We start from the raw sequence: 123,367 nt of genomic DNA on the forward strand, positions 1-123,367 counted from the left end.
ACAAACCTTGAGTTCATGACCGGAGATAAAACCAAGAGTAGGAAGTTAACCAACTGAGCCACCCAGGTGGCCCCAGAAATTTGCATTTTAAAAGGATCTCCAAGTGATTCATATGCACATTAAGCCTGAGAAGCTCTCCTTATAAATTTCTGTACCCTCCCTCTTCATCCCACAAGAGATAATACCCTGGTTCTGTGTTACTGGATTTTATTTATAGTTCTACCACCTTCACATAATCTCTCCCCAAACAATATACCACCTTAGTCTCAAAAACAGAAGGCAAGCACACACGAGCTGTGCAAGGAGAGGGCAGCACTGCCCCCAATGGACAGAGGCTCCAGGAGAGGGTGAGGAGAGCACTCTCCGGGTCGTGGGCTGACTTCCCCTTTGCTGGGAGCTGACAAGGCCCCTTCTGGGGAAGTGGCAAGCAAGGTCACAAGGGAGTCTGGGGAAACACAGGGCTCTCCACAGCCAGGCGCCAGGCAAGGCTGAGGTGTGCACTGGGCACCCGACAGAAGTATGGCCAGAGGAAATGGCCTGCCCTGTACTTTCCACTTCCGAGCCCGCCATGGCCCTCTGGCTCTCAGGGAAAAGCTGAGAACTTCCAGGAGTGATACGTGTGTCCTCAGCAGAGCACGAGGAGGAGGAGAGAGAACCTCAGCAGCACATGGATGAGAATGCGGGCCAAGCTCTCCTAGGTGTTCTGTCTTTGGGTTAAGAGGATGGTCCAGTGGAAATGTGTGGGGGGCCTGTGTCTTAGCGATGACCACCTGTCTCTTGCGTCACACGGAGGCAAGACTGCTCAGCTACCCTCCACATCTGGTGCAGAACTGCTGTCCCGGGATCACTTTTTACCATCCTCCAAGGGATTCCCTCTTCATTTTTTTCTATGTTGGATCTCCTCTTTTCTGTACCTCATGTCTTACTCTTTTTTGACTTATCCTTTCAATTTGGTGGAGTACATCTTGCAGTAGCTTCTTGAGAAAGGATGTGTAGCAAATTTTTAAAAATCTTTATCTCTGAAAATGACTATTCTATACTCATTCTTGTATACTTTGGCTAGGTCTAGAATTCTAGGTTGGTAATCATTTGCCTTCAGAATTTGGAAAGCACTGTCTTTTTGCTTCATACGTTGCTGTCATGAAGTCCAAAGGGATTCTGATACTTGATATGTGACCCAGTACATTCTCTACCCTAGAAACTTAATCTTTTCTTTAAACTCAGCGTTCAGAAATTTTATGACTGGTATGAGTCTATTTTCTTCCCCACTGCTGAGCACACAGTGTGTCCTTTGAATTTAGCAACTCATGTCCTTCAGATCTCAAATTACTTTATTAATCATTTCTTACCTTGTTTTCTCTTTTCCTGTAATTTCTTTTTAAAGTTTATTTTGGGAGATAGAGAGAGAGAGAGAGAAAACGCGCACGCACAAACAGGGGAGGGGCAGAGAGAAGGAGAGACAGAATCCGAAGCAGGCTCTGTGCCATCAGCACAGGACCAAACGCAGGGCTCGAAACTCACAAACCCTGAGATCGTGACCTGAGCCGAGACCAAGAGTCAGACACTTAACTGACAGAGCCACCCAGTGCCCCTCTTTCTGTAATTTCTATTATTCAGTTGTTGGACTTCCTACACTGTCCTCTTGTTTTCTTTTCTATTTTCTGTTTTGTCTTTTTTACTTTACTTTTTGGGAAAACTGCTTTCTGTCAAATTGCTTTCTGTATTTTCCAAAATTCTTGTTCCATAAATGTAATACATCCTCTTAATCTCTCTCAATGATATTTCACTGGCCAAAATAAGTCCTATGTCCAAGCCCCAAATCAAGGGATGGATAGGTATACTCTGTCTGCTATGAAGCTATGCCAAGGGTGTGGGTTTATAATATGATCTACAGAGTGAAGAACTGAGACCAAACACTTAACTGACCCCCCTACCACTAAGGGCTATGACATACTCCCAAAGGTAACAGCAACTCGTTTTAGCAGTGATAAAGGATAAAAGTCAGGGGACAGGCGGAGGAGGGAGGGCATCAATAAGCAAGTAGCTGTATATTTAAAAAGTGCTGCAGGGGCTCCTGGGTGATTCAGTTGGTTGAGTATCAGGCTCTCGATTTCAGCTTAGGTCATGATCTTGTGGTCTGTGAGATCAAGCCCTGCATCAGGCTCTGCAATGACAGAGCAGAGCCTGCGTGGGTTTCTCTCTCTCTGCCCCTCCCCTGCTCACGCTGGCTCTCAAAATAAATGAACTTAAAAATGAAAGAGTGCCCCCAAGTAATTCTGATATATATGCCCCTCTGCCCGACAGAGTGTGTCTTTACTATACTAGATAATGTATTAACCGGCAATTTGTTTCCCAAAAAAACCTAAGTTTTGTAAACTTCTTTCCCATGTATGATCTTATCTGCACAACCTAAATGGAAAGATAAACAGCTTTGGTACTGGATTTTGGTTTGAATTCTTGTCCTACCACTGAGCTGGCAACCTTGGCATGTTAACCTAGGAGTCTCCCTTTCCTTACAAGTGGAAGTGGATGCAATAATACCTACCATGTGAGATTGTTGTGGAGACTAAATGACAATATATTTAAAGAGTCCAGTCCTTTTAAACTTTTCTTTTGACATGACAAGCTTGACCACTTGTACCAAAGCAGATCCAACTGGATGCCATGACCCCATGCTAGGCACATCACACAGAAGTACCAGAGGTGGCTCAAGGTGGAATCCCAACGTGGCTGCCCCTTTACATAGTAGACCACCTCCAGCCAGTCCAGGGCTTCCTTAATGGAAAGGTCCTGATTATCATTAGCCAATCAGCAACACAAAGTCTTTGCTTTCCAGTCAGGGAAGAGATGGTTTGTGGTCTTGTGGCTTTAAAAAAAACCACCCTAGTTTTCTTCCCCTGAACCACATCCCTCAGAGCCTAGACTGTGCTAGTATGGATTTTCTGCTTGGAGGTACACTTTGCCACTTAGTTTACAATCTCTGGTCTCCTAGAATTTTTTTTTCCTTAACATCTTATAAAGATGAGGAAGTTGGAGCAAGACAGAGTAAGTGCCATGCCTTAAGTTATACAATTACTTTAGGCCAAAACAGTCACCGCATTCAGATTTTTTGATTCCAGGCCCATAACTAGCTTCATCCATTTTGTATGCAAATCTCGAACTACCTTCTTTCCCTGAGACACAGGGAAGACATACTTGTTTTAGCTTTGTTTAGATTACAAATTTTTACTCATAACTAACTATACCGTAATAAAGATGCACTATAGCAATAAAGAGACACACATATGAAGTTTTTCCTTGTTTTAGATTTAAGCAGAGGATCACAGAATCTCACATCTTTCCTTGATTGGTTTTTAAATGACTCTGCTCTAATTTTGCTTATATGCCCTTAAATAAGAATCCTTAAATTGCAGGGTACCTGGCTGGCTCAGTCAGTTAAGCATCCGACTCTTGATTTAGGCTCAGTTCATGATCTCACAGTTTGTGGGACTGAGCCTTGTGTTGAATTCTGTGCTGACAGCTCACAGCCTGCTTGGGATTCTCTCTCACCCCCTCCCCTGCTTGTGCTCTCTCTCTTAAAATAAATAAACATTAAAAAAAAAAAAAAAGGAATCCCTTAAATTGCTAGAAATTTTCAGGGCATATGGTTTGTAAAACCATAGCTTTAATCTTGTAGCTAATTTTTAAAAAACTGTGGTGAAAACCCATATCAGAAAATATGCCATGAAATCCTAACCTTTTTTAAGTGTACAGTACACGTTGTGCAATTGATCTCTACAACTTTTTCATCTTGCAAAACTGAAACTCTGTATCCAATTCTGTATCCAACACAGCTCCCCCATTCTCTTCCCTTCAGCCCCTGGCAACTACCATTCTATTTTCTATTTTTAAGAGTTTGACTATTTAAAATATCTCATACAAGCGGAATCATGCAGCATTTGCCTTTTTTGCAACTGGCATATTTCACTTAGCATAATGTTCTCAAGGTTCATTCCTGTTCTAGCATATGACAGGATTTCCTTCCTTTTTAAGGCTGAATACTGTTTCATTGCACATATACACATTTTCTTCATCCATTCCTCTGCTGATGGATACTTAGGTTCCTTCTACCTCTTGGTTACTGTGAACAATGTTGCAATGAACATGGGAGTGCAAATCAGGGCCTACAGTCTTAACCTCTACCAACTCTACTTCTGAAATGATCCCAGCCTAAAAACATACAGCTTATGATTCTCAGTTCAGAGCTCCATCCACAGTATCATTAACAGTCATTGAATAAACGCCTGCTGACTATCAAATATGGGGCAGGTGCTAGACTCTTGGTCTTCCTCTCAGTTTGCTCATAGTCTAATGGAGAGCAGCAAACACACTAATTGAAGCTCAATGTGTGATGGTGACAGTGGTTGAGCGCCCAGCTCAGCTTGAGAAGGGACTTATAAGGAGTCCTGGAAAAGATGACACATTGGCAGAATTCTGAACGATGAGGAGCTGTCAGACATTACAAGACTGGGGAAAGATACTTGCAACGACACCAACAGAATTTAGACCATTTTCAAAGAACTGCGTTCAGAGGCATCTGGGTGGCTCAGTTGGTTAAGCATCTGACTCCTGATTTCAGCTCAGGTCACGATCTCACAGTTTGTGAGTTCGAGCCCCACATCGGGCTCTGCGCTGGCAGTATGGAGCCTGCTTGGGATTTTCTCTCTCCCTCGCCCTCTCTGCCCTTTCTGTGCTCACGCACACACACTCTCCCTCTCAGTCTCAAAATAAATAAACAAACATTAAAAAAAAAGAAAAAAAGAACTGTATTTAAAGTATTTGGGGGGATCTTGAGACTGTGGCACATGGGCTTCATTCCTATGGTACCAGATGTCACATCAATGACATGTTCCACTGATGCTGCTCCCAATGTTCACCATTCTCTCCTGCTGCTCTGCTCAGCCACATACAATAGTTCTCCACTGACCTTAGGGCCTTGAGCACTCATATGGCCAATGTCTGGCCTGTGAGCTAGGGTGCTTTATTTATTTATTTAAAAAAAATTTTTTTTTAACGTTTATTTTTTTTTGAGACAGAGAGAGACAGAGCATGAACAGCGGAGGGGCAGAGAGAGAGAGAGGGAGACACAGAATCTGAAACAGGCTCCAGGCTCTGAAAGGCCAGCACAGAGCCCGACGTGGGGCTCAAACTCATGGACCGTGAGATCATGACCTGAGCCGAAGTCAGACACTTAACCGACCAAGCCACCCAGGCGCCCCTAGGGTGCTTTATTTAAAAAAAAAAAAAAAAAAGAAATTTTTAAAATTTTTATTTCTTTTTAAGAGAGAGGGAGACAGACAGAGAGACAGAGTGCTAGTGGGGGAGGCTCAGAGAGAGAGAGGAAGACCCAGAATCTAAAGTAGGTTCTAGGCTCCGAGCTATCAGCCCAGAGCCTGATGCAGGTTCGAACTCACGAACTGTGAGATCATGACCTAAGCCGCAGTCGGATGCCCAACCAACTAAGCCACCCAGGCACCTCACTGGGTGCTTTAAATTCAGACATACCATAGAGTGGGGAGCAGGAATTGTGATATTTTCCATTTAAAGACATCACTCTTGGGGCACCTGCGTGGCTTAGTCTGTTGAGCGTCTGACTTTGGCTCAGGTCATGATCTCACAGTTCGTGAGCCCGAGTCCCACGCTGGGCTCTGTGTTAACAGCTCAGAGCCTGGGGCCTGCTTCGGATTCTGTGTCTCCCTCTGTCTCTCTGTCTCTCTCAGTAACAAATAAACATTAAAAAAAATGTAAAATAAATAAATAAAATAAAATAAAGACATCATTCTTCCAACCTCAAGTAATCAAAATACATACAGCTCTTTGAAGGAATCCTTCCTGAGAAAGCAGAAAGAACATAGGTAAGAAATTTGAAGATAATACATGTTATTTGATGCAGGTGACAAAACTCATGACAACACCCCATGCTCTTTAACTTTCTTCCTTAGAATTCAGAAGTGAGATGGTAGTCATGGGGATGTAGGTTATTATGTGTGTATTTGGAAAAATACAGTCTAAGTTTTTCTGATAGAACACGGAGTCTGATTTGGCTGATTAATTTGACAGTAAATATTGGTTTTGCCAGTTATGTTACACGATAGACACTTTCCACACTTTTCATATATTAAACAAGATACAGTTTGAAGGTTTTGATGAAAATATATTTAAAGCAGAAGTATTTTATCAAAAATACTGTACTGACAAAGGTGTACAAAATGAACAGTATTTTGATTCACCCAACCAATTTTGAGAATATTAGGTTAAACAAGATACCTCTAAAAAAACAAAAACAAAAACAGGTCTACTCAATAATCAATTGATCAGACTTGATAAAGCCTTTTTGTTATATCTCTCAGTAAATAAGTGAATGACTAATGATGAGATTAAACCTTTCATAAGCCAAAATGTTTCTAATTCCTTTTTTTAAATTTTTTTTTTTTTTCAACGTTTATTTATTTTTGGGACAGAGAGAGACAGAGCATGAACGGGGGAGGGGCAAAGAGAGAGGGAGACACAGAATCGGAAGCAGGCTCCAGGCTCTGGGCCATCATCAGCCCAGAGCCCGACGCGGGGCTCGAACTCACGGACCGCGAGATCGTGACCTGGCTGAAGTCGGACGCTTAACCGACTGCGCCACCCAGGCGCCCCTCTAATTCCTTTTTTAAAAAGTTTTCATTTAAACTCTAGTTAACATACAGTGTAATATTAGTTGCAGGTGTACAATATAGTGATTCAACAATTCCATACATCACCCAGTGCTCATCACAAGTGCACTCCTTAATCCTCATCACCTATTGCCCCCATCTGCCTCAGCCCCTCTGGTAACCATCAGTTTGTTCTCTATAGTTAAGAGTCTGTTTCCGGGTTTGTCCTTCTTTTTCCCCTTTGCTTGTTTTCTTTCTTAAATTCCACATGAGTGAAATCGCATGGTATTTATCTTTCTCTGACTGACTTATTTCACTTAGCATTAGATCCAAGAGTATAATTAGATCCAAGAGTATAATTTTCTCCTTTCTTTTGCATTTATGTAAGGATTTCTGCGGCTTAAATTTATAAAAACAGAAAATAGGAACAGAATTGAGGACTCTCATTTTTGTCAACAATATTCACCTGTGGTTACATGAACAAATCGAGGCAGGGGAGACTCATTCATCTCACCAAGATAAACATTTCTAATAAACTTGTACTCTTTTTGCTTAATTATTTATAAAAATGTATAACGCATTTGTTGTTTGTTGTGTACTAAATTACTATAACCTAAAACTTACTGAAAGGAGCACCTGGGTGGTTCAGTCGGTTAAGTGTTCAACTTCAAACTTCAGCTCAGGTCATGATCTCGTGTTCTGTGGGTTCAAGCCCCACGTTGGGCTCTGTGCTGACAGCTCAGAGCCTGGATCCTGCTTTGAATTCTGTGTCTCCCTCCCCCTCTCTTTGCCCCTCCCCCGCTCAAGCTCTGTCTCTCTCAAAAATAAACAAACATTAAAAAAACAAAACTTAGTGAAATAAGAAATATGTAACACCCACAATCTTATAAATGCTACATATATTCTTCTTTTGTATAAATTAATCTTTCTTAAAAAGAGCAAAAATATCCCTAGAGCTTTATGGTCAAAGTAAATTGAAAAGTCTTAAATTTCTATTTTTATACCTTTTTTTTTGTTGCCAAGAAATTTGCCAGTGTGATAAAATAAAAAGACTTTTTAAAAAAGCATACATTAAGTTAGAATAAAACAATGTGAGGCAAGTGTAAAAGAAATCCAAGTTGGAGGAAAAGGAAGGATTTACAATTTCTATGAAATGGGCGTCTGGGTGGCTCAGCTGGTTAAGCATGTGACTCCTGGTTTTGGCTCAGGTCATGATCTCATGGTTCGTGAGTTCAAGCCCCACATCAACCTCGGTGCTGACAGCAAGGAGCCCACTTGAGATTCTCTCTCTCCTCTCTCTTTGCCCCTCCCCGAGTGCACGTGCTCTCTCTCTCAAAATAAATAAACTTTAAAAAAAATAAAACTTCAACAAAAGCATTCTTTAAAATGTAATTTTTTTAAATGTTTATTTATTTTTGACACAGAGGGAGACAGAGCACGAGTGGGGGAGGGGCAGAGAGAAAGGGAGACACAGAATCCGAAACAGGCTCCAGCTCTGAGCTGTCAGCACAGAGCATGATGCGGGGCTCGAACCCACGAACTGTGAGATCATGACCTGAGCCAAAGTCAGACGCTCAACTGACTGAGCCACCCAGGTGCCCCAAAAGCATTCTTTAAATGGCTGATGAAAGCATATTGCTAAGGTATTTAGATTCCACAGGCTACATTTTAAAAAGTGATGTAACCATTTTATTTTTAAATGTTAATATTTATAATTCTCTGGAAGTTACATCCCTGAAACTATAAATAGCATTTTCTGTCTTTTCTTTTTAAAATAGTTGACTCATATTGAACATATGTAGCACTTAGAAGGCTCTGTGCTAAATACATTTCTTTTTTTTTTAATTTTTAAAATTTATTTTATTTTTTTTTTTTTTTAAATTTACATCCAAGTTGGTCAGCATAGTGTACATTTCTTATTTCATATATTTCACTTAATAAATCGAGTTATAGTAATTTAGTATACAGTTAATCAACACAATGAATGCATTATGATTTTTGATAAGCTTAAAAACTTGGGATGAAAAGTTTTAGATGTCAACATAAAATGTGTTGAGGGGGTTCACAGTGTTGCAAATTTATTTAGTCCAAATGCCCAGTATCAAATATATGGCTTTTCACCATATGACTCCTAACATTTCAGCTTCACCTTCTAGCTTCTGGCACTTAAAGCCCCAAATCCAAAGAACTACTCACTGTCATAATTTCATGCTTCTGCTTAGTTTTCTAAAGGGATCACACTCCTATTAGATGCCCTGTGATATGAAGTCAAGTCCCTATGCATATTAGTGTATGAAAGGTTTGGAAAAGCCCTAAATAAAGGAAACTGTTTATGGGGCTCCTGGATGGCTCAGTTGGTTAAATGCCTGACTCCTGATTTCAGCTCAGGTCATGATCTCACAGTTCGTGAGATGGAGCCCTGCAATGGGCTCAGTGCTGACAGTGCAGAGCCTGCTTGGGATTCTCTCTCCCTCTGCCCCTCCCCCACTCTCTCTCTCATTCTCCCCTTCTCCCTCAAAAATAAATAAACTTAAAATTTTTTTTAATTAAAAAAAAAAGTAACTTGTTTAAATTTGTTTCTCCAAATCTAGAACTGTTAGTAGTCTGTGAAATTAATGTTCCATCGAACACCTTTCCAGCAAAGTGCCCAGAAAAATCTTAAGATCTAGTTTAAAAGTCAAATCTTGGGGTACCTGGGTGGCTCGGTCAGTCTTGACTCTTGTTTTTGGCTCAGGTCATGGATCTGGGTTGTGGGATCAAGACCCATGTCGAGCTCTGCACTGGGCATGGAGTCTGCTTGGGATTCTCCCTCTCCCTTCTGCCCTTCCCCACTCCCCTGTCTCTCAAAATAAACTTTAACAAAGTAAGTAAATAAAACCCGATTAAAAAAAAAGTCAAATCTTTAAAGCCTTCCAAACTTCACCTGAGAGGCATCCTTTCTCCAGTATTCCCACAGGTTTTGCAGCCCTCAACATGGCTGTGCAATTACTAGTTTTCCACCTACTCTCCATTAGGCTGCATGACAAAGGTCCAGTACCATGATGGTTCCTGGCTCCCAGCAGGAGCTCAAAGTGGTTGAACCAACAACCAAAGGAAAGCTGGAAGTGCAGGAAAGGAGTGGACAATGGACAGATTTCTGCTTCAGATGACTGGGCTACAGGAAATATTCACAAGGAATAGAAGATTGGCAGAAACAAGTGAGAGTCCATTTTGACGTGTGGGATATAAAAGTGGAAACGTCCAGTAGGCAGGTGGAAATATGGATCTGAATCTTGGAAGAGAGATCCGGAGATTTAGAGAATCTTATTTTATAGGTGGTAGATGAAGCCATGAAATAAACAATGACATGACCCAGGAAAACATGACTGAGCAGATCTTTCTGCTCAGAATGTAGAGAATGGAGTAACCTGAGGAACACCCATTATCTAAAAAGTGTGCAAAGAAAGCTTCTCAAGCCAAAACACTAGGATTCCCCTTGATTCCCCCACTCTCCTGCCCCCCCCCCCAATCCATCTGGCCCATCACTGAGCCCTGTCACCTGTCCCTTTGGGAGCTGTACCAAACCCATCTCCTTCTCTCTGTCTCCACTACTACCACCAACCCTAGTCTAGACCCCTGCGAAAGCCTTAACTGCATCCACTCTTGTGCACGCCACCCCAAGCATTCTCCACATAGCACCAGAAAGGCCCTTAAAAAATAAATCACGCTGGGGTGACTCAGTAGGTGGCTCAGTCGGTTAAGAATCTGACTTCAGCTCCAGTCATGATCTCACAGTTCATGAGTTCAAGTCCTGCGTTGGGCTCTCTGCTGTCAACGTGGGGTCCTCTTCCGATCCTCTGTCCCCCTCTCCCTGTGCCCCTCCCCTGCTCATCCTCTCTGTCAAAAATAAACATAATAAAAAACAACAAGTCACACTTCTTAAAATCCTAACTGCTCCCCACTGCAATTGATCTAGTCGTCCTCACCTACCTCTCATACTAGCTGCCTAGTGCCATGTGGCTCCAGCCACACTGACCTCCTTTCTGTTCTTCAGGCAAGCTCAGAAGGTTGCTGTCTCAGAGACTGTGCTGGTGGTTTTCTCTAACTGGAATGTTCTTTTCTGAGACTTTCAGCTGACTGATGACCTCCTGTCAATCAGGTCCAAAGAAAGATGAAGCATCTTATCTAAAGTTGCTCCTAGGTAAGTCACCAGTATCACATTACTCTTAATTTTTTGTTAGCATATTACAAAAATTAATTTTTTAAATTATCAATCTCTTTCTCCATGAAGGCGGGAGTTTTAACTTGCCTGTTCACTGCTATATTCCTCTGGTCCACAGTAGGCACTCAAGTACTTGTTGCATGAATTAATAAGGAAAGCAGGAGACTCAGAAAAAAACCAGAAAGCTGGAAAGAGAACCAGAAGAAAGTAGAAGCTAAGAGAAGAGTCTTGGGAAGGAGGAAGTCAAAAAGAATGATGACTAAGAAGCCACTGAATTTGGCAATTCCATCTTTGGTGCCATTTAAGGGGGGTAACTTCGGAAAAGTAGAAGAGGTAGAAGGCAGATTACAATGGGCTCATGAGTAAATGGGAAGTTCAAGGGGAAAGGGCAAAAGGAAGGAAAAAGATGGAATACTATTTTGAGGGTGAGAAAAGACAAAAGCAAGGAGAATAACTGCCCATGTTTTCACGCTGAAGCGAAGGACAGGGTGGGAAAGGGGATACTGAAGATAAAAAAGGAAAGAGTGCCAGGACAAGGTCCTGGATGTTATAGGAAGAAATAGGATCCTAAAGCCACATTAGTCACCTTTTCTCTAAAACTATCCCACATGATTACAGCACAATGTCTGTTTTACGTTCAGAAATATCTACTCCCTGTAAGTAATTTGTTATCTGCATAATTCTAGCATTAGTTTGCTCTACCAAATCATTATTAAAATTTTGTAAGTCTTTCTTAACTCTTAGAAGGTACACACTGGGGTGTCTGCAAGTAGAGAGCCATATGGTATGCACATAGTGCTCTCATCCAGTTCAGAGAACAAAGGTTTTAAGAGAGACAGAAAGACAGAGATGGATGGATGGATGGGTGGAAACAGGAGAGAAAGAGTGTGTGTGGAAATGATAAAGCAAATGGAGCACAACAGTGATAATGGGCAGAACATAAGTAAAGGGTGTAGAGAGGTCTTTTGCACCATTTGTGTCGTGGCTCAGTTGGTTAAGCGTCAACTCTTGATTTCGGATCAGATCACAATCTCACGGTTCATGAGATCGAGCCCTGCACTGGGCTTTGTGCCAACCGTGTGGAGCCGGCTTGGGATTCTCTCTCCCTCTCTGCCCCTCCCCCGTTTGTGCTCACTTGCACGCGCGCGCACTCTCTCTCTCTCTCAAAATAAATAGTAAACGTCAAAAAAGTATTCAAATTATGTACAAATAAAAAGTTAAAAAGAGGGAAAGTTTTCACACCTAAACTTAAGCAGGGAAGGCAACTGCCCCAAATGGCTGGCATGCAACTGTCAAACTTCTCTACAGACTTTCACAACTACTGAAGGAATAAGCAGCAAAAGTGTAACAATGATGGATAAAGGGATGAGGCAGAAACTTTTACAGCCTTTTACTAAAAGAAAATGTTCAAGCTAATGTATAAGACTATTCTCATCACAGAATGAATGCTTGTATCAAGTGGTTGGGTAATTCCCTATAATCTAGCATACCCAATAAAAAGAAGTCAATCCTGTCATTAGAAAACAATCTGGTTTTTAATACACAGACAGTATAAAGAAAACCTAATAGCTGTTCCTTGACAAGTAGAATAGAAAAAAGTCTGAAGCACTGTTTCTGAACCATCCTTAACAGAATAAGCAGATAGTGGTTAAGCCTGCTGTTGCAGGACTTCCTAAGAAAGGAAAAAAACCTGAAGGCAAAATCTATCTGATCCCTTTTCTGTTTTACAAAGGGTTTGCTGATGATGGTAACTCTGGCTGTGAAACAGCTGCCTAACAATACTACAGTATATCTGGAAAAAAAGAACTGATCATATTCCCAATGTAAGGGACATTAATTAGATCAAATACACATAATAGAACTGTCAAAGATAACAAAGACCAAGAGGCACCTTCTCCTCTCCATCTCTCTGTGAAAAGCTGTGCTCTCTCTCCAAACCAAAGTCCTATCCAAGCAAGGCACTCTCCTCTCTGAACTGAAGGAGCCATTAGAAGGGAAAACACTGTTTTTTTTTTCCTTAGTGATACTGATCTTCCATTACTAGGACCCCATCAAGGCTGAAGAGCCCAGCTAGAATCAGTTGTGGACTAAAGTGAAAAGGGCCCCCTTCCTAGTAGGGAGGTGGAAGAGCACTTCCACTCTGAAGTTTAAACTCATGAAATCCAGGGGTCAAGGTTTAATGTGATAAGACATCAACATAACATGGCACATCTGATCCCAAAGGAATGACTGACAAGCCAGATTCAAGTTCTAACACACTCAGAATTATTTCTCTTCAAACAGCAGGCCTAATTTCTTTTCAGTAAATCAGGACTAAAAATAACATACAGGATCCAAGCTCTTTCTCTCACTACTAATGTACTTTCTACAGGGTGTTCGAGGCAACTATTTTGAGTATAAAACTAGGATTTTTATGAGCTTTCATTGTTTACTTAAATTGGAATGACTACCCACTACTCTTAAAGGCTTTTCCTTAAAACAAGAGTCGTTAGTAAAGGTGGCTCATGAAATTAAGCCATTTTGCTTTTTGAGGTTAGTGCATAAGACCATAGATTACTGAGTAAAGTACTATGGAATTTAGTATCAGTCACTCAACAAACACAGGCTGAGGGCCTAAGACATGTACAGGACTCTGAGCCAAACCCCTCCCTCCCTGCCTCCCAGGGCTTACAGTCTAGTTAGCAAGACATGACCTAAAGTAGCACCACTATGTGCTAAAAATAAATAGCGGAGATACCTTTTGTAAATGTTTGGACAAAGAAGAATCTGATCGTGAGTTAGGATGGTCTGAAACTAGCTCTAAAGAGGAAGATGAGCTGAAGAATGGGAGGATTCTTAGAGGGGAGAAGGGTCCTGTAGGCAGCAGCTTTTCTGTTTAAGAAATATTTTCACATCTGCACTCACTTGAGTCTTATAAGAATCCTGGAGGTTAAGAAACTAAACACATCCACAATTTACAGACAGGAAAAGGGAGGTCAGAAGACTGGACTAATCTTGATACAATAAGCAATGAAATGTCCAGCAGCCCAGTGTAGGAGAGAATAAGGAAAAGAATTCAACCAGAGCATAGGAGCCACAGCATTTAGAGAGGAAGAAAGACTAATGACCTAAAGACTAGTTAGAGAAGAGTACAGCAATAGCCTAGCTGAGAGGTAACAAAGGCACAACTTTTAAAAACACACAGAACAAACTCGATTTTAAACACTTGTTTTAAACTTTAAGTTACCAAGAAAACAACAACAAAAATCACCTCTTAATTGTCTTCCTTTCATAAATCAGTTTCAGGGAGGTAAACCTCTAACCAACAAATTCCTTAATATTATCAAAGATTTTAAATAGGCTTGTAAAATAAAACGGGAATTGTGAACAATATTGCTGGAATCACAAGTTCACAAATTTCTGGATTGCCTAAATACGCAATATTGTCTTGCACCTCACGAGCAGTATGATGCCTTTTATTTCGATTTCCCAAGATTTTTGGATTTTTCCGTTCAGAACACTTTGATTTAGACAACTGAAGGCCGACTTATTTCCATATGTAAGCCCTGACTCTTCAAAGAGCAAGGACCCTATAAACATTCGCAGAAAAAATGAGGTCACTATCAGAGGCAACACTTTGCCAGTCTGTTCCCCCCAAAAGTTATCAAAATCTCAGAATCGAGTTTGGAAGAACCACCTTTCAGCTACCGTTCACCAGCCTTCCCAGCCGGGGCCTTAATGTGAGTAAGGTCCTTACGGTCATGTTTTCCCAAAGTAATGCCACAGTGCCATTTCCCGCAGATGACAACTTCTCAGTCCCTGCCATGTCAGCCTCCCCCGAGCCAGAGCCGAGGATTTGTGGGCACTGGGGAAGTCTCAAGGCGGCCGGGAGGCGTCAGGGGCAGTCAGTGGCTGCTCCCCACGCCCTACTCACCGCGACAGGGCGGCCGTGCTCGGGCCCGTCGGTGGCGTCGAGGCGCGGGGCCGAGGCCGGCGCGGCGGGCACCGGGGCGGCGGCGGACGCCGGGACGGGGGCGGCGGCCGGGGCCGGGGCGGGCGGCTGCCGGTGCTTGCCGGCGCGCTTGGCTTTGGCCTGGATGCAGCGCTGGTGCAGGGCGAAGGTGTGCTGGCGCTCGAGCTCCAGGCGCTCGGGCGACACGGCCTCGTAGCGGGCCTCGCAGGTGCTGTGGTGGCGCCGGCACAGCTCGATGCGCCGGCGGAGGCGCTCCATGACCGCGCTGTGCCGCGGCAGCGCGAACTCCGCCATGGGGCAGGTGGGCAGCACCATGGGCCGCGGGCTGCACGGGCCGGGCCCGGGGCGGGCCTCTCGGAGCCGGCTGGCACTGCGGGCTCCGTTCCCCGCCGGCGGCCCGGCCGCCTTACGGCCGCGCCATGGCCCCACGGGCTGCGGAGCGGGCTCGCGCGCGGCGGCGGGTCTTTCTCCGGCCCCGCTCGGCCCGACCCGGGCCGGCGCTCGCTGCCCACCTCAGGCTTCGGCCTGTCCCCGCCGCCCCGGCCCCATTGTTTTCCGCGCCGCCGCCGCCGCCATCTTAAAATTGTTTTCAGGGCCCTCGGAAGAGGGCGGGGCCCCGGCAGGCGACCCCGGCGTCACGGCTGATGAACAGGCACTGCGGCCAATCAGAGCAGGAAGAGCGGGCCGCCCGAGGGGCGGGGGCTAGCACGCAAGAGGCGCGCTGGGGCTCCCGAACGAGTTTAAAAGGAACTCTCAAGTGAGGGGCGGTGGGAAGCCCCTGGGCGGGCCTCAGTGCTGGGCACCGAGCCAAGTATGACCGACAGGAGCCGGTCCTAAACACCACCCCTAGCCCTCAGGCCCTTCCGGGCCCGCGGAGAAAAGGGGCAGTCCGCGAGGCGTTAACTGCCTGACCCAGACGCCTGCCTGGCACTGCAGCGCTTCACCATTTTCTCCTCCTACAGCCTTGCTGAATTGTTTTGATGAACTCTAAAGTAGCCACGCTTTTTCAACGTCAGCTGTTTTTTGACGCATTGCTTACATCCGGCCTCATAATTGGTCAGAATTGTCCACGAGTGTGCTGTGCTGGAAGAGCTTTCTTCTAGCACCATTACGAATCACGGGGACTGTCAATTTCCACTTAATACAAAAGTTTGAACAAGTTTCAAAAGTCCTACTTAAAAACAAAAAAAAACCCAGGGTGCCTGGCCTGACAGTTAAAGGATTATGGCTTAGGTAAAATTGAGTCACTCAAATAATCCAACCAGGGACAATTACGTTCTAGTATTATAACTAGTAGGCATACGGGGTGAGAGACTGGGGGTAAAAACAGGAGCAATGACTCAGTACTAAAACTAGGTATTAAGGGGCACCCAACTAACTCAGTGGGGCCAGCGACTCCTGATCCTGGGGCTGTGAGTTCCAGCCCCACGTTGGGTGTGGGATTACTCAAAAATAAACCTTAAAAAAAAAACAAAAACAAAACCGGAAAACTAGCTACTAAGCCTGCGTTGGCTCAAGAGATTCTAAGAAGTTATTAAGGGCACCCTAACTGCTAAAAAGTTAAACAGGAGACGCCAGGAGGCTGTTAGTGGAGAGGCACCACCAACTGGTCAAACATTTGTTACAGTAACGTTTTACTAGGGCCCACAAAAATGTTTTATTTTAAAATCAGGAGAAAAAAATTCTTATTCAAGTAGTATTTTATACAAATGCAGTTAAAAAAAAAATACAAAGTGGCCCAAGACAAAAGCGTCTAGAGCTCATGAAAGCCATATCATGGTCCTGCCTTTTTTTTTTTTTTTAACCAGTCTTCAAACATGCATTTTCTAATAGGAGAGATAATAGTAACTAAGAGTACTACATTCTGTGTACTTCTCTTCCAGTAAGTAACCCAAAAGCCTAAAGGCACATTTTAAAGCAGTTTTGGCCCAACTTTCAGAAACATCCTTCAAATACGTAAGAATATGTAAAAGAATCTGATTCTGAACAAATTCTCTAAAAAGTTCAATGAGTCCAATAAATCTTAAAGAATATTATCTACAAATTACTGCCCCCCCTTTCCTGCTATCCCTGTTATATATACAACAGAAACTACTGACCCCCAATCCAGCAGAAAAAGAAGGCAAAGTCTACACTAGTGAGATGAAATAATTACTCAATTGTCCATATTTTCTGCAGTAAAACACTTGAATTGACAGTTACCATTAAGAAGTTCAGTCAAAAGCAGACACTTAACACAGGCCTTTAATGTAACACCATTTAGTGACGTGACAATTTGAGGAAAATGCAGAGAATATTTTGTGGGTAAGAGAAATTGAGGAATACATCTGACGGAGTGGGTATTTTACAACAATTTGACAAATAGCCAGCATGTTAAATTATAATGTAAGTGCTTTTGAAGAGCTAAACACTGCTGGTCGTTCATTAATGTGTCAGACATTTAATTAGAAGGCTGCACCTTCAACAAAGAGTGAAAAAGAGAACCAAGAAAAGGCTTTTTTTCTTTTCTTTCTTTCTTTTTGGACAAACTTTGCTAAATAATCCTGGAAAGGCCAATGAACACTAATTTATACTTGCCATTAGCTGGAAGAAACTGTTAAGTGAGACACGAGACGGAGCGTCAGAGTGAGGAAGGCAGATTTCTGGAAATGCAATGATCCCACACATTTGCTTCAAGGAGAAACCTACAGACATATTTTCAGGTCTTGCTAAGTAACTGTTTATTTGCACTCAATACATTTGGGAAAGTCTGCTACATAGCTACGGTCACTGTGACCACAGAACAATAGATGAAAAGGATAAAGCACTGAACAGCAAGAAAAATTCATCCCACCCTCCTAAGAATTTCAGTGAACCAGTAAAAAATTTAAGATAAACAAAATAAACAGATACAGCCTTCATCTCTTACGAATATACTTCCTCCCCGAATCTCCCCAATATAAACACTTTGGAGTGTTTATATATATTCAGTGCAAGAAACAGTATCATCGGTACATTTGAAACACCTCTGAAGAAAGAATAAAGCTAAAACAATTCTGAATACATTTCAGTGTGGTGTAATAATGATATCACACTATAGTGATGGGGGAGAGGCTCCGATAGCACCCATCTGCATTCCACATGAAAAAAATAAATCTAAGATCACTTTTTAAAAAATTCTACAAGCCACATTAAAAAAAAAAAATTGCTTAAACAGGACTGCTTTATCATGTAATTTAAGACACAAATGTTACATGAACTGCAAATGAAGACTTAAAAAGGTTAGCAGCTACAAAAAATCAGGTAAATCATGCTATATGTCACTCCTCCCATAAATACTTTTAGCCTGTGTTCAATTACAGTCAATTCTGAATTGGCTCGCCTCTGGCTTAGACTTCTCAAGCCTTTACACAGAGTAAAAGAAATGGATAAAAATGAAAGACAGTATTCTATTCTGTACTTTGACCCTGGAAAGGTGCGGGTCTGCTTAGAAAAGGAAGAAGAAACATACACTTAATCACATAAAGCTTAACACTATGCGGAGCTTTATAATCATTTTCAGCAACGGACTGCAAGCTGCGCTGTGAAGAAAATGCATAGCAGAGGAGAAAGCTGGGAACTGGGGAAAACAGGGAAGGAAACAGTGTCAACACAGTGGAAGAAGTGACGAAACATCTGCATCTACTTGGGAGCTCCCATACCCTGGGAGCATTCCTTAAAAAGCCACCTGCTCCAGAAGGCTGGAGCCCAGACTCTCCCAGTTTGGGAAGCATGACCGCCCGAGTGCCACACTATGCCACCTCCTCCACCGACTGCAAAGCTGTCTGGGAACTGGGCTGTTCCAAGGGCAACAGAACACACGCACTTTATGGTCTAAACCAACAAGAGGAAAAGTTTCTTCTTTCTGTATGTCTATTTTTAATACAACTGAAACAGAACCCTTCTATAAATTTGGGCTGCCATCCAATCCATCTCCTCAATTTCCTTAGGAGGAATTGAGTGATGGAAGCAAGCAAAACAAGATTATAACCACAAACTACTGCACTTTAAACATGATTATCAATTTTAAGGGACAGACACACTTGAAGGTTTCTTAATACCAAACTTAGAAAACAAATTTGGTGATAAAAACTGCAATTCATCCCCCTAGCACTTCTAAAAGTTGGTGTTACTTCTGCATGGACAGATTAATATATTATTAAATTAAGCCAAGATTTTTAAAGACTGGCAAAGTTCTACCACTCTATTTTAAAAAACAAAGATGTTTCAAAACAAAACAAAACAAAACAAAATACAAGTTAGTTGCTTCATGTTACGTTTCACAACCATTAATGTTAAATGCTTTCTTTCTACAGAAACAGGGTCCTTTAGGTCACAACTGCAATTATTTACTGCTTAGATGTTTAAAATTACACGGGCTAGTGTTCGACTGGAACCTGTTGATGGTGACGTCTGGAGGTTTTCTGAGTTTCAACCTAAGGTGTGCCAGGGTCCTCTCCTAGGACCACACTTGCAGGGGAAGGGGAGGGAGAGGAAATCACAGATCAAGTTCTTTAAGATTGTTTCACTCTCTTCGCGGCTTTCTGTTTCTTGGTGATCTGTTCAAAATTTCATCCTCCTGTTGGATGAAAAAATAACAAATTCACTGTAAGCAGCATACTTTATAAACAAGTAAAACTTCACCAAGTTTTCAAGATTTGTCAGGCTGAGTGAGGGTAACCCATCTGAGGAAAGAAGAGAATAAAAATCTTTAGAAGTAAGTGCACCAAGAACAAGTGTCTCAGAGGCGGTGGGGTTATGTGCGTTCTAATTTAATCTGTACTGTTTTCTACAGACAGGCACTTTCCTCAATCTAACTCCTAAACGTTTTCTTTAAAAAGGACCAGATGCCATGCTTTCCCCACATTATCATGTTCGATCCTGAATAATCTACTGGCCTGTGGGCACATTAGCCCCACTTTGAGGCTTCTCTGAGAAAGACGGGATATAAGAGGATGGAAGACTATCCCAGCAGTCCCACACGACACTAGATGACAAGCCCAGGGCCTCATTCTACTCTATGGAGCGACTTCTTATATTTTGAGGAAGACTGGTGGATATAAAATACGTATGTGAGACTCGTCCCTACCTGAAAGAAGAGCATTTAGTTGAACTCTGCATTCTACTTGAGACAGGCTATGGCCATAGAAAATATAAACAGCATTGACCTTTATCGATGGAGGGGCAGAGGTGCAGAAGCTAGAATGGAAACTGGGTAAGGTTTTCCAGCAAAGAGTAAACTGAAACAGAGATATGCTTGGAAAAGGGCCCTAAGAAAGGTGTAGACAATTCTCTTTCCCTCGTACCTCTTACAAATTCACCCAAAATCTGGACCCGGAAGCCCAGTGAGTTCTCAGACCTTCCTCTCCTATCACCTGGCTAGAGCCACCATATCTTGCCTGCATTATCACAGCAGCCTCCTAACTGTTCTCACTGATTCTCCCGTCTGTAGAAAACACAGCAGCCAGAGTATTCAGATCCTGTCACTCCTGTGCCCTCAAGCCTGCAATGGCTGCCCATTTCACAAGAAGGAAAAGCCAAGCTCACATTATGCCTTGGGAGGTCCCACTTAATCTAGAGCCTTCCCCACCCCAACCCCCCACCCCCCCAATGGCCACACTGGTCCTCTAGACTACTACTTCAGGCCACTGTACTGGCTGTTCTCTCTGCCAGGAATGCTCTTCCGAAGGACATCTCCACGGCAAAGTCCTGTATCTCTTTTAAGTCTGCTCCAGTATCACTCTTCCATGAGGCCTACCATCCCTAACATTGCAACCCATCTCACCTCCGGTACTTCTAATACCCTTTCCTTTCCTACTTTTATTTTTCAGGCCCTATAGTTTCCTAACATACTATTCATTCATTTCCTTATAATGCCTCTTGCTTATTGGCTATTTCTTCCTACTGGAATTTATGCTCCCCAAAGGCAGGGTATTTTTGTTTCTGTCTTGTTCGTTGGCAATGTGCAGCACATGATGGGCACTCCAGAAATGTTTGTTGAATGGATGAATCCATGAGTAACAGGGATAAAAATTTTAGAATACAATTATTTGCTCAAAAAATACTTTTTATTCCCTCCTAACCACTAGACCCCTAGTGAAGGAAATACTTTTTAAGGGCACAGCAAGGAGAGAGGAGACAGATGTGTTACATTAATAACCTGAAGTTACCATCTTAAAAACACTGTATTGGTTTTCCCCTAAAACCTTCTGCTTATTCCAGAAAACCATTTGTAGCACAGAAAAATACTTCCGAGATTCAGATACAGTTTAAAATTAACCAATAAAATGTGTACCTGTCCTAAGAATTCCACTTTTATAAAACTAATTCTAACACATTTTTTTAATTGCCACAGCAAATGAAAATTACCCTATGAAAGTACCCCCTCTCTAGGGGCACCTGGGGCTCAGTCAGTTGAGCATCCAACTTCGGCTCAGGTCATGATCTCACGGTCCGGGAGTTCGAGCCCCACGTCGGGCTCTGTGCTGACAGCTCAGCCTGGAGCCTGCTTCAGATTCTGTGTCTCCCTCTCTCTGCCCACCACCTCACACTCTGTCTCTTTCTCTCTCAAAAAATGAACATTTAAAAAACCTTTTTAAAAATGCCCCTTCTAGGGAAATGTACTTTCACTTGAGTTGCTTGAGATACAAACTGTACTTTTCCTTCGTATTACCTCTGCTTTAGGTTTTCTATCCTCCTCCTCTTGACTGACAGTGCCACCATCTTCTTCAGCATCACTTTTCTGCTTCTCTTCTAAGACAGAAATCAAAAGTACAACAAACTGAGCGAAACCTTATATTTGTTTTTGGTAATTAGACCATTAGCATTAGAACATGCTTCAACATTCAAAAGCAATCTTTATTGTTTGAAAACACCTTAGGGTCTTAGCTTAAAACAGATATTCTGGGGCCTACTTCTTACCAAGTTTTTCTTCACCTTCCTCCTCCTCATCTCCCTTGTCCTTTTCCTCTTCCTTCTCTTCTTCTTCCTCCTTCACATCTGGTTGAGGGGCATCAGTTTTCTTATATTCCACAGGACTTGACTGTTTCTGAAATATTCCCCCAAAATGCAACAATTTTGCTTACGCTTTTATGTTAACATCTACAAACTAAGTACTATACGAGGCTATATACTGGTAAAATGAGTTAAGATATATAGGGGTGCCTGTGTGGCTCAGTCAGTTAAGCATCCAACTCCTGACTTCGGCTCAGGTCATGATCTCCCAGTTCGTGAGACTGAGCCCTGCATTGGGCAGTGTGCTGACAGGGCAGAGCCTGCTTGGGATTCTCTTTCTCCTCTCTCTGCCCCCGTCCTCCAAAATAAGTAGATACACTTAAAAAAAAAAAAAAAAGGTTTAAAAATGAGGTAAGATGTAATTCCTGCCCTGAGAGTTTTCTCTTCAGTGAGCATGTGTGCAGGTCAAGGGCAGAAGAAACAGTAAGAACAAAGGGTGAGAACAAAGAACAAAACACACCCAGTGCAAGGTGAAACATAATCCTCATTTAATAGAAGTACAGCACTTAAACAGAATTTTCTTGCCCCCCTTTTTTTTTTCTGGAGTGCACACAACAAAGACTAAACAAGAAAAACTAAAAATAAGGCTGGATTACTCCCAAATGTATTTTGGGGGGGAGGTAGGGATGCTGAAGGAAGAATGCATAATGAAAAAAATAAAAGACTGAATTGTAAAGTATATGAAAACAGCTATCCTAGGAAGAAAAGCTGGTTTGGGCCCAGATGGCTGGTTCTATACCTAAGTTGTTGTGTTTTCTGTTTTTGTTTTCCAGAAAGCTGCTGCCACATATTATGGAAGGGCAATATTGCAGGCTTAAGTACTTACTAGAAACTGAAGGGCTATAAATCCTCCTCCCATCTGGGCACAATAAATGGCCACTGAGAGTAGTGAGTAAGGTTCCAGGTGTGGCCCACTCATTACTGATCTCAGGCAACAGATCTTAGTTATATTTAATATGAGTTCTTTCTAAAAGTGACTAAAAAAAGAAAAACTCATACCTTTCCAGAGCAGCAGAAGAGGATAACAAGAAACACAGGCAGAGCTACTGTCAGGATGTAGACCACCCAGAGCCACGGGCGCTCCTCGGCCGCCTCAATCATCTGCCCCACCACACCTGGCTGAGAAACAGGATGAGACAGAGCTCAGGTCCTTGTTTTTGACACCAGATACATAGGTGGCACCGTTTCGCTGTTTAACCTCTGTATGGCACTACTCCCTTGTCAAAGGGTTTGAGCCAAGACAGTCATACAACATAAAAAGGAAATAAGAGAAAGTCTCCGTTTTCCCCGCTTTTACCATCAAGGTGGTTTCCCTTGCACAGGTGTGAAAGCAGGTTTCTTAATCACCTGCCAGAGGCCCCCTTAACCTCACCGCCAGTGAATGAATGATTTCTTGATCTCAATTATCTCTGGCTCTCGCACTCACAGCTTGGCCATATGGCCGCTTGTGTGAAAATTCCATATATTGGTAAACCATGACTCAACATTTAAGAGTGCATTAAAATATATCCTAGGGGGCACCTGGGTGGCTCAAGTGGGTTAATTGTCTGACTCTTGATTTCGGCTGAGGTCGTGATCTCACAGTTCATGGGATCGAGCCCCGCGTCAGGCTCTGCGTGGACAGCACAGAGCCTGCTTGGGACTCTCTCTCTCCACCCCTCCCAACATGTGGTCACATGCTCTTTCTCTCTCTTAAACATTAAAGAAAAAAATTTTTAATTAAATACACACATACCCTAAATGGCAAATTTTGTTGAATATGCTTTAACAAAGTAAAAAAAAAACTACCCTACACATAACACAAATAGGGAATCTGAAGCCATTATGTCAGACTGGTGAAATCATGTCCAAACACCTGGTATTTTGTTTTTAGCAGGCATACAGTCACACATTTTATGCCACTATTCCCAAATAAGGTAAAAGACAAATCCTAGAAGATAGCCTGTCACAAAAGAAACAATTTGTTACTTGCAATAACAGACATAAATGCGTAAGAAACAAGTAAGCACAAACCTCAGCAGCTCCGTCGGCAGCTTTCTTCAGGCCCCATCCATCATTGGCCCAATCATCAACTACTCTTCGATCACCGCAAATAATAAAGTTGTCAAAAAAAATGTCTGAGGTCATGGACCACAGCTCCAAACCAATAGCGCTAAAAGGAGTCATTTTGAAAGGTTCCAGATCTTCAAAGAAGTCTGGATTTGGTATTTTCCGGGGCTTCCAGATTCCCTAGAGAAAAAATTTAAAAAATCACTTCAGATAATGAACAACACAAACTTATGGTGAACCTAAATAAGAATTAAGATGAATTCTGCATGATCAATGAAGGCCAAGTGCTGACTTTGTAAAACTCAACTGAGCAACAGGAAGAAAACAATAAATGCTACTGACGCCTCTAAGATGTCTGGATTCCAACTACTTTCAATTTCTAACATCATCCATGACCTTGATCCAAACCAACACCTCGCTCTGCCTGGCACATTCCAACAGACTCTTATCAATAAACAGCCTTGAACAAGTACAGACTTGTCCAGTAGTGATTTAAAATGTACATGACCTTCAACCAGCAATTTTACTTCTTGATAACTAGCTAGAGAAATGGTTACCACATACACCAGACATGTTCAAGGATGATTACTGCAGAAAGGACGCCGAAAGCAAAAATGGCAATCCACCTAAATGGCCATCCACAGAACAGCTAAAGGCACTTTTAATTAAAGGGCAATTTTAATTTATCTTATTGCTTGACTGCACAATTAAAAATACACTTACAAACGGAAAAGTACACACATAGTGTATGCACAAAGACAGAGACCCATGCCTTACATTTTAAAGGGAACCAAGTGGAAATTAACAATGACAAATCATCTGACTAGGACAGAAACAGCAAGACAGACCAGGGTCTAAGTGGTTACATGTTTGTAATGAAGTTGCAGCTTTATAACATCACTAGCTCTATTCTGAGCATTTTATATTTGCATCTCACAGTCTTTTCACAGCTGAAATACTAGGTGAAGCAATGACCGGACTCAGGGTCGGGGAGCCCCTTCCCACGTCAGGGCTCTATCCACCCCATTCCATGGATTGCTGGTTTGGATCCAGTGGCTGCAACACCCCCACCACACAACATAAAGGTGCCCAAATCACAAGTTTTCCATTTTTCTTTTCCTTTTTTAAACACAAGTTACAAAGCAATTAGGAAAGCTCTTCCTTCCAGTTTCTAGGTTTATTTTTTCAACACTTAACATATAAACTCTCTCTCAATTCGGCAGTTTGTTCTTAATTCAATAGTCTGAATACAGTGATCCACCTTAAGGCCTCACTACAAACAAAACTTCTATCCAAACAAACAGATCAGTGAGGCAACTCAACCATCAAGAGGCACAAACCTGGTAGTTAGGATTGTCAATCATGGGAGGCTTCCATTTGCCTTTATAATTAGGGTTGTCAATCATAGGTCGCTGCCAGAGACCACACCCAGGGGCCGACTCACACTTAGGGTTGGCAATCTGAGGAGCCTCCCATTCTCCATCCATATCTTCATCCCTGTGGAGAGACAAATTACAAATGGATCCTGTGACGCAGGACTGATGGCCATGCCAGGGTTCCCCTGAAATCCTGCAGAAATTCTTTCACGGTGTCATACTATGATGACACTGGAGTACCATCTTGTTTCTGCATTTCCAGTAACATGACAGTCACATTAAAAAAGACAAACATGGGGGTGCCTGAGTGGCTCAGTCGGTTAAGCGTCCGACTTTGGCTCAGGTCATGATCTCACGGTTCGTGAGTTCGAGTCCCGCATCAGGCTCTGGGCTGACAGCTCAGAGCCTGGAGCCTGCTTCAGATTCTGTGTCTCCTTCTGTCTGCCCCTCCACTGCTTGCACTCTGTCGCATTGTCTCAAAAATAAATAAACATTAAAAAAAAAATTAAAAAAAAAAAAAAGACAAATATGAGGATGCCTGGGTGGCTCAGTCAGTTAAGTGTCCAACTTCGGCTCAGGTCATGATCTCTTAGTTCATGAGTTTGAGCCCTGTGTCGGGTTCTGTGCTAACAGCTCAGACTGGAGCTTGCTTCAGGTTCTGTGTCTCCCTCTCTCTGTCCCTCCCCTACTCACACTGTCTCTCTCTCTCTCTCAAAAAAAAAAAAAAAAAAAAAAGACAAACACGAAATTAAATTTGTTGAGCTGTACACTTAAGTTAGACACTTGGCTATATTTAATATTAACTTTTACTTCAGTAAAAAAGCAAGTAATTTAAAAAATTAACTGAAGCTCTTACCAATCCTCCGGCTTCTCTGCATCTGGATCAGGTACATATTCGGGCTCATCATCTAACCAGCCTTCAGGTTTTGTAGCTTCTTCATCTGCAATCTTAGCAGGGGCATCTTCATCCCTTAAACATAAAGGAAAAGGCTAGTTATGACAGCACTGACCAGGGAATCATAATTGATCCCACTTGTGAATCTGAAACAGGGCAATCTAAAATACTGAAGTCTTGCTTAACCTCAAAATTTTAAATAATTCCTTCTAGACAATATCTGTAACTCATTCATCTGATAATGGTCTAGTATTCAAAATACAGAGAGAGCTCTTACAACTCAGTAATAAAAAGACAACCCAATTTAAACAACGGCAAAGGATGTAAATAGACATTTCTCCAAAGATACACAATTGGCCAATAAGCACATGAAAAGATAATTTAACATCGTTAGCCATCAGAGAAATTCAAATCAAAACCATAATAAAATATCACCTCACATCCACTAGGTTGGCTGTGAGAAAAATGATGGATAAAAACAAGTGTTGGCAAGGACGTGGAGACACCAGAACTCCCATACGTCACTGGTAGGAAAGTAAATTAGTACACCCACTTTGGAAAAGTTCAGCCGTTTCTCAAAAAGCTAAACGCATAGTCATCATATGACCCAGCGATTCCACTCCAAGAGAAATGAAAACGTGGAACCACCCAAAAACCTGTATATGACTGTTCATAGCAACATTATTCATAACCATTTCCAAAAAACGGATAAGCTAAACATCAGTCAACTAAAGAACGGATGAATAAAGTGTGTCGTTATCCACACAATGGAGTATTCATCAGACAGAACAAGGAACAAAGTACTGACACATGCTTCAACATGGATGAACCTTGAAAACATTATGATGAAAACATTATGAAAAAAGCCAGACACAAAGGGTCGCATATTGTATATAGTATGCTATGTCCAGAATAGGTTAATCCAGAGACAGAAAGTAGATTAGTCATTGCCAAGGGGCTGGTGGAAGGAAGAAACAGGAAGTAACTGCTTAATGGGTATGGGTTTCTTTTTGGATGATACAAATGTTCTGGAATTAGACTGTGGTGGCAGTGGTTGCACAATACTGTGAATATACTAAATTGCTGAATTGTACAAATTAAGAGGATGGATTTTAGTATGTGAATTATAATTCAATTACTCTGAAAATAAAAGTTCATCAAGAAGAACCTAATTTCAAAGTTTTATGCGGTTACTGTATAACAGTGCCACTGCAGCTGATAAAACAAAGACATCTTCTATCCTTGGTCACAATTACGGCTTCTTTTTTGAATAATGCTTACTTTAAATTAATGGCATGAGAACTTGTAGAATATTCAGCTGGCCCTTTTAATTAAGCCAAACATTCACACTCCCACCCCTAAAATAAAACAGCTAGGTAGGCGGAGTCCAGACCTAATGTTCACGAATATACAAACTTAGCATTTACACTAGCACAGCATAAAAGTTTAGGTACACATACTTTAAGGGAGGAAAAACATGAGCTAGAATTTAACTCCTCTTTGTTCACTTCCTGACGTTTCTGAAAGTCACTGTATCTGAGTTCAAACATGGCCACACACAAGAGTCTAACCCTGCCTGTTTTCACTCTCCATTACTCTCCCGTTTTACACTGCATGAAAAGCTCCACACTATATACTCCAGTTTGCTCACACGTGTCAAGCTCACTCCTGCTTCCCCACTACTACACACGCTGTTCTTCCTCAACTGGGAATATCATTTCTGATCATCACCACTGGGTTGACTCCTACCCCACTTTCAAGTCTCAGTTTGACCTGCCCTGCTTCAAGAAGCCACCCCTGGATCAGGTAGACCCGGTGCTCTGGTCACCTGCTGACACCTACTGCTAGATCACTTGCCACCTGCATGCCGACTTCACCTGCCTGTCTCATGGCTGAAACTGGAGCTTTGTGGGCAGCTGGTATCCCCACGGATTTGTTCCACTGTCCAAAGCAGAGCAGACATGTCTTGAGTGAGATTTAAATGGGAAAAGGTTATTTTTCAAGTTAAAATTTAACATTTCAAGACTTTTAGATGTGAATTAATAGAAGTGCTGGAAAGGCCAGGCCAGAAGAGGTTCTGCTATAAACCAACCATGTTACCACAAACTCTTTCATCAATTTCAGCATTTTGTGGCTTATGAAATGGTGTCAGGCAATCCAGACGATCACTGTGGCCCCATTGCAGCTACAGTGGTCTACGTTTCTCCTACCAATTAGACAGCATCACAGATTATTGAAATTATGAGATCTTAGCCAACATTCGGTTGTTTAGGCCACATGGAATGTATGAAATGCTGCATTCCAAGACTCACCAGTCATCTGGTTTGACAGCATCAGGATCTGGTATTTTTGGTCTTTCATCCCAGTCCTCAGGCTTCTGGTCATCTGGGTCCTCAATTTCACGTGAAGGATTTACAGAAGGAGTCATGTCGTTTAGCAAATTTCCACTATTCACAACAGACTGGTCCACTAGTATTTCAAAACTATTATCTGGATTCAGGACTGAAAAAGTTAAATGCAATTTTAAAAAGTTAATTAACCACTCATTCCCCAAGCTCTCTTTACACAACACAAGATCATATTTCTAACAGAAAACAGAAGCACAGAGTAATGACCTCAGGGCATTAGAGTCAGAACATGGTCTTGAAACTTTAAGCAAATTAACCCACTCTTCCTTAACTATAATTCATAAACACTAGTTCCTCAGGATTTTAAAATTAAAACATAATGATACATAAAATTTAAAACACCAAAAGACTTCAATTATGGACATTAAAAACAGCAAAACACCAAAGGTATATAAACTGATGCAACGATGATCCGATACAAATGGTTACACACCAGTCAACAGGCAAATAAGTTTATTTATTATAACCATCCCCCCAAGTGGAAAAAGCCCTCTTCCTCATTTTTTGAATTGGTACTACCGCCATCTATGTTACTAAAATTTCAAAGTACACAAGTTTTTTATTTTATGCATTGAACCACATGTCCATTTATGGTTGTACTTTTGGAGCCCAGTAGAATTTTAAATCCATAAAGGTATCTCAAATGAGACTTCCTCTAAAGCCCAGATCCTACACCTAAATGTCTCCCAGGCAGCATATCCAGAATACTATGGAAATCAAGCAGCAACCACTCCGCTGTCCTCAGTAATGACCAAGACCAGCAATGTCAGCAGTAGTATATACTCACGGAGAGCTGCTGCTGCTTTTGTGAAGTTAAGAGAGCAAGTGAAATATAGCACCTTCAATTTTTAATGAAAAAATGACACGTGTTTATACACATACAGCCAAACATATGTTACAATGTTGATATTTCAAATAATTTTAAACATCTTTTGTTTTGCTTATTTCCAGCTTTTGAATTCCACACTGAGTATGTATTACTTTTGTTACAAATAAAAAAAGTTACTATATTCTTTAAGAAAAGAGGCATGTCTATATACGCTCAAACCATCAGGAAAAACTTCATTAAAACAAAAGATGCAGTCCAAACGATTAAATTCAACTGTCTAGGTGTTGGAGCATCCAAAGTTCAACTGACAGATAATTTGAAAAAAAAAGTACATATATTTCTACTGTGTCCTATCATTTAACATGTTATCAACAAGAAAATAATGACAAGAAAACGAGGGGAATCAGCAAAGCTCTTTATGGAACACGAAAGATCACTCTGAAAATGTCTCAAACCCCACTTCTCAATTCAACCTACGGGAGGAGAAACCTTTTTTTTTAGGAGATTAAGTTCTTTACACCACTATGATATTAAGTCAACAGAAACTCTTACTTGCAGGCTTGGGTCTCCTCCAGGTGTACAACCTTTAAATTAAAAAGATGATAAATGCTATCACACCCCCAAATTAATGCATATTCTTACTTAATGTATAAAGATGTGTTTTCTTATCAGTAAAATAGGTCTTTAGATCTGCATCTGGCCTCTTAGCGTGCTTTTCTTCAAATACACCCGTTTTGGGGTTTTTGTGGCGGAAGATGAAGTGCAATTTATAGTCTTCTCCACATTTATCTGGACCAAACATAATCGTATAAGGGGTCTTGTCGTGGAACTGATCCTTCAGAAACAAAAATGAATTATTTTAAGTGACTCAGTCAAAATGTTCAAAAGCAAACTTTCAAAGCGTGATATTTCCTCTAATAAAATCCCAGTAAGTTTTTGGCACCTTAAAGAAAAAACATTCATTTATGAGGCTTATATAGCTACCAAAGAAAAAGAAACTTTACATGAGAATATATGAAACTGCTTTAAAAAACAAAACAAAACAGTAGGGGCACCTGGGTGGCTCAGTTGGTTAAGCGTCCAACTTCGGCTCAGGTCATTATCTCACAGTTCGTGAGTTCGAGCCCCACATCGGGCTCTGTGCTGACCGCTTGGAGCCTGGAGCCTGCGCTTCAGATTCTGTGTCTCCCTCTCTCTCCCTGCCCCTCCCCTGCTTGCACTCTGTGTGTCTCTATCTTAAAAATAAGCATTTTTTAAAAAGTTAAAAAAAAAAAGTCAAACTGGTGCAGTCACTCTGGAAAACAGTATGGAGGTTCCACAAAAAATTAAAAATACAACTACTCTACGACCCAGCAATTGCACAACTAGGTATTTATCCAAAGGATATAGGTGTGCTGTTTTGAAGGGACACATGCACCCCAATGTTTATAGCAGTACTATCGACAACAGCTAAAGTTTGGAAAGAGCCCAAATGTCCACTGACGGATGAATGGATAAAGAAGATGTGGTATATATATACAATGGAGTATTACTCAGCAATCAAAAAGAATGAAATCTTGCCATTTGCAACTACATGGATGGAACTGGACAGTATTATGCTAAGTGAAATTAGTCAGAGGAAGACAAAAATCATATGACTTCACTCATATGAGGACTTTAAGAGACAAAACAGATGAACATAAGGGAAGGGAAACAAAAATAATATAAAAACAGGCAGGGCGACAAAACATAAGAGACTCTTGAATATAGAGAACAAACAGAGGGTTGCTGGAGGGTTTGGGGGGGGGGGGCTAAATGGGTAAAGGGCATTAAGGAATCTACTCCTGAAATCACTGTTGCACTATATGCTAACTAACTTGGATGTAAATTTAAAAAATAAATAAATAATTTTTAAAAAGTAATGCATATACCTATAGCTAGTTACTGCTTCTTTCATAAAACAAAGAAATAAGTTTGCCAAAACTAAAAATTACCTAGAACAGAAATCAGGACAAGATAGAATGGCTTTGAAATTCACATTTCAAATAAAAAGTAAAGAAGTGTCAAAGTCATTATTCCCAATCCTCTAAATATTTCAAAAGCAGGAGAGGAGGTCTTTATTTACACAAGTGTAAACAAAACTTTCCTCTTCTCTAAGATCCTTAAAAGATAACTGTGTGGGCGTCTGGGTGGCTCAGTTGGTTGAGTGTCCGACTTCAGCTCAGGTCATGATCTACCAGTTTGTGAGTTCGAGCCCCATGTCAGGCTCTGTGTTGACAGCTCAGAGCCTGAAGCCTGCTTCAGAGTCTGTGTCTCCCTCTCTCTCTGCCCTTTCCCCACTCATGCTTTGTCTCTCCCTCAAAGATAAACATTAAAAAAAAAAAAAAAAGATAACGGTGGGTGGTCCCATAAGGAAACAGGAAGTACCTACCAGGTTGAGTTCTGGGGTTTTGGAAAGCAGTTTCACATAGGCACCACCACATTCTATTCCATTTTGGAAATTAACCTCATACCTAATTTCAAAGAGAAAAGCAGAAAACCATAAGCCATTTTGAAAGATCAAATTTCTTAATTTACTTCCCCTTTCCCCCAATCTTGGTCACATATTTTATCACAGGTCATACGTTTATCCTTAAGAAAAATTCCATCTTCTATTGCTTTTGAAGATTTTTTTTTTTTTTAAGTAAGCTCTAAGCCCAGCATGGGGCTTGAACTCACCACCCCGAGATTAAGAGTCACACCCTCTACCAACTGAGCGCCTCATCTTCTTTTGTTTTTGAATGACTACTCAATACCCCCCACCAAAAATAAGTAAAATAAAACAAAACCTTAATGCAGATTCCCACTGAACACTTTTTACAAAACCCAGAAGTTCATTTGATATTAGGGGAAAAATAATCTGTTTCAAAGAATTTATTCAGCAGGAAAAATATACTGGATTATAGGATGTTTAATACACCCCAAACCAGCTACTAGAACATACAATTATTCTCATAATTCTTTAAAATACAGTAATAATGTTCTGAGATCTAGGAAGTTTCTATCAAGCAAATGTTTCACTCACTGAACAATGAGAGGCTTGGTATCAAACAGGAAGGGCTTGTTCAGTTTCGCGGAGATGGCATGATGCTTGGCCCGAGACATCAATACAAGTCCTTTATCACCTGGAAGCTTTGTTTCCTTCATTTCATCTACCTCCCACTTTCCTGCAAGACATCAGAAAAAACTCCAGGTATTCCTTAATTATACCTTTGAAGATCTCTTAAATGGTAACAGACAAAACTCCAAGTTGTTTAAGTCTATCATGCTGGCAAATTTTTACCATATTCCATTTACCTATGAGAGCTGGTCTATTAAACATACACACATTTAACAGGTATTAGGATATGGTTTTTAAAAACCTGTAGCATATTCACTTCATCAACGCCTAGAAAGACCTTCCACTTCCAACTGACAGTACCACAGGTGATAAAATACCTCTCCATTTTATGGTATGAAACAGTCAACAGGTCTAATCCTATGAACACACAGACAGCAAAACTCCCAAGGAAAAAATCTTAAAATGTACACATATTCCTTTCAAACTAGCCTTAAGAGATACTATGGAAACAACATGTGAAGCCTCAATTTGCTCTTACATCTACATCAAATGGAACTCACCATCATATTTGGCAATTTCATCATCAGTGTCCTCTTTCTTGGCTTTGGATAAAATCCACCTATAATTAAGAAGACAACCCCCAAATTAAGATTTAAAGAATAGCTGGCCTGTGAAAAGAATCAATGGAAATATTAACAAAAGCAAGATCTACCCAGGTCTTCGTAGCCTATTTAACCACTCTACTTTCTTTGACTTTTATTTTTTATTTATTTGTTTAGAGAGAGAGAGAGAGAGAGAGAGAGAGAGAGAGAGAGAGAGAAAACATGCTCCATGTGCAAACTTAGAAGGACAGAGAGAGAGGGAGACAGAATCCCAAGCAGGGGGGGATCCTAGCTGGCTCAGTTGGAGAAAGCATGCAACTGTCTGAGCCCCACATTGGGTATAGAGATTACTTACTTACAAATAAATAAATTAGAAAAAAAAAAAAAAAAAAAAGAATCCCAAGCAGGCTCTGAGCTGCTCAACTTGGGGCTCAATCTTAAACCATGAAATCATGGCCTAAGCCAAAATCAAGAGTCAGACACTTAACTGACTGAGCCACCCAGGTGCCCCTCTTCAACTTTTAAATCTGCCACACAAATAGTAATACATTGAATTCAACTCACAAACCTGTAAAAAAAAAAAAAAAAAAAAAAGAAGTACCAAACCCAGGAAACAATTCCACTTTTTTTGAGACTTAAGAGAAAAAAATTTTTCAAGTCAAAGAACAATACATAGGGTCGAGGGAAAAAGAGAAATGGAAATTAGACCCACATGCTCTAAAAAAATTTTCTAACTGGGCATGTTCTAAATTTTCCTAAAACAGCACAAACACTGGGGACATAAAATAGACATTTCACTACATAAAATGCTATGCAAAAAGGAATCCATTATCACATCTTACTTATGTGAGGTTTGCCTCCAAGATGTTTTCCCCTAAGAGACACTTACCCTGACAGAGTTCCTCTGTCAAAGGAATCAGCAAAATACACTTCCCCTGTTGGAACCGGAGCTTTGTAGGTGACCTATGTTTAATATAAAAATGAGACTCAAGAATTGAAATTTGCAGCACTATTCCCTTCTTAGTAGGATTTGCTTTTAATTATCCCAAATTTTTATAGCAGGCCCTCAATTCAATGTATAAAAAATTTATCATTGGCAAGATATACAAAAGGCTACTATTTTTAACTTAACTTCCCCTTGGAAAAAGGTCCAAATTTACCTTCATCCTTTGATTATCTCAAGAGGTAAAACAAATAGATTCAAAGACCACTTCAAACCTTTGGAGACGGAGGAGCACTGGTATCTGGTTTTGATTTTGAGTCTTCTACCTCTTCAATAACATCATCGAGGTCGTCCTCAATATCAATCATATCATCATCATGGCCTTCGTGAGCATGAACAATTGTCATTCCAAGGACCAGTAACATACAAAGCAACCACTTCCCTTCCATGATCTACATATAAAAAAAAGTAAAGTAAGTTAAATGTATCACTTCCTTTTAAAATCTTTGTAAAGAGGGGCACCTGGATGGCTCAGTCTGTTATGTGTCCAACTTCAGCTCAGGTCACGATCTCGCGCAGTTCATAGGATGGAGTCCTGCATTGGGCTCTGGGCTGACAGCTCAGAGCCTGGAGCCTGCTTTGGATTCTGTGTCTCCCTCTCTGCCCCTCCCCTGCTCGTGCTCTGTCTCTCTCAAAAAATGAATAAACATTAAAAAATAAAAAACTAAAAATTTCGTGAAGACCACTAACCCCTCTCTTATTTAAAATTAAGGCATTCAAGGGGCACCTGGGTGGCTCAGTCGGTTGAATCTCCGACTTCCGCTCAAGTCATGATCTCACCTTGAGTTCTAGTGCACATTGGGCTCAGTGCTGACAGCTCCAGGCCTGGAGCCTGCTCTGGATTCTGTCTCCCTCTCTCTCTGCCCCTCCCCCGCTCACGCTTTGTCCTCTCAAAAATTAATAAACACTAAAAAAAAAATTTTTTTTAATTAAAACTTTCAGGGGCGCCTGGGTGGCGCAGTCGGTTAAGCGTCCGACTTCAGCCAGGTCACGATCTCGCGGTCCGGGAGTTCGAGCCCCGCGTCAGGCTCTGGGCTGATGGCTCAGAGCCTGGAGCCTGTTTCCAATTCTGTGCCTCCCTCTCTCTCTGCCCCTCCCCCGTTCATGCTCTGTCTCTCTCTGTCCCAAAAATAAATAAACGTTGAAAAAAAAATTCTTTAAAAAAAAAAATTCTTTAAAAAAATAATTAAAACTTTCAAATCAGAGCCAGAACAACTTAACCATGACTATTTCATTTTACAGGTAAAGAAAGTGAGCCAGAGAGATCAAGGGATTTTCCTAAAAATCAGTCAGTTAAAAGATTCAATTTCAAGAGAATTTCAAAATGAAACTCAAAACGATTGTTCCCATATATAGTATCATGTTGGCCACCGACCTAGGGTGTCCAAATGCAATTTCAAACTAGCTTTTTGCATTTATAAAGAGTTTGACAATGGGCAAAAATCTCTTTCACGTATTAATTTACAATTTACAACGACAAGGTAACAGAAGAGCTAATCAGCCTCACATTAAAAAGTTAATAGAGGGGGCGCCTGGGTGGCGCAGTTGGTTAAGCGTCCGACTTCAGCCAGGTCACGATCTCGTGGTCCGTGAGCCCAGAGCCCCACGTCAGGCTCTGGGCTGATGGCTCAGAGCCTGGAGCCTGTTTCCGATTCTGTGTCTCCCTCTCTCTCTGCCCCTCCCCCGTTCATGTTCTGTCTCTCTCTGTCCCAAAAATAAATAAACGTTGAAAAAAAAAATTAAAAAAAAAAAGTTAATAGAGATATTGTTCCAAGATCAAGTTTAGATAGAGCTTTTAACTAGTGTTTTAAGGCTCACCAACAAAAATACTAAGCCAAGGACCAGCTACTTTTATCTCTTATTTTTTAAACACTTAAATGTATTATATCAGGCTGTCATGGCTGGTAGTGGGTCCTCTTTCTAAGGACCACAGATCTAAAGATATAAAAGCTGAGCCACGTGGATGCACAGCATGATTTAAGAATATATAGTACAGGGTTTTAATTGTGCCAGATGAAAAGAGTTCTAGAGATGGAAGGAGGTGATAATTGCACAAGAATGTGAATATACTTTATGCCACAGAACTGTACACTTAATAATGGTTAAGATTATAAATCTTCAACAGAAATTAATTTTTTAAAAAAGAGAGTAAATCTTATGTGTTTTTAAACCACAATAAAAAACTCAAGGAAAAAACCTGAGCTTAATATTTTTGGTCTCTTGTTTACAATAAAGACTTTTATTTCTCAGGCAAAGTCCAAAAAAAAAAAAAGAAAAAAGAAAAAAAAGAAAGAAAAGAAAAGAAAAGAAAGGAAGAAAGAAAAAAAAAAAAAAAACTGAAGGAGCTCCTTCACAAACTTCAAATGGCCCCAATACACAACCCTGGCTGCCATTTTGACCAGTTAAGTTCCTAGAAAAAACATAAATCAATGTAATGTTGAATTTAATGCCAATTCCTTACAACCTCTGTAATCCTTTAGTGTAACTCAACACATAGAACTAAATTTTCCTGTGTCATTTCCTGGTATTTCTTTTATTTACGCATCTTAGGACTGTGTTCCCAAAATGAAAGAAGGTAAAGTAGACTGGATTCTTAAATGTTTAGCATCTAGACAATGCAGAAAATACAAGTATTAATAAAACCATCCATAACCTTTCCTAGGACTGGATTAGTTTTTAGAAAAAAACTCAATATCAACATTCTGCTACAGTCTCTTATATACTTAAAAAATGCCAGTAATCGCTCATTTATTCACTGGAAAGACCTCTATTTTATGCAATCAAAACAATATACAATGGTATAGCAGTACTGCTTTGATTTACAACTATAAGGGGATTCTGTGAAAGTAAACAGGCTGATTCAACCCTTTTATCTAAATCAATTTTATACAACTCCTAAGTTCTCTCTCATACAAACAATGCTGTAAATGGGGATTAGATCCCCAGCAAAAAGCTATAAAACCAAATTAGCCCTAAACACAGCTAAAACAACAGCTTTATGGCTACAGTTTTTTTTAAATTTTTTTTTAATGTTTATTTATTTTTGACAGAGACAGCATGAGTGGGGGAGGGGCAGAGAGAGAGGGAGACACAGAATCTGAAGCAGGCTCCAGGCTCCAAGCTGTCAGTGCAGAGCCCGATGCAGGGCTCGAACTCACAGACCGCGAGATCATGACCTGAGCCAAAGTCGGTCGCTCAATCGACTGAGCCACCCAGGCGCCCCTGGCTACAGCTTTTTAAAAGTAAACAAAATGTGGTTAAGACTAGTAGTAATTAAAAGTACAAAACAGGGGTGCTTGGTGGCTCAGTTGCCTAAGCTTCCAACTCTTGATTTTGGCTCAGGTCATGATCTCACGGTTTCATGAGATCAAGCCCCCACACTGACAGCTCAGAGCCTGCTTGAGATTCTCTCTTCCTCTCTCTCTGCCCCTTCCCCTCCCCTCACACTCTAGCATGCTCTCTTAAAAAAGTACAAAACCAATGGATTACTTAGGACTAAGTAAGTACTGGTGCTGGAACACTCTTTTCCAAGGAAAAAAGCTAATTAGGGAGACAGTTTGGTAGGCTAACTACTCACCTTTAAAAAAGGTAGGACTGAATCGCTTCTCGGCCTTTTGGCTAAAATCAAGTGCAAAAAGGTAGGACTGATTTTTATTCCTCAATAATTTTTAATTTGTTGATATATTGTTGCTATGGACTGAACCGCGTTCCCTGGCCACCGCCCTGCCCCAAATCTGTTGAAGCCCTAACAATGTCCAATGTGACTATATTTAGAAACAAGACCTTCAAAAATTAAGGTTACTTAAGAGGTCATAGGGTAGGGGCCCTGGCCCAGTGGAATTGGTATTCACATAAGAGGAAGAGACACTAGAAGCGTTCATGCACAGAGGAAAGTCCACATGAGGACACAGTGATGGCAGCTCTCTGCAAGCCAATAGGAAAAGTCCTCACCAGAAACCAATCCCGACAACCACCTTCATCTTGAGACTTCCAGCCTCCAGAACAGAGAGAAAATAATTCCCTCCTGTTTAAGCCCTGCCCTTAGTATTCTGTATGGCAGCCCAAGCAGACTACAACAGCTGTCCTCAGGTTTTTAAGTATAATGTAAAGCAGTGTTTCTCAAACTTAAACAGACATCAGCATCACCCAGGGATGAAACAGATTGCTGGGGTTCATCCCGAGTTTCTGATTCAGTCCACACCTGAATTTTACCTAACTAGTTCCAGACGATGCTGAGGCTGCTGGTTCAGGAATCACACTTTGAGAACCACTGCTTAGGGTTTATGAATAATCCATCTGTGCTTTGTTTTCCAGGATATAAAACATTTTCATATATATTGTTCATGTAAAACCTCCCGTGAGGTATTACTCTTTTATTTCACACATTATGAATGAAAACTTAATGAAATTAAAATAGCCTACTTATTACCACAACTAATAAGTGAGACTCAAAGAATTCAAATCCTGTATTTCTATTACACTGGACAAAGTGTTACTACGCAGTTGAAACTGACAGAGTATAATGAACAGAAGACAGGAAGACTAAGGCAGGAAGAGCTAGTAGGGAGTGATCTGGAACAGGGGGGTTCAGGTAGGGTTAGTGAGGAAGGAGCGACTGCAGAACAGCTAGTCCCAGATGTGGACCAAGGAGCATGGGGAGAGAAGGCATCTGCGTCACGGAGGCAGAATGGTCCCACTGAAAGGAAAACAGTTTTCAGGTAGCAGAAGGCTACCTGTCCCATCAGGAACAACAAAGAAAATCTCTAGCAAACTTCAGAAAATGCACTTCTCTCCCACTGCCATCTCCTCTACACTCTGAGTTGCAGAACCTGGTTTTTTAGGTAAGAGAAGTGTGCGGGAACTCATCGGTCACTTTCACATTATCCAGAAGGTCACGAAGCCTATGAGGAATCGGTATGGCCAAACCACAATGCTCACAGCTCTTATGTGCCCTCATGAGCCTCACCCACTGCCAGCTTTACATATACTGCCTTAACACCAGTAATCTGCCAGTACTCCCGAGAAAATGCTACGGCCAGTAAGTCCATTCTAGTTCCCACAATCACTATTAAGCCTCCTTAAATGTTCCAAGTTCTGTCAGAGACTTGTCCATACTCACAAACAATTCAGCAATGTATATGAAGGTGATCTTAATTCTCTGTTTTGTTAATGAAAATCCAACATTACCAAGACAAAAAATTCCCCCATCTTATTTCAGTCCCTCTGCCCACACTCTTTATATCAAATGGAATCCAAAGGTAGCACTGACTGCCTGGGTATTTACATAGGATGTTGGCACTACTATGCTTTCTAGAAGAAAACAGGAGAAAATTTAGGTGATCTGGGGTTGGACAATGAGGTTTTACATACAATATCAAAAGCAAAATACATGAAAGACAAATTGGTAAGCTGGGTTTTACTAAAATTAAAAATGTCAAGGGGCACCTGGGTAGCTCAGTTGGTTAAGCGTCCGACTCCTGATTTCAGCTCAGGTGGTGATCTCATGGTTCATGGGTTCCAGCCCCACATGGGGCTCTTGCTGACAGCACAGAGCCTGCTTGGGATTCTGTCTCCCTCTCTCTCTCTGCATCTCCTCGACTCGCACTCAAGCTCTTGCTCTCTCCGAGAACTTCAACTCTGAGACTTAAAGAACTCAAACTCACCAATAAGAAAATAAACCAGCCAGTCAAAAAATGGGCAAGAAATCTGAACAGATACTTCACCAAGTGAAATATTCAGATGGAAAACAAACATACGAAAAGATGCTCAATATAATTTGCCAGGAACTGCAAATTAAAACAAGATACCACCATGCACCTATGAGAATGGCTGAGATAAAAAAAAAAATGGCAAGGATGTGAAGCAACAGCTCTCACTCATTGCTGGTGAAAATGCAAAATCGTATACCCACTCTGGAAGACAGTGTGGCAATTTCTTACAAAACTAAACATAGTCTTACCATATATTCGGCAATCATGTTTCTAAGTACTTACCCAAATGATCTGAAAGCTTACAAGTGCCCAAAAACCTGCACACCAATATTTCTAGCAGCTTTATCCATAACCACCCCAAACTTGAAGAATCTAAAATATCCTTCAATAACTCTATAATAAGCAAACTGCAATGCAACATTATTCAGCAATTCAAAGAAATGAGTTATCAAGCCATAAAAAGACATGGATGCATTTTAAATGCACACTGCTAAGTGAAAGAAGCCAGTCTGAAAAGGTGACAGGCTGTATAATTCCAATTAGATGACATTCTGAAAAAAGCAAAACTACAGATACGGTAAAAAAAAGATCAGTGGTTACCAGAGGTTTGGGGAAGGCAGTCAGGTTGAACACGTCAGCATCAGGGATAATTTACAGTGAGACTACTCTGTAGGATGCTATAATTATGCATACATAACACTATGCATTTGTCAAAACCCATGAACCTTCACAGCACAGAGTGAATCAAAAGTATGAAAATTTTTAAAAAATCATTTAGGAGGTCGAGTGATCCAAGGATAGCATGCAGATGTGACAATCTGTGTTATGCATATATTAAACAGCCTCATCGAAAGGGGTGGAGGGAGACAATGCCGACCTATGTAACTTCAGAAACAAGTGGGGTGTGTAAACTTGACTGTACGAAAACATTTTTCTAGCTGGTGAGTTATTTCCTATGCGTGTACTGGCTAACAATTCTGACACTGCTATATGTGTACACTGGAACTGAACAAGTGAGTATTTGGGTGGTGGATGGTGGGAGCCACTTTTCATTGCTGGGTGTGGGAATTTATAGATAAGAAAAAGCCAGAATACTCTATATGGTAATGGAAGAGAGTCGGAGACATCAGCACAAACTCATGTTGTGCTTAATTTACAGAAGATTACACATAGTAGTATTTATAGATATGTGCATATATACCCATTAGTATGCACACATTTCCTTGATGTGACACTTTCGAGGACCTAGAAGAAACTATACCCCGATACAATAAATACACCTAATACCAAGATCTTGGGGGGTTTTTTGTTTGTTTTTACATTTATTTATTTTTGAGAGAGAGAGAGACAGCACAAGTGGGGGAGGGGCAGAGAGAGGAGACACAGAATCTGAAGCAGGCTCCAGGCTCCAAGCTGTCAGCACAGAGCCCGACACAGGGCTCAAACTCACAAACCACGAGATCATGACCTGAGCCAAAGTCGTTCGCTTAACCGACTGAGCCACCCAGGCGCCCCTAGATCTTGTTTTTTTTTTTTAATTTTTTTTTTTTAACGTTTATTTATTTTTGAGACAGAGAGAGACAGAGCATGAACGGGGGAAGGGCAGAGAAAGAGGGAGACACAGAATCAGAAGCAGGCTCCAGGCTCTGAGCCATCAGCCCAGAGCCCAGCGCAGGGATCGAACCCACGGACCGCGAGATCGTGACCCGGGCTGAAGTCGGACGCTTAACCGACTGAGCCACCCAGGCGCCCCTTAAAGCAGGCTTCATGTCCAGTGTGGAGCCCAACGCAGGGCTTGAACTCATGACCCTGAGATCAAGACCTGAACTGAGATCAGGAGTCAGACATTTAACCAACTGAGCCACCCAGGGGCCAACCAAGATCTTGATTTTTAAAACCACTTCCAAAAAAAGGGGGACCCCTTGGAGAAATGGCCAACTCTAGGACTGGAGCAGGAAGTACACAAGATAAACCTGGGACATCTTGCAGTGCCAGAAAAAAAAAATGTTCAAAAAAGAAAACAAAACTAAAATACCCATAATGATGGGAGGGTATGTCAAAAGAACACAGGAAAGAGTGCCCAATGGCCAAAGCTGGAACAGTATGAGCAAAAAATAAGTGGTACTGGATAATACCCCAAAGTATAAAATAGATGCCCATGGATCTATACTGATACAAATATATTGGTAAATAAATAAATGGGGGAGGAGAGCCTAATTCCCCACTCCTAACGTGTGGGCTGCACATAGTGATGTCCTCCTAAAGAGAACAGTATGGGAAGGGGGAAAGAGAGAGGAACTTTCCACTGGAGAAACGTGGCAAACACTGCCTCACCCAGGTGATCAAAGTCAACATCAACAGTGATAGGTCAGGTTGGTAGCACGTACACTGGATACAATATGATGAAAGAAAGGACTTTAACCTCAATGGTTTTCCTCCCAAATACCCCCAGTCTAGTCATGAGGAAAACAACAAACAAAATCCCAATAGAAGGACATTCTACAAAAAAACCTAACGGTAGTCTTCAAAAACCTCAGGGTCATCAAAAATAAGGAAAGTCTGAAGAAGTATCACAGCCAAGGAAAGCCTAAGGAAACATGAGTAAATGTAATGTATCCTGGAACAGAAAAAGGACAGTGGGTAAAAACAAAGGAAAGCTGAATTAATGATGAACTTTAGTTAATATTTATGTATTAATATCGGTTTGTTAATTGTAAATTATAGTAAATATACTCTATTTAACAGTAGAAAAAACTGGGTATGCGTCATCTGGGAATTCTCTGTACTATTTTCATTATTTTTCTGTAAATCTAAAGTTGTTCTAAAAATTAGTTTGTATATATATGTGTATACATACGTGTTTATATATACACACGTATGTATACACATATATACACACGTATGTATACACACATACATACACATACACAACCACATATATATACACATACATATATATAAAAGGATGTTCTACTATTATGCCTCAAATGGTTGATCTCCCTCCTAGGGCTGAAATGTACTACAGGAATCTAGTCTAACTCCCCTTTTTGAGAAGAAACGGAGGGCCAGACATTGACTTGCCACAAATCAGTTATTGGCAGAATCAGATCAGAAGTCAAGGTTCCTACCTCCCAGTGCAGTGCGCCCTTCCTGGTAATTCTACAAATGCTTTCGTCTTAAAGACATGAAGTGATTTTTCACATAGTTTAACATCCAAGAGGATTTCAGAAGAGGATTTCTGGGGTGTTTTCTCTCTTTTTAGGTCTTCATTTGTCTTTACGCTGACAGAATCCTAAGCAGAGTGCACACTTCTATTATCACTTTGTTTTTCTGTTTCTAAGATTATCCATATGAAATACCTAACAAGCAGCTCAGGAGCAAAGCAATAACACTTTTAGAGAATAGACAGCACACCTTTCCTCAACTTCCCCAAAGTCACAGAGCAAGTGGACCCTGTATTTGGAAGGCTCGGCAGTAAAAGTGAATTAAGAATTTACCTTTAAACCGAGAAACATTTTTCTCTAGTAAAGAAACATTGACCATGTTTCCTAAAATTCTCTTCTACTTCACAATTCATGTTAACATACATTAGCTCAAGGGCAAGACTTCTCACATTCCCACATGCCGTAACAGCAAATTCCTCCCGACCCATACTTTAAGCCATTATATTCTTAGAGCACTTCATTTTCCAGTTTTCTTTCAGGGACCATCTTCTCTCCCTCTCTCTCATAATTTTTATCATTCCAAGGCCTTACCTTAAACTCTACAGCAAAGCCCCTCTGAGCCAGGATGCAAATGCTGGATGAATGTATAACCCATAACTAGGTTACTCAGTGCTACATGAAGCCTCACAGTGGGTCCACTTAAATTCCTATCTTGGTCAAACTACAATCACTACAGGCATGGACCTCCAGGACAGCCAGCAATTAAAAAACCAAAGCACAAATATGAAAATCTTTTAACATCTACGAGTCTACTGAAGTGGACAACTGTCTCAAAAATACCTTCAGGTTACATACAAATATGAGTTTTGTGTGGCTCTGCCATAGGATAATGAAAGCAAAGACCAAGTCAATAAAACCAATACTATGGGGCCAACACCAAGACCAAAGCTTGATCTAAAAGTAAAACCTACAACATCTAGGTTCTAGAGAAATCAACAAACTGCAGATCCTTCAAATAATTAGTCAATTGGGCTTATAACAAAAGCTGGGTGGCAAAGTTCAAAGATTGTTTTCTGGGGGGCACTTGGGTGGCTCAGTCAGTTAAGCGTCTGACTTCAGCTCAGGTTATGATCTTGTAGGTCATGAGTTCAAGCCCCATATCGGGCTCTGTACTGACAGCTAAGGGCCAGGAGTCTGCTTTGGATTCTGTGTCTCCAACTCTGTCTGCTTCTCCCCCACTCACACTGTCTCTAGCTCTCAAAAATAAATAAACATAAAAAAAGGCTGTTTTCTGGCAGCCACAGGCTTAGACTGGGAATTCTGTATTACAAAGGGGTTAAAGGAAAAAATACATCTGATACACATTAGAAAACCTGGCTTGTGTCAGACCCTAAAGCAATATTTATTGCTGACATTAAACTCCGTGAGTGCTAACTATATATCAAGTATATATATATATCAAGTATAACTATATATCAAGTCAGTAGTCTCTAACTCTCAGGAACTCAATCTACATAATATGGTTGTCCATAAAGTCTGGAAACATAAGGAGCCAGGGAATTAAAAACAAATCCAGAAAAGGGGCTCAGTCGGTTAAGCGGCCAACTTCGGGTCATGATCTCACGGTTTGTGGGTTTGAGCCCTGCATCAGGCTCTGTGCTGACAGCTTGGAGCCTGGAGCCTGCTTCTGATTCTGTGTCTCCCTCTCTATCTCTGCCTCTTCCCTGCTCATGCTCTATCTCTCTCTCAAAAATAAAGATTTAAAAAATTTTTTTAATCCAGAAACATAAAAATTTTTTATAGATTTAAAGTGACCTTAATGTCATTATACATACTTGCCTGTGTTTTCAGAGTGTGTGAGTATACTGTAGTATTGTTCTACTAATCAATTTTGGGGGGTTTTGGGGTCAATATCAAAATAAACTCGTAATATTACAGACTTCTATTTATCTAACTTGCAAAGCAGGCACACAGCTTGTTAGCACTGCTTAAGACTCATGCTAGTATTTTCTTTCCATAAAAAACAATGCCAGGGGAGCCTGGAAGGCTCAGTTAAGCGTCTGACTTTGGCTCAGAGGTCATGATCTCACTGTTCCTGAGTTTGAGCCCCGTGTCGGGCTCTGGGCTGACAGCTCGGCTCTCAAAATCTCAGGGACAGGAGTCTTTTAAAAGCACTTAATCTACTCACTTTTAATACTTCAATCCACTCTTTTTAACTTTTAAGAGTGAACACATCTTGAATTCTAGAGATGGAAATTCCCTATTTTTAAGCTGACGAATCAGAAAATTAATTCCTGACATCCAAGGCAATATAGTGTATGTGGTGGTATAACCTGTCAAGTCGGAGAAACCTGGGCTCCAGACTCTCCTGCTCCTCTCTGTGGCCTTGCAGCTGACTGAACTTCCAGGAGTCTTCTTTCCCTATTTTATAGATGTGGGTAATAGTACTACTGGCTGAAAGGCTTGCTGTGAAAACAGAAAAAGATAATACAAAGTCTATCAGAATCCAATACTTTATAGGTATATGCAAATAGTTTGTTCTTTGATACACAGTTAGTACAACCAGAGTGAATACACCTTCAATTCTCATCCTAGACCAATAGGTCTAATATGTTTGCTTACTCCTCCAATGTTTTTCAGCAAAGCTGAATAATTTTGCATAGCAAGAAAAACCTGCTTTCCACCAAGTACACTGTAGCATTTCTTCTTTAACTCTTCCTTGCAATGGTGTCTATACAATTTTCGCATTGGTATACAGAAATGTCCATGTTTATCTGTGATTTTTTTTCCTACCCTGTCATCAATCACTTCTCTTCATGAGTTCTCTAAAAGTTAATTGATTTTTGGTTAATTATAATTCTGTTCCCAGCACACATTGTGAAAAAAAACAAACTATACACAACAATGTACATGAAACTTCAATTGAGCACAAAATATCCTATTTAACAGAAACAGACACATGCTGCACTGAATTTTAGCAAATCTGGACAACCACTTGGATCAACTTTAGGAATGGGTTAACACTAATGGAATATTAAATTTCGGGACTCATGGGTGGCTCAGTCAGTTGAGCATCTGACTTCAGCTCAGGTCATGATCTCGTGGTTCGTCGGTTGGAGCCCCAAGTCGGGCTCTGTGCTGCCAACAGAGAGCCTGGAGCCTGCTTCGGATTCTGTGTCTCCCTCGCTCTCTGTCCCTCCCCACCTTGTGTTCTTTCTCTCTCAAAAACAAACTTACATAAAAAGATTTTTTTTTAAATTTCTACCCTGTAATACATGAACTTTTATCCTCAATAAAGACCTATTTAGAAAAAAAATCTTTAAAACAAATGGAGACTTACATTATTTTTTAGTTAATTAAATTTACATTTTTATATTTTATCTCTTTAAGTCTATTTTTTTCCTAGGAAAGAGAGTATTGGTCTGGGGCGCCTAGCTGAGTTGGTAGAGCATGTGACTCTTGACCTCAGGTTCATAAATTTAAACCCTATGTTGGGCATAGAACTTATGTTAAAATATATATATACATACAAAATATATATACGCATATACACACACATACATGGTTTTCTTTTCTTGCGAAGTTTTTGTCTGGTTTTAGTATTAAGGAATACTGGCCTTACTAAATGGGTTAGGAAGTATTCTCTCCTATTTTCCAGAAGAGTTTGTGAAGTTAATTCTTTCCTAAGTTTCTGACAGAATTCACCAATGAAGACACTTGGTTCCAGGCTTTTATTTGTGGGAATCTGTTTCTCAAAAGTTCGGGAATGTCAACCTTAATTCCTGTAATCCATGAGAAATTAAAAGAAGAACAGAAGAAATCCCCGGGAAGGGATTATTTGTCTCTTCATTCAAGTTGAGGAAGTTCTTTGTATTCTCAGTTTGTTGAGTATTTTTATCATGAAAGGGAGCTGCATTTTGTCTAATGCTTTTTCTGTGTTTACTGAGATGCAGTTTTTGTCCTTCATTAATGTAGGGTGTTACATTCATTACTGTATGTTGAACCAACCTTGCATTCCTGGAATAAATCCCAGTTGGTTATTGGGTAGTGTCCTTTTAACGTTGCTGGATTCCATCTGCTACCATTTTGAGGATTTTTGCATCTATTTTCACAAAAGATGAGGTCTACTGGGGCTCTTGGGTGGCTCAGTAGGTTACACATCTGACTCTTGGATTTCGGATCAGATCAAGATCTATAGTGTCTATAGATCTACGGATATAGAGCCCCACATCAGGCTGGTGCTGACAGTTGGTGCTGGTATTAGGGTAGTTTGGCCTCACAGAATGAGTGGGAAGTGTTCTCTCTTCTATTTTTGGAAGAGTTTATGGATGACTGGTGTCAATTCTTCCTTAAGTATTTGGTAGAACTAACCAGTAAAGCCACTTGGTCCTAGGCTTTTCTTTGTGGGACTCATCTTTTAACCTACTGAGCCACCCAGGCACCCCTGTGGACTCATCTTTTAAAAGAAGGTATTTCAACTAATTCCTTTAATCCATGAGAAATTAGAAAGATGAACAGAAGAAATGACCTGGCTAATATTCTTGGTTGTTTAGGGGGGAAAAAAAGTGATTTTTAAAAAGGCAGCATATAGGGGCGCCTGGGTGGCTCAATCAGTTAAACGTCTGACTTCAGCTCAGATCGTGATCTCATGGTTCAGGAGTCTGAGCCCCACGTTGGGCTCTGTCCTGACAGCTCAGAGCCTGGAGCCTGTTTCAAATTCTGTGTCTCCCTCTCTCTCTGCCCCTCCCCTGCTTGTGCTCTCTCTCACTCTCTCTCTCAAAAATATTTTTCTTTAATTTAAAAAGGCAGTGTATAATAAGAAAGGAGGCAGTCTTTCTTTCATGTAGGTTATCCACTCATCTATTAATACACCCTTTTCAAAATTTAAGTCTTATAGGTCTTAGGTATCTTTGGTTATTTAATTTAATCCTCACAAGAACCCCAGGAGGTTCAATCACCCTCAGTTGACACGTGAGAAAAATAAAGCTAAGAGAAGTTACATAAACTGTCCTAAGTCACAGTTAGATATACAGTAATGTTTATGAGCGGGAACTCAGAAGTCACAATCCCTCCTCGACTACCCAATAACTTGGCACACTAAGTCAACTACTAACCTCGGGGCCCCAGTTTCTTCACCTCTTAAATGAGAGCACCACCACCATATACTTCTCAGGATCATTGTATGAACAAAATGCACGTAGAAAGTGCTTATGACAGTGCCTGGTTTACAGTACGTACGCATGACATCAGCAGTGATTTCTACTAGTACTAGGTATTGCCCAGTGAGATCATTTAAATTTCAATGGTTCTAAAACTCCGAGTTTTAAGGCAAATGAGAAATTTTAAATCTTAGATTGGAAAGGAACCAGTTAAAAGGAACTCGATTCCAGGCAGGCACAGATGAACAATTTTACTAGTACTTTTTATACCTTCTGATTGTATTACACATGCATCCGGTCAAAAAGCAAAAGCACTAAGGTGGGGCAGGGGACCACATAAAATGTGGTCTTTATTTAAAAATATATCTCATTCAGGGGCGTCTAGGTGGCTCAGTTGGTTAAGCGTCCGACTTCAGCTCAGGTCATCTCACAGTTCATGAGTTCAAGCCCCGCGTCAGGCTCTGTGCTGCCAGCTCAGAGCCTGGAGCCCGCTTGGGATTCTGTGTCTCCCTCTCTCTCTGCCCCTCCCCCGCTTGTGTGCTCACGCTCTCTCTCTCAAAAATAAATAAACGTTAAAAAAAAATTTAAAAAAATATATATCTCATTCATTTAAAAATATATAGAGAGTACCTTGTTTACAGTTTTAAATTTTGTTTTTCATTGACAGGAACATTATAATCCATTTTTCCAAAGCAGTTTCTTTTTGCTAAAAACCAAGTATGTTTAACATGTGAATACTCAAAACACATTGAAGATTCTCTAAATTCTTAAAAAAAAAAATTCTCCAAATAGTTTTCACAGCACACAGTTAAGCTTAATTTAAAAGTACATCTGTTGCAGTTAAAAAAGCATCCAACCAGCACTTTCCTGACAAAGTCCTACAGTAAGCTATACAGGTTACAACTATGTTCAGTGCACTTTTACTTCAGAGTCATTATGAGCTGAATTTGCACACTATTCAAAGTAGTTCCTGGTTCCCCATCTCATTTGTCCCTCCCTGTAGCCCCCTAATTGGGGGTGTGGCATCCAGGAGAGTTCCCATTTCCATTTTAAAGATGTGGAAACCAAGCTAGTTACCTAAGCTAGTTACCATGATGGGCCTCGAATTCAAGACTCTGCATTCTGCTTCCAACTGTCACTTTGTCCCTTAGGCTATCTAGCAGGGCAAAGTGAACTCTAATTAAAGGATGCAACAGCACGATTGCCAAAACGGCAGCAACAGCCTCTGCCCAGACGTTTACCTCTCATGGTTCTTGGAAGATAACCTGTTAGTTGAACTGTCTGTCCTGTTAAGATAAGTTAGGTGGAGACGGATGAGAACACCCATTTTCAGATAGGTCAGAAAACCTGTTGTTGTGGGGCACATTCACTCCAACACACAGTTCACTCTGGGCTTCTCATGATCCAGTCACTAGGCTTGTTGGCTTATGTACCCTGGCTGGTGCAAAGGAGAACTCCCACACAGTGCTTTACCTCTGTTCCAAGTCCACTCTAAGTACAATTACAGCAAGTGTACAACATGGCAGTGATTCTATTCAAGACCCTCAAAAAAATTTTTTTTAATGCTGAAGAGCTAAGATACAGAATGATTTCAAAAATCAATACAATTCTTCCCTTAAAAACAACCAGCAACAAAACCCAAAAAACTCTACTCGTTAAAAAATTAAAATGTTCCATTTCCTAAATTAGAGGTAAAGAGACTTAACCTTGGCTCACCTTAGTCCTCAGTTTAACTTCCCTCAACCACCATTCACTTGTGCCATACCCTGCAGTTAACTCTCTAGATCCAGTTCTCCCCCCCCACCTCATTGCTAAAAATGTAACTTCAGGTACTGGGAAACAGGACTTAACCAATTCAAACAGCAGGATGTCAGTGTAGTGGACCAACAGCATTCCGACTATAATAATTTATTGCAATCATTATTTATCTGGCAGTTAATATAGGGTTATCAATGTGTCTTCTCTGTCTTATTTTACACACATCTCAATTTAACTCTAACGACTCCATCAGGTACTATTATGCCCATTATTTGGGGAGAACTGGGGCACAAAGGGTAAGTAAATTGCCCAAGTTCACACAGCAGCAAATGGTCCATAAAAGACTTGAACCAGGGCCTTAACCTTAAGCACTACACCAAAACTGCCCTGCCTTCAACTATAATCCCAAACGTGATCATAAAATTAATGGCATGACCTTGGGCCAGTCATTTCATACCTCTGGGTCTCAGTTTCCTCCACTATAATACAACCTACCCTAATTAAAAGCAGAGGCTTTCCTGCTTTTAATGTCCGGTGAATTTCCGACTGGATTACTCCCCACCCCCAAATAGGTGTATATGTTAAGACTGAAGTTCTTCAACCACGGCGTGTTCTAGCACATTCTCCATAGTCTTCGGGGTGCTAGGGTTCAGTCTTCGCTTTGCGGCTTTATTTTCCAGTATTGAACCTGTAATGCTAATCCTAAACATTCTCTCTCGTTCTGGTACTACATTTTCCCACTGCTAGGAGTACCGACTAGGCCTGATCCCACCCCAGACCTTTACCGGCTATTCCAACCCACCCCGCGGTTTCCCAGGTAGCCAGGAAAGGCCTTAGAAAACCCTAGAAGCAAAGCCATAGGAAGAAGTTGGCTACCCAGAGGTCAAGGGAGGCTTCAGGGCACCTGCCACGCCTCCCGACCCCGGCAGCGCGGCCTCGGCCTGGCTCCCCAAACCAAGCGGCCCCGGTTAGGGCCTCGTCCCTCACGACTAGCGCGTCTGCCGAGGCCTGGGCCCTAGAAACCCAGCCCGACCCCCTCGGCCCCGGCCACGCCCGGCCCTTCGGCGCCGCACCGCGCACCCGGGCCCCCGGGGTCCTCATAGGCCGGAGGACACGCGCAGGCCTCCTATCTCACCTCGAGTTTTACGGGGACCGCCGGCGGCGCCCGCGCCTCCACCCGCCCGCACACCTGGCCCCGCGCTGCAGTGGAGACAGCGGCAGAGACGGCCCGACCGTCACGTGCCGCAGAACCAAGAGGCCTCGGCTACCGCTGCTGCCGCGCGAGCGAGCCCCACCGCGCAAAGCCCGGCCCTGCGTCCGCCCCTCGCTCCTGAGTAGCTACGGACGGCACCAAGTCCCGCCCCCCCGCGCAAGCTCCAGGGTTCGGTTGGTCGGTGAGGCCATCGCTCTAGGCACCTTCCCATACGCCCCCTAGGGCTATTCTTCGTGGAGTGTGGGGATTGGCTAGGAGTGAGGCAGGAAGTGGCTGTTGGTTGGGTAGGAGAGAAGGGGGAGGAACAGCAGCGGAATAGGGAACCTCGGGCGCGCGCACCCTGGGGCGGGGCCGGTCTGGCACGCGTTCCCGCGCCCGGTTGTCCTGGTGCCTTAGTGGGCCAGTTGCCCGATGTTTCATTCCCGTATCTTTGGCTTCTTCCCCGCCAGTGCCTGGACCTAGAACCCAGGATGGGCATCCCGTTCACTTTGCTTAGGGGGCAAATGACAGCCGGCAGAAGGAGTGGGAGATCGGCTGAGCCTTTGGGAAGGGCCAGTTCCCAGAGGCAGCATGTGCGGGGATCAGATGGAACCCCTCACCGGCTTCTTTGGCCCGGCCTGAAGTTGACTGCACAGCTCTGGGTAACCAGGCACCACCGTTCCTGCAGAGTCATCTCTCTGGGCGCAGCAGCCTGCGGCCGCCTCCTTACCCAACACACAGTCCAGAATACTATAATCCAAGGTTATTTCCACTTTCAGTTTGTGATGTTTCCTTAAATAAGATTAAACATAAAGGCACAGAGACTGACGGCAGGATTGAGAGAAAAGGATAGTGCAATGGAAAGATTTCAGACACACCACAATTTTTATAACCCACTTTAATATGTTGAAGAAATGGAAACGGCCAATGGCTTTCCTAGACCTTTTTGGGTCCTGGTCTCTGACTTCCATTTGTTTGGATACCCAAAGGCTGAATCTTAGGATGGAAAAAAATTGGAATCAGTAGATGTATCACCTATCCCAAGAACCAGCATTATTTCCTCTTGCCACTTTTAAGGAGAAGAGAAGGGTCAGAGTTTGGTGTTTGCATAAACTTAATATTCTCCAATTCTTCACCCCCCAAATCTATGTAAGAGAATTTTATAATATAAATTGTAATTTGTGCTCTGTCTCTCTCTCAAAAATAAATAAACACTAAAAATTTTTTTCAAAAAAGGAGTGTGCAGGGAGATGGTTTAGGTTTTAGATCTGGATTTTAGATTTAGTATGATTCCAGGGAGATCTGAAAGACTATGAGGCCAGTTGGGAAACCAATTTTTGCAGTTGATTTAAGAGCAGGATTAGGGAATGGCAGGGTGTGTAGAAACACCAGCATTGAATGTTTGTTTGTTTTAATGTTTATTTATTTATCTTGAGAGAAAGAGAGAGAGAGAGAGAGAGAGAGAGAGAGAGAGAGAGAGAGAGAGAATCCCAAGCAGGCTCCACGCTGTCATCAAGGAGACTGACACAGGGCTTGAGCTCAGGAGCTGTGAGATCAGGACCTGAAAATCAAGATTCAGATGCTTAACCCACTGAGCCACCCAGACACCCCAAGCATTTAATGTTAATGCTGAAAAATGGCCCAGTGGACTCAGGAGGCCTGATGTGGATTTTTTTTTTTTTTTTTTTTTTTTTTTTTTTTTTTTGGCCAAAGCCTAATGTTCTTCAAAGGACGAAGCAAAGGGCAAAACACTGAGGAATGAGATTTTTTTTTCCAATTTGAAAGCAGTCACTATTGGTTAACTGACCAGATTACACAAATCATCACTGTAGACACCTCAGTTCATCCTTCTACTAAGTTTGCCAATCTGGTCCTCCCTGTTGCCAACATCTCCATCTTCTACAAAGTGGGTGGTCTTTCTCTTCATCCCACTCATGAAGAAGATAATTTGAAGGGCCACAAGGAATTGTTTGCTTCTTTGAAGTGTTTTCCAACAGTATATAGATCACCCGAATCAGAGTCTGCCAAGCAGATGATGCCATATTTACCAAGAGATGGAGCAATCCAAGTGTTATCTGTCAGGGTAATTTGCTCCTTGTTGATCTTTCCATAACACTTGTGGATCCATTCATTTTCTGACTTAAGGCTCATGTACTTCATATGCCAATATATGGTCCCACAAATGAAAGGTGAAAAGGAAGCTTTTATTTTTATTTTAATTGTTTTAATGTTAATTTATTTTTGACACAGAGAGAGACAGAGACAGAGCCCAAGCCAGGGAGGAGCAGAGAGGGAGCCACAGAATCTGAACCAGGCTCCAGGATCCGAGCTATCAGCAGACCCCAACGTGGGGCTTGAACTCGTGGGGCTTGAACTCACCAACCGCCAGATCATGACCTGAGCCAAAGTCAGACGCTTAACCGACTAAGCCATCCAGGCGCCCCAAAAAGGAAGCTTTTAAATAACATATGTATATTAGTTTTCAAAAAAGAATCATATAAATGTGGGTGCCTGGCTGGCTCAGTCGGTACAGCATGTGACGCTTGATCTCGGGGTTGTGAGTTCAAGCCCCACAATGGGTATAGAACTTCTTAAAAAATCACATAAAAGTCTGCTTTTGTGTTTCATTTTTAAAAATAAAATATATGTTTGGGGAGCCTGGGTGGCTCAGCTGGTTGAGCATCAGACTTTGGCCCAGGTCATGATCTCACAGTTCGCGAGTTCGAGCCCCGCGTGGGGCTCTGTGCTGACAGCTCAGAGCCTAGAGCCTGCTTCGAATTCTGTGTTTCCCTCTCTCTCTCTGCCCCTCCCCTGCTCATGCATGCTCTGTCCTCTCTCTCTCTCCCAAAAGTAAGCATTAAAAAAAATAGTTTTAAAAATAATAAAAATAAAAATAAATAAAATATATGTTTATGAGGCGCTTGGGTGGCTCAGTCAGTTAAGCGTCTGACTCTTTATTTCAGCTCACGTCATGATCTCATGGTTCCTGAAATTGAGCACTGCCAGTGGGGCTCTGCACTGACAGTGTGGAACCTGCTTAGGATTCTCTCTCTCCTTCTCCCTCTGCTCCCCACCCAGCTCACAGTCTCTCTCTAAAACTTAAAACAGCTAAAAATAAAAATAAAAAATATGTTTCAAACGCACCATAAACAAAATTGTTGAAAACTTCTGTCCTTCTGTGCTTATGACTTAACTTGCCTCTCCACCTTACCTGCGAAGCCGCCCTTACCCTTGCTTACCCCCACCTTCCTTTGCCGGAAAGAGAAAGGGGGCACATAGCCAGAAGGAGCACTCTCCATTCCCATCCTGTTCTGTCTTGCTGGTTAGGCTAGTAATGATCATTTCTGTGCACCTACACTAATCTAGCAGTGTCAAATTGAGAAGGGAAAAAAAAGTACATAAATAGAGTGCCTGGCTGACTAAGCCCATAGTGCATGCCACTCTTGATCTGGCAGTCATGAGTTCAAGTCCCACGTTGGGCGTAGAGTTTACTTTAAAAAAAAAGTGGGGTATCTGGGTGGCTCAGTCCGACTTCAGCTCTAGTCATGATCTTGCAGTTTGAGAGTTCGAGCCCCACATTGAGCTGTGTGCTGACAGCTCAGAGGCTAGAGCTTGCTTCAGATTCTGTGTCTCCCTCTCTCTCCTTCACAAATAAATAAACATTAAAAAAAATGAAAAGAAAAAAAAGTACTGGGGTGCCTGAGTGGCTCAGTTGGTTAAGCCTCTGACTCTCAATTTCTGCTCAGGTCATGATCTCACAGTTTCATGAGTTCGAGCCCTGCATCAGGCTCTGCACTGACAGTGTGGAGCCCGCTTAGGATTCTGTCTCTGCCCACCCCAACCCCGCCGCCTCTCCCCCGCTTATGCACTCTCTCTCAAAAGAAATAAATTGAAAATAAATAAAAAATTAAAATTCAACTTTATTGTACAGTTTTGTGATTTTGAGAAATGTACAGAACCATGTAACTACTATCATAGTGGAGATCTAGAACATTTCCATTACCCCAAAAGGTTCCTCTGAAGTTTTTTCTTTTCCCCTTAAACCAAATGTGGGGTGCCCTCTTCTGACACTAATTGTGATGTCTTTTTCTGACAACACTTCAGTCAATTCAATTCAATTCTGACATCAACTACCCAGAGTTAGTGTCAGACTTCACAGGTTTAAGGGTTCAGTCCCACAAGACTGCCCCCATTTCAGATGCCAGCTGCAAATAGGGTGCCCAGACTGCCACATGTCTGCCTGGTTGGCTACAAATTTAGGGGTTCCCATCAAAACCTTAGAGGAGAAAGCAGGAAAAGACCTCTCTGACCTCAGCCATAGCAATCTCTTACTCGACACATCCCCAAAGGCAAGGGAATTAAAAGCAAAAGTGAATTACTGGGACCTTATGAAGATAAAAAGCTTCTGCACAGCAAAGGAAACAACCAACAAAACTAAAAGGCAACCAACGGAATGGGAAAAGATATTTACAAATGACATATCGGACAAAGGGCTAGTATCCACTAGTATCCAAAATCTATAAAGAGCTCACCAAACTTCACACCCGAAAAACAAATAACCCAGTGAAGAAATGGGCAGAAAACATGAAAAGACACTTCTCTAAAGAAGACATCCGGATGGCCAATAGGCACATGAAAAGATGTTTAACATCGCTCCTTATCAAGGAAATACAAATCAAAACCACACTCAGGTATCACCTCACGCCAGTCAGAGTGGCCAAAATGAACAAATCAGGAGACTATAGATGCTGGAGAGGATGTGGAGAAACGGGAACCCTCTTGCACTGTTGGTGGGAATGCAAATTGGTGCAGCCGCTCTGGAAAGCAGTGTGGAGGTTCCTCAGAAAATTAAAAATAGACCTACCCTATGACCCAGCAATAGCACTGCTAGGAATTTATCCAAGGGATACAGGAGTACTGATGCATAGGGGCACTTGTACCCCAATGTTTATAGCAGCACTCTCAACAATTGCCAAATTATGGAAAGAGCCTAAATGTCCATCAACTGATGAATGGATAAAGAAATTGAGGTTTATATACACAATGGAATACTACGTGGCAATGAGAAAAAATGAAATATGGCCTTTTGTAGCAACGTGGATGGAACTGGAGAGTGTGATGCTAAGTGAAATAAGCCATACAGAGAAAGACAGATACCATATGGTTTCACTCTTATGTGGATCCTGAGAAACTTAACAGAAACCCATGGGGGAAGGGAAGGAAAAAAAAAAAAAAAAGAGGTTAGAGTGGGAAGAGCCAAAACATAAGAGACTGTTAAAAACTGAGAACAAACTGAGGGTTGATGGGGGGTGGGAGGGAGGGGAGGGTGGGTGATGGGTATTGAGGAGGGCACCTTTTGGGATGAGCACTGGGTGTTGTATGGAAACCAATTTGACAATAAATTTCATATATTAAAAAAAAACAACAAATTTAGGGGTTCCCATGATCACTTCTTGCTCAGGTTCAATAATTCACTAGAACAATTCACAGAACTCAGGACAGCATTTTTTTAAGTTGTTTTGTTTTGTTTTGTTTTTGGAATCTCTACACCCAATATGGGGGCTCAAACTCGCGATTCTGAGATTGAGTTACCTGCTCTTCCGGCTGAGCCAGCCAGGTGTCCCCAGTACTACTACTGGTTTAGTAAAAAGGATTCAACTCAGGCACAGCCAAATGGAGGAGATACAGGGGACAAAGTATGGGGAGATAGGGTGTGTGTGGAGTTTCCATGCTCTCTCTAGGGGAAGCTCCCTCTAGGCATGCCAAACCCCCTGCCCTTGGATGTGTTAACCTAGCGACAAGCACTCTGAACACCATTACTTAAGGTTTTTTATGGAGGTCCCATAACACAGGCATGATTATTGAAATCATTGACCATCGGTGACTGCACTTGATCTCCAGTCCTTCTTCCCTTCCTAGAGGTCCAGAGTGGAGTTGAAAATTCCAACCCTTGAGGCCCCTGGGTGGCTCAGTTGGTTAAGCGTCTGACTCTTGATTTTGGCTCAGATCATGATCTCATGTTTAATGGGACCAAGCCCCACATCAGGCTCTGTGCTGATGGTGCAGAGCCTGCTTGGGATAATCTGTCTCCCTCTCTCTCTGCCCCTCGTCCACTTATGCACACGTGCACGCGCTTTCTCACATGCGCAAGCACTCAAATAAACTTAAAAAAAAAATTAAAAATTCCCACCCCCTAATCTCTTGGTTTGGTTCTTCTAGCAACCAGCCTCTAACCTGAAGCTGTCTAGGGGTCCACCAATAATCACCATATTAGCATAACCTCAGGTGTGGTTATGAGGATTATTAAGGGGTTATTATGAATAACAAAAGACACTCCTATCACTCAGGAAGCTCCAAGGGTTTTAGGAGCTCTGCACCAGGAATCCAGAACAAGCACTAATTTTTTACTATACTACCTTTCCCGCGTACCTATTCCCAGTCCATCCCTACACCAGCTTCAGGCAAAAGCTGATTTGATTTCAGTTACTATAGACTTGTCTTTTCTAGAGCTTCATATAAATAGAATCATATGGTATATTGTGTTTTGTGTCCGGCTTCTTTCACTCAACAGATTGTCTTGAGATCTTCATGTATACAGTTAACATTTATCACTACTTTGTTCCTTTTAATTGCTGAGTAGTATTCCATTGTATGAGCATGCCACAGTTCATTTATCCACTCACCAAGTAACAGACACGTGGGCTGTTTCCAATTTGGGGCTAGAGTGTCTAAATGGCTATGGGCTCTTTGTACAGATGTATGTTTTAATGTTCTCTTACTAACCTAACATCTTCATTTTTTCTTGGGTTACTACCACAATTCGTACTTTCATCTTCCTGTTGCCTCCTGAGAAAGACTGTGAGGTAAAGTTTTGTTGAAATCTTGCACATCAAAAATGTCTTATAGGGGCACCTGGGTGGCTTAGTCAGTTGAGTGTCTGACTTTGGCTCAGGTCATGATCTCACGGCTCATGAGTTTGAGCCCCATGTCAAGCTCTGTCCTGACAGCTCAGAGCCAGGAGCCTGCTTGGGATTCTGTGTCTCCCTCTTTCTCTGCCTCTCCCCCACTCATGCTCTGTCTCTGTCTCTCAAAAATAAATAAACGTTAAAAAATTTTAAGTCATATAAAAAATAATAAATGAAAAAAGTAAAAATGTCTTTATTCTACCTTTACATTATTTTTTTAAACTTGATTGAAGTATAATTCACACACCATAAAGATTATCCAATGTAAATAAATGATTTTTAGTAAATTTATAGAATTATAAAACCATTATCATAATCCAATTTTAGGATATCTCAGCCACCAAAAACTGCCCTTGTGCCTGTTTGCCCAGCCAACCCCAGGTAGCCACTGAACTGCTTTCTCCCTCTATTGATTTCCCTTTTCAAGATATTTCATACAAGTGGAATCACACAACATGTAGTTTTTTTGTATCTGACTTCTTTCTCATAGCATAATGTTTTTGCAGTTCATTTGCCTAGTAGCGTGTATCAGGAATTCATTCCTTTTCATTGCTGAATAATATTCCATTGCATGGATATACCACCTTTTGTCTCTCCGTCGAACAGTTCATGTGCATTTAGATTTCTTCCAGGTTTGAGCTATAATGAGTAATGCTGCCATGAATGTTTGTATATAAGCTTTTATACACACATTTCTTTTTCTCTTGGGTACTACATAGAACTGCTAGCTTAAGTGGTAAATGTATACTGAACTTTTGAAGAAATTGCCAAATTGCTTTCCAAAGTAGCTGTTCTTTTTCACAGTCCCATGTAGGAGGGCTTCAGTTCTTCACATCATTGCCAACATGTGCTATTGTCTGTCTTTTTTATTATAGCCGTTCTCGTGGGTGTGTGGTAGTGTCTCGCTGAGGTTTGTTCCAAATCCAGTGAGCCCCCTCTGGCAGTGAAGCTGTTGGATGGCATAGCCTGACCAGTCATGGGCTGCTGCCGAGCTGACAAGTGTGGGGGAATGTGAGCAGCCCCAGGCCAGAGTGCCACAGACTCTTACTGTTCTCACCCAGAGTTCAGTGGCTTTTCATGGATAAATTCTTTTCAATTTCTCATTTGCTTTTAGTCAATTTCCAGAACCCTAACTGGTTTTTTAGATTTCTTTTTTTTCTCCAGTTATTTTTTAAATTTATTTAAATTTTTTATTTAACTTATTTTTTAAATTTACATCCAAGTTAGCATATAGTGCAACAATGATTTCCGGAGTAGATTCCTTAATGCCCCTTCCCCATTTAGCCCATCCCCCCTCCCACAACCCTCCAGTGACCCTCTGTTTGTTCTCCATATAAGTCTCCTATATTTTGTCCCCTTCCCTGTTTTTATATTATTTTTCCTTCCCTTGTGTTCATCTGTTCTGTGCCTTAAAGTCCTCATATGAGTGTAGTCATATGATATTTGTCTTTCTCTGACTAATTTCACTTAGCATAATACCCTCCACATAGTTGAAAATGGCAAGATTTCATTCTTTTTGATTGCTGAGTAATACTCCATTGCATATATATACCACATCTTCTTTATCCATTCATCCATCAGTGGACATTTGAGCTCTTTCCATACTTTGGCTATTGTTGATAGTGCTGTTATAAACATTGGGGTGCATGTGCCCCTTTGAAACAGCATACCTGTATCCCTTGGATAAATACCTAGTAGTACAATTGCTGGGTTGTAGGGTAGTTCCATTTTTAACTTTTTTTTTTTTTTAATTTTTTTTTCAACGTTTATTTATTTTTGGGACAGAGAGAGACAGAGCATGAATGGGGGAGGGGCAGAGAGAGAGAGGGAGACACAGAATCGGAAACAGGCTCCAGGCTCCGAGCCATCAGCCCAGAGCCCGACGCGGGGCTCGAACTCACGGACCGCGAGATCGTGACCTGGCTGAAGTCGGACGCTCAACCGACTGCGCCACCCAGGCGCCCCTCCATTTTTAACTTTTTGAGAAACCTCCATACTGTTTTCCAGAGTGGCTGCACCAGTTTGCATTCCCACCAGCAATACAAAAGAGGTCCTCTCTCTCCGTGTCCTAGCCAACATCTATTGTTGCCTGAGTTGTTAATGTGAGTCATTCTGACAGGCGTAAGGTGGTATCTCATTGTGGTTTTGATTTGTATTTCCTGGATGATGAACGATGCTGCGCATTTTTTCATGTGTCGATTGGCCATCTGGATGTCTTCTTTGGAGAAGTGTCTATTCATGTCTTTTGCCCATTTCTTCACTGGATTATTTGTTTTTTTGGGTGTTGAGTTTGATAAGTTCTTTATAGATCTTGGATACTAACCCTTTATCTGATATGTCGTTTGCAAATTTCTTCTCCCATTCCGTCACTTGCCTTTTAGTTTTGCTGATTGTTTCCCTCGCTGTGCAGAAGCTTTTATTTTGAAGAGGTCCCAATAGTTCATTTTTGCTTTTGTTTCCCTTGCCTCTGGAGATGTGTTGAGTAAGAAGTTGCTGCGGTTTAGGTCAAAGAGGTTTTTGCCTGCTGTCTCCTTGAGGATTTTGATAGCTCCCTGTCTTACATTTAGGTCTTTCATTCACTTTGAGTTTGTTTTTGTGTATGGTGTAAGAAAGTGGTCCAGGTTCATTCTTCTGCCTGTCACTGTCCAGTTTTCCCACCACTTGCTGAAGAGACTGTCTTTATTCCATTGAATATTCTTTCCTGCTTTGTCAAAGATTAGTTGGCCATACGTTTGTGGGTCCATTTCTGGGTTCTTATTCTGTTTTTTTTTTTCCCTCCAGTTTTATCACTGTTTGGTGGGGGAGAGAATTTGCTGATCTCCTCACTTCACCGGAATGCCACCCTCATAGACTTTTAGTTGAATATTTTTTCCTCTGTATGTCTTCTCCAGACATTTGTTTATTTCTGTTTGCTTGCGTTGGTCTCTATGTTCTACATTGCAAGGGACATTTGCCTTGTCTGCACATTGGAATCACTTGGGCATCTTTTCAAATCCCAGTGCCCAACTGCAGCCCCAGAAGATTACATCAGAATCAGATGGCTAGACATCTGAGATTCAAAATAGTTATAAGCCATTGAAAAATAAAAACATCAACAAAGTTTTAAAAAGAAAAAATAGAAATTAATAAAGTATAAAGAAAAAAAACCTAGAGGTGCCCAGCCGGCTCAGTTGAAAGAGTATGTGACTCTTGATCTCAGGGTCATGAGTGCAAGCCATGGGTGTAGAGGTTACTTAAAAATAGATAGACCTTTGGGGCACATGGATGGCTCAGTCGGTTAAGCTCTTGACTTCGGCTCAGGTCATGATCTCAAAGTTCCTGAGTTTGAGCCCTACATCAGGCTCTCTGCTGTCAGCATGGAGCCCACTTCAGATCCTCTGTCTCCTTCTCTCCCTGCCCCTCCCCCCACTCCTGCACGTGTGCTGTCTCTCTTTCAAAAATAAACATTACAAAATAATGCGCCTGGGTGGCTCAGTAGGTTAAGCATCTGACTCTTGATTTCGGCTCAGGTCATGATCGCATGGTTGGTGAGTTTGAGCCCTGCGTTAGGCTCTATGCTGGCAGTGCTGAGACTGGTTGGGATTCTCCCTCTCTCCCTCTCTCTGCCCCACCCCTGTTCATGCTCTCTTTCTCTCAGAGTAGATAATTAAACTTAAAAAAAATTAAGCTTTTTAAAATAAAATAATAAAATTAATAAATAAACTTTTTTTTTTTTTTGGAGAGCACAAGCGGGGGATGGGGACAGAGAGGGAGGACAAAGGATCTGAAGCCTCCTCCACACGGACAGGCTGACAGCAGTGAGTCTGATATGGGGCTCAAACCCATGAACTGCGAGATCATGACCTGACACTCAACCAACTCAGCCACCCAGGTGTCCCAATAAATAAACTTTTAAAATAAAAACAACCCCTACTCTCTCCTATGTTTCCTCTTTACTCACACCACTACCATGCTCATACTTCTGACACTAGATGTTTGGGAGTTTTCCCCATACCACACAATTCTGCGACATTAGCTGGCTGTCCTACAATTTAATTCAATTCTGACATCATCTACCTGGAGATCACTACTGTCAGATCCCACCGGTTAAGGGCTCAGTCCATGAGACTGACCACACTTCAGATGCCAATCACAAGGAGTAGGTCCCCAGGTTACCCACAATGCCTGTCCAACTTGGCTCCAGATCAGGGGTTCTCATGATCCCCTCCCCTTGGATTTGGTTATTTGCTAGAACAGCTCCCAGAACTCAGGGAAACCCTTATTTATGTTTACCAGCTTATTAAAGGATATGATGAAGGATATAGATGAACAACCAGATGAAAGGATACATTGGCTGAGGTCTAGGAGGGCTCAGAGCAAAGGCATTTCCATCCTATGCCATTGTGAGGGAGTCATCCTTCTGGCACATGAATGAGTTCACCAACCTGAATGCCACATTTTGGGGATTTTTATAGAGGTTTCATCACGTAGGCATGATCCATCATTAACTCCATTTCCAGCCCTTCTTCCCTTTCTGGAGAATGGCGATGCAGCTGAAAATTCCAAGCTTCTAATCATGGCTTGGTCTTTCTGGTGACCAGCCTCCATACAGGGGCCCACCAAGAGTCATCTCAATAGAACAAAAGACATTGCTATTACCAGGAAATTTCAAGGGATTTGGAAACTCTGTATCAAGAATAAGGGTCAGGGTACCTCCTGGCTCAGAGGTTTAAGCATCCAACTCTTGATTTCAGCTTAGGTCATGATCCCATAATCCTGGGATCGAGCCCCAGGTCAGGCTCCACACTGAGCAGGCAGACTGCTTAAGATTCTCTCTCTCTCCCTCTGCCCGCCTCTGCCCCATTCACATGCATGCATGCATGCACACACACTCTCTCTCAAATAAAAAAATGTTCTTAATTAAATAAATTAAAAAAATAAGGGTCAAAGACCAAATATTAGAGCAAAGCATACTTAGTGGTACTCTTATCACCTAGGAAATTAAAAGGGTTTTATTATTTTTTTAATGTTTATTTATTTGAGAGAGAGAGAGAGAGAGAGAGAGAGAGAGAGAGAGAGAGAGAACATGAGTAGGGGAGGGGCAGAGAGAGAGGAGAGAGAGAGAATCCCAAATAGGCTCTGCAGCTGTCAGCAAGGAGCCCGATGTGGGGCTTGAACTCATGAACTGTGAGATCGTGACCTGAGTCAGTGTCGAGTCAGACGCTTAACCCACTGAGCCACCCAAGTGCCCCTAGAAGGTTTTTAGAAGTCCTGTGTCAGGAATTTGGGGGGTGGGGTACAGACAGTATATACATTTTCTATTATTTCATGATACCAACAGAAGAGAAGGAACACCTCTTGCTTATAATAGAATGCTTAGGGCCTCCTGACAAATATGAAGTGAGCCCTAGGCTCCATGCTGTCAGCACAGAGCCCGAAGCAGGGAGCAAACTAAGGAACATGAGATCATGACCTGAGCTGAGATCAAGAGTTGGACACTCAACCAACTGAGCTACCCAGGCGCCCCCTCAAATTAACATTTAAATAGGACAACAAAAAGTTTTTTTTTTCTGCTGAAAATAAGCACTATGTGGCCTGTGATCTTGTCCCAATTGCCCTCAAGACAGATGTTTTATTTTTAAAAAAAATTTTTTTTTCAACGTTTTTTATTTATTTTTGGGACAGAGAGAGACAGAGCATGAACGGGGGAGGGGCAGAGAGAGAGGGAGACACAGAATCGGAAACAGGCTCCAGGCTCCGAGCCATCAGCCCAGAGCCTGATGCGGGGCTCGAACTCATGGACCGCGAGATCCTGACCTGGCTGAAGTCCGACGCTTAACCGACTGCGCCACCCAGGTGCCCCAAGACAGATGTTTTAAATAAAGCTCAGCTGGCACATGTTCTGTGCAATGATATGATGCACATTCTCAGCCTACTTTTGACTCTTCAGAAAGACTTTGATATCTTCCACTCCCCAGCGGAGCTCAGCGTTCCTATGTCTGCCTGCTTGCCTTGCCCACTCCTTAGCCTCCTCCACTCAGGCCTAGATGCAGACTCAGGTTTGGTGGTGCTTCCTGGTTACAATGCGGTTATCTAGAGCAGATAGAACATGCATTAGCATTTTTCCAGTTTTTTTTTTTATTAAAACAGAAAATTCAAACATTTTTTCATATAGAGGACTTGTAGATTCCAAAGAACATGCGTGATGGGGTGCCTGGGTGGCTCAGTCGGTTGTGTCCAACTCTTGGTTTTGGCTCAGGTCTTGATCTCACAGTTTGTGGTTTCAAGCCCCGCATGGGGCTCCGTGCTGACAGCTCAGAGCCTGGAGTCTGCTTCAGATTCTGTGTCTCCTTCTCTCTCTGCTCCTCCCCTGCTCACTCACTCTCTCTCTCTCTCTCTCTCTCTCTCGAAAATAAATCTTGAAAACAAAAACAAAGACCATGGATGAGACTAATTTTAAGGCACAATGGCTTCAGAGCAGCATGGGAAAGAGGGCAGGAGTATAGCCACCTTTAAACCACTACCCTGGCCTGCCCTGCGTGCTTCACCCCACCCCACAGCTGTCACCACCAAGCCCAAGAGGACGAGTGAAGAAACTAAAGAAGAAAAAGCCCGGGGTGCCTGGGTGGCTCAGTCAGTTAAGCGTCCAACTTCAGGTCATGATCTCACGGTTTGTGGGGTTGAGCCCTGCGTTGGGCTCTCTGCTGTCAGCACAGAGCGTGTTTTGGATCCTCTGTCCTCCCCTCCGTCTGCCCCTCCCCTGCTCACTCACTCCCTCTCAAAAATAAACATTAAGGGGCGCCTGGGTGGCGCAGTCGGTTAAGCGTCCGACTTCAGCCAGGTCACGATCTCGCGGTCCATGAGTTCGAGCCCCGCGTCAGGCTCTGGGCTGATGGCTCAGAGCCTGGAGTCTGTTTCCGATTCTGTGTCTTCCTCTCTCTCTGCCCCTCCCCCGTTCATGCTCTGTCTCTCTCTGTCCCAAAAATAAATAAACGTTGAAAAAAAATTAAAAAAAAAATAAAAATAAACATTAAAAAAAAAAAAGATGAAAAAGCCCAAGGGAAGGATAAGCCACAGAGCAGATGGGCATTCTTTCCTGCTTCATTTGCTCTTCCATAAAAAGGCACCTTGCAGAAAAGGGAGCAAATAACCAAATATACAAAAATGGAGGTGCCAAATGAAGCTTGTGCATTCTTTATAACGGTGTTCTTGTGTTCTGTACCATCTGAATGACTTTTATCAAGTTTTATACAGATGCAGAATTCTTTTTTTGTACGGTATGTTGGCACGGAGAACGCCTCATTGTTTTGGGGAAGGGCAAATGTCACACTAACAGAGTTATCTCAGGAACCAAGTGAAATAGCCACAGGGCTGAAAACAAGAGTTTGTGTCCTTGGTTTTGGGAGTATTCTTCTCAGTTGCCAAGAGAAGGGATTCACTGACATTCACAATCACTGTGGCATTTGCCTGTGGTGTGAGGAAACAAAAATTCATTTTTTAGGTCCTCTTCTCCATTCCTTTGTGCCCTTAGAATGAACTTTATGTCCTTAAACTCAGACGTGTTGGTACCTAGCACTCCTTTCCTTGGGAGCTCCAGGTCTGGTCTTTTCAGGGATGACATGGGCACTGAGTTCCCTAAAAAAGCCAGGAAGCAATGTTTTTTTTTTTTTTTTTATTGTGGACCTTAAATTCTGCAGTTTTCATGACATTTCCTCAAAATCAAGGTCTGCTTGTGAAAGGAGTTAACATGTTAATTGTTCCTCATCTACCTAAACTTCTCCCATTTAAATAATCAAGTAAAAATTTCCTTGGGTTTTAGGGTGCCTTGGTGGCTCAGTTGGTTGAACATCTGACTCTTGATTTTGGCTCAGGTCATGATCTCATGGTTCCTGAGATGAACCTCTGAGCTGGGCTATGCGCTGACAGCATGGAGCCTACCTAGATTCTCTCTCCCTCTCTCTCTGCCCCTCCCCCTCCTCTCTCTGCCCTTCCCCTGTGCACGCGTGTGGGCACACTCTCAAAATAAACATTAAAAACAATAATAAAAATAAAAGGTATCATGGGGCGCCTGGGTGACTCAGTCAGTTAAGTGGCCCACTTTGGCTCAGGTCATGATCTCGCGGCCCGTGGTTTTGAGCCCTGCGTCGGGCTCTGTGCTGACAGCTGGGAGCCTGTAGCCTGCTTCAGATTCTGTGTCTCCCTCTCTCTCTGCTCCTCCCCTACTCATGCTCTGTCTCTCTCTCTGAAAAATGAATAAATGTTAAAAAAAAAAAAGTATTAAAGCCCATTTGTTTTAGGAAAAACATTACTTAAACCTTTTCAACTTTCAGAAAAATCTACATGTTTCTGAATATGGGCTCAATTTTAAGTTCTACCTTAGTGTAATATTTGTTTCAGAAGTGAGACAATGAATATGTTATTGAGCCACAGGGGGAAAAAACCTCCTGATCTTAATGTGTATCAACAGCCATCAAACATGTTCATATTCGGGGCCCCTGGGTAACTCAGTTGGTTAAGCATCAGACTCTTGAACTATGAGATCAAGCCCTGAGTCGGGGTCTGAGATAACAGTCTGATAGGGATTCTTGGGATCCTCTCTGGGGATTCTCTCTCCCTCTCTCTCTACCTCTCTCCTGCTCTCTATCAGTTTCTCTCTCAAAATAAATAAATAAACTTAAAGAGAAGACTTCCTTGGGTTTTATAGCTTTCCCTTTTTTGTAAGGAAATAAGGGAAATTGAAAGTTTCTGTATACCATGGCCACCCATGACCTGCATGAAATGCTGAGATTGTTAATGAAAATTAGCCTTAATAATATCGATACAATTTGGAGAGAGATACAGAGAGAATGAATCACTGGCTTGATTAAAATATTCCTGGGCTCTGATTCCATGTCCATCAGACAACCTTCTGAGGGCTGATTTGAGCTCTCAAGTGTCCTCGTGATAGGAAGAGAGAGCTTTGAACAGTGAGCATGAGGGTTTATTTGTGGAAACTGACATTCTAATTCTAAAATTAGGATGGAAATTCAATTATATAGAATTCCAAAGGACCTAGAAAACCAAAGCGATCTTTAAAGAACATTGTTGGAAGATATATACTACCAGATATGAAGACTTACAATAATTAAGCTATAATAATTAAGAAAATATGGTATTGGTACAAGAATAAAGATCAATGGAAGAGAACAGAGAGCCCAGAAACAGACATTTGGACATAGTCACATGATCAACAAGAGATGGGACTGCAACTAGGGAGGAAAGGCTAGTCTTTCTATCATTGGTGCTAGGTCAAATTGACATCTATATGGAAAAAAAATCAATTCTCACCTCACACTGTACACAAAAATTAACTCAAAATGTAGCACAGACCTAAATGTAAAGCCCAAACCACAAAACCTCCAGAAGAAAACAGAGGAGAAAATCTTAGTGACCTTAGGTTTGGCAAAGAATTCTTTTTTTTTGGCAAAGAATTCTTTTTTTTTTTTTGGCAAAGAATTCTTAAATAGGACACAAAAAGAATGAAACAAGAGAAGAAACTTGATAAGCTGGACTTTATAAAATTAAAAACTTTTACTTTGAGGGGCGCCTAGGTGGCTTAGTCCGTTAAGCGTCCGACTTCAGCTCAGGTCATGATCTCATGGTTTGTAAGTTCAAGCCCCATGTTGGGTTCTGTGCTGACAGCTCAGAGCCTGGAGCCTGCTTCAGATTCTGTCTCCCTCTCTCTCTGTGCCTCCCCCACTGCTTGTGCTCTGTCTCTCTCTCTTTCAAAAATAAGCATTAAAAAATTTAAAATAAGGGGCGCCTGGGTGGCTCAGTCGGTTGAGCATCCGACTTCGGCTCAGGTCATGATCTCACGGTTCGTGGGTTCGAGCCCCGCATCGGGCTCTGTGCTGATGCTCAGAGCCTGGAGCCTGTTTCTGATTCGGTCTCCCTCTCTCTCTGCCCCTCCCCTGTTCATGCTGTCTTTGTCTCGAGAATAAATAAACATTAAAAATTTTTTTTTAATTAAAATAAATAAATGTCATTTATTGTCAATTATACCTTAATAAAACTGTTCAAGAAGAAACTTTCCCAGGAGGTGACACTACCTGCTTGCTCTCCTCCAGGATGTGAGCTTCTCTGGAGCTGGGTCCAACTCCCTGGAGGGCCATGCAGGAGGCTGAATTAATGGGGAGGCCTGTGGAAGAGGCCCTTGAGGTCAGGAACGCCAAGCTAGGTGATGGCAGTCAGCTTGGGCGTGCTTGGCAGGTAATACCTTCCATTTTCCCAACACATGGTGCTTGTCCTTCAAACAGGCCCAGCTCATCCCTGCCTCCAGCCCCCAATCTTCATGTAGCTGAGATGTCCTCATCATTTAGGTCTTAGCATGGATGTCAAGTACCTTTACTGAACACCATGTCCTCAGGTCATTTTCTGTATTTCTCTATTTTCTTTTCCTTTTTTTTCCCCATTGTATGCACCACAATTAAATTCTTTCTTTCTTTTTTCTTTCTTTCTTTCTTTCTTTCTTTCTTTCTTTCTTTCTGGGGGGAGCACAAGTAGGGGAGGGGCAGAGAGAAGGGGACAGAGGATCCGAAGTGGGCTCTGCACTGACAGGCTGACAGCAGTAAGCCTGAAGTGGGGCTCGAACTCACAAACTGTGAGATCATGACCTGAGCTGAAGTCAGACACTTAACCGACTGAGCTACCCAGGTGCCTCTCACAATCAAATTCATTTAGTTATTTAAAAAAAAATTTTTTTTAATGTTCATTTATTTCTGAGACAGAGAGAGACAGAGCATGAGTAGTGGAGGGGCAGAGAGAGGGGAGACACAGAATCTGAAGTAGGCTCCAGGCTCTGAGCTGTCAGCACAGAGCCCAACGCGGGGCTCGAACTCACAGTGAGATCATGACCTGAGCCGAAGTCGGACACTCAACCGACTGAGCCACCCAGGCACCCCTCATTTAGTTATTTTTTTTAACATTTAAGTTATCTCTACCCTCAACATGGGGCTCAAACTCATGAGCCCAAGACCAAGAGTTGCATGCTCTATCAGCTGAGCCAGCCAGGCGCCTCTCTTTTCATTTTTACTATTTATCCTCTTCCTCTCTCCTCTATGCTGCTGGGGCCCCAAAGATCCCTTTTACTGGTGATGCACCCACCTCATACATGCGTTAAGTGCTGGCTGACAACTCACAGCTGCCCTGGCCAATACATCATGGGAAATGAAGGGTAGGAGAGAAGGGAGAGGGTGTTAAAAACTTGCTTTCTTGTGGTAAGGAGGCCTAACTGTGCAATTTATGCAGTTACCTATGGGATGGGGCTGAAACTAGTTTCCAACTGAGGCCACTCTCCTGCTTACTTTAGTTTGTTGCCCCGCCCTGCCCTGTTTCCCCCATCCCTTCTCCTGGAAGCACTTCCCCAATAAATCACTAAGCAAGAATTCTCATCTCAGTCTCTGCTTCCGGGAACCTGACCCATGACACCCAGACACTAGAAGCTATCTTGTTTTTGTTTTATTGTTTGTTTTAGGGACTTATCTTGTTCAATCAGTCCCTTACATCAAATTCCTATGTCTGGCTCTGCTTCTAAACCTCCCCCCACACACCCCACCACACACACCCCACTATAGTTTGATAAGAGAACATCTCCTTCACTTCTGTACAACCACGCCTGGAACACAGCAGACAATAACTGCTGAATATGGGAAGAGCCCAGGGTCTGTTTTATAGCTAGACCGTGTGCACCCCTTCTGTCCCAGGCTGGCCCAACCTGGAGGCATTGTGAGTCACAGCTGGTGGACAGCAGCTTAGTGGTTCAGGGATGGGGCCAGGCCAGGGAGAGCAGCTTGGCACCTCCGACACATCCTCCAGGTGAGGCACAACATGCAGTGAGCATTACTGGGGAAGGGCCCTCTGGGAAGACACAGCCTTAAACATGGGCCTGGCTGCACATCTCAGGCTCTCTTTGGGCTTTCAGAGAGATGATGCCCTGAGCCAGATCTAGGGGGTAGTACCACCCCTTCAGCCCAGCTGTGTGCGAGAGGAATAAGTGTGTGTTGGATTGATGAAGGCATGATAGAGTTCTATCCCTTTTCACCCTCCTGGAGAGAAGAGGAATTTAAAAGAGAACATATAGCCCTCTTCCCATTTAATAGAGTCAGCACTTACAGGCGCTGGTGGAGACAGAGAATGAAACTTGTCTGTTATCTGGACTTTAGCTTCCTTGAGGATGTAGTCCACTTGGGAGAAAAGTCATGTGTAGTCTGCATAACCTCTATGACTTTGAATTCTAAGCATAGGTCCTAGCCCATGGCACAGGCCCCCAAGATGTCACTGAGCATAATGCACCACTGTCACCTACATACACATCTGGGTTCCTAGCTGGACCAGTAGCATCTTGAGGGCAGGCACAGGCTAAGAACCCCTGCCCAGACCAAGCCTGGCCCAGAGCAGTTTATAAAATAACTGAACGTGGCAATAATGCCTTTGTTTATTTTAGACATCCTACCAAATACTTTCCTGAATCCAGACCTAGCCCTGGCTTTGTCATCCAGCAGTGCCCTCTTATCCACAGAATGAAGTTTATGCCCTGGTCCCCTTTCCAGCGTCCTCTTCTATTCCCAGCCGAGTCCCCTACACAAACCCTACTCCAAACTCTTCCTTACATGGGGAACATGCAAGCTGTGCCTGGCTCTTCACTCTGCCTAGAGGTTCTCCATTGTCCACCCTCAACCTACATGGCAAAGTCCTGCTCAACTTTTAAGTACCTGTCTCTATTGTTCCCTTCTCCTGGGACAGCAATCCCTTCCAGCAGCCTGTCCTATGCTCAGAAAGCAAGGGATATGGTCCTTCATCCGCATTTTGTCTCCTGGGCCTGACACACAGTGGTCTTTGGAGAAGGTAGTTTCAGGAGATTGCTGTCAGTGCCAGTGTGCAGGGATGGGCTCCTCAGCGACCAGCACCCTAGTGCCAGCCTCAGAGCTAAGCCCTGCCCACCGATCCTCGCGGTTTGACCGGACAGCCTGTCCAAGCAGGCTGCTCACCCGGACTCTTGCTCCCCAGCAGTGCCCCTGGCTCGTCTTCATCATTCTGGACACAGGGCCTCCAGAGGCAAGGGCGCAGCCCTGGTCGCCCACGTCCTCGAGGCTCGGCACTGGGCACCCACGCGCCCCACAAGGTCCACTCGGTCCTCGCCCTGGAGGCCTTCAGGTGTCTTAGCTCAGGCCACATCAGCCGCCTGTGGGAGCAGCTGCAGCAGTTCTGGGCCGACCACTTCTCGCAGCGCTTCTCCCCGCGGCGCCCGCCGCTGCGCCGCATCTCCTCCATGTCCACCTTCTACTTGCTAGACCACCGGACGCGCCAGGCCGAGCTGGGCCTCAGCTACGGCGCGCCGCGCACTCGCCTGAGCGATGAGGCCTTTGTGTTCCGCGGCGGCCAGTGGACCACCGAGGGGCAGCCGCGGCGGTCGCGACCGCTGCTGCCCTCACCCAGCAACTCGGGCTGGAAGACGCAGGTGCAGGGGGTCAACAGCCAATTGTTGCTGGAGGAGAACAACTACCTGAAGCTGCAGCAGGAGCTGCTCATGGACATGCTGACTGAGACCACAGCGCGCATGCACCTGCTGGAGAAGAAGTTCGATTCCCAGGCCAGCCCGGCGTCTGGGGCGCGCTCCTGGCAGAGGAAGATGCGCAAACGCGAAGGCGCGAACGCGCTGCTCTTGCTCCAGCCGCGCGCTCTGGAGTCGCGGTGACGCAATAAAGCCCGTGCGGCGCACGCGCATTTCGCTCCTCGCTGCCGGCCCGGCGCCTTCGTGGGCAGCCAAGTGGGGTCGGCTCGGGCTCGCGACCTGCGGGTAGGGACCGTCACTTAGTGCGCGTTAGTGGACGGGTGACTCAGCCGGCAGCCCGTCTCGGGAGGGCGCGATAGGGCCGTGGAGGAAGGTGTGTGTGCGGCCCGCTGGGAACGCGGGGTGGGAGCCAGGCTTGCAAAGGGCAGTGCTAGGGGAAGGAGGAGTGGAGTGGGCGCGAGGATGGCAAGCAGGGGTGAGCAGTGGCGTTCTTGGCCCAAGGAACGGAGGACGAAGTCGGGGAGACAGTGAAACCTTGGGAGCTCAGCGATGCAGGGTGCGGTGAGGCGGTCAGGCGGAGAGGGTCGGGGACCTCGCTCTTGGCTCCCCTGGTTTAGAGGAGCGGCGCGGGCCAGAGGGTTTCAGCCTGAGTCCGGAGTATGTGTATTGTACGAAGCTTTCTCGAAACTGGGCCTCAGCCTCTCCCAGCTGCTGTGTGGCTTTTGGCGGGTAGCTTCTCCGTTACAGGTCTCCTTTCCTCCTCTGTAGAATAAAGGGTTTGTCTCACCCGGGGTGCAAACAAGCACTCTCCAGAGCTAAGCCTGTAACACAGATAGGATTTGCTCCACCCGCGTTGTTTAAAAGTTTTGCATTAGTTGTCAACATTAAAAATTTTTTAAATATTTATTTTTGAGAGGGGGGAGGGACAGAGGGAGAGGAAGACACAGAATCCGAAGCAGGCTCCTGGCTTGCTTTCAGCACAGAGGCCGAGGCAGGGCTCCAACCCACCAATGAGATCATGACGTGAGCCAGTCAGTCGCTTAACCGACTGAGCCCCCCAGGTGCCCCTAGTTGCCAACATTTAAGAATTTGGAAATTTCATATTAAAAATCCAGATTTCCTGTGCTCTCAAAGAGACTTGGCCATCCTGGACCTTCATTTTGTCCTACAGCAGTGGCCTTGAGCTGAATCGTGGCTGTTACCTCCTGGTGAGTTTCACTCCTTTCTTCTGGTAGGTGTCTGATTTTGCTCTCCTCCTAGATCCATTTTGGATCAGGGACATGGGTCTGCTTCCCCCAACCCCTATACACACAAAGTATAGTAGAAGGTGCTTCAGGGAGTGTGTTGTACTTGTGGTTGATGTAACTGCACAACAAAAGGTGGTGACACCAGTCCTTGCAATCTGTAACCTTTTCCCTGGAATGTAGACAGGGCATTTCAGCAACCACTGAAACCTGAGAGCGTGGGCCCTTTTCCCTAGGGTCAGGTAATACCTGTGAGAGAAGTGAGTGTCCTGCCTCCACCTAACTTTCCTTCAGGAGTAGACTAGGGATTACTAAACAGCTACTTTGATAGATGTTTTTCTGTGGGTTTGTTTTTGTTTTGTTTATTTTAAATGTTTATTTTTGAGAGAGAACACATGTGCATGAGCAGGGGAGGAGCAGAGAGAGAGGAGACAGAATTCGATGCAGGCTCCCCACTGTGAGCACAGAGCTGGAAGCGGGGCTCTATCTCATGAACCCTGCCAGGTCATGGCCTGAGCTGAAGTCAGATGCCAGACTGAGCTACCCAGGCGCCCGACTTAACAGCTACTTTGTACAAAGATGTGGACTTATTTATTCAATCAGGAAAACAACACAAAACATGTCATTAGACACTAAGTTTAAAACATTTTGAGCAGTGCTTTTTTTTGTATTTTAGTAATTCTGTGTATACATTAATGTAAATTAAATAAAAAATATTTAAAATAGTTATGATGAAATCAATTTTCCTTTTAAAATAATTAAGAAAGGGGTGCCTGGTTGCTCAGTCAGTGAGGTGTCCAACTTCATTCAGCTCAGGTCAGGATCTCATGGTTTGTGGGTTTGAGCCCTGCATCAGGCTCTATCCTGACAGCTCAGAGCCTGGAGCCTGCTTCTGATTCTGTGTCTCCCTCTCTCTCTGCCCCTCCCCTGCTCATGCCCTGTCTCTGTCTCTCAAAAATGAATAAATGTTAAAAAATTTTTTTTTAAATAACTAAGAAAGGGGCACCTGGCTGACCTAGTCGGAAGAGTGTGTGCTCTTGATCCAGAGATTTTGAGTTTGAGCCCCATGTTGGGTGTAGAGATTACTTAAATAAAATATTTAAATAAGCAAAATGAAGAAAAAATATATACAGACAAGGAAATGGAAAGGGAGTCAAAATGATAACACCAGAGAAAAATCAAGCCCAAAATAAGGTGCTAATGGAGAAACGATACTAAGTGAAAGATGCCAGACTCAAAGGGTCAGATATATGATTCTCTTTATACAGTATACCCATAATAGGCAAATCCAGAGAGACAGGAAGCAGATTGGTGGTTACCAAGGGCTGGTTGGGGGGGGGGGGATTTGGGAGGAGGCAGTGACTGCTTAGCAGGCAAAGGGATCCCTTTTAAAGTGACGAAAAATATTTTGGAACTGTTTGGTAATGGTTGTACAGCACTGAATGCTCTAAAAGCCACTGAATTGTACACTTCAGTGAATTTTGTGTTACGCGAATTTTACCACGGTAAAAAAAAATTTTTTTTTTAAGAAAGTGCTTTACATAAAAACATGAGGTAGGGGTGCTTGGGTGGCTCAGTCCATTAAGCGTCCAACTTAGGCTCAGGTCATGACTTCACAGTTTGTGGGTTTGAGCCCCCTGTCCGGCTCTGTGCTGACAGCTCGGAGCCTGGAGCCTACTTCGGATTCTGTGTCTCCCTCTCTCTCTCTGCCCCTCACCCACTCACACTCTGTCTCTCTCTCCTTCAAAAATAAACATTTTTTAAAAATTAAAAAAAAGAAACATGCAGTAAAACGACATGAGTTGTAGGGAAACAGCTAAAATCATAACAATGATCCAGGAATGCCTAAAGTTTAGGGAATATTGCTTTGATCAAAATACTTAACAATAAAGTAGCTGCGCTGACAGACCAGAGCAGCAGGCAGGCAGGGAGCCCCATGTTTAGGGAGAGGCCATCCAAGTGGAGAAAGGGCCGGAAATAAGTGCAGCAGGATGATATTTTGAGATATCTGACTTTGTTCTTCCTGCTATGGAATTTCAGCCCCTGACTGAGGCAGCCAAGTGTATTGCCCCAGGGAAGGATGTGACAAGAGCAGAAAGCTTGCACAAAGGACTCTTTGTGGCTTTCACCTCCTACAGCTCAGAACTCTGGGGATCAGAGCTTTGCAGAAAAATATTTTGGGGCTTGAAGAGGGAGGTCAAAGAGGCCGCAGATTTGTCTACAGCAAGAGGAAAGATGAAGGGAAATGGGAGCAGAGAAGCTGGTAGATCTCCCATCTTGGAAAGAAAAAATTCCTTATCTTGACCCTACATTACTTTCCAGCTACTGCCCCATTTCTCTGCTTCCCTTTATAATGAAACTCCAAGAAGTTTCCTGTATTCACTGTCTTCAGTTCCTCCCCTCCCTCTTTGCTCTGCTCTCTGTCAAAGATGCCATCACCCTGCTATGTTGCTTTGTCCTTTGCCCATTGTCCATCCTCACCTTGGCCGATCAGCATTTCAGGCAGTTGAGGCCTCCTCCTCCTTGAAACACTGTCTTCACCTGGCATGGGGGAGGGAGGCACTGCACTCTCCCAATTTGCTTCTTCCCTCACACCGTTCCCTCCTTCTCAGTGTCTGGCTGATTTTACTCTCACTTCCTTCAGGTATCTGCTTAAAATTTTTTTTATGTTTTTATTTTATATTTGAAAGAGAGAGAGAGCAAGCAGGGGAGGGGCAGAGAAATGGAGACAGAATCTGAAGCAGGCTCTAGGCTCTGAGCTGTCAGCATAGATCCCAACATGGGGCTTGAACTCACAGTGACATCATGACCTGAGCTGAAGTCAGATGCCTAACCAGCTGAGCCACTCAGCCCCTAGGTATCTGCTTAAATGTCATCTTTTCAGTGAAGTTTTCTCTGATGACTCTATTTTTTAATTGTTTTTTTTAGAAGTTTTATATATTTATTTTGAGAGAGAGGGAAAGCGACCAGGGGAGGGCCAGAGAAAGGGGGAAAGAGAGAGAATGCCAATCAGGCTCTGCACCATCAGCGTAGAGCCCAACGTGGGGCTCAATCTTAGGAACCATCAGATCATGACTTGAGCGAAGTCAAGAGACAGACGCTTAACCTACTGAACCACCCAGGGACTACCCCTCCCCGCCCCCCACCATGTCTCTATTTAAATGAGCATGTGTTCTCCCCAGCTGAAACCAGACCAGCACAACTTAACCTTCTTTCCTGTTTTGTTTTCTAACACCTGTTACCATTTGATAGGCTGTATATTTTATTGTCCTTCTCCCCCCCCCCCACCTCTTACCCCACCACCACTACTAGGACACAAGCTCCATAGAGCTGTTATATTCTCTCCTGTATTTCAGTGTAGAAAAGTAATGACACTTATTAGGACCTCTGAAAATATTCCTAGAATGAACATGAAAGAGCGGACCTAGGCCGGCCAACTCCATTTTGTTCTGTGTCCTCCATCTTGAGTGACTACGTCCCTGACATGGCCCCCTTTCCCAGAAAACCACAGAAAGAAATTCCCCTTCAAACCTCAGACCAAGCCTCTTCCCCTTGAGTAACTTCCGGCTCACCCGTTCAAACCTCCCATTCAAACCATGTCTGGCAACCTGCGCAACAGGACTCTGATCCTTCCCCAGCCAATCGGCTAAGGCCACGACCATTACCCCGCCAACTGCCCCTAGATCCCTATAAAACCTTTGTGCTTTTGAAACTCGCCCTCTCTCTCCCTGGCATCTCACCGCTGCATCGGTGCAGGTAGGGGATTGAGCTCGAGCTAGCTCGAGTAAAGGCTCTTTGCTTTTGCATCGGACTCGGCCCCCTGGTGGTCTTTGGAGATCACGAATTCTGGGCATAACATTTGGGGGCTCGTCCGGGATCCCCAAGACCCCCGAGGGACCCCCGACCCAGAGAGCCTGACTGGCCATGGTTAGTGTCTGTTCGTTCCCTGTCTCTTCTCTGTGAGCTCATTTCTGAAATTCTGGTAGTGCCCGGTGCAGTCTAAGTGGACGCACTGGAGGACCTCGGGCCAGGAGTTTTGGAAGACGTTCCGATCCTCCCTTCTGGAGGGACGTGGATTCCCCTCAAAGGTCTGAGACGAGGTGGGTCGCTCCCGCCGGTCAGTGTGAGGCCGTCGTCTAGCTTTCAGTTTTGCTTCCACGGAGTTGGAAGAGTTTCTAGGGGCCCTCTGTTTGTCTGTTTCTGTGTTTCTCTGTTTTGTTCTGTGGACTTACTGGACGGACGTTATGGGACAGACTCAGACTACTCCTCTAAGTATTATGATTGATCACTTTAAGGATGTCAGGGGAAGAGCTAACAACCTCAGTGTGGAAGTCCGAAAGGGTCGGTGGCAGGTTTTTTGTTCTAGCGAGTGGTCAGCTTTCAGTGTCAGATGGCTGCCAGAGGGAAGCTTCAAGCTCCCTACCATCCACCAAGTCGGGTATCATCTCTCGGCCTAAGATGGGCCATCCTGATCAGCTCCCTTACATTATCACTTGGCAGGACCTTGTAGAAGACCCACCCTCTTGGCTTAAGCCCTTCCTAGCCCCACGCCCTCTGGAGCCAAAACACATTCTCGCTTTGCAGGGGACAGAAAAGAAGGAGAACAAGAAAAGTCTTACCCAGCTTTCAGCACCCCTCTACCCTGTCCTACAAGGGGGGACTGAAGAAGAATTAATTTTTCCTCCCCCGTATAACCCCCCTAGGATGCCGGAAGAACACCATCCTCCTCCTCTGGGGGAGACAGATGCTGTTCCGAGAGCAGGAGGCGGAAACGCTCCAGTGGGAAGCCCGCCCTTTACCAGACAAAGGGCTCAGAGGGAGCAATCCGTCTCCGCCGCTGACTCCACTATTCTGCCCCTGCGAGCCACCGGGCCCCCAGATGCGGAGGGGAATCAGCCCTATCACTATTGGCCTTTCGCCACTAGTGACCTCTACAATTGGAAAGCTCAGAATCCTAAGTTTTCCAAGAAACCAACAGGGCTTATTGATCTGTTAGACTCTGTTCTTTTTACCCATCAGCCCACATGGGGTGATTGCCAGCAGCTTTTGCAGGTCCTGTTCATGACTGAGGAAAGAGAAAGAATCCTCAATGAGGCCCGAAAACTAGTTCCGGGCGCAGATGGGAATCCCACCACCAACCAGGCTCAGATAGATGCCTCCTTCCCCTTAACTCGGCCCCAGTGGAATTTCAACACGGCAGAAGGTAAGGAGAGGCTCGGGGTCTACCGCCAGACTCTAATGGGGGGTCTCCAAATGGCTGCTAGGAAGCCAACCAATTTGGCCAAGGTAGGAAATGTGCAACAGGAAAAAGATGAATCTCCGGCTGCCTTTTTAGAACGGATCATGGAGGCATTCCGTACCTATACCCCCATGGATCCAGAGGCTCTGGAAAGCAAGGCAGCTGTTATCATGGCCTTTGTAAACCAATCGGCCATAGACATTAGGAAAAAAATTACAAAAAACAGATAGACTAGGAGAAAAAAAGTCTGCAGAACTTACTGGTGGTAGCCAAAAAGGTATATAATAACCGGGAGCCTCCTGAGGATAAGCAGGCTCGCGCCATGGTGGCTGCCAGCAGTAAGCAGACTCGAAACCTGGCCAGAATACTACTAGCTGCCACTGCTGACTTCCCCGAGGAACGAGACCGCCGTCTCCGGCAGCTGGCGGACAACTCAAGAGGAGGTAAAGGAACCACCAAGGCGGGGAGGCAGAGGCTGCAGAAAGATCAGTGCGCATACTGCAAGGAGATAGGGCGTTGGGTCCGAGATTGTCCGAAAAAGGCCAGCGGGAAGGGAAGCAAGACTGATCCGGTAAAAGTCTTAGAGCTAGATGAACTGAGTGATTAGGGGAGTCGGGGTTCAGACCCTCTCCCTGAGCCCAGGGTAACTCTTAAGGTGGAGGGGACCCTGGTTGACTTCCTTATCGACACTAGAGCACAACATTCGGTCCTCCACACCCCACAAGGAAAGGTAGCCAGCAAGAAGTCCTGGGTACAAGGAGCAACTGGTATGAGCCAGTATTCATGGACTACCCGAAGAACGGTAGATGTGGGGACGGGATGGGTATCCCACTCCTTTATGGTAATACCGGAATGCCCCTACCCGCTGTTAGGATGGGACTTACTGACCAAGATTGGAGCTCAGATAACTTTCAGACAAGGGGGGCCTCAGGTCACCGATGGCAAGGGCCACCCCATCCAGGTCCTGACCATGAAACTAGAGGATGAATACCACCTCCACAAGGAGGCACTCTCGAGAGAGGATAATTTAGACAGATGGCTACAAGAATTCCCCTCGGTTTGGGCAGAGACGGGGGGGGGATAGGACTAGCCGCTCACAGGACCCCGGTCCTGGTAGAGCTCAAGCCAGGAGAAGGTCCGGTAAGAATCAAACAATACCTCATATCTCAGGAGGCCCGGAAGGGGATCCAGCCACACATCTGGAGACTACGAAGCCTAGGGGGACTAGTTCCTTGCCAGTCTGCCTGGAACACCCCCCTACTGCCGGTCAAAAAGCCTCACACAAATGACTATCGACCGGTACAAGACCTCCGGGAAGTAAATAAGAGGGTCACGGACATATACCCAACTGTTCCCAACCCATATACTCTCTTGAGCTCCTTGGCACTCTCCAGGGTCTGTATACTGTACTAGATTTAAAGGACGCCTTCTTCAGTCTGCCGCTGGCACCCCAGAGCCAACCCTTGTTCGCCTTCGAGTGGCATGATCCAGAGGAGGGCTACAGTGGGCAACTCACCTGGACACGGCTGCCTCAGGGGTTTAAAAATTCGCCCACCATCTTTGACGAGGCACTACACGAGGGCCTGGGTGAGTACAGAAAGGAGTACCGTGGCCTCACCCTCCTACAGTACGTAGATGACATCCTGATTGCTGCCGACATAGCCAAGGACTGTGAGCGAGGGACCCAGGACCTGCTGGCTACCCTGGGGGCCTTGGGATACAGGGCAACCGCAAAGAAGTCTCAGATATGCAGGGAGAGGGTAAGTTACCTGGGATACATCCTGGAGGGCGGACAGCAGCGGTTATCAGATGCCAGAAAAGAAACTGTCCTAAAGATCCCTACTCCCAACTCCCGAAAGGAAGTAAGGGAATTCCTAGGCTACTGCTGCCTCCGGGTTCTGGGTTTTGCTGAGATCGCCAGGCCCCTATATGAAGCTACCAAAGAGGGGAAAACATTTAAATGGACTGAAAAAGAAGAAACTGCCTTTAATCAGTTGAAAAAGGCCCTCCTAAGTGCCCCAGCCCTGGGCCTGCCCTGGGCCTGCCAGACATTACGAAGCCCTTCCATCTCTTTGTAGACGAACACAAGGGAATAGCAAAAGGGGTTCTAACTCAAGCCTTAGGCCCTTGGAACCACCCGGTGGCTTACCTGTCCAAGAAGCTAGACCCAGTGGCTGCCGGCTGGCCGCCATGCCTAAGAATTATTGCGGCGACAGCACTCCTAGTCAAGGACGCAGACAAACTGACCCTAGGACAGGAGATCTGGATCACGACCCCACACGCCATTGAAGGGGTCCTGAAACAGCCTCCTGATAGATGGATGAGTAACACACTTATGACTTATTACTAGAGCCTCCTACTCAACCCTCCATGAGTGCGGTTCCACCCCAGTGCGGCCCTCAATCCTGCAACCCTGCTGCCCGACCCTGACCTAGATGCTCCACTACATGACTGTGCGGGGATCCTGGAACAAGTACATGGATGACGGACGGATCTGACCGGCTGGCCCCTCCCCGATGCCGAGGCTACTTGGTTCACTGATGGCAGCAGCTTTGTGCGGGACGGACACAGATTCACCAATAGGACACCAAAATAGAGCAAGTTATATCTGCTTGCAAGACCTGCCAACTCACCAATGCAAGAGCCACATCAAATAAAAAAGGAACCAGGCTCAGAGGCACCAGACCAGGAGCCCAATGGGAGGTCAACTTCACTGAAGTTAAACCAGGAAAGTATGGTTATAAATATCTTATTATTTATAGATACCTTCTCTGGCTGGGTGGAGGCATACCCAACCAAGCATGAAATGACTCAGACGGTAGCTAAGAAGCTACTAGAAGACATCTTACCCACGTATGGTTTTCCTGCCATGGTAGGATCAGACAACGGACCAGCTTTTATCTCGCAGGTAATGCAGGCAGTAGCCAAGGCTGTGGGGGCAAACTGGAAATTACATTGTGCTTATAGGCCCCAGAGCTCAGGACAGGCAGAAAGAATGAATAGAACCCTAAAAGAGACCCTTACCAAATTAACCATGGAGACTGGCGGGGACTGGGTGACTCTCCTACCGTATGCCCTTTACTGGGTTAGGAACACTCCTTACACCCTGGGTTTTACTCCCTATGAAATCATGTTTGGCAGGCCACCCCCTATTATTCCCAACCTTCGAGCTGAACTTCTTGCTGAGTTTAAAGATCAAGAACTTTTTCTTTCCTTGAGAGGGCTCCAGAGGGTGCACGAGGACATTTGGCCGCACCTCCGTGCCATCTACGAGGCTGGCCCGACCCCGACACCTCATCAGTACAGGCCGGGAGACTGGGTCTACGTCAAGAGGCACCACCGGGGGCCCCTCGAGCCGCACTGGAAGGGACCCTACATCGTGGTGCTGACAACCCCCACCGCTCTCAAAGTAGACGGCATCGCAACCTGGGTCCATCACACCCACGTTCGGCCAGCGGACCCCTCCACGATCCGGAAGGACTTCGTCACGCGATGGGCTGTCAATCGGGACCAACACAACCCGCTCAAGCTCAGGTTACAGCACATTCGACCCACCTGATATTGGTAATTCTGTTAGCTCTGCTTGTCACTGCTCATGCTGCCGAGAGTCCCCACGCCCCCCAAAACATCACCTGGCAGATCATAGACACCAGCTCGGGGACAATACTTAATCAGACTTCCCAGAGCCACCCCACGAATACTTGGTTCCCAGAACTTTGCGTAGACCTCCAAACTCTGCTCCCCTTGTCACCATATGCTCCCGGATTCCATGCGCAGAACCTTTATTTCTATGTCTGCCCTGGCCACTCTCGCTTGAGCACGTGTGGGGACGCGGCTGACTACTTTTGCGCCTCCTGGTCATGTGTCTCGACGGGGCACATCTGGTGGACCCCACCACGCACCGGAGATCTCATTGTGGTAAAGCGGCCCAGTGGCCCCCGACCGCCATATGCCTGGGGGCGCGGTAATCCCATAGTTATATCCTTTACAAGCCAAGGTAAAAAAACAACAGGATGGGAGAGTGGAAAAACCTGGGGACTCAGGATATATGACCGGGTTAGGCTGGGAGCCAAGGACAAGGGAACATTATTTACCCTCCGAATGCAAGCGACTCCCCTTGCCCAGCAGTCCCCCACAGGGGTAGGACCCAACCAAGTACTAGTTCCCCGACCTGCCCCCACCCGGACAGCCACTCCCAGAAACACCTAGGCCTTGGCCACACAGCCCTCCACATCCCCTGTCCCTTCCGGAGCGTCACCCGCATCTCCTGCCCCAGGTCACAACTTACTATCTGATACAGACCCGTGTGGAGCACAGTTGTCGGAGCATACCAGGTACTAAACACTTCTAGACCCGACCTGACCACGTCCTGTTTGCTCTGTCTAGATGTCCGGCCCCCATATTATGAAGGTATTGCCATTAAAGGCAATTATACAACAGCCTCCAACTCTAGCTCCTGCAGATGGCAGCAGGCTACTGCAAGACTAATCCTCCAGGCGGTAACAGGGCAGGGCACTTGCATAAGCCACGTGCCCCCTGGGCAGTCACATCTCTAATGAAACCCTAACAGTCCCCAGGGAGACAGTGTATCTACTTCCCCCCGAAAATGCATGGTGGGCCTGTTCCAGCGGCCTCGCTCCCTGCGTCCACTCCCAAGTCCTTAACTCCTCGAAAGAAGGCTTCTGCATACTCGTGTAGTTGATCCCCAAGCTAGTGTACCATTCAGGGGAAGAAATACTTAACAGGTTAGGCTCTACTAACCCCCGAAGTAAGAGAGAGCCTATTACAACCCTAACTCTGGCTGCGCTCTTGGAACTGGGATTAGCGGGGGCAGGGACCGGAATATCCTCACTCGTCATCCAGGACAAAAACTACGGAACCCTAAGGGCAGCCATTGACTTAGACATAGAAAGAATTGAGAAATCAATTTCTCATTTACAGGAATCCCTTACTTCCTTATCAGAAGTAGTACTCCAAAACAGAAGGGGATTAGACTTATTATTCATGCAGCAAGGAGGACTATGTGCAGCCCTAGGGGAAGAATGTTGCTTCTATGTTGATCACTTGGGGGTCGTAAAAGAATCTATAGCCCTCATAAGGGAAGGGCTGCAAAAACAAAAGTTTAGAGAGAGAACAATCTCAGTCCTGGTACGAGTCTTTGTTCAACTGGTCTCCCTGGTTAGCTACCCTCATCTCGGCCCTTGCCGGGACCCCTCACCATCCTGCTCCTACTATTAACCCTCGGACCCTATATCATCAACAGACTGGTCCAGTTTGTCAGGGGCCGTCCAACTAATGGTCCTCCGTGCTCAGTGCAAGCCCCTAATAACAGAAGAGGACAAAATAGAAATGCAGCTGGTCCCATGATTGGGTCCATAAGCTACATGACAAGGGGGGAATGAAAGAGCGGACCTAGGCCGGCCAACTCCATTTTGTTCTGTGTCCTCCATCTTGAGTGACTACGTCCCTGACATGGCCCCCTTTCCCAGAAAACCACAGAAAGAAATTCCCATTCAAACCTCAGACCACATCTCCTCCCTTTGAGTAACTTCCCGCTCACCCGTTCAAACTTCCCGTTCAAACCACACCTGGCAACCTGCGCAAGGGGACTCTGACCCTTCCCCAGCCAATTGGCTAAGGCCACAACCATTACCCCACCAACTGCCCCTAGATCCCTATAACACCTTTGTGCTTTTGAACCTCGCTCTCTCTGGCATCTCACTGCTGCATCGGTGCAGGTAGGGGATTGAGCTCGAGCTAGCTCGAATAAAGGCTCTTTGCTTTTGCATCAGACTCGGCTCCCTGGTGATCTTTGGGGATCACGAATTCTGGGCATAACAAAGGTCTACAGGACCAGGCACCTGAATCCCAGGGAGCAGATGGTGTCTGGCCTTTGTCATTGGCCCAGATGTCTGATCCCCTAGGAGGCAGGAAAGATGTGCTAGATGTGTTGGAACTTTTGGTTACATCTTATCAGCCCACCTCTGACTTTAGCCACAGCTATGGTAGATGGCTCCATGTACACTGTCAGTGCCTCGTTTCAAGTGTCTACTGTAGGTTTCTCTGCTTTTCTGCTTTAGGGCTTTCTCCTAAGCCTCAGGACCTCTCTCAACCATAGGCATAGCCTGGGAGTGCAGGTGAGTTAACGCCTTCTGAGGCAACCTTCAACTCATAAGGGACAGAAGCCAAAATACACTGTTGAATTTTCCTTCTACCCTGTGTCATTCTCCTCCCTCCCTCTCATTTCCTGGATTCACCTACCATATCAACTGCCCCCAAGTTCTAGGCTCAGTCTCTGCTTTCATGGGGATTCAAGCTAAAACAGTGGGAAGTAGCAATGGAAGGGAGACTATAGGGATAGGAATCTAGAACTGGCTCATCTACCATTCAGAAGGCAACAGCGACCTCCCACCACTGGGGTGGTGATAACCCCTAATCTGAAGCATAAGACTTTTCCCTTTGGTAGATTGGAATGAGATAGAAGTTGAAGGGAAAGCTTGGCTTATGAAGTAGCTTTGGCCCTTGAAAGATGGGAAGGCAACTGTAATTACAAGGATTATAGGGGTGGCTAGTTTTTCTAAACCTGCTTTAGAAACTTTGCAGAAGGCATGTAAGACTCAAGTTAGCCCACTCGACTGAGGGCACAATATGAAAGCCAGAAAGTCTCCCAAGGCAACGTAAATGCTAACTTGGGGCGCCTGTGTGACTCAGTCGGTTAAGCATCCGATTTCGGCTCAGGTCATGATCTTGTGGTTCGTGAGTTCGAGCCCCATGTCGGGCTCTGTGCTGACAGCTCAGAGCCTGGAGCCTGCTTCGGATTCTGTCTCTCTCTCTGCCCCTCCCTGCCTTTGCTCTCTCTCTCTCTCTCTCTCTCAAAAATAAATAAAGAAAATTAAGACATACTTACTTTTTCAGCAAAGCGTGCTGAAAACTGGGCCCACAATTTAACCATAAGGGCAGCAGAGCTGTGGAGCAGACCAGTGGATCCTCAATAAATTTCCTGTGCTAGAGTCAGGGCTTGAACGGGACCGGGGGGGGGGGGGAGGAGGGGGCGGAGGAAGGTGGGATCCTGAGGCCTGGGCCTGGCATGGGGTTGTTTGGGTGGACATATATAGGAATCTTGAGCCTGAGACCCCTGAGCAGTAGCTGCTTCCTTGCCTTGATATAGAAGAACAGTCTAGTTTGCCTGGAGGCCATGCAAAGATCTCACTTGAGGTGAATGTCTTATGCAATAATGCTGATCACTCTCACGATCACCTCCGCTCATTGCCTCCAGACCAACAACTAGAATTGGGTCTCAGCATGGCCTCTGCAGTGAAGCACAGTCCCTACTCTAGGAGGAAATAGCTCAGTCACCCAAAAACTTGCAGGACAGGTCTGACTGCAGGGACTGGGGAAGCACACCCAGGGAGTGGATCTTCAAGGTACCAGATGGGGGTGGGATACAGAATATTGTCAAGCAAGTTGGTTGATACGGGAGCATTTCCCATAACTGAAGACTTAAAGTGCTGCCAAGAACACCCAGAGCTTGTCCTAAGGTGCTTCTGGATGACTCCGGAAGTTTGGACACCGTGGTGGCCTCAGTCAGATGAGTTGGAGATGCCAGCATTGCCTTGGCTGAGTTTTAATTTTTTTTTTTCAACATTTATTTATTTTTGGGACAGAGAGAGAGAGACAGAGCATGAACGGGGGAGGGCCAGAGAGAGAGGGAGACACAGAATGGGAAACAGGCTCCAGGCTCTGAGCCATCAGCCCAGAGCCTGACGCGGGGCTCGAACTCACGGACCGCGAGATCGTGACCTGGCTGAAGTCGGACGCTTAACCGACTGCGCCACCCAGGCGCCCCTTGGCTGAGTTTTAAAGAAGGGAACCAAAGGCTCAGGGGAGTGGGAATGTTAAAATGGCTTTATTACATAAAACCAGAAGATCCACCATTTGACTGTTCTTTAGCAGCTGCCCAGAGGATGCTCCCTCCACTAAGGCAGTAGGGGATGAGACAGTGAAGACAGCATTGAGTCATCTAGAAGCTGTTGGTGGCTGTCCCCTCTGGGCCAGAATTGACAGCAGGAGAGGCTGCCACGGAACGGGGCTTCCTAGTGCCATTGGAGATGATGGGATTCTCGAGTGGCATTTAGCTATTCCAATGGTGATATGATACTTAACAGCCAGAGGACAGAAGGGCCTTCTCACCGCACTTTGCAGCAAGACTGGAGTGGCCGCTAGGGGACGTCTTGCTTCTCAGAGCTCTCTGGCAATGCCATGGGTGTCCATGGGGGCAAAATAAATGGGCAGCCAAAGGAGGCAGAGAGTGGGGTGCCTGGGTGGCTCAGTCGGTTAAGCGTCAGACTCTTGACACTCAGGTCATGATCTCACAGTTCCTGGGTTCAAGCTCCATGTTGGGCCCTGTGCTGACAGTGCGGAGCCTGCTTGGGATTCTCTCTCTCCCTCCCTCTCTGCCCCTCTCCTGCTTGTGCTCTCTCTCAAAATAAATAAACATTAAAAAAGAAAAAGGAAGCAGAGAGTGAGCAGTGTAGAAAACATGAGGGAGCAAGGAGAGACATGCATGCAGAGATCTGACAGTCTTGCAATTTAAAATGCCTTCGTCTTCAGGCGTTATGTAGACACATCCGAGAGGAAGGAAAGGGAGATGGGACAGCTCCAAACTGAAGTTAAGTTTCCACCACTGCTGTCGAGTGGCGGGTTCGACATACAAATTAAGTTATGGGAAAACATTTACAAACCGCATTTCCTGCACCGCTGGAAATGTGGAGTGAGACATGGACTGGCTACAAATACCAACAAGGAAACCAGGCAATATGAGACGCTGAGAGATGTGACAGTGACAGACCAAATTCAGACCCCGTGGGCGTGTCTTAGTTCAGGCTGCTGTCAAAATACAGTATTTTGGGTGGCTTTAATTTCCATAACAGAAATTTGCTGGAGTTCAAGGTCAGGATGCCAGCATGGCCCAGGCGAGGGCTGTCTTGCAGAGGCCAGCTTCTCCTTGTATCCATACATGGCAGAGAGCAGAGCAGGGAAGCAAGCTCTCTCGTGACTCTCATGAGGGCACTAATTCTGTCATGAGGGCTCCATGTCATGATCTTACCGAACCTGCTCACCTCCCTAAGGCCCCACCTCCCGATGCCATCACATTGGGGGTGGGGTTTTGCCACATGAATCATTTTGGGAGTGGGGGACACACAGTCCATAACAGGATGCAAATGCTGGAATCCTAAGCAGGCTCAGCAGGGAGCAATGCTGAACCCAGGACCCCTACCTGTAGCCATGGCCCTCTGCACCTGAACCCACCCCACCAGCCCAGGTGATGGATAGAAACTGGGGTGGTAACATCGGTCAATAAGAATGGTCAGTGGTTTCAGCTGGACCAGAAGAAACAAGAGAAGGGGACGTTTAGGGGTGGTGGTTGTATAACAATGCAAATGTGGTTAATACCACTTCACTGTACACCAAAAAATGGTTAGGATGGTCAATGTTTCTGTCCTGTGTATTTGTCACTTAGTAAAAAGGAGGGAAAAATGGTTAGGGGTGACTGTGCTGAGAATGGGGTCCAGAACAGAATATTGGCCAGAGGAACGTAAGAAGCAGCACAGCTTTGAAGAGAAAAAATAGACCGTGTCTGAAAAGTTGCATCTTTCCAGAAAACAACCTGCAATTCCCAGAGCCAAGCGCTTTCGAGAACATGTTTAAGATGAAAGGGGAGAGGGACAGATGTGACAGCTGAGTGAGCATAGATGGGGGGTCATGTGTCCAGGATGGCCAGGGCATTGGCCTTGGCATTGGTTAGGATGGTGCCTCCTGCCTTCTGTAGGGGACCCAGGTGGCCTGGGTGTTTCCCACAAAACCACCTGCTTGCCCTGTGTCTGTCTGGGAGCTGAGGGGTCACAGCCTCACCCCAGTTTTCTACTTTTCCTGTTTCCATCTGGCTCAGTGCCACACAGTTTCCCCATGAGCACTTTACCCTTGCTCCTGCCTCACCCCTCAGTTCCAACACGGGTGTGTCTCTTCTTTCAGATTCTTGGGGCCACTCCTACCAGGATTGACCCCCTCTCCAGTTCAGTCTGGGAGGCCATCCGTGCTCTGCCTTGCCTGCTGTTGAATCTTGGACGTGTTCAGAATAAGAGCGAGATCACTCAGAAGCCTGTGCCCAAGATGTGCGTCTGCGCACACGTGGGACAGGAATACCACAGAAGCCTGTGGCAGCCAGAGGGGACTGGGCACAGAGCAGAGGCCCAAAGAACTTGCTCGGTCACCGGGAACAGTGCCAACAGGGAGTGAGGAGGCCTCACGTGGGACCCTGGGAAGCAGGAGTGGCTCTAGGGCTGTGACCAGCACCACTATCCCTGGAGCCACAGAGCAGGAGCCTTGGCCCCTGTACCCTCGGGAGCCACCACCCATCAGCCTGTCTGCTGCTTTCTGTCCCCTCCTAGTATATCGCACCTACAAAAATTTTAGCAATACTGTAATATCATATACTCAATTTGTTTTCAACTGGTCCATGCCCTATCTCTGATCAGGCAGAGCTGAATAGAAGTAAGGGGACAGAGGGTCATGGGGACTCTGTGCACTCATCAGTGGGTGGACTGGGTGTAGACCTTAGAGACATGTCCTGGGGTTATGCCAGCAGAGTTACAACTCTCCAGGGAAAGTGCAAGACCAGTCAGTGGCTTGGTGTGTGGATGACCATGGACTGAGGCCTGTGTGTGGCCTGAAAACCAATAGCGATGGGACTGTGGAGCATGGCCCTTCACACCGTGCGCAGGCCTCTGAAGAGACACATCCACCGGTCACAATGTATGGACATTTTTGGGTCCTGATTTTCAAACAAACTAAAACAAAAAACACCCCCCCACACACACACACCAAAACCGATAGAGGGGCGCCTAGGTGGCTCAGTCAGTTAAGCGTCCGACTCTTGATTTCGGCTCAGGTCATAATCTCACAATTTATGGGTTCGAGCCCCGAGTTGGGCTCTGCACTGACAGTGCGGAGCCTGCTCGGGATTCTCTCTCTTTCTCTCTCTCTCTGCCCCTCCCATTCTCTCTCTCTCAAAATAAATAAATTTAAAACCCTAACACAGAAGACAGTTGGGGAAAGATGAAAATAGGCTGCATATTTGATGATATTACAGAATTGTTAAATTTGTGTAGGCATGATATATAGGGGTTATGTTTTGTGTTTTTGAAATCCTTATCTTTCAGAGAGACTTACTGAAATACTTACAGATGAAATGATGAGATGTCTGGAATTCATTTCCCAGTAGTCTAGGATGTGGGTTGGGTAAGTGGGTGAGAGTACAAATGAAAAGATTTGGTTATAAACTATTGATTGTAGAAGCTGGGTGATGGGTACCTGAGGGTTTGTCATACTATTCTTTCTAATTTTGTGCGGTTGATACTTTCCGCAATAAATTGTTTTCAAAAAGAAAAAAAAAGAGAAGCCTGAATTCCCCCACCCCCTGTAACCATTTTAAAGAGATTTCATTAGTAATTACAAATCTCCCTTCAAAGAAAATACCAAGCCCAGCTGGCTTCATAGACAGGCTCCACCAAACTGTCAAGGAACAGATCATTTCGATCATAAAAGAACAAACTCTTCCAGAGAACAGAAAGAGAGAACGTCCCTCAGCTCAAGGCCATTATAACTGAGAGCAAAGCGAGACAAGGACTGTATGCAAAAGAGAGATACAGGCCATTCTCACCAGGAAAATAGAAGCGGTTAAATTCGCTCCTAAATAAAAAGATAAGTGCAGGGGCACCTGGCTGGCTCAGTCAGAAGAGCATGTAACTCTTTAAAAAAAATTTTTTTTTAACATTTATTCATCTTGAGAGACAGAGTGTGAGCAGGGGAGGGGCAGAGAGAGGGAGACACAGGATCTGAAGCAGGCTCCAGGCTCTGAGCTGTCAGCACAGAGCCCGACACGGGGCTCAAACCCACGGACCGTGAGATCATGACCTGAGCTAAAATCGGACGTCTAACCGTGACTCTTGATCTCGGGGTTGTGAGTTCGAGCCCTATATTGGGTGCAGAGATTAGTTAAAAATAAAATCAATAATACATTGGGGTGCCTGGGTGGCTCAGCTGGCTCAGCCTTTGACTTTGGCTCAGATTATGACCTCACAGTTCATTGGTGGGCTCTGTGCTGACAGCTCAGAGCCTGGAGCCTGCTTCAGATTCTGTGTCTTTCTCGCTCTCTGCCCCTCCTCCACTCACACTCTGTGTCTTTTCAAAAATAAACATTAAAAAAAAATTTATTTTTTTTTCAAAAAAATTTTTTTTTAACATTTATTTATTTTTGAGACAGAGAGAGACACAGCATGAACGGAGGAGGGGCAGAGAGAGAGGGAGACACAGAATCGGAAGCAGGCTCCATGCTCTGAGCCATCAGCCCAGAGCCCCACGCGGGGCTCGAACTCGCGGACCGCGAGATCGTGACCTGAGCTGAAGTCGGATGCTTAACCGACTGAGCCACCCAGGTGCCCCCAAAAAATTTTTAAATAAATACAAAATAAAAATTTTAAGGATTGTTTATTATCTCATCCTATATTGTGAACAGTTGACTGCAGATATTCAAAGTATATGCTTTGATGAGTTTTTATGTATCTGTATACCCACAAAACCGTCACCACAATCAAGCTAATGAACACATTCATCACCCTCAAAGTTTCCTCATGCCCATTAATCCTTCCGTCCTTCCCCTTCCCCAGGGCACCACTGATGTGCTTTTTATCATTATGGATTACTTTTCATTTATCAGAATTTTCTGCAAATGGAATAATACTGTATGTACTGTTTGAAAGCCTAATTTCTTTTACTCTACAAAATTGTTTCAAGATTCATCAATGATGTTAGGCACATCGACATTCCTTTTTATTAGTAGTAGTCTCTCATGTGGAAATACCACAATTTATCCATTCCTCCATTGGTGGAAATTTGGGTTGTTCCCAGTTTGGGGCTATTGTAAATAAAGCTGCTGTGAACATTTGCATAAAAGCCTTTGTGTGGACATGTGTTTTCATTTCTCTTGGGTATGCTAACTCTGTTTCAATTTTTGAGGAAGCCAGACTATTTTCTAAAGCAGGGACCCCATTTTACATTCCCACTAGCGATGTGTGAGGGTTCCAGTTCCTTTGTATCCTCACCAGTACTTGTAACTTTCTGTTTGTTTGTTTGTTTTAAATAGGCTTCATGCCCAACGTGGGCCCCATGGGGCTTGAACTCACGATCCTGAGATCAAGACCTGAGCTGAGCTTAAGAGTTGGACACTTAACCGACTGAGCCACCCAGGCACCCCTGTTTGTTTGTTTTTTAATATACCCATCCTAGTGGAAAAGATCTCAAAAATCACCACCCCCGTGAGGCACCTGCCTGATTCAGTCACTAGAGCATGCAACTATTGATCTTGGGGTTGTGAGTTTGACCCCCACATCAGGTGTAGAGATTACTTAAAAATCTTTTAAAAAAATCAGGCTGTTATAATGAGATTGACGAGAAATCAATCTAACTCTATACTGATTACGTTTTTTTAAATTTTAAGGTTTATTTATTTATTTTGAGAGGGAGAGACAGTGTGAGCAGGGAAGGGGCAGAGAGGAAGAGAAAGAGAATCCCAAGTAGGCTCTGCACTGTCATCACCGAGCCTGACTTGGGGCTTGAACCCATGAATCACAAGATCATGATCAGAACTGAAATCGACTCAGAAGCTTAACTGACTGAACCACCCAGGCACCCCCTGATTAAGTTTTTTAGAAATTGTGTACACTTTACACATTTCTAAATACAAAAGTATGAAGCAAGATAGGTACCAAGAGGTCTATCCGCACCCCTGTCCCTTCAACCCTCATGTTTCCTCCCCACTAGGTAAATGTTTATATTGATTTATTTCTCCTTCCATTTGAAAATATAAGCATATATATTTGTACGCCCTCCCTTTCTTGGATGTTGTAGCATACTGTAAAATCTGTAAAACCCCCTGCTGTCTTCACTTAGTGACATATCCTTGAGGTCACACCTCAGCAGGACATAAGATACTCATTCTTTTTTATAGCTGTATTATATTCTACTGGGTGAACATAGCATAATCTATTCCACTATGAATTCAAAGTTTCTTAACTGTTTTTTGTTCTTTTGTTAATATTTATTTATTTTGAGAAAGAGAGAAAGAAAGACAGCACACACCCACATGCTCATGAGTGGGGGAGAAGCAGAGAGACAGAGATAATCCCAAGCAGACTCTGCACTGATAGCACAAGCCAGACGCGGGGGCTCAATCTCACAGACTGTGAGATCAGGACCTGAGCCAAAATCCAGAATCAGACACTTAACCGACTGAGCCACCCAGGCACTTCTGCTGTTATTTCTTTCTAAGACTGTGAAATTCACATAACATGAAATTTGCCATCTTAACCAGCTTTAAGTGTACAGTCCAGTGGCATGAAGCACATTCACATTCTTGTGCAACCATCACCACCATCCATCCCCATAACACTTTTCATCTCGCAGAACTAAAATTCTGTACCCATTAAACATCCACTTCCCATTTCACTCCCTCTCCAGCCTCCCAGCAACCACCATTCTACTTTCTGTCTATGATTTTGCCTACTTTAGCTACCTCATATAAAAGGAATCATACAGCACTTGTATTTTTGTGACTGGCTGATTTCACTTAGCATAATATCCTCAAGGTTCATGCACATTGTAGCACGTGTCAGAATGTCAGACACATTTTGTTTATCCACTGTCAATGGACATGTGAGTTGCTTCCACCTTTTGGCTGTTGTGAACAGTGTTGGTATGAACGTGGGGGTACAATTATCTCTTTGAGGCCCTGCTTCTAATTCTTTAGCATATATACCCAATGGGATTGCCGGATCAGATAGGAATTCCATGTCGGATTATTATTTAAAAAATTAAAAAAAATTTTTTTTAATGTTTGTTTATTTTTGAGAGACAGAGCATTGGGGCGGGGAGAGAGAGACACACACACACAGAATCCAAAGCAGGCTCCAGCTCCGAGCTGTCAGCATAGAGCCCAACGCGGGGCTCAAACTCACAGACAGTGAGATCATTACCTGAGCTGAAGTCAAACGATTATTTTTTTTTTCAATATATGAAATTTATTGTCAAATTGGTTTCCATACAACACCCAGCGCTCATCCCAAAAGGTGCCCTCCTCAATACCCATCACCCACCCTCCCCTCCCTCCCACCCCCCATCAACCCTCAGTTTGTTCTCAGTTTTTAACAGTCTCTTATGCTTTGGCTCTCTCCCACTCTAACCTCTTTTTTTTTTTTTTTTCCTTCCCCTCTCCCATGGGTTTCTGTTAAGTTTCTCAGGATCCACATAGGAGTGAAAACATATGGTATCTGTCTTTCTCTGTATGGCTTATTTCACTTAGCATCACACTCTCCAGTTCCATCCACGTTGCTACAAAGGGCCATATTTCGTTCTTTCTCATTGCCATGTAGTACTCCATTGTGTATATAAACCACAATTTCTTTATCCATTCATCAGTTGATGGACATTTAGGCTCTTTCCATAATTTGGCTATTGTTGAGAGTGCTGCTATAAACATTGGGGTACAAGTGCCCCTATGCATCAGTACTCCTGTATCCCTTGGGTAAATTCCTAGCAGTGCTATTTCTGGGTCGAAGTCAGACGATTAACTGACTGAGCCACCCAGGTGCCCCTCCATGTCAGATTAGTTTAGGAATCACCAAACTGTTTTCTACAGTGGCAGCATCATTTTACATTCTCACCAACAATGCACAAGGGTCCCAATTTCTCGGCATCCTCATCAATGCTTGTTATTTTCTAGGTTTGTTTTGCTTTGTTGTTTTTTAATAGCCATTCTGATGGGTGTGAGGTGGTAGTATCTCATTGTGGTTTTGTGTTTCCTGTCTTCCAATAAAACAATTAGTACTGCAATGGAAAGTCTTGTGGGACACCTGGGAGGCTCAGTTGGTTAAGCATCCAACTCTTGATCTCAGCTCAGATCATGATCTCACAGTTGGTGAGTTTGAGCCCCATGTTGGGCTCTGAGCTGATGGTGCGGAGCCTGCTTGGGATTCTGTCTCTTCTTCTCTCTGCCCCTCAGCTGCTTGTGCTCTCTCTCAAAATAAATAAATAAACTTTTTTTTTTTTAAAAAAAGCAAAAATCTTGTGTCTAAGGTGGGATGCTCAATCTTGCTTATAATAACAGAAATACAAAATAAAAATGCACTAAGATGTCATTTCTCACCTGTCAGGTCAGCCAAAAACCCAAAGCTTTGCAACATACTCTGTTGGCAAGGCTGTGGGGAAGCAGGCACTCACTCAGTTGCTATGGGGAAATGCAAAATGGTACAACTGCTTCAAATCAAGATGTGACAACGTAGCAAAATTGCCTGTGCCTTTACCCTTTAGCCTAGCAACCCCACTTCCCAGAATCTATGTCAGACACCCACCGTAGTATATGAATGGCCCTGAGATGAAGAGTTTGGTAATTTCTGTGGGTAACATCCTTAGGATCCCCTTGTTTCTTCTAGGTCTCATTCTCAGGTGGGGTTCTGAGGTCATGGTCACCTCTTGAGCCCTCTCATCTTGAATCCAACTCCTGGCTGGGAGAGCATCCTGGGCAGGCTTTGCACAAGTGCAATTGGACAGAAAGCTCCCTCTGGAGATTCTGGAGGGGCTCAGGAGGCAATGGATAAATCCTTCTTTCCTCCTCAGGAGGATGGTTCTGAGATGAATTTCATAAAGAGGCCTAGAATGTCCTGGGAGACTGAGCAGAAGAGACCACCTTGGTAGCCAAGAGTTGTCTTGGCTCTGTCACCTCTCCTGGTCACACTCCTTCCCCCTGTCACCTCCTAAAGCCGCTCCTGGCAGGCTCTGCTTTGAGGGGAAGCCAGGCCAAAATCAGATACAGAACATACACTCAGAATAATACAAGCTTGTAAGTGTGTCAAACAGTACGTTTAGTATTTAAAGAGCAGGGTTTAAAACGAAAAGCAAAACTCCTTACCCCTCCCCCATGCAATTCCACTGCAGGAACCAGTGATGATTTTACCCAGTTTCTCAATGCACAAGCAGGAAGAGGACCTCAGGAGGAATCACCTCCCCAGGTCCAGCCCAAGCGCCCGCGGTCTCACGCGTTCGAGAGGGGATCTGGCGCCCCCTGCTGGTCATGCGGAGAAGGAGCTGGTGGTGCCTCCTGAAAGAGCGGCACCTTCCATGGCGCTGTTGGCACTCAGGCTTGGGTTGCATGTTCCCACTCCCCCCGCTGCCTTGAGACTCTGGATGACCCCCCCCCCCCGGGGTGCCTCACCAGCTAGGAGCTCAAATCCTCTTCCCCAACTGCCCCCTGCCCCTGACATACCCGTCCCACTGTCTTCCTGGGAGTTTGCCACTCCAGTATTCCTTTTGGCCAGGTGTCCTTGGCTCTCTGATAGGCTGGAGTGGTGGAAAGGGCACTGGCTTTGGACGTGACCTGGAGTCCCACTTCTGCTCTGCCCAATTGCTGGGTCTCTGTGCACATCTCTGAGCTTGTTCCTTGGAGAATTGGGACTGCTGAGAGGCCCCAACAACAGAGATGGTGGAGCAACCAGGTGGGGGTCTGACTCTGAAATAGTCCTTGAACCCAGCTGCCTGAACCTGCATGCTTTCCCTCCCTCTTCACCTACCCAAACCCAGCCCCCCAGCTCCTGACTGCCCCTCCCAACAATGGTTCTTTCTGCTCTGTTGGGAAGCTCCTCCAGCTCCCTCCCTCCCACTGAGAGTGACTCTGTCCAGCCCTTGGGCTTGACCACAGGCTTCACTTTATCTTTCATACTAGTCCAGGGCCACAGAGAAGTCTTAACGTTACCCAGACTCCCCCTTGACTCACTAATAACACAACTCTAAAATAATTATTTGTCGGGGGTGCCTGGGTGACTCATTCAGATATACGTCTGACTCTTAATTTTTCGGCTCAGGTTATAATCTCACAGTTCGTGGGTTCGAGCCCCATATCAGGCTCTGTGCTGACAGTGGGGAGCCTGCTTGGGATTCTCTCTCTCCCTGCGGTCTGCCCTTCCCCCACTTGTGTGCACACACACTCTCTCTCAAGATACATACACTTTGGGGCGCCTGGGTGGCTCAGTCGGTTGAGCGTCCAACTTCGGCTCAGGTCATGATCTCACAGTTTGTGAGTTCAAACCCCGCATCAGGCTCTGTGCTGACAGCTCAGAGCCTGGAGCCTGTTTCAGATTCTGTGTCTCCCTCTCTCTCTGCCCACTCATGCTCTGTCTCTCTCTGTCTTAAAAATAAATAAAATATTTTAAAAAAGATAAATACACTTTAAAAAATAATAAAATAATTATTTGTCAAATTCTAGGACCCAATGACTAGGTCTTATCACTTGACAGAGTCAGCCATGACTGGGCAAAACCCAGAGAAAGGACATGGAAGGTGAGAAGGGAAGGAAGGGCCTTAGTGCAGTGTGGGCATTATGGAGGAGGCCAATCTCTCTGGGGATGTGGCCAGTCCTGACTGAGGACTGTCATCTGACTGAGGTGAATCCTTCAAAGGTGAACTGAAACTTATCGGTGCCACCAAGCAGGTGCTCCATGTTTACTGCAAGAGGCATTTCCTCTTTGATGTCTGTATATAAACAGGGACACCCCACCTAGAGTGGGCGGTCTCTCCTCTTGTTCATTGAGATTTCTAGTTCCTTTTCCAGGACGATGGGAAAGTTTCATTTCTCCAGCCTCTTGAAGAACGGTTTGGCCATGTGACTTATTTGGTTAAGGAGCTGTTGACAGAACTATTTGTGTCTCTTCTGGGTGGAAGCCTCTGGGTGCCACAGTGTTGGTTCCGGATGGTAGAGACACCACCAGCCTGAGTCCTTGAGGGAAGCAAGATGGAGTAGAACCTCCCTGACCTAAGATAGACGTGTCCGTCTGAGCAGTGAGAAACCAACTTTGTCTTGTTAAGCCCCTGAGACTTGGAGTTGCTACTGCAGCATAACCCAGCCCATCCTGACTAATGCATCCTAACTCCTTTCTGAAATAGTACATGCCACCTAGCAAACAGGCAGGAAGGTGGATTATTCCCTTTGAGACTGTAAGCCCTGTGAATCTAGAATTTATTCTTTATTTTTAATTTTTTTAATGTTTCTTTATTTTTGAGAGAGAGACAAAGTGTGAGCAGGGTAGGGGCAGAGAGGGAGGGAGATTCCAAAGCAGGCTCCAGGCTTGGAGCTGTCAGCACAGAGCCTGATGCAGGGCTTGAACTCATGAATCTCAAGATCATGACCTGAGATGAAGTCGGACACTCAACTGCCTGAGCCACCCAGGCGCCCCTAGGACTTATTCTTGAACAATGAATGGCAGGTCAAGGTGTCCTCGAGTCGAGGACATTCAGACTGAGCTGACCATGGTGTGAGCTTGTCTGCTCTGACCTGGACGCCAAGGTCACGGCTCTTCTGGTAGAGCTGGCCTGTTCATCATGCTCGTCTGCACTGCAGCCCTGTAGCTGTAGGCTGGAAATGGACTCTCTGGAGGCTTCTGGCCATCCCACACCACTCTGGTGAGAACCTGTCCCTCCCTGTTGGAGTTCTCCCTGCCCTGTTAGTCAAGCCTCCTCCCTATCTTGTTTGTTTTTCTGTTTCATATTCACGAATGGCTGGTCAGGAGTGGTTGCAGGCTTCACTCAACATCGCCATCTGTACCAACACGTGTGTAAGGGGAGACGGCGGGCACAGTGGGGTAATGTGCACAAACTTCTTCATAGGACTCTAATGGGAAAAAACTAACTTTGTTTTCGACTTGCCAGCACCCCCTGCTCTGAGCCCTATCCCTGCTAATGGGAAACAGCAAACTTGCTCTGTAATGGTGATGATCTCTCCGGATTTATTTTAGTCTTCCAACTTTCAAATTTTCTTCCTTTTCCCCTGCGCAAGCCTGCGTAATCGCTGTTTCCGGCTTCATGGCCACAGGCTTCGCTTTATCTTTCATACTAGCCCAGGGCCACAGAGAACACTGACTGTTTGGGTTTCACCCTTACAGAGGGAGCCCCTCACCCAGGTGTGGGGATCAGTCCTGAACTGGCTAAGCCAACCTCAGCAGAGCCATCACCCTGTGCTTGGTGTCTGGGGCTGAGCACCTGACACAAGTTCTGACCTGCATCACAGGGGTAGATATCTGTCTTGCCTTGTGGCTTGCTGTAAAAAAGAAACAAAGGAAAAGTAATGGAACTTGGTTTTTTTATTTATTTTTGTACGTTTATTTATTTTTGAGAGACAGAGACAGAATGTGAGTGGGGGAGGGGTAGAGAGAGAGGGAGACACAGAACCCAAAGCAGGCTCCAGGCTCTGAGCTGTCAGCACAGAGCCTGACACGGGGTTCGAACTCATGAGCCTTGAGATCATGACCTGAGCCGAAGTTGGACACTTAACCGACTGAGCCACCCAGGCGCCCCAAGAAATTGAATTTGTTACCCAAATCTTCCCCAAAAGAAAGATCCAAGCCCAGATGGTGTCTCATACAAACACAGAGAATAGAGGAGGGGTGAACACTGGCCACTCAGTTCCTTTTCTGAGGCCAGCACCACCCAGGACAGAAAGCTGGCAAAGAGATTACAAAAGAAAGTTACAGACCAATAGGCCAGGTTAATGTAGACTTAAACATCCTTATCAAATATTAGCAAATCAAACCCAACGTTAATGTAAAAAGATAACACATCATGACAGAGTAGGATTTATTCCAGGAATGCAAGGTTGTTTTAACGTTTGAAAATCAGTCAATGCATGCTTCTCTCACTCAGCCTACCTGCCAGGACTGCAGATTATAGAGCTATGAGCACTTAAACTCCTTACATGTGTTTCAGAATGCGGTACTTTTTGGATTTTAGGAAATTATATGACACCCCCAGCAGGCTCTGAGGCAGCACTTCCTAATCAAATGCATTAGTTAATGGTTCTGCAGAATATAAAAAATATTCTCACCAAGCAAAGTGACTTAAGACTGCAAATAGCTTCATATTAGATCAGGTTAAAGTCTCGCTGCCGAATGGCCTCAAATTTAACAAAGTGAAAACATCTTTCTGGTTTTCAAAACTTTTTGAAGGGGCACCTGGATGGCTCAGTTGGTTGAGCATCCAACTCTTGATTTCGGCTCGGGTCATGATCTCATGGTTTGTGGGTTCCAGCCCTGTGTCAGGCTCCAGGCTGACAGCCTGGAGCCTGCTTGGGATTCTCTCTTTCCCTCCCTCTCTCTCTGCCCCTCCCCTGCTTGCACACGCATGCACTCTATCTCTCAAAATGGATGAACTTAAAAAAAAAAACAACAGACTGTGTTATAGTTTGTATATGAACCCCTCTTTAATTGTAGCCAATCTTACTGCTGCTTTAATTTGCATTTCTCTGACTACTTGTGAGGTTGAGCCCTATTCATAAGATTTGAGTCATTTATGTGTCTTGTTTTCTTACTGGTCTGTTAAAAATTGTAGGTACAATTGCATACTAAGGATTTTAACTCTTTGCCTTTCATATTTATTTTTTTATGATTCAACAATTTTATACATTACTCAGAGCTCATAGTGATAAGTATATTCTTTCTAAAAAAATTTTTTTTTATTTTTAGAGAGCAAGAAATCAAGCAGGGGAGGGGGCAGAGGAAGAGAGAGAGAGAGAGAGAAAGAGAATCCCAAGCAGACTCCATGCTTAGTGTGGAGCCTGACATGGGGCTTGATCCCATGACCCCGGGATCATGACCTGAACCAAATGATAAGTATATTCTAATTTGGGGTGCCTGGGTGGCTCACTCAGTTAAGCGCCCCACTCTTGACTTCAGCTCAAGTCATGATATCAATGTTTTGAGAGTGGAGCCTGCTTGGGATTCTCTCTTACCCTCTTTCTCTCGGCCCCTCACCTGCTCATGCACATGATTGCTCTCTCACTCTCTCAAAATAAATAAAATTTTTTAAAAAGTATAGTCCCTTTTATCTATTTCTCCCATCCTCCACATTTCTGCCCTCTGATAACCACTATTTTGTTCTCTGTATTTAAGAGTCTTTCTTGGGGCGCCTGGGTGGCGCAGTCGGTTAAGCGTCCGACTTCAGCCAGGTCACGATCTCACGGTCCGTGAGTTCGAGCCCCGCGTCAGGCTCTGGGCTGATGGCTCAGAGCCTGGAGCCTGTTTCTGATTCTGTGTCTCCCTCTCTCTCTGCCCCTCCCCCGTTCATGCTCTGTCTCTCGCTGTCCCAAAAATAAATAAACGTTGAAAAAAAAAAAAAAAAAAAAAAAAAAAAAAAAAAAGAGTCTTTCTTTTTTGTGTCTTTTTTTTTTCCTTTGCTTGTTCCTTTGTTCCTTAAATCCTACATATGAGTGAAATCATATGGTATTTGTCTACCTCTGGTTTATTTCACTTAGCATTATGCCCTTCAGGTCCAACCATGTTGTCACAAGTGGCAAGATTTCATTATTTTGTATGGCTGCGTAATATAGTACTCCATTACCTATCTATTTATGTATTTATCTCACTCTTCTTTATCCATTTATCTATCAATGGACACTTGGGTTGCTTTCATATCTTGGCTATTTTAAAATTTTTTTTTTCCACGTTTATTTATTTTTGGGACAGAGAGAGACAGAGCATGAACGGGGGAGGGGCAGAGAGAGAGGGAGACACAGAATCGGAAACAGGCTCCAGGCTCTGAGCCATCAGCCCAGAGCCCGACGCGGGGCTCGAACTCACGGACCGTGAGATCGTGACCTGGCTGAAGTCGGACGCTTAACCGACTGCGCCACCCAGGCGCCCCAATATCTTGGCTATTTTAAATAAAGCTACAATAAACATAGAGATGCATATGTCATATTGAACTAGTGTTTTGTTTTCTTTGGGATAATACCAAGTAGTGGGATTAATGCAACATGTGGCAATTCTATTTTTAATTTTGAAGAAACTCCAAACTGTTTTCCATGGTGGCTGTGCCAATATCCATTTCTACCAACAGTGCATGGGTTCCTTTTTCTCCACATCCTTGCCAGCACGCATTTCTTGTCTTTTTTATTCTGACAGGTGTGAGGTGATAGCTCATTGTGGTTCTGAATTTGCATTTCCCTGATGATGAGTATGGTTGAGTGTCTGCATGTGTTTGTTGCCTGTTTGTATGTCTTCTTTAAAAAATGTCGATTGAGGGCCTCTGGCCATTTTTTAATTGGATGATGATGATGATGATGATGATGATTTTGGTAATGGGTTTATAAGTTCTTTATAAATTTTGGATGTTAACTCCTCATTGAATATATCGTTTGCAAGTATATTCTCCCATTTGGTAGGTTGCCTTGTCACTTTGTTGATGGTGTCCCTCACTGTGCAAAAGTTTTGTTTTGTTTAGATTTTACTTTATTTTATTTAAGATTTTATTTTAATTTATTTTTTAATTAAAAAAATTTTAACATTTATTTATTTTTGAGAGACAGAGAGAGAGAGAGAGAGCGTGAGTGGGAGAGGGGCAGAAAGAGAGAGGGAGACACAAAATCCGAAGCAGGCTCCAGGCTCTGAGCTGTCAGCACAGAGCCCGATGTGGGGCTCATACTCACAAACCGTGAGATCTCGACCTGAGCCGAAGTTGGACGCTTAAGTGACTGAGTCACCCAAGCGCCCCTTTATTTTATTTTTTAAGAAGTCTCTACACCCAACATGGGGCTCAAACTCACAACCGTGAGATGAAGAGTTGCATGATCCACTGACTGACCCAGCCAGGTGCCCCTGCAAAACCTTTTTATTTTGGTGTAGTTGCAATAGTTACATTTTGATTTTGTTTCTCTTACCTGAGGAGACATATCCAGAAAAATATTTCTATGGCCCGTGTCAAAGAAATTATGGCCTGTTTTCTTCTAAGAATTTTATGGTTTCCGGTCTCAATTGCATATTAGGGCTTTTGACTCTTTGTCTTTCACATATTTTATAAATATTTTCTCAGCTTATCATTTGCTTTCTATATTTTCTTATATCTTTTTCTAGGAAAATTTAAAATTTGTGCGCAGTCAAATATATCTTTTCCTTTTGGCTTTCCGGTTTCCAGGCTTAATACTCAGCAATTTCTACTCCAGTTATGTAAATGTTATTGTTTTCTCTTTTTAAATTTTTTTATTCTGTTTTCTAATACATTGTTTTATATTTAAATATTTATTATGGAATTTTTTAAACATTTATTTATTTTTGAGAGACAGAGAGAGATAGAACACAAGCAGGGGAGGAGCAGAGGGAGAGAGGGAGACACAGAATATGAAGCAGGATCCAGGCTCTGAGCAGTCAGCACAGAGCCCAACGTGGGGCTCGAACACATGGACTGTGAGATCGTGACCTTAGCTAAAGTCAGCTGCTTAACCAACTGCACCACCCAGGCACCCCTGGAATTTTTTCTTTTTTTGAGAGAGAGAGAGAGATGGAGAGAGAGAGAGAGAGAGAGAGAGAGAGAGAGAGAGAGAGAGAGAGAATGTCAAGCAGGCTCCACACTGTTAGCACAGAGCCTGACTCAGGGCTCAATCCCATGAACTGTGAGATCATGACCTGAGCCAATATCAGGAGTCAGACATTCAACTGACTGAGCCACCCAGGGCCCCCCAGTTGAACTTTAATTTAAACCAGTTCTAGGAGCACTTGGCTGGCACAGTTGGTAGAGCATGCAACTCTTGATCTCAGGGTTGTGAGTTTGAGCCCCACGTTGGATGCAGAGATTACTTAAAAAAAATAAAATCATTTAAACCAGTTAGAATGGCATTGTCTACCTAGAACTTCCAAAACAATCTTAAAGAGGAGTGATAACCCCTGTCTTGATCCAGATTTTAGTAGAAACAACTTTGATATATCCATTTAGTTTGATTGATTGATTGATTTAAGTTTCCTTTACAATTTTGGGTTCTGGTAAATAGTCTTTATTACATTTAAGTATATTTCTTCTATTCTTTTTAAATTTATGCCCTTATGAGGAAAAGATAGAGAATTCTTTCAAATGTCTTTCTTTCTTTCTTCCTTTCTCTCTTTTTCTCTCTTTCTTCTCATCAAGTGCCTTTCTGAGTATCCATGGATATAATCACAAGATTTTTCTCCTTGATTTACAAGACAAGGAATTATCCTTTTTGTTTCCTAGAATACGCCCTGAATGACTTTCCTGTTACTGCTATAGCAAACAACCACAAACGTAGTAGCTCAAACCAACACAAATTCATTATATTGTGTTCTAGGAAGAGTGTGCTGGTATTGTATGTGCCCTCCCTGACTTTTCTCTGCACTCTGCTCTGGTTTCCACCCCTTTAATTTGACCTAACCTGCTCTTGCTAAAGGCACTAGTGACTTCCATGTTGCCAAATTCCAGGGCCTCAGTTCCCCTATCTTCTGAGTCCTCTCACTAGAATTTGATGCTGTGGACTGTACTCCCTGTCCTTCCTTCCTCCCTCCCCTTTTCTTTCTTCTTTTTCTTTCTTTCTTTCTTTCTTTCTTTCTTTCTTTCTTTCTTTCTTTCTTTCTAATGTTTATTTCAGGGGCGCCTTGGTGGCTCAGTTGGTTAAGTGTCCAACTTCAGCTCAGGTCATGATCTCATGGTTTATGAGTTTGAGCCCTGTGTTGGGCTCTGTGCTGACAGCTCAGAGCCTGGAGCCTCTGCTTCGGATTCTGTGTCTCCCTCTCCCTCTGCTCCTCCCCTGCTTGTGTTGTGTCTTTCTCTGTCTCTCTGTCTTGTCTGTCTCTCTCTTTCAAAAATAAATAAACATTAAAAAAGAAACTTAAAAAATTAAATATTTATTTTGAAAGAGAGAGCACAAGTGGGGGAGGTGCAGAGAGAGAGAGGGGGACAGAGGATTTGAAGCTGGCTCTGCCCTGACAGCAGAGAGCCCAATGCAGGGCTCGAACTCACAAACTGTGAGATCATGACCTGAGCCAAAGTCAATGCTCAACCAATAGAGCCACCCAGGTGCCCCTCTTTCTTGTTTTTTCTTTCTTTGACACAACCTCCCAGTCTATAATTTGTGTGATGCCTGATGTTGGAATCCCTAAGTGTCTCTTCTCAAGGGTAAGCCCCTTATTCATCCCTGAGGCTTTAAATATCATCCATATCCAGTGACATTCAGATTTTTATATCCAGCTTAGACTACTCTTGTTGGCTTTAGACTCATAGGACTCCAGCTGCTTGTATGACACCTCCACTTGGATATCTTGGAAGCATCTCAAATTTAATATATTCAAAATGGATCTACTGACACGTCCCCTCCTTTCTGCTTGCCTCCAGCTCTCCCCTCTCCCCATCTCAGTGAATGGTGCCTTTGTCCCTCCAGGACACTGACCTTCCTGTGTCCTTTCCCCTCTTCTCTTTAATCCTTTTCTCATCCAACACTTACTTGTTGATGCCTATTACATGCCAGGCACTCTGTCCCAGTGCTAGCAATATAAGCAACATTGTAGTGTGGGGGAACAGCCAAGAAACAGTAATCACGTAAATAAACAAGATGATCACAGGGTGTAGAAAAGGTATGAAAGATTTGAATAGAGGAATTTGATGGACAGAGACCCAGAGAAGGAGCTGGTGATGAGAGCATTTGAGGGACAGTGCTCTGGGTGGAGGAATCCCCATTTGCAAAGGCCTGTGATAGAAAAGAGCAGAAAGGAGGTCAGCATGGCTGGAGCATAAGGAAGGGGGTGAAGAGGCCATGAGAAGAAGATGGGAGGCACACAGGAGTCACATCATGCAGGACCTCGTTGAGAGCCATGAAAGATTCAAAGCGGGTGAGTTATATGATCTCACTTGTAGTTTTCAAAGACTGCTCCAGACTGATAATTGGTAAGGGGTTTCTTTTTGTGGGTGATGAAAATGTTCTAAACTTAGAACGTGGTGATAGTGGGGCACCTGGGTGGCTCAGTCGGTTAAGCATCTGACTCCCGGTTTCGGCTCAGGTCATGATCTCACAGTTTCGTGAGTTTGAGCCCCACCTTGGGTTCTGTACTAACAGTGTGGAGCTTGCTTGGGATTCTCTCTCTCCCTCTCTCTCTCCCCCTGCCCTGCCCTCTTCTCTCTCAAAAATAAATAAATAAATAAACTTAAAAAAAATAAAAAGAATGTGGTGATGGTGGCAGAACTCAGTGATTACACTGAAATAAAAAACAAAACAACAACAACAAAAAACCTGTCTGGTATGTGAATTGTATCTCAGTAAAGCTGTTAGCAGGACAAAAGGAAATCACTCTGGGGTTGAGGGTGACCAGGCAGAGGACAAGAGGATAGCCCAGGAGATCAACCATGTTCATCAGATGATGGAGGGATGACAGAGCCTGGGCCAGAGCGGTGCCTGCCTGTGGGTGCCAGGCAGGATGTGGCGAATGTCAGGTGGGGGACGGGGAGGAAGGAGGGTTCCTTTCTCAAACTATTGGCAGCATAGCAGCAAGAATAATCCTTGAGAAAATAAAATGGGTCATTCCACTGTGCAGCTTGAGCCTTCAGTGGTTTCCCACTGCCAGTAAAACCATGTCTGGCTTCAGGCCCCCCAGCCTCAAAGCTGGGTTGCTTTGGCCAAATCACTCTGCCCTAACCAGGCCCTCTCATCTGTCAAATCCCAGTGTGAGTGCCACTTTCTCAGCAACTTCCTCCAACCTCACATTATGTCAGGGGCTCTTGCTGTCCTGCACAGCACTTGTCAGGATCTGTAGTCATTGGCTGAGTTGCATAATCATTCGTTTTTTGTTCACCTCCCCCACTAAACTGCAAGCTCTTCCAGGACAGGGATCTTTTCTCCTGTGATTATGCCTCCAGTGCTCAGGCAAGAGCACGGTATATGAAATGTACTGGAACGTTGTCTGGGTGGATTGAATGCATGAAATGGATGTATATGTGAGAAGCTAGTAAGCAACGGGTCAAGGAACCTTCAGAAAGGAAAATCACATTACAAAGACTCAAAAATGTAAGGGACAACCCACAGAATGAGAGAGAGTATTTGCAAATCATATACTCGATAAGGGATTAATATCCAGAATATATAAAAAATCCTTAAAACTCAGACAAAACAACAACAATAACAACTACCACCAAATGAAAAATAGAAAAGGAACTTAAACACACATTTCTCCAAAGGAGATCTACAAATGGCCCCGAAGCATATAGAAAGATGCTCAACATCTTCAGAGATGTTCACTAGAGAAATGCAAATGAACACCACAGGGAGACACCACTTCACACTCCTTGACAGCTACTGTAAAAAACTAAAACCAAAAACAACTAGGAAATAACTAGTGTTGCTGAAGATGTGGAGAAATTGGAAGCCTTGTGCATTGCCGGCGGTGATGTAAAATATCTCAGTCTCTGTGGAAAACAGTTTGGTGGTCCTTAAAAAAGATAACCATTGAATGACAAAGGATCCAGTAATTCCACTCCTGGGTATATACAGATACCCAGATCTGTATGAAACAGATACTTTTACCCCCAACGTTCAAAGCAGCACTATTCACAAGAGTTAAAAGGTGGGACCAACTCAAATGTCCATTAATGGATTAACAGATAAACAAGATGTAGTATACACATATAACAACATTTGTTTTAGAAAGAAAGGAAATTCTGATAAGGTCTATTCTAATGGATAGACCTTGAAACTATTGTGTTGAGTTAAATAACCATACACAAAAAATATTCTACGATTCCACTTATGTCAGGTACCTAGAATAGGCAAATTTCTAGAGACAGAATAGAGGTCACTGGGGACTGGGGGAGTCAGTGCTTAAATGGTAGTATTTCAGTTGGAGAAGATGAAAATGTTCTGGAGAAAGATAGTCGTGATATTTGCACAACATTGTGAATGTATTTAATCCCATTTAATTGTACACTTAAAAATGGCTAAAAGGGTAACTTTTTTGTTAGGTATATTTTACCACAACAAAAAAATTTTTAATATAAGGAATAACGTTAGCCATCAGTACACTTTGAACACCTGGCTGCAGGATTCAACCACAGTGAGTGACCAGGCTAAAGCCTTGGGAGACCAGGGTCAATACCTAAAAAGTTCAAAACCAACGGTTGTCGCATTCCGCCTTGAAGGAGGTGCGCTGAGCCAACCGAAGGGGGCGTGTTAGGATCCCCTTTTCCCAGCCTCACTCTGCGGCGGACCCCCCCTTCTTTGGGAGAGCCAGGCTCCTCCCCTGGGACGCTCCGCCTCCGCCTTTGTTTATACTGCTCCAAATATACGAATTCACGGTGGTTGGAATAGTTTCAGAGTCTTCACGAGGTGTGGGAGAGGCGATCTCCTGTAATACAATCGGGATCGCGCAGCTGGAGGGGCAAAGCCAGGCAGCGTGGAGGTGGGGATGCGCTTGGGACCCTAGTCCCCGGCTCTACCCACTGCGCCCGCGTGGCTGTCTGAGTGTCCAGCTCCAAAGTGTGGTCCCTGCCCGCAAGCACGTTCGGGAGGCTGCTGGTGCTGAGATTCCAAGACGATGGGGAGAAACGCGTGTCCTGACGTTCTCAATCTAACCACTAAGAGAATTGTAAAGTTTTGCATCTGCAAATAGTTAAGTGTTGAGCATTAAAACGATGAAAAATACCGAGAAACAAAACAAGACAATTCACCCACGCTGGCACCATCCAAAGTCCCTATAAACATTTTAGATTATACCTTGTATGTGTGTATATACATACAAATACACACACATTCTATACATGTGTGTAGTTATACATATTTCAGAAAACTGAGCTGTACTATTATTGCTTCATGAATTGCTTTTCACGTAACAAGTATTGTAAACGTCTTTTCAAAAATATACTCCTAAATCACCATTTTTAATCATTGTGGAGTATTCTATTATAGAGATCAGTTTTTCTCAATTTCTTTTTTCATGATTGTCACCCAAAGGAAACTTTTTGGACAGTTTTCCCCCTAATGCCTCCCCACATGAAATGTTAATAGCATAGACACATGGTATATCTTTTTAGGTGGCCATAAAGCATGGTAGTAGCAAAGATTTTGCCTTTCCCCCACACTCAAGAACTAATTTTTGCCACCCTTAGGAGGTGATATCACTCCAAGTAAGAATGTATGGTAAAGCTATACCACAATTTATTCAACACAACAATAGACATTTAAAGTTATTTTCTGTGATTTCCCCATTTCAGGCTGCAATAAACATTCTTATAATTTTTTATAAAAGTAAGCTCTACGCCCAACAGTGGGCTCAAACTCACCACCCCAACATCAAGAGTCCCATGCTCTACTGACTGAGACAGCCGAAAAAAAAATATTTTAAGTTTATTTATTTATTTTGAGAGAGAGAGATGGCGGGGAGGGCAGAGAGAGGGAGACAGAATCCCAAGCAGGCTCCACACTGTCAGCACAGAGCCTAATATGGGCTCGATCCCAGAACAATGAGATCATGACCTGAGCTGAAACCAAGAGTTGGATGCTCAACCTACTGAGCCACTCAGGCACACTAAGGGACATATATTTTCAAGACTTTGAATATATATTGCCAATAGTCCTTCAGGCAGACTGTACCAATTTACATTCCAACAGCAGTGCAATGCATGTGCATGGCGTCTCCCTGCATTCTTTCCCTTTCCAGCTCTATTATTACTCTTTTTTAAAATAGTATTTGTTTGTTTGTTTAGAAAAAGAGAGAGAGAGCATGTAGGAGGGGCAGAGAGAGAGGAATCTCAAGCAGGCTCCACACTGTCCGCGAGGAGCCGGATGAGGGGCTAGAACTCACAAACTCTGAGATCACCACCTGAGCGGAGATCAGGTGTTGGATGCTTAACTGATTGAGCCACCCAGGTGCCCCATATTATTACTCTTTTTAACAGTCATTACTTTGAAAATTAGTGGTGAAAGGTGTTGCATTGTTTTTTACTTTAATTTGTATTTCTTTGGCCACAGTGTTTTAATGTAACGTTAATATAGTTTTACATGGTCCATATACCACTTATTAATTTTGTAATCTGCTCTTTTCCCACATACAATTATATCACACACATTTCTTCACGATATCAACAAATCCATAAAAACATAATTTTAATGGCTGCAATGTGTCATCACAAAAATTAAGTGGAATATACCCGTTTCTATTAAAACTATGATGTCATTAATTTTAAGACACACTATTTATGTACTACTAAAAAAATGCTGCCAAGTAAACTATAACATGCCACTGGTTTTTAAAACACATCCCTATATTAGAGAGGTTAAACTGTGAAAAGATATTATTTTAGAATTGATGAAAGATATAGATGATGAATAAATGCATGCTTTATCTCTGTGTAGGAAAGGGCTTTCTAAGCTTAAAGATAAAAAGTATCCATGGCTTTGACTTCATCAAAATTAAAAACTTCCTTATTTCTTTTTTTTTTAAAGTTTATTTATTTTTGAGAGAATCCCAAGCAGTCTCCGCGCTGTAAATGCACAGCCCACCTAGGGCTCCATCTGATCTGATGAAGTATAAGATCAAGACCTGAACTGAAATCAAGAGTCAGATGCTTAACTGACTGAGCCACCCAGGTGCCCCAAAACTTCCTTATTTCTTATTAAAACTATAACAAGCAAAAGGTAAGTGAACAGAAAGATATTTGGGGCAGCTGTGACCAAGGGTTAATAGCCTTAAAAAGACCACAAGATCACTGGAGAAAGCAATCAAACTGCCAATTTATGTAAGAGGGAGTTGGCTATAAATGTATAAAATTTATTCTACCTCACTAGTAATCAAACAGGTGCAAATTAGAGATATGGTTTTTCTCAGTGTTACATCACCAAAGATTAGTGGAAAGGAAATTTTCAGTGCCAGCAAAACAAGGGATATGAAACCCTCACATACCACAGAGAGGATTTGTCAAGTGCTATAGCCTTTATTAGGGGCCTTTAAAAGACTCAGATCCTTTCATTAAATAATTTTACTTCTAGAAATTTATCCTACAGAAATGATCAAGTCTTTCTGTGATAATGATACATTACATTGATTTTTTTAAAGGATTTTTAAGTACCTCTACACCTTATGTGGGGCTCAAACCCACAATGCCAAGATCAAAAGTTGCATGCTCCACTGACTAAGCCACCCAGGCACCCACATTCTTATTATGGGAGAAAATCACAGGAAACTGTAGGAAAAAAACTAGGAAAAATAAACATCTTAGAAGTGTGGCCATATTGTTAAAAGGTAGAAACATGATTTTTTTAAATGCACTACCAAGGAGATCAGGGGTTTTCCCTCATCTGATCATAAACCAGTGTTCTTTGGTCATTTAATAAGACCTGAACTCTCAAACGCTGTAACCTATTAAGACGACACCTCCGGATGTTAATTATACCTTAATTAAAACAAAAAATTATAAGAAACCTCTGGGAAGTGTCTTTGTGATATCCTGGGGAGAGCGTCCAAAAGCAAAAAAAAATGGGGGCGCCTGGGTGGCTCAGTTGGTTAAGCGTCCGACTTCAGCTCAGGTCATGATCTCACACTCCGTGAGTTCGAGCCCCGCGTCAGGCTCTGTGCTGACAGCTCAGAGCCTGGAGCCTGCTTCAGATTCTGTGTCTCCCTTTCTCTCTGCCCCTCCCCTGCTCATGCCCTGTCTCTTTCTATCTCAAAAATAAGTAAAACATTAAAAAAAATCTCAAAAGCAAAAAAAAATGTTTTCCTTACTTGTGAACCACCCAGAAATAGACCTCCTGTCTGGAAGATTTGGGAGTCCCACGTCTTGGTGACTTCAGCCAAAATGCCATTTCCTCTAGCTCTGTTTTCATTTGAGGGCAGGCAGCATTATTCACCCTGCCTGTTCTTTCTGTGTCCCTCTCACTCCTAGCCATGGAATTTTCCTTTACCAACAGCTTGTATTGCTTCCTGTTGAAGATCTGCTCATGCCTTCCCCTTGCACTTGGAGTTAACACCCTTGCCAAGACCTAAATGGCCCGTCAGGATCACCCTACCTCTGGGATCCTATCTTGGATCATTGTCCCTCTTTACTCCATTGATGAATCTTTCTCTAGTTTTCTCAAACCTGTCAAAACTGGATGCGGCTTCCAGATTATTACACTTGGGCAGGAACAAACTTTCGCCCAAGGATTTCGCCCAAATCCTTTCATGGTGGCATTCAGAGAGGCCTTCACTAACTGTCCAACACTACCTTATTGCTAACTTGTTTATGGCCTGTGTCCGTAGGTCTGAGGTAGAGAGGACAGGCAGGTAAGTTCCCTGCAGTGCTGGTGGGGACCAGGAACACCACTCATCTTGTGCCATAAGCTCACATGGGGTGACCCGGCGTCTCCACCGGGGAAAGGGACTTAATAGTACCCACTTATCCTTGGAAGAATTAAGCAGGAACCTGCTCAGGAGAGCCGAGTCCGGCGTTGATGAAGTGCAGTGGGACACGGCTTCCGGCCACCCTTTCTCGTGGCAGCGCCCCGCGGCGTTCAGGGCCTGCCTACTGGGCGCCGCAGGGGGGGGGGGGCGGGAAGGGGGGGAGGGTCGCGGGGGTGCGAGTTCGTTAGGGCAAAAGCCAGGTACGGGACTGAGGCACGCGCAGGAGACCCCGCGCGGGTCCGGGCCTCAGGCCCAACGGTGGCAGGTAAGGGGAGTGGAGGCACATAAGCCTTGGACATGCTTCCGGTGTCGCAGCCCCCAGGAGAGGCCCAGGTGGTCATAGGCTGGTTCTAGGGAGAAAACGGGTATAGGCGGCGCCAGGGCGGGGAGCGGCTGTCCCTTCAGGTCAGCCCGGAGCACGGATAATAGGCTAGAGTAGGGGTAGGAACGTAGCCACCGCACCACACCCCAGATCTCGGGACGGCCTTTCATATGATTACTACAGGGAATGGATTGCCGCCATTCCCCTCCCCCACTCTGGCGGGTAAGGGGACAGAACTGTTTGAAGGAAGACGCATGCGCATGAAACTAAATCATAAACGGCAGAGGCTCGAAGTTCAATAACCGCGGAATGGCGCAGGCGCAAGAAAGCCTGGCGGGTTTATGGAGGTGGGAGGGGGAATGAGCCCAAAACGCGTGCGCACAATCATATGCTGCCTAGAGGGAGGCCCGTTCATGAAATTACGCATGCGTCTGAGCTCTGTGTGACGCAAGGGGGCGGTGCGGGCACCTAGCTGCGCGTGCGCAGAGCTTGTTCAAAGGGCCTTATTTAGGTTGCGCAGGCGCCCGCTGGCCATTTCTTCTCAGCCACGCCGAAGTCGTGTGTTCAGGTAGGTGAGTGTCGCTCTGTGTTTGCTACCCAGCGGCCCCCGAGGATGTCATTTTTTCGAGGACTGCTTATCCCTAGCCCTCGGTAGTGCCTGTGGGGCCCTGGCAAGGTGCGGGCTGCAACTAGAAGCCAGAGTAATTCGCCGAGTAGCGGCGGGGCCGCCGAGGCCTGCAGGCCGCGTCGACTCTATTGTGTGAGATGTCGGAGGAGGCGGAGCGGAAGCGGCCGCCGCCATTTCCTTGCCTCCACGCTGGCGCTAGGCCAGGGCCCCCTCGGCTTGGGGCACCGGTACTTGGTGCCCACAACGGCTTCGGGCTCCCGGCCGTTGGCCAAAGAGGTGTTGGTGTTGGAATTGCTGGGTTTCGGGCGTCTGCACGGGCTCGCCTCATACTCGGGCGCCGCGGACCGTCGGGCGCCTCGAGGGCGGAGGGCTGTTGAATTTTAACATTTCCCTGTTCTGACGTTCATTCCTCGCCTTGCAGTCTGTTTGGACGCCAGGACCCACTAAGAGACAATGATGTTGGGCACCGAAGGCGGAGAGGGATTCGTGGTGAAGGTCCGGGGCTTGCCTTGGTCTTGCTCAGCAGACGAAGTGCAGCGTTTTTTTTTCTGGTGAGTTTGAAGCGGAGGCGGGAGTTCGGGGCCGGAGCCGGCGGACGGGCAGGCGGGGCCGTGAGGCGGTCGGGCCAGGGCGGGGCGGGCCGGGCCTGGGGCGCCCCCTGGCGGGGCGCGGGCGGCAGCCGTTCCCTCTGGGCTGCTCGCGCCCCGCCGGCCGCTGTTACGCAATGGAAATTGCGAAAGCCCCGCCCGCCCTCCGAGTCCTCTTAGGGGGAGTGCGGCCTCTCTGGCGGATTTTTTTTTTTTGTTTGTTTGCTTTACCTACGTTTAAGCACTAGTCTTCTACGGCTATCTTTTCGAAAGGATAAATGGGATTTCTCTCTTCATCTTGAGAAAATTGCCCAGTTGCTGGGCAAACAATACTAACATTTTGCAAAACCTTGAAGTGTAACAACTTACTCCCAATTTTGGTATGTTCTTGAAGCAGGGTATTTGACTTCAGAAAGTTAAAATGTCACTTGTTAATTTCAGACAATTTTCCAAATCAAGATTTGGTAATTGTGACGAGTTCTTGCTCATTCTAGTTCTTGATCTGGCTCACTTTACAGTTGAGGACACTGAAGCCCAGGGAAATTTACTTGTCTGTGTAGCTCTTTTCCAGTATGTAGGTTTTCTGAATAATTTCTACTAGAATGTCCTTGTTCTCATTGCTAGTGTGAGTTTAGGCTGATAAAGATATATTTGGAAGAAATTTACAGGTTTTGGAAGGACACTTGTAGTATTGACTTACTGTCTGAATTTAGCCTGGGTAACGGAAAACGACCTGTAAAACGAGAACCAAGTACACTGGAAGCCACCTTGCGGTGAGCAAGACTGAGTTTGGCTTCAGCTGTGCAACTTGGAGCATTTTAGCTTGCTAACATTGATCCCCACTTAGGTGAGTATTGGCCCTGCAAATTTGGATTCACAGGAGAAATTGTGATGTTGCTGCTAGTAAGGTAAAACCAAGTGCCCTGGACCAAAACTTGAAACAGTACCCAGAAAATGCCATAAAATCAAAGTCCAGACTTATTTTATGAGGGGTTTCAAAGGATGTTCAATGGAGAAGACTTGGAAATCAATTTTGTTAAACTGTTTGGATTTTGGGTTTTCTTGAGGTAATGTAACGTATCATCTAGGGAGTAAGGAAGTTTGGGAGAAGTTAACGGCTTAAGTTCTAGAAAGCGGCTCTGGGATTTGGTAATATTGCTCATTCTAGGCTTTGTAAAAGCTCTGTAGCGGAGCATGAATAGGCGTTTCATCTGTATCACCCAGAGGTGGTTTTTTTTTTTTTGTTTTTGTTTTTGTTTTTAGTTTTAAATTCTGTATTAACGGTTGTTTTCTTTCCAGACTGCAAAATTCAAAATGGGGCTCAAGGTATTCGTTTCATCTACACCAGAGAAGGCAGACCGAGTGGCGAGGCTTTTGTTGAACTTGAATCAGAAGATGAAGTCAAATTGGCCCTGAAAAAAGACAGAGAAACTATGGGACACAGATATGTTGAAGGTTTGATTTATGTTGCCCTAGTAACAGTAAATAAAAACATTAAACACATAGAGCTCTATCTTACCCCTTCTGAATTTTAGGTATTTGACCGCATGGAAATGGTCATCTAAGGGAGTTTATGGCAGCTCTTCCTAGATTATCTAAAGACCCAGGAAGTCTGAACTTCGTTCTCTGACTTTCCAAAATTGACTAATTCTAAGCACCTCTTTCAGTATTCAAGTCAAACAACGTTGAAATGGATTGGGTGTTGAAGCATACTGGTCCAAATAGTCCTGACACGGCCAATGATGGCTTTGTACGGCTTAGAGGACTCCCCTTTGGATGTAGCAAGGAAGAAATTGTTCAGTTCTTCTCAGGTATGTAGTTGTGTTTGTTGCTGAGCAGTGAGTTCTGGCTAGCTTCTGGCAACATGTGATTTAATAGACCTTAAAGTTGAGTAGCTTAGATATTTAAACAGGTGTGAGTATATACAGGTGAATTAAATGTTTTCTTCTTCCTGGAGACCTTCAAATAATTTAAGCCCATCTTAAAGGTGGAAATTAAGTACTTTGAAAATGCTAACTTTGCCTATATTTAGTATTGTAGTTCAGAGTAGATCTTTGAGGATTGTCCTCAACAGCTTAACTACTTCCTCACAATGCTGTTCAGCAAAGTACTTCAAGTTAAAGGTAAGATCCCTTAACATTAGATTAGTTTGAGTTAGGTTGTTGTGATTTATGGCAAGTGCCTATGTTTTAAGACAAATTGGGTCATGGGCCCAGAAACGTCTCTAATGGCCTCTTAGTGGGGAAAAAAAATACGGAAGCAACTGGTTGTTGTAGCCAGGGAATTATGAACTTAATTAAAATCTAATGTAAGAGTAGTTTGAATGTAGTCTCATTGTCTGAAATAAAGTATTTTGAAACTGTTCTGGGCCTAAAGTATTTGAATGTTTTTATGCTGAAGAGCTGGTAAAATTGCATGTGTAGAAGAATGTTAGATCATATATTTTAAGTACTATTTTAATACTCATGTGATAAGTGGAATTAAGAAATCCTTTCATGGTTCAGTATAGTATGTATGAAAATCTTGACTTAGATATGTATCAAGTCCTAATATTTTGCCAGAATTCTTGAAATCAAGTCTGCTTTGATTGTTTTTGTCTAAATTGGTGAGAATTGAATGCTATCTGTCAACGTTAAATATGAACATAATTTCATATCTTCTAGGAAAGTGCTTTAAGCCCTTTTTGTAAGCTTGGGAATGTATCCACGGAAAGGATTTTTCATAGACGGAATTTCCAGAAGTGAATCATACTACTATTAGAGCATAAGAGTGCATGATTGTGCTGTGTAGATCAGTTGTTTGTTGAAAAGTTTAGATTGTATGTTTGTCAATTATATGATTTAAGCAATGTTTCAATTTGTATATGAAATGTTTAAATGTGTAATTTTTTTTAAAAGTTGAAGTTCCACTAACTTAGAACATTGAAATATAAATTGAGGTAAAAGGTGTTTTAAGTATAGTAACTGTTGTATTTAATGCTTGAAACTTTATTAAATTCTTGTGTAATTCTCAACATTAATTTGCATAGATTAGAGTGTTAATTGTTGAATTCTTAATGCATCCTGTGTTCAAGTTTTTTTCTTACATACTGTGCCATGGGGTGTGTTAAGAATTGAGTTATACTTTGTAATAATGGAACTTCATATTACAATGCATATGTAAAAAAGTACTTGTTGAAAGCATACCGTTCACCTAAAGTTAAAATTCTGGTTTATTTAAAGCTATAAGAAGAATCATTTCTGGGCTTGTGATGTTAATATTGCCCCCCTACTGGGGTTATTTGTCCTTGGGTTGAAGGGTTGGAAATCGTGCCAAATGGGATAACATTGCCGGTGGACTTCCAGGGGAGGAGTACGGGGGAGGCCTTCGTGCAGTTTGCTTCACAGGAAATAGCTGAAAAGGCTCTAAAGAAACACAAGGAAAGAATAGGGCACAGGTGGGGATGGATGGTTGGTTGGATTTGTCACTTTTCTTATGGTAAACAATTAAATCCATATTCTCTCTGCTTAGAAGAAAGAAACCTATTTTCTAGTCCCAATTGATGTTTTGCCACAATTTTCAAATTCCTATATTAAAGTCCCATAAAGCATTCAGATTAAAGTTTAGGTTTTAAAATTGTCCCCAGTTAATTTGGTCTCCCTTACGATACTGTAAGATTCCAAGATTCCTAATTCTAATCAATAGAGTTGAGAGACTATGGCTTTAAAAAATGTTAATGCAAACCTGGCTTTAGCTGTAATAACACCCACCTAGTAAATTAATATTACCATAAGAAAATGTGATACTTTCTGATCTTGTTTTTAAAGTTGAAATGCAACAAACTTTTTCTTGCTGTATAAATATTCTGCATATGTATTAATAAGCATAGCTTTCAAGAAATTGTCACAAAAGGTTTTATTCTCTTTGCTTGTGACTATTTTTCATTGAAGCATGCGCTTACCTATGCTGATTTCTACTAAAAGCATAGGCCTGGGGTATTATTGGCGAAAGAAAATGTGTAGTGTGGGCTAGACTGTTGGTGGAGGCTGGCTTTTTAGCCCACTTGCTATACATGATGCCAATGGATTTAAGACATGAAATGTTGAAAGTTGAGTGGAATTCTTTCCCTCCTAAAACACTTATTTGTAGTACTCCTCTCTACCCCTAAGGTTGGGCTCTCTGCCTCAGAGGAGTGAGTTATACTCTATAAATACAATTTACATTAAATCTTACAATTGAGTGAATTTCTGGTCATTGCCTATGCAAATATAAGAAATCTGGCTTTAAATATTAGTCAGTTTCATGGCTATGACTACATTGTTTTCTTGTGTAACTAAATACCTGTATGAAATGAACTAATGTTTTTTCTCCCTTCCCCATCCCTTTCCTTCGTGAACAATGCTTTAGGTATATCGAAATCTTTAAGAGCAGTCGAGCTGAAGTTAGAACTCACTATGATCCACCACGAAAGCTTATGGCCATGCAGCGGCCAGGTCCCTATGACAGACCTGGAGCTGGCAGAGGGTATAACAGCATTGGCAGGGGAGCTGGCTTTGAACGGATGAGACGTGGTGCTTATGGAGGAGGTACGTCAATATGCAGATATCACAAGGTCTGTTGTTTGTGTAACTGTTTTCATTTGATTGATTGTACTTCTTGTCTTCCAGGTTATGGAGGCTATGATGATTATAATGGATATAATGATGGCTATGGATTTGGGTCAGATAGATTTGGAAGAGGTAAGGTAAGAATTGAATTTCTCAACTAAGGGATACTTACACTCTTGTCCATCTAGACCTCAATTATTGTTTTTCAGGAATGTCTGATCACAGATATGGGGATGGTGGCTCTACTTTCCAGAGCACAACAGGACATTGTGTACACATGCGGGGATTACCTTACAGAGCTACTGAGAACGACATTTATAATGTAAGTGTAAGATAAATTTACAGGTTGTCTATTTCAGGAGAGCATTAAAAACTTGGTTCTTAGTCTAAGTGAAACAGTACGCTATAAATTTGTGTTTTCTAACAATAGAGATTTGACTTATTCTCTGAAATACTTATATTTAGTTCTTTTCACCGCTGAACCCTGTGAGAGTACACATTGAAATTGGTCCTGATGGCAGAGTAACCGGTGAAGCAGACGTCGAGTTTGCAACTCACGAAGATGCTGTGGCAGCTATGTCAAAAGACAAAGCAAATATGCGTAAGTGAGATTTAAGTGTCTTGGCCGGGGGTCTCTACAGATGGTTGAGTGACCAGTGTTTGTGATAGAGAAATAGTAGGGATGTATGAGAAATTCGGTCTGATGAGTTAGTTCTTTGGTTTGTGTTTAAAAAATGTGGGTTTAGTGGGATTGGAAGGGGTTTGTGATGAGAACATGGACTTGAATTATAGCCTTAATTGACTTATTTAGATGAATGTTTAAATCAAAAGGCTGGTTTTTGAAATGTGCATAGTCCAATTGCCTGAGAAGCAGCTAGACTTTTTTTTTTTTACCAAAAGTATTTGAAGTTCACAGATCTACTTGTTTAAGAACTTAAAAGTGCTTCTCTCTCTTTCACCAACAAACACTTTCAAACTTTTTTTTTTCTCATTTCAGAACACAGATATGTAGAACTCTTCTTGAATTCTACAGCAGGAGCAAGCGGTGGTGCTTACGGTAGCCAAATGCTAGGAGGCATGGGTTTGTGTAAATATCACTTTAGTGTCTTTTTTTTAAGCTAACCTTGTATGCCTTTTCTCTCATTTCAGAACACAGATATGTAGAACTCTTCTTGAATTCTACAGCAGGAGCAAGCGGTGGTGCTTATGGTAGCCAAATGATGGGAGGCATGGGCTTGTGTAAATATCGTTAGTTTTTTTAAAAACCAAAACATATCTATATAAGTCGATTATATAAGTTAAGTTAATTTATATTTTAATGAGTTTAGCATAATTAAGTTAGGCAAAGAGTTTTCAATTTGAATTTTGTCTGGCTTATTAAATCCTTGTGAGTTAATGTAAAAACTGTTTAGATGACTAGTTTTAAGTACTTTTGGGGGAGGGGATGGCAGAAACTAGTTCGGTTGTCTTTATGAAGTATAAGTCTAAAATTAACTAAAAAGCACAGGATCAATAAATTCTTGGGCATAGTTGGGCATAATTAGGTGTTCAGTTATACCTGTGTATTCATATAACCTTACTGTATAAATTATGGGGTAAAACCCCACTAAATCCAGTTAAGCAGTATCTTAAGGTCTTCTCAAAATGCCTCTACTTTATGGAATCATGTGCATTTAGTCCTGCTGATGTGCATACTGTTGGCCTTTTGGTTTATAAATGTTTGACTAGTTCATACGATGGATAGGTAGTTTTGGTCATAGGCAGTAGGCAGAAGGAGACAGAGGATTATAGTAATATAAAATCAAAACTGGAAAATCATAGATTTAGAATTACAAGCCCGGTACCACCAGGTACCACATTACATATGGCACAAGGTTCTAATGTTCTCTTAACTTAACAGCAAACCAGTCCAGTTATGGTGGCCCAGCCAGTCAGCAGCTGAGTGGTGGTTATGGAGGCGGCTATGGCGGCCAGAGCAGCATGAGTGGATATGGTAAGTGTGTTTTTCTGTATACTTGAGATAAGTTTTAGGCAGGTTTCTTTAGTTGGGGGAATATGCAGGCTTCTTTTTGGTGAAATTGGGGTTAATAAATAATATGCTTTTGATCCAAATGTAACTTGTTCTTTTAATAGCTTAATTTTCAGAACCAATCTTTGGGAGGGGGAAGTGTTGTATAAATTATTAGTCATTGCAACTTGGAATAATGTCGAGCCAGAAAACATCTGCCTCCATTTATTAAAAAAATTGTTCATTTTTTTTTTTCTGTCTTTTCGTTAGCATTAAATCCATTTTAGATGGAGGGAGAATTTTATAAAGTAGAATGGTGGTTGGGTTCAGGACCGTATTTACTAGTCAGTTTTATCCTAGGATTGCTTTTATTTGATTTTTTTTTTCAATTGGTCTAAAGAATGGTGATTTTGGTATTATAGTCTTACCCTACAAAATCCTTTTGCAGACCAAGTTTTACAGGAAAACTCCAGTGATTTTCAATCAAACATTGCATAGGTAAATATTTTCTCAAAAAATATAATTTAAATTCCCAATAGCAAATACTGATATGTTGTAATAACACTATTTCTATAGCAGTCAATGGCTCTGACTTAACTCCATGGAGGCTGCCATTTTGGGCACAGTGAGTTGCCTTTAGTCCAACTTTTGTCGTCTCACTTCCTGCCCACCATGAATAGGAAAAGAAAGAGACTGCCCCTGTCCTCCCTATTCATATATGCCATTCGATGGACACATTGTGAATGTTTATGGTAAAATTTTTTTTTTTAAAATGCCTTGTTTAGCTTTAAAAACAACATGAAGTAATTTTGCAATTTTTGAAAAACACTAGTTTTCCTTTAAACTTAATTTTCTATGTTGATCCTGAAGCATCCAATTAAATGGTAGCACGAGAGTCTGGCAAGTTGGTACTGCAGAGAAAAGGGGTTAATTGAGACTTGTTTGGAGTCGGGAGTCCCCTTTCCCAAACATGCTTCTCGCCACTTGGACAGCAGCCATTTGTACTCGTATACTTTTTAAACTTTTTCTTGGAATGCTATATTTTATTTGACTGATAATCTGATAATTCTCCTGACTTGTAATATTGATCTCTTTGCAGGCAGCCAAGGAGCAGTGAACAGCAGCTACTACAGTAGTGGAAGCCGTGCATCTATGGGAGTGAACGGAATGGGAGGGATGTCTAGCATGTCCAGTATGAGTGGTGGATGGGGAATGTAATTGATCCTGATCACAGACTCTTGGTCAACATTTTTTAAAGAAAAAAGTTTAACAGTTTTGCAATACAAGCTTGTGATTTATGCTTACTCTAAGTGGAAATCAGGATTGTTTTAAAGACTTAAGGTTCAGTATTTTTGAACACAAACTTTCATCTAGGATGTAACAACCGAGTAAACTATAACTGTTAAACAATTTTCAGCTTTTCTCTAGTTATATAGTAGGATGTACTTAAGCAGTAAGTGTATTTAGGTTAAAGCAGTTGAATTATGTTAAATGTTGCTCTTATACCACATTACATTGAACACTGTTTGGATGCATGTTGAAAGACATGCCTTTTTTTTGTAAAACTCAATATAGGAGCTGTGTCTACAATTAAAAGTGAAAACATTTGGCATGTTTGTTAATTCTAGTTTCATTTAATAACCTCTAAGGCACGTAAGTTTAAGTTTTTTGTTTTTTTTTTTTTTTTTTTTTTTTAAGTTAATGGGGGAAATTTGAGACGCAATACCAATACTTTAGGATTTTGGTCTTGGTGTTTGTATGAAATTCTGAGGCCTTGATTTAAATCTTTCATTGTATTGTGATTTCCTTTTAGGTGTATTGCGCTAAGTGAAACTTGTCAAATAAATCTTCCTTTTAAAAACTGCACTTTGTCTTGTCTATACTTCAGTGTCATGTGGACTGTTTCTTGGTGCTCTATTCCTGCCCGGGGCGTAGGTGACAGTGGCTCACATCTTTGGCTGTGGCAGAGAGGCTCGGCAGTTGAGGCTGTCGTGTAGATGTCGTCAGACTTCCCTCCAGTGCAACTGAAGGTAAATCTAGCTTGTGGGGCCCTTGTGGAAGGGCTGTGTGTTTGGCCTGGCTGCGTAGGACCTAACCTGAGCTGCCTCTGACTCGCTAAGCGCTTGCGTAAAACATGGAGAGGCAGAAGTGCTCACTGCATGTTCTGCATGTTCGCGGAGGCCTGCAGCAGGCATGGCTAAGAAGGAAGTGCCAGGGGTGGCGGGTGGCTGACCAGCCACCCTTCCCACTCTGATGGCATCTCTTGAGTTTTTGCTTACGTGGGGTACGGGAGGTCTTCTAGAAGGAGCTAGCCCTCTTAAAGGTGTGATTGTCTCAAAATTCCTTTAGTACATGCTTAACACTGCAGACTCCGCTTAAGCCAAATTGAGGATTTGAAGCCACTTGTGTCAGTGCTGAAAATCTCTTTTCATCTTGGGTGAGGTTTGGTTACAATCCTAGGTGTTTCTAAGCATCTGTAGATGGCAGCATTGCACAAACGTGTGCAAAAGGCCCTGCAGATGTATTGTGCTGCATCCCCTCTGTGGAGGATGGTGCTATCCCACATGGTGGAGGGGAACAACTTGCCATCAGCCTGGGGCACACAAATGTTCTTGGAATCCTTAGCCTGTCTTCAGGTTTAGAGAAATAATTTGCAGGGGAGGCAGCCTTGAGCTTCTGCTGTGTTCTGGACTTCACACTGCCCCTAGCATCTTGGCTGAGTTATTCAGTGTCTGTGGAACTGACCCCTGTTGTTAATGAGAAGGCTCAAGGAAGGTTGCTTGTCTGGCTCTTTAAGTTGTTTTACGTAAGGAATGTCTTTGTTGAGTAAAGGCTCTTTGGGGATGGCGGGAGTAAGGCTAAGCTAATCCAGAACCATTTGGCTTTTGAAAAGGGAGTATTTAACTCACCATCCTGGTTCTTTGGAACCTTGTGTTCCATGGACTTGAACCAAAACCACCTGGGTGCTTGTTAGACTAGAACCTCCAGGTACTGTTGGGAGGTGGCATTCTAACAGGACACCCTTCTTCCTGGCTAATTATCCTGTGCATTTAAGCTTGAGAAGCATTGCCTTAGACCACTGTCCCTCATTGCCCGGGTTAGGAAGGTCACCCCACCACAGCCTGAGGATTCCAAAGTTCAGGTGCATATTCGATGTGGCGTGGATAGAAAAGTTGTCTCACTGCAACTAAATATTTGGTAACTGGCAGAAGGGTCCTTTGAATAATGCCTCAGTATTTTGCTTGTTGGGTGGAGAGGGGGAACATTCTACTTAGTGGTCAAAACAGGAGTCAGGTATTTTCTGTGTGGGCAGATGAGAGCCCATAAGTGAGGTGATGATGAGCCCAAGGCTCCCCAGTGAGCTGGAATCCAAATTGGGTGCACTGAAAACTGGGTACTGCTGATGCCAGACCAGTGTGGAATATAGTTCAGGATGTAAGCATTACGGGAACAGCTGAGTGCTGGAGATTTTACTAAAAAGCTGCTCAGATGAAGCGTCCCTCTTGGCAGCTGCTTTTGCTGCGATCGTACTTCCTGATAGGATGTGAGAACCTGCAGCTCCGAAGGAATGTTGCTCTGGAGCTGGGCGTGTGTATCGACCCAACCTTGCAGAGCTGCCCAGATCTCTTCCCCCCCCCCCCGCCCCCCCCCAACTTCCCAACCCCACAGATGTGTTTAAGGGAGCAGCACATACGGAATCTGAGCCAGCCTGTGGGGAACTTTCTGCAGGGTAAGAGCCCAGGAAGAAGAGGGAGAGCCAGGGCCTCGAGCAGGGGCTGGACAGCTAAGTAGGCCAGGGGACTTATGGGGAAAGTGGGGACTGAGCAGCCAGCACAGGGAGTCCACTGAGGGCTGGAGAAGGCAGAGGCTCTGCAGATGGATG

General features: G+C 43.7%; 3 protein-coding genes across 10 annotated transcripts; 2 read left to right on the forward strand and 1 right to left on the reverse strand.

The window, feature by feature from the left end:
• Positions 1–17,056: 17,056 nt before the first annotated feature.
• Positions 17,057–51,181, reverse strand: CANX (calnexin). 3 transcript variants are annotated; one of them, XM_030316071.2, is made up of 16 exons: positions 51,031–51,181; positions 45,312–45,444; positions 34,319–34,495; positions 33,990–34,063; positions 33,059–33,117; positions 32,463–32,604; positions 31,830–31,911; positions 30,062–30,254; positions 28,495–28,684; positions 26,144–26,257; positions 25,252–25,408; positions 23,876–24,091; positions 22,862–22,981; positions 21,770–21,896; positions 21,522–21,601; positions 17,526–19,427 (listed from the first exon to the last, which is right to left on the reverse strand). In XM_030316071.2, the coding sequence occupies exons 3-16, from the start codon at positions 34,490–34,492 to the stop codon at positions 19,374–19,376; spliced, it is 1,782 nt and encodes a 593-aa protein (XP_030171931.1). In that variant the 5' UTR covers positions 34,493–34,495; positions 45,312–45,444; positions 51,031–51,181; the 3' UTR covers positions 17,526–19,373. The 3 variants fall into 3 exon arrangements, with proteins under 3 accessions (XP_030171923.1, XP_030171931.1, XP_030171939.1); XM_030316063.2 differs by lacking the exon at positions 45,312–45,444 and having other exon boundaries at positions 17,057–19,427; positions 51,031–51,170; XM_030316079.2 differs by lacking the exons at positions 45,312–45,444; positions 51,031–51,181 and adding an exon at positions 40,097–40,198.
• Positions 51,182–69,834: 18,653 nt separating this feature from the next.
• On the forward strand, positions 69,835–71,763 carry CBY3 (chibby family member 3). Its single transcript, XM_030297272.1, has 2 exons — positions 69,835–69,884; positions 71,076–71,763. Exons 1-2 carry the CDS (start codon positions 69,835–69,837, stop codon positions 71,761–71,763), a joined length of 738 nt encoding a protein of 245 aa, XP_030153132.1.
• A 40,403-nt stretch (positions 71,764–112,166) lies between these two features.
• Positions 112,167–121,350, forward strand: HNRNPH1 (heterogeneous nuclear ribonucleoprotein H1). 6 transcript variants are annotated; one of them, XM_030316192.2, is made up of 14 exons: positions 112,168–112,243; positions 112,725–112,854; positions 114,190–114,345; positions 114,558–114,701; positions 116,188–116,326; positions 117,277–117,455; positions 117,537–117,608; positions 117,665–117,798; positions 117,942–118,077; positions 118,474–118,533; positions 118,626–118,715; positions 119,377–119,469; positions 119,933–119,982; positions 120,584–121,350. In XM_030316192.2, exons 3-13 carry the CDS (start codon positions 114,324–114,326, stop codon positions 119,980–119,982), a joined length of 1,119 nt encoding a protein of 372 aa, XP_030172052.1. In that variant the 5' UTR covers positions 112,168–112,243; positions 112,725–112,854; positions 114,190–114,323; the 3' UTR covers positions 120,584–121,350. The 6 variants fall into 6 exon arrangements, with proteins under 6 accessions (XP_030172037.1, XP_030172050.1, XP_030172052.1 ...); XM_030316177.1 differs by lacking the exon at positions 119,933–119,982 and having other exon boundaries at positions 112,167–112,243; XM_030316197.2 differs by lacking the exon at positions 118,626–118,715 and having other exon boundaries at positions 112,169–112,243; positions 118,474–118,563.
• Positions 121,351–123,367: the final 2,017 nt, after the last annotated feature.

Source organism: Lynx canadensis, chromosome A1 (genome assembly GCF_007474595.2).
Source record: "Lynx canadensis isolate LIC74 chromosome A1, mLynCan4.pri.v2, whole genome shotgun sequence".
In the NCBI taxonomy this organism is placed as follows: Eukaryota; Metazoa; Chordata; class Mammalia; order Carnivora; family Felidae; genus Lynx; species Lynx canadensis.

Excerpts from the sequence above, each read along its gene's own strand:
- HNRNPH1 (XM_030316177.1), top strand. The coding sequence starts at position 114,324 with ATGGGACACAGATATGTTGAAG. Across the intron at positions 114,702-116,187 it reads AATTGTTCAGTTCTTCTCAG|GGTTGGAAATCGTGCCAAAT; the intron begins GTATGTAGTTGT and ends CTTGGGTTGAAG. Across the intron at positions 116,327-117,276 it reads AAGGAAAGAATAGGGCACAG|GTATATCGAAATCTTTAAGA; the intron begins GTGGGGATGGAT and ends ACAATGCTTTAG.
- CANX (XM_030316063.2), bottom strand. The coding sequence starts at position 34,492 with ATGGAAGGGAAGTGGTTGCTTTGTATGTTACTGGTCCTTGGAATGACA. Across the intron at positions 31,912-32,462 it reads ACCAAGCCTCTCATTGTTCA|GTATGAGGTTAATTTCCAAA; the intron begins GTGAGTGAAACA and ends CTTTGAAATTAG. Across the intron at positions 28,685-30,061 it reads AACACATCTTTATACATTAA|TCCTGAATCCAGATAATAGT; the intron begins GTAAGAATATGC and ends TAACTTTTTCAG.
- CBY3 (XM_030297272.1), top strand. The coding sequence starts at position 69,835 with ATGGGGCCAGGCCAGGGAGAGCAGCTTGGCACCTCCGACACATCCTCC. Across the intron at positions 69,885-71,075 it reads ACCTCCGACACATCCTCCAG|CAGTGCCCCTGGCTCGTCTT; the intron begins GTGAGGCACAAC and ends CTTGCTCCCCAG.